Source organism: Hypanus sabinus, chromosome 15 (assembly GCF_030144855.1).
Source record: "Hypanus sabinus isolate sHypSab1 chromosome 15, sHypSab1.hap1, whole genome shotgun sequence".
NCBI classification, from domain to species: domain Eukaryota; kingdom Metazoa; phylum Chordata; class Chondrichthyes; order Myliobatiformes; family Dasyatidae; genus Hypanus; species Hypanus sabinus.
This window is the reverse complement of record NC_082720.1, coordinates 77,889,726-78,027,938: the sequence shown is the minus strand read 5'-3', so window position 1 is coordinate 78,027,938 and position 138,213 is coordinate 77,889,726. Positions and strand designations below refer to the sequence as shown.

At 41.0% G+C, this 138,213-nt stretch overlaps 1 protein-coding gene across 2 annotated transcripts; it reads right to left on the bottom strand.

Annotated features, from left to right (window-relative positions):
- Positions 1–23,907: 23,907 nt before the first annotated feature.
- LOC132405614 (septin-8-B-like) lies at positions 23,908–106,040 on the bottom strand. Of its 2 annotated transcripts, XM_059990558.1 has the most exons (10): positions 105,735–106,040; positions 47,556–47,670; positions 45,218–45,413; positions 43,826–44,012; positions 40,599–40,760; positions 39,793–39,889; positions 39,250–39,418; positions 35,821–35,953; positions 34,755–34,945; positions 23,908–30,464 (listed from the first exon to the last, which is right to left on the bottom strand). In XM_059990558.1, the coding sequence occupies exons 1-10, from the start codon at positions 105,762–105,764 to the stop codon at positions 30,461–30,463; spliced, it is 1,284 nt and encodes a 427-aa protein (XP_059846541.1). In that variant the 5' UTR covers positions 105,765–106,040; the 3' UTR covers positions 23,908–30,460. The 2 variants fall into 2 exon arrangements, with proteins under 2 accessions (XP_059846541.1, XP_059846542.1); XM_059990559.1 differs by lacking the exons at positions 47,556–47,670; positions 105,735–106,040 and adding an exon at positions 46,383–46,511.
- Positions 106,041–138,213: the final 32,173 nt, after the last annotated feature.

Sequence of the window (138,213 nt, the reverse complement as noted above, 5' to 3'; positions counted from 1 at the left end):
ACTCAGAACCCTGTACCTGCTTTCTCTCTATACCCTCGATCCCTTTAGCCACAAGGGCCATATCTAACTTCCTCTTAAATATAGCCAATGAACCGGCCTCAACTGTTTCCTGTGGCAGAGAATTCCACAGATTCACCACTCTCTGTGTGAAGAAGTTTTTCCTCATCTCGGTCCTAAAAGGCTTCCCCTTTATCCTTAAGCTGTGACCCCTCGTTCTGGACTTCCCCAACATTGGAAACAATCTTCCTGCATCTAGCCTGTCCAATCCCTTTAGAATTTTATACGTTTCAATAAGATCCCCCCTCAGTCTTCTAATTTCCAGTGAGTATAAGCCTAGTCGATCCAGTCTTTCTTCATATGAAGGTCCTACCATCCCAGGAATCAATCTGGTGAACCTTCTCTGTACTCCCTCTATGGCAATAATGTCTTTCCTCAGATTAGGGGACCAAAACTGCACACAATATTCTAGGTGCGGTCTCACCAAGGCCTTGTACAACTGCAGTAGAACCTCCCTGCTCCTGTACTCAAATCCTTTTGCTATGAATGCCAACGTACCATTTGCCTTTTTCACTGCCTGCTGTACCTGCATGCCCACCTTCAATGACTGGTGTACAAAGACACCCAGGTCTCGTTGTGCCTCCCCTTTTCCTAATCGGCCACCGTTCAGATAATAATCTGTTTTCCTGTTCTTGCAACCAAAGTGGATAACCTCACATTTATCCACATTAAATTGCATCTGCCATGAATTTGCCCACTCACCTAACCTATCCAAGTCACCCTGCATCCTCTTAGCATCCTCCTCACAGCTAACACCGCCGCCCAGCTTCATGTCATCCGCAAACTTGGAGATGCTGCATTTAATTCCCTCATCTAAATCATTAATATATATTGTAAACAACTGGGGTCCCAGCACTGAGCCTTGCGGTACCCCACTAGTCACTGCCTGCCATTCTGAAAAGGTCCCGTTTACTCCCACTCTTTGCTTCCTGTCTGCCGACCAATTCTCTATCCAATACCATATCCCCAATACTGTGTGCTTTAAGTTTGCACACTAATCTGCTGTGTGGGACCTTGTCAAAAGCCTTTTGAAAATCTAAATATACCACATCCACTGGCTCTCCCCATCCACTCTACTAGTTACATCTTCAAAAAATTCTATAAGATTCGTCAGACATGATTTTCCTTTCACAAATCCATGCTGATTTTGTCCGATGATTTCACCTCTTTCCAAATGTGCTGTTATCACAACTTTGATAACCGACTCTAGCATTTTCCCCACCACCAATGTCAGACTAATTGGTCTATAATTCCCCAGTTTCTCTCTCCCTCCTTTTTAAAAAAGTGGGGTTACATTAGCCACCCACCAATCCTCAGGAACTAATCCAGAATCTAAGGCGTTTTGAAAAATTATCACTAATGCATCCACTATTTCTTGGGTTACTTCCTTAAGCACTCTGGGATGCAGACCATCTGGCCCTGGGGATTGATCTGCCTTTAATCCCTTCAATTTACCAAACACCACTTCCCTACTAACATGTATTTCCCTCAGTTCCTCCATCTCACTAGACCCTCGGTCCCCTACTATTTCCTGAAGATTATTTATGTCCTCCTTAGTGAAGACAGAACCAAAGTCGTTATTCAATTGGTCTGCCATGTCTTTGTTCCCTATGATCAATTCACCTGTTTCTGACTGTAAAGGACCTACATTTGTCTTGACCAATCTTTTTCTTTTCACGTATCTATAAAAGCTTTTACAGTCAGTTTTTATGTTTTCTGCCAGCTTTCTCTCAATCTTTTTTCCCTTTCCTAATTAATCCCTTTATCCTCCTCTGCTGGTCTCTGAATTTCTCCCAGTCCTCAGGTGTGCCGCTTTTTTTTGCTAATTTATGTTTCTTCTTTAGACTTGATACTATCCCTAATTTCCCTTGTCAGCCACGGGTGCACTACCTTCCCTGGTTTATTCTTTTGCCAAACTGGGATGAACAATTGTAGTTCATCCATGCAATCTTTAAATGCTTGCCATTGCATATCCACTGTCAACCCTTTAAGTAACATTTGCCAGTCAAAGCTAATTCACGTCTCATACCTTCAAAGTTACCCTTCTTTAAGTTCAGAACCTTTGTTTCTGAATTAACTATGTCACTCTCCATCTTAATGAAGAATTCCACCATATTATGGTCACTCTTACCCAAGGGGCCTCGCACGACAAGATTGCTAACTAACCCTTCCTCATTGCTCAATACCCAATCTAGAATGGCCTGCTCTCTAGTTGGTTCCTCGACATATTGGTTCAGAAAACCATCCCACATACATTCCAAGAAATCCTCTTCCTCAGCAACCTTACTAATTTGGTATATGTATGTATATGTATATGCTATATGTAGATTGAAGTCACCCATTATAACTACTGTTCCTTTATTGCACGCATTTCTAATTTCCTGTTTAATGCCATCCCCAACCTCACTACTACTGTTAGGTGGCCTGTACACAACTCCCACCAGCGTTTTCTGCCCCTTAGTGTTATGCAGCTCTACCCATATTGATTCCACATCTTCCAGGCTAATGCCCTTCATTTCTATTGCGTTAATCTCCTCTCTAACCTGCAATGCCACCCCACCTCCTTTTCTTTCCTGTCTATCCCTCCTGAATATTGAATATCCCTGGATGTTGAGCTCCCATCCTTGGTCACCCTGGAGCCATGTCTCTGTGATCCCAACTATATCATATTCCTTAATAACTATCTGCACATTCAATTCATCCACCTTGTTATGAATGCTCCTCGCATTGACACACAAAGCCTTCAGGCTTGTTTTTACAACACTCTTAGCCCTTATACAATTATGTTGGAAAGTGGCCCTTTTTGCTTTTTGCCCTGGATTTGCCTGCCTGCCACTTTTACTTTTCACCTTACTACTTTTTGCTTCTACCCTCATTTTACACCCCTCTGCCTCTCTGCACTTGTTCCCATCCCCCTCCCACATTAGTTTAAAGCCTCCTGATCAGCAGTAGCAAACGCTCCCCCTAGGACATTGGTTCCAGTTCAGCCCAGGTGCAGACCGTCCTGTTTATACCGGTCCCGCCTCCCCCAGAATTGGTACCAATGACCCAGACAATGGAGGGAACTCAGCTCGCTAAGAAAGAATGTGACCAGAAGGTAAAAGCATTCCTCAAATCAGCTTTTGAAAATTAATCTTATCAACTCTCCTTAAAATAATTTGAAACGTTTTAACTTAACCACTCTCTTAACTTTCCATCGACTACAGCAATCGTATCACACTTTATAAAGACAATATTTATATCAGTCACATATATAACTTAAAGATATGCTGAAAGCTTCCCTGAAGATATACAGCATCCCCAGCCACTCCTTAAACCTCTGCCCTTGACCTCTCAAACCAGAAATTCAGAACGGCATTGAAACTGCGAGGCTATACATAGTGAACACACAGAAGCCCCACAATGGCAGCAGAAGGTGTAGATCTCTTCACAAACTACCTGTCTGCTTCCACCTCCTATACTGTGGAAGAGTGAAGTTCATATATTGGCTTTCAAAGCCCTGAAGACAAAGAGTCATAGAGCACTACACCACATAAAAAGGCCCCTTGGCTCACCTCGTTAATGTTGAACTATTACTGCCTAGTCCCATCAACCCACACCTAGACCATAGCCCTCCGTACCCCTCCCATCCATGTACTCATTCAAACTTCTCATAAATGTTGAAATCAAACCCATGTCATGGGGTATTCAAGAACCTTGGGGCTGGTAAGCGGCACCCTAACTTGAGGCCCAAGACCTGACCGGCCATGTCAACTTGCTGCCATCGTCAGCATCCAATAGGCTTTCCCAGTTTGTGTTAATTTTTTATTTTGATTTAACCCCGTTAATGATGGATAAATATGTTGGCGCAATCTCTATGAACCTGAAGGTGGTGATGCCTTGAATTCTATTCCTGCTAAGAAACAGAAACTACAGAAAACACATCAATATAATGTTATGTACCTGGAGTATCGTTTTATTCCATTCCTGTCAGATCAGCAATGTCCCATGTGTCTTATTTGTAATACTGTTCTGTCTAACACTTCCGTAAAAGACGTTCTGTAAAGGCTACTTATGGTATTACTCAGTTCCAGAAGATGAATGAAGCATTTGAAAAGAGCTGCACACTCGAGCCATTTGTCAAGAAAGCTAAAAATGATCTTCATAGTGGTCTCATTGCTTCTTATAACATTTCCAAAATGATAGCAATGTGTGTAAAATCTCATATAATTGGTAAAAGATTAATAATGCCTGCTGTACAGAGGTTCACTGTTCTCAAAATGAATACCGGAATTGTAAAATCAATTCCTCTGAATAACAGCTCTATAGCTTGTCGTATTGACGAAATGGGTGAAGTCACTGAGAATCAACAATGCACAGAGCTACAAAAAATAGAATTTGGGGTACAAGTGGATAAGTCAACTGTGCGAGACAACAAGGCATATGAATGGTTTATCAAAAATGGAGAAGTTTATGGAGATGTTCTCTTTTGTAAAAAGTTAAAAACAAAAATCAAGGAGGAATCAATTTACGACGAGCTCAAAATGTATACTGAGGATAACAGAATTCCAAATAGGAGCAGGATTTCTTGTGCAACAGATGGAGCACCATATATCACAGATCGTCATGCTGGTTTAGTGGCATTTATGATAAAAGGAATTCCAAGTCTGCTTGCAATCCATTGTGTAATTCATTGTCAGCATCTCGCAGCCAACAACCTCAGCCACCGACATTTTTCAAGCATGACTCTTGTAATATTTGCTATCATCAAAATTAAAGCTCATCCAATAAATAGCAGAATATTTCACCAGTTATGCCAAGATAATAAGAGTTTGATCATTTACTACTTCACACTACTACTTGCTGGCTGTCAAAAGGCTGCTGCTTAAAATGTTTCTTTGATCTTTTTGACATTGTGATTGAATTTTTGCTCAAAGCCAGCAAGAGCTTGGGAAACGAGATTGAACTTCGACATGGAAATATGGCATACCTAGCCGATCTGTAATACAAAATAAACATTCTAAATACAAAACTGCTGGGGAAGAATTTCAGTTTAATCCAGGCAAAAAGTGCAGCGTCCACCTTTACAGTATCAGAAAATTTGAAATATATAAGCAAAACATTGGGAAAAGAATGTTCTCAGTTTCCCTGCATGTGAAGTATGGCACTCTCTTTCACAGATGGCAATTTGCAAGAGTACTGCTTAAACCTGCAGTCACTGAAGAAGGATTTTCAGAATTGATTCAAGGATTTGAACGATCTAGAAAATCCAGACTAATAAACCCATTTCATTGCAAGGTGGAAGAACAGGAAGAGGGCTTGCAAGGAAAAATTATTGAAATTCAGAATGATGAAGAAGCAAAAATGCTTTTTCCAAAAGTCAGCTTTTATAGTACGTGGCTACATTGTCATATGAAGTTTCCTGGTCTTCGGAGAAGAGCAAAACTGCTCTTCATTGCATTTCCAACCTCCTACCTTGTAGAAAGAGGCTTCAGTGCAGTGAACCACATACTCCCAGAAAACAGAAACACCTTGGACATTGTTACGCATGGGGACTTAAGGCTTTTGCTGTCACAAATTGAGCCAGATATTTTAACTCTTGCTGTAAACTATCAAGCTCAAAGATTATATTGATATCAAAGCTGCTGCACAGTACACCGGGACTGTGTAAACGAGGTTTAAAGACAAACAAAAATTTAAAGCAGAATAATTTTTTTCATGTTAGCTTATGGTAGAAATGTTTTTACACTATGCAGGTGCCGGAAAGTATATTGTGCCTAAGAGGGGCATTGACAAATATAAAGGTGCTTTGGGGGGGTGGGGGCTACAAAAGGTTGGGAAACACTGAATTAGACAAATTCCAGTTGCAGCTGCAACTTATTTTATTTTTAAAAAAATCAATTTATCAGGTAATTACCAAAAAGTTTTCAAATAGTTCTTAATTGATGAATATTCATTGGAAGAAAATGTAAAAAATCTGCTGGTGCTGTAGATGTTGAAAGTTCATTATTTTGATTACTCAATGTTAAAAGTAACCACCAGCAGATAATTTTTAAAGAACTCAGACTCTATTTTAATCTTTCAAAATCAGTATTAATATAAAAAAAACTCAAGTGTATTTACAATACAATTCCAAATATTGCAACTCACCCAGTTTGATACACCCTGCATCTTATTAATGTAACTTAATAACCTGTCATGGCAGTTTCAAACACTTCTCTGAAAAAACACTTCTTGTTGTAATAACTTTTGTAAAGTTGAAAGGATGAGATACCTTAACAGATACTGTGAAAATGCTTTTGCTTGGTAGGGCAATGTAGCAGAAATATTAAACTATAATTGTTATTTTCAATGCAAGTATGAACACATAGAGGTCTGTACCCTCGAAGAGGTCCACAACTTTTTATGGTTTGGAGGCTTGCATGCCTCAAAGACCCAGACAGGTATGTTGACTGGAGTCAGGCCTTCATGCTTTAACTCTTTTTTAAAAATCTTTTTATTAATTTTAAACAAACATAAATGAAACATGAATACAGAGAGTTTGAAAGTACATAATTACTAGGTTAAGTATACATTCATATAGATGATAATCCATATATAATAACCTCCCAAACTCATAGTAATTACGAAAAAAGGGAGTAAATAAGCAGAAAAAAAACCCAAAACAGAAAAAAAAAACCTAACCAACATGGGCCATCGCATTATGTCAAATATACACAGCAGCGTCAATAACTCCGTACCTCCATCCAAATAATTAAGGATAATAGAAGCAGGGTTTAGGAAAAGTCAGTTTAACTGATATGAAAATGTTGGATAAATGGTCTCCAAGTTTCTTCAAATTTAACTGAAGAATCAAAGAAAACACTTCTAATTTTTTCTAAGCTCAAACAAGAGATAGTTTGAGAAAACCACTGAAATATAGTTAGATGATTAATTTATTTCCAGTTCAATAGGATAGATCTTCTAGCCATTAATGTAACAAATGCAATCATCCGTTGAGCTGAGGGGGATAAACAACTATTATCCGCCATTGGTAAACCAAAAATTGCAGTAACAGGATGCAATTTGATATTCAGAACTGTTGAAATAATACTGAAAATATCTTTCCAATAATTTTGCAATTGATGCACCATCAATAACTCTCGGAGACAGGAGGCGAACGATAGGCTTTTATTAGCAGCAAGAGACCACCACACAACATCCTGGAGACTGAGGGAGGAGCAGTGCCTCCAATCGCCTTTATACAGGGGTCTGTGGGAGGAGCCACAGGAGCAGTCAGCGAAGGGGCATGTCCAGACAGGTGTACACATAGTTTGCCACAGCAAACAAGGGTAAGTCAATCAAGGGTGGGTCAATGAAGCTACTTCAGAATGGCATCTGTAACAGGTTGGATTAACATGGGAGTAAAATCGAGCAAGTTTATCCTTGGACATGTGAGCCTTATGTACAACCTTAAATTGTATTAGGGCATGTTTAGCACAAATAGAAGAGGAATTGACTAATTGTAAAAGTTTCTCCCACTGCTCAGTGGGTATAAGAAAATGAAGTTTTTTCCCATCCCTTCTTAATTTTTTCTGATACTTCTGGCTGTATTTTCATGATCATATTATAAATGGTGGCTACTAAACCCTTCTGGCAAGGATTCAAGCTAAAAAAATTTCTGTAATGTCCACTGGACATAATTTCAGAAAAGACTAACATACTATTCAAGAAATTTCTAACTCGCAAATATCTAAAAAAATGAGTTTTAGGTAAATTATATTTATTAGACAGCTGTCAAAGGACATAAAACTATTATCTAAAAATAGATCACGAAAACGTTATACCTTTTGTTTCCATAATACAAAGGCTTGATCCATAAAAGAGGGTCAAAAAAAAAGTTAGATATAATAAGGCTTGATAAGACAAACTTATCCAAGCCAAAAAATTTACGAAATTGAAACCATATTTGCAATGGATGTTTAACTATGGGATTAGTTATTTGTTTATTCAATTTAGATAAAGAAAAAGGAAGTGAAGATCCTAAAATTGAAAACAATGAAAAGTCTTGTACAGATTTACATTCCAAATTTACCCATTGTGGGCAAGATGCTATAATCAATTCTTGTGTCCAAAATATTAAATATCAAATATTGACTGCCCAATAGTAAAATCTCAGGTTTGGCAAGCCAAACCACCCTCCTTCTTAGGCTTCTGTAAATATTTTTTGCTTAGTCTAGGATTTTTATTCTGCCACAGATACGAAGATATTTTAGAGTCAATAACATCAAAAAAGATTTAGGAATAAAAATTGGTAGTGCTTGAAATAAATATAAAATTTTGGCTAACACTATCATCTTAATAGCATTAATATGACCAACCAATGACAAAGATAATGGGGACCACCTGGTAACAAGTTGCTTAATTTGGTCAATTAAAGGTAAAAAATTAACTTTAAATAAATCCTTATGTTTCTTGGTAATTGTAATACCCAAATAAGTAAAATGATCTGTGACTACTTTAAATGGTAAGTGTTTATAAATTGAAATTTGCATATTTAATGGAAATAATTCACTCTTATTAAAATTCAGTTTGTAACCAGAAAAGCTACTAAACTGAGCAAGCAAGGATGAGATAGCAGGAATAGATCTCTCAGGGTCAGATATGTATAGTAACAATTCATCAGCATATAATGATAACTTATAAGTCCCTTCCCCATGGATAATACCCAAAATATTAGGTGATTCACGAATGGTGATAGCTAAAGGTTCCAAAACAATGTCAAATAGTAAAGGATTTAAAGGACAGCCTTGCCTCGTGCCACGGAATAACTGAAAAAAAGATCTTTGATTCTTGGTGAAAACCGAAGCCAAAGGTTTATAATATATTAACTTAATCCATGATATAAATTTTGAACTAAAATTAAAACGCTGCAACGTATTAGATACATATGGCCATTCAACTCTATCAAATGCTTTTTCAGCATCTAAAGAAATGACACATTCTGGTATTTTGGATGAAGGAGTATAAATAATATTAATCAATTTTCTGATGTTAAAAGATGAATAACGATTTTTAATAAATCTAGTCTGATCTTCAGAGATAATTTGAGGTAATATATTTTCTAATCTAGTAGCCAAAATTTTACTAAAAATCTTAAAGTCCGTATTCAGCAAAGATATAGGCAGATAGGATGCACATTCAGTGGGGTCTTTATCTTTCTTAAGAATTGGAGAAATAGAGGCATCATAAAAAGATTGTGGCAATTTACTGACAGTTAACACATCTTTAAAAATTTTACAAAGCCAAGGAGAGAGTATAGAGGAAAAGGATTTTTAAAAATTCAGCAGTATAACCACCCAGACCAGGGGCTTTACCTGAATTCATTGAAAAAATAGCCTCTTTTATTTCGGTTTCTGTAATAGGTGCGTCTAGAAGTACACTGTCTTCTGTAGTTAATTTTGGGATATTCAATTTTCTTAAAAATTCATCCATTATAGAAGAATCCTCAGCAAATTCTGATTGATATAAAGAATTATAAAAATCTTGAAAGGCTTTATTTATCTCTTTATGATCAATCGTCAAAGCGCCATCTCATTTACAAATCTTAGTAATTTGTCGTTCAACCAAAGCAATTTTCAATTGATTAGCTAATAATTTGCCAGATTTATCTCCATGTACATAAAACTGGATTCTAGATTTAATTAACTGATTTTCAATCGAAGAGGATAATAACAGACTATGCTCCCTTTGAAGTTCAACTCTTTCTTTATAAAGTTCTTTGCTAGGGGTCACTGAATAAATCTTATCAATTGCTTTAATTTTATCAACCAATGTTAATATTTCCAAATTAATTCGTTTCCTAACTCCAGCAGAGTATGAAATAATCTGTCCACGAATGAATGCTATCATGCTTTAACTCTTGGTAGGGTCACCCATGTAAACAGGTCAAAGGGTAGAGGTCAAAGGGTTCTCCAGGCTCTGAGGTTCAGCCCAGCTGACTGGTAAAACAAAATTGTTACACAAACAGCAATGAAGAATCCTTCTACAGTGCCTTATAAAACTATTCAATCCCCTGCCCTTTGTTCTCATAAATGATTATGACAACCAGGGATTGTGATCAATTTAACTGAGAATTTTTATTTGTGAATCACACGCGCTTTTCTTCCACGGTAGGGAAAAAAAACAGGAAAAATTGTGAAGCAAGACAAAACAAAAATTCAAAAACTGAAATGTCAGCGGTTTAAAAGTATTAATCTCTCTTTGTGCTCAGTTAGCTGGGGAGCAGCAGTGGATAGCAATTTTGTCAGAGATGTTCAATGAGGTTAAGGGCCAGTTGACCTGGACCAGGCAAGGACATCATTTTTTTTTCATTTGAAGCCATTCCATGGTTGCTCTAGCAGTGTGCTTTGGGTCATTGTCCTGCTGAATGACAAATTTCTTCCCAGTTTAAGTTTTCTGGTAGAGGCCAGCAAGTCTTTATCCAGGATCTCTCTGAATTTAGCAGCATTCATCATATCTTCTTGAATCCTGACCAAATGTCCAGTCCTTGCTGCTGAAAAGCATCTCCATATCATGGTGCTATCTCCACCATACTTTACCGTAGAGATGGCGTTACCTGGCTGATGCACAGTATTAGACTTTTGCCAGACGTACTGCTTAGTGTTGAAGGCAAAAAGTTTCACTTTAGTCTCACCTGACAACAAGACCTTTATCTCTTTATATTATCTTCTAAATGACACCTTTCAACCCTGAGTGGTTACGATATGCTGTTTTTTTTCAGCCAGGCCTTCTTCCTTGCCACTCTACCATGAATAACCTTTCTGTGCAATGCCTTGGGTTGTGGAGCCATGAACTTCATCTCCAGTTGCAGACGCCGACTCCTGCAGCTCATTCAAAGTGACTGTCGGTGTCACAATAGCTTCCCTTACACTTGCCATTCTTCTGTGGTGACAAAATTCAGGGGCAGCTTGACCGAGGCAGTGTGGCTGTGGTTTCATTTTTTTCAAGGCTGGACTGCACTGAGCTTCACGGTATGTTCAGTGCCTTTGAGATGGTCTTGGAACCTTCCGCAGATTTGTGCATTTCTATTATAATTTCCCTGACTTGTCTTTAATGCTCTTTTGTCTTCATCTACCATACTGTTAGATCTTACAGGGAGAGGGGTACTTACTCTTATGAATTCATTGAAAATGGCAATCCTCCAATTTTCTACGTCAACAAATTGGGTGAGTTAGTAAAGATATTACAGCTGAGGAAAGTTAGCAAAGTGATATAAAAAAAAAGGATGAATACTTAGAGCACAATTTTGGTTTTTAATTTTTAGTAAATTAACTGGTTTTGAGTTTACTTCTTTTGATTAGACATGATGTTTTGTAGGTTAGCTCTAACTCAAAACATCCTGCTTCAATATATCTTAAAATTAGAAAATGAGACAGTAAACTGTGAAAGTAGTTGTGGCGGCACTGTACGTCCGAGTGGCCAAGGACAGAGGGAGATGGATGACCTTCCCTGTTGCTCTAAATGCCAGCAGGCGTAACGGACATGGAAGTCAGAGACTTGTACATCTTCTCAATAACAGAATGAAGTACTCCCCTTAATTAATTCCAAATCAGTTTAGTTGAATTTAAAAATCAATTAATATCTTTATTATAGAAACATAGAAAACCTACAGCACAATACAGGCCCTTCGGCCCACGAAGCTGCGCAAAATATGTCCTTACCTTAGAACTACTTAGGTTTACCCATAGCCCTCTATTTTTCTAAGCCCCACATATCCATCCAGGAGTCTCTTAAAAGACCCTATCATTTCCGCCTCCGTCGGCAGCCCATTCCACGCACTCACCAATCTCTGTGTAAAAATACTTACTTTCTGTACTTACTGTATTTACTTTCAAGCACCTTAAAACTATGCCCTCTTGTGCTAGCCATTTCAGCGCTGGGAAAAAAGCCTCTGACTATCCACATGATCAATGCCTCTCATCATCTTGTACACTTCTATCAGGTCACCTCTTATCCTCCGTTGCTCCATGGAAAAAAGGCTGAATTCGCTCAACCTATTCTCATAAGGCATGCTCCCCAATCCAGGCAACATCCTTATAAATCTCCTCTGCATCCTTTCTATGGTTTCCACATCCTTCCGATACTGAGGCGACCAGAATTGAGCACTATATTTACAGTTCATTGAGTAAATCAATTTTCCACAGCTTTACTGTAGAGATCTTTGCAATCACAAGATCATTGTAATAGTGGTGGCAGAAATGCTCTAGTTTCTCTTTCTGTGTAGGTTATACATCGACTGGCTTTACTTCTGGGCATCCATCACCTTGTAGCTGGGGAGCGTGTGGGTGGGTAAGAACGGAAGCTGAGATGTGATCTTTCCACCACACAGCAGAAAAGATTGCTCACACTGACCTTCATATTTCTTCACAACTTCTGAACTGTAAGATGATACACAGGGAACTGAAAGTGCAATTGATTTCTTTCCCTTACCTTGGTTTACATGTCTACACCATAAAACTGAAAGGATAACAATGAACAAAAATAACAAACATGGAACATAAAGCTTTGCTTGGCATGAGCACAAAAACAGGCTCTTCAGTCAACCATGTCTGTGCCTATGGTGAACTACATATACCCGTCTGGACACACCCCTCAGCTGACTGCTCCTGTGGCTCCTCCCACAGACCCCGGTATAAAGGCGATTGGAGGCACTGCTCCTCCCTCAGTCTCCAGGATGCTGTGTGATGGTCTCTTGCTGCTGACTGCTCTCTTCCAGCTAATAAAATTGATGCACCATCAATAACTCTCAGAGACGTGAGGCGAGAGATAGACTTTTATTGTGCAAATCTACATATTGTGTATCTACAGTATTGTGCAAAAATCTTAAGCACCCTAGCTATATATATGTGCCTATGAGTTTTGCAGAGTTCTGTATCTATACTAATCCCATTTACTAAGACCTGGTCCATAGCTTTCTATATCTTGGCAGTTCAATTGCTCACCCAAATGCTTCTACAGTCTTGTGCGCATCTGCTTCCACCACCTTCTCAGGCACTGCTTCCCAGATTGCAACCATCCTATGGCTGAAAAAGTTCTTTCTCAGATCCCCTCTAAATCTCATATCCCTCACTTTAAACCTCAGCCCTCCTGGTGTTTGACACCTCTGCCTCCAATAATTTTATAAACATAGTTTTGCCAGGTGCTACCTTTGCCTCATCTGCCCCATGGAAAACAAGCCCAAGGCAATCCAGTCTCTTGCGAACCACAACATTCTGGTGTATCTCTTCTGTACCCATTCCAGTGCAATCACAAAGCTGGTGCACCCTCTCAGTGCAGTCACATCTTGTAAGTTAGTTGGCCCCAGCTTGATATTATTGTGGAACAATGTTTGACCCCAGACTCTGGCTTAGGAGAAGGAAGAGTCCACAATATTTACAGGTCATCTGGTTTCAGAAAATAAATGGAATTAGTGAAAAATGCCATTATTCTTGTTATATCAATTAGGGAAGGCTGTTACCGTCAAGTAATTGCACCAACAAGAGGTAAGGAGAGAGGAACAGCTGCAACAGGAAGACCTTGCCATTCAGGCTTTTCATGTCATTCAGTCCATTCACAACTGATCACCATAGGATTCAACTTCTTTTGTGTGTCAATCCCTAAAGCTCCCAATTGTCTCCTCCTATCACCCCCTTTCAAAAATGTACTTACTTAGCTCCATTTTAAATACTTCTAATGAGCTGATATTTACAGAGCATCCTCTGGGGGTGCGGGGGGGGGGGAAGAAAACTGAAAATTAAACAAATTACTGCTGCAGGCAAAGAATTTTCTCCAGTGTCAGCCACAGGGACTAGCAAGCAAAGGAAGCAGTCTAAAATAATGCTAAAGCCCTGACCTCTGTACTTCTCAGGGTCAGAAGCCTGCTGGTGGAGAAGTCAGCTTAGTCTTCAGTGATGCTGCACCTCTGTGATGCTCATGGACAAAGGCAATGAATGGTAAAGCACTCAAATAAAAATGATTCAGTTGTGCATGTACAAGCTTAGCATCAGTACCAATCTGCAACAGGTATCAAAACTTGTACTTACAGAAGGCCCCAAACATTCTGCAAAGAATGCCTCTTCCTGCTAATGCTTACCCTCCTCAGTAAAATATCACTCAGTCTCATTGAGTAGTTTCTTCTACAGGGAACTCATAAAGAAAACAGAATAACGTAAAACCACCACCATGATTTGCAGAAATAGCCAGTCCTGCACGTTGCCTGAACCCTCTGCCAATCTCGGGTTAGTTTGATTTTTGACATATCATTGACCAGCACCACTAAACAGCGTTATTCAAAAGCAACAAGGTGTAAGAAGGCTCCAACTTTTTCAACTCAATTATCTTTTTTATTACAGTTTTTCATTAGCTTCACTTTTAACTTGTGGCCACATAAATAAGATCAATGCTTAATCCATCGATGCCTGCACCAGCCACACCTCATTTCTCTGTTATCTAAATCCACTATTATCCATTGCTCATCCCTGATTCAATGTTGATTTGGAATTTAAATCTCTCACTTTATGTTGAGCCATATGATGATACCACTTCTTTATATATAGATCTCCAGAAATGTATACAGGGACTTATAAACTACAGTTAAAAGAATGGTCCCTTCTGAAAGATGAACTAAATCTCTTTTAAGAAAAAACACGAGGATGCTGGAAATTCAAACAACAACACACAAAATGCTGGTAGAACACAGCAGGCTAGGCAGCATCTATAGGGAGAAGCGATGTCAACGTTTCGGGCCAAGACCCTTCATCAGGACTAACCGAAAGGAAAGATAGTAAGAGATTTGAAAGTAGAGGGGGGAGGGGGAAATACGAAATGATAGTAGACCGGAGGGGGTGGGATGAAGCTAAGAGCTGGAAAGGTGATTGGCAAAAGTGATACAGAGCTGGAGAAGGGAAAGGATCATGGGACAGGAGGCCTCAGGAGAAAGAAAGGAGGGGTGGGGAAGCACCAGAGGGAGAAGGAGAACAGGCAAACAACTAAATATGTCAGGGATAGGGTAAGGAGGGGCATTAATGGAAGTTAGAGAAGTAAGAACCTGTTAAGAACCTCTTTTAAGAACCTGTTAAAAGATTTACATGAGAAAAGTTTTAGCTACACAGCCTGAGATAAATCTTGTAACTGGAAAATATATAATGTTGCATGATACAGTCATTAAACATCGCTAAATCTTTGAGCATAATGGAACTATAAATTTCAGATCCAATCCAATAAATATTTGAATTGCAGCTATGCCAACATAGTACTATGGATCAGGTTGAGAGCTAACTGACGTAGTCTCCAAACCATAATGCATCCGAATAAGTACTCATGACTGTCATTTCCTGGGACATAAATAAAGCATCTAATTACTACCCAAGTTTGCATGAGAAGGAGAACAATACATACCTCTCACTATCACCTTTCAGTCCATCCTTGTTCTTAATGCTTTAAAACCATTGATCACAGAAAACATAGATCATAAATGTAGAGATCAGTGAATTAGCTGTCCCCAAACATAATATGGAAGAAAGTTCTCTTGACCGCCCTGGTTTTGAATATTAATAAGTGAAGAGATATCTTTCCTTTGATAATAATAAATACAATTTAAAATGAGCCAATTATGTCATTAGAACATTTCTCTTCACCACTGCCAGGCAAATACTCCTTTCGTTCTAACCCTCTCTAATTTGAAGTTGCATTGTGGATGGCAACAATCACAGTGCAGGAAGAGTATGGTTATGCACTCTGGTATAAGAAAGGAAAGGGTTGACTATGTTCTAAATGGAGAGAATATACAAAAAAAACTGAGGCGCTAAGGGACTTTTGAGTCTTCATGCAGGATTCCTTATGGGTTAATTTGCAGGTTGAGTCTGTAGTGAGGAAGGCAAATGTGATGTTAGCATTCATTTCAACAGGACTAGAATATAAAAGTAAAGATGATGTTGAAACTTTATAAACCTCACTTGGAGCAGTTTTGTGTCCTTGGAAAGGATGTGCTGAAACTGGAGAGGGTTCAAAGGAGGTTCATGAAAATGATTCCAGATTTGAATGGCTTGTCATATGAAGAGCATTCGATGGCACTGGGCCTGTATTCACTAGAATTTAGAAGAATGAGGGATGCCCTCATTGAAACCTGAATGGTGAAAGGCCTTGATGGAGTGGATGTGGAGAGGATGTTTCCTCTGATGGGAGAGTCTAAGACCAGAGATCTCAGCTTCAGAATAGAGGGGCGTCCTTTTAGAACAGAGATGAGGAGGAATTTCTTTAGCCAGTGTGTGAATCTGTGGAAATCTTTGCCATAGGCAGCTGTGAAGGCAGAGATTGATAGATTCTTGATTGGTCAGGGCATGAAGAGAAATGGAGGAAGGCAGATGATTGGCGCTGAGAGGAAAATTGGATCAGCCATGATGAAATGGCAGAGCAGACCTTATGGGACATTTATGCCTAATTTTGCTCCTCTACCTTATGGTCTAAGGAGCAGGCATTGGGAAGGCTAAAGAAGCCTAAAATTTAAAACAGAGAAAGAATGAACACAACTCTACATAAATTCAATTTATTCAAGAAAAAGGAGATTCCTTGCAAACATTAAACTCTTAGAATACGTTTCACTGCAAATTACATTCAATTCAGACTCAATTCAATGAATTAAGCCCGTTATCTTACTTTTTTAAAATTAAGTTCAAGTCTATTTTCATCTCACTTTACATATATACACCAAATGAAATGTTCCTCCAGACCACAGTACACCCACAAAACATATACATCACATAGCACATAAACCAACATATTAATATAAACAAGTTAATAAAATACAATTCAAAATGCATGTAGTGTGCAGCACAGGTAAACGGTAAACAGCTCACTGTCCTAGTGACCAGACCTCAAAGGTGGCAGGCTATTCATTAGTCTCACAGCCTGAGGGAAGAAGCTGATACCCATTCTGGTAGTCCTAGTCTTGATGCTTCTGTACCTCCTTCCTGATGGTAGTGGGTCAAAGAGATTGTGGAGTGGGTGGTAGCGATCCTCAACAATGCTTTGGACCCTTTGTCTACAATGCTCCCAGTTGTGGCGGTGGTGAGGAACTGGGGGTCCCGATGCTCCTCTCAGTGTTTTTACTGTCCTCTGTAGGGTCCTGCGGTCCAGTGCCTTGCAGATCTTTTCCACCCAATGACTCAGCCAGAAGGTGCTCCTGCAGAGAGTTGTTAGAGTGGGGGTAGGGAGTCTTGCACACCTGAGTTTCCTGAGAAGGTGTAGATGCTGCTGGTGAGGAGGTACTGCGGGTCCAGGTTAGATCATCCATTATGTGGACACAAGGAACTTTGTGCTCGTCACTCTCTTCACAGCAGAGCCATTGATATGCAATGGCAAGAGTTGACCTATGCCTTCCTGAAGTCTACAACCATCCCTTTTGTCTTTCCTCAGGTTGTTGTTCTCAGACCTTTTGACAAACCTCTCTACCTCCTCTCTGTATGCTGACTCATCATTGTTGCTGATGTTGTATCATCAGCGAACTTGATAATGCAGTTTGAGCTGAATCTGGCTGTGCAGTCATGAGTCATCAACTTGACCAGCAGTGGACTGTGCACACAATCCTGGGGGCACCAGCGCCCAGCGTGATGGATCTTGAGATGATGCTGCCAACCCAGACTGACGGGAGTTTTTCCATCAAGAAGTCCAAGATCCAGATACAGAGTTGAATCCCATCAACGACAGTTTATCTACCACCCTCTGAGTGACAATGGGTGTTAAACGCCAAGCTGAAGTCAATGAACACATCCTTGCATGTGAGGTATTGTTTCCTAGGTGGTACAGACCGGAGTGGAGGACCAAAGTTATGGCACATTTAGTGGACCATTATGAGGAGTAGGCTAACCGGGAGGGGTCCAAAGAGGCCGGAAGGTGGGATTTTATATAATCCATTACCAGTCACTCAAAGCACTTCATGATTGTTGAAATCAGTGACGCTGACTGGTAATCGTTTAGGCCAGTTGCTCTTGTCTACTGGGATGATGGTGGCTGCTCTGAAGCCTGGAGGGATAGCAAACTGTTTCAGAGAGATAGTCAAGATGTCTGTTAAGATCTCTGTTAGCTGGGACACACAACCCCCCAGTATCTGACCAGGTACGCTGTCTGGCCCTGCAGCTTTGCTTGGGTTTACCCTGGCTGGGATCCTCCTTACAGGGTGCCTGTCCGTCGAGGGAGAGGGGGCTTTCCTCAATGTCACAATGTGTCAAATAGTGCACAAAAGGCATTCAGCCTGCCAGGAAGGGAGGGGTCACTGTTGTTGACGTGTAAGGTGGACGTAATCAGTTTGTATACCTTGTCGGGTGCACCCCGTGTCCCTGGTGTCACAAAGGTGTCTGTGCATTTTCTGTGCGTACTCATGCTTTGCCTTCCTGATGGCATGGGAGAGCACGGCTCTTGTGGACCTGAGAATCATCCCGCGTTCCAGATCTGAAGACAGCACCCTGATTCCTAAGCCGTGCGTGAATCTTTGTAGGCAGCCACGGTGTCTGGTTTGCCCTGGCAGCGTAGTGTTTAATCACAATAATGTCCTCAATGCGCATCCCTATGCAGCCAGTCAGCGATCCCACATATCCATCAAAGTTGACGTGAGGCTCCCTGAATATGCCGCAGCCAATGCTTTGGAAACAGTCCTGTCGCTCTGAGATGGCACTTTCTGGCCAGGTCCTGCTCTCCCTGTAAACTAGATTTAACCAGTGCTCTGCAGTGCGGGATTAGCAAATGGATATGTGGTCTGAATATTCTAGGTGAAGTCAGGGAGTGGGGGTGGGGTGGGGGGACAGCCTTGAAGCCTCCATGAACGTTGGTATAAGCCAGGTCTAATATATTCTCTCCTCTGGTTATGAAGTTGACAAGCTGGTAGAACTTTGGCAGGACCGTTTTTAAGTTGGCATGATTTAAGTCAACGACAGCAATGAACTCACCGTCGGGGTGACTGGCTTCGAGGTTGCAGATGGTCCCATAGAGGTCGTGCAGCGCTAGCGCAGGGAGGGTTGTAAACAGTCATGATCAGAATGGCGGGGAAACTCGCTTGGTAAGTAGAAAGACCCCTCACCAACAAGAATTCTATCCATGGTGAGCAGTGGGCCTCGGCTATTAAGGCACACACACGTTTTTATTGATGGACACGGACCTCTTCCGCTGGTCTTGCTGGAAGTCACAGCATTTCTGTCTGCCTGAAAGGAGCTTAGGCTGACTCTGAAATGATGCCCTGGAGGCATGGTTCTGTCAAGACAAGTGTGCAGCAGCCCCTCATCTCCTGCTGGCTCAGACACAATGCAGGTAATCTAGTTGACTGTCCAGCGATCAAACGTTAGCGAGCAGAATCATCAGGAGTGCAGGCCTGCAGGGATCTGCTTTAAGTCTTGCTTGAATACCTGCACGCTTACCGTACTTCCGAATCTGAGTGCACCACATCCGACTGCCACTCCCCCGTGTAGCTTTAGTAGAGTGTGGCATTGAGCAAAGTCCTGCTCCCTGCGGTATTCCGCAATTACACAGCGGCCTTCGGTATTCCACCACCAGCAAGGTAGGCTTGCAGATTTTATTGCTCTTTATGATCAGCAGTGTTTTCTGGTCATAGAAGAGGAACAGGACAGGACATTTCACCGTTAATTGGAGTGGCTGCAGCATCTGTGCGCGCCGCCATATTGCCTGCCATCTAAGGAATCTTTATCTGGCAAATATTACACTAATTATAAATATCAATAATACATTTATTGCCTAGAAGATCATGGTGTCTGTGGTTAATCTAATTGGTCATATTGTAAATGGGCTTCAGGAAAAGGATCAAAAACTCATAAATGGAATAGTCACTGTGCCAAATGGCCTAATAATGCTCCTATGTCTTTTAGATAGATTAATATAAACATGCATTCTCTAGCTTCTGAAGATGGAAGCAGTCATTAAATTCGAATAAATCTGCAGATTTGGCCATTGTTGAAGGAAGGAGTACAATTTTCAGCTGATTTGAAATTTTTGTATTCAGATTCAGAATGGTTGGCAAAAATGGCAATGGGCTAACAATGGGTCTGTATTTTATTTCTAAAGTATTGCCCCTAACTATTCTAACACAGAGTGTCCTCAGTTTACTGAGGAACGTAGGAATATCATCTGGAGATCTATAAATATATATACTAGTCATTAATACTGAATATAGCCTAGACTGAACTGCAATATCCAAAGAGTCTTCCATCCAACCCCTACTCTAGCCTAGTTTGCGTTTCCTGTACCAGTATAACATTGCCTAATGTAAGCTTGGGGACAGTACCTTTGACTCTGTTTGGGCACGTTTGTCTCAATATCAAATTCCGACAATTGCAGGTAAGTCTCATTACTGCAAGTCATCCATGACAGTAACTCAGCTTCTCTCTCTCCATCAACCTGCTCTTTTGAACACTTCTTGAAAGGAACGCTGTTGCAATAAAGCAGCATTCATCATCAAGGACACCCCCCCCTCCACCCCCACATTCTAGGGCATATTCTTTTCTCATTGCTGCCATCAAGAAGGAGGTACTGAAGCCTGAAGACCCACACCACCAGGTTCAGGAACAGTTATCACCCCTCAGCCATCAGGCTCTGCAACCAGTGGGGACAACTTCACTCACCCCATTACTGAACTGTTCCCATAACCTATGGACTCACTTTCAAGGACTTTTCATCTCATATTCTCGATAATTATTACTTATTTATTTACCCTCTTTTTGTCTTTTATACATTAGGTGCCATCTTTCCATTGTGTTTCTTTGTGAATGCCCACAACAAAATCAATGGAGATGTATGCACTTTGATAAATTTACTTTGACTTCTCCGCTTGCCCTGTATTTCATAATTTTTACATTCCTTTGTGTTCTCACTCCGTTGTCATTAGCAACCCATCTGTGTCCGTTCCATCACTGCCACAGCGGTGGCTCTTCACTCTGTTAACGATATTCCCTTTATCCTCTCCAGCTCTCCCACCTTATGCCAATCTGAGTTTTCTCTCTCTCAGTTCTGACAAAGGGTTTTCCACCCAAAAATATTAACTGCAATTTTGTTTTTAACAGCTACTTCTAGATTGGTTGAGTGCTTTGAGCATTTTGTTTTCATTTCGTATTTCTAATGTCCATGAATTTTTGATTTTCACAAGGTAGAAATGTTGTTCCAAGATCAATAAAGGTTTGTTTTACACATTTCTCCCTCATACTTCAATATACATTATTAAAAATGACTAAATATAAATTGGTCTTGCTACTCAAATTGTTATTAAGAAATATACTTGCTGTTTTCTCTGTGACACAAACAAAATGCTGGAGGAACTCAGCAGGCCAGGCAGCATCTATAGAAAAAAGTACAGTTGCCCAAAACGTCCTCTTCCTCCAGCATTTTGTGTGTGTTGCTCAGATATCCAGTATCTGCAGATTTTCTCTCATTTATGTTTTCCCTCACGAATTACATAACTAGATTAAAACGTTTATAAAATCTTGAACGTGCATCATATACTTACTTTCCCACATCATTCAAGAAGCCCTAGGATTAGGTTCCTCCTAGTTTTCCCTCATGTCAGAATTTCATCCATCTAGCATCAGAAATATCTTATTAAAACTTCAATCATTGTTCAGTTAGAGATCTGCCGGTCATTCTTTGGTCCGTGGTACCCTGGAAAAATCCCATTGAATTAAACTCTCTGACTTGGAAATGCTTCTTTGGAATGTTCCTTTCTCTTCAAGATAAAAGTGACCATCTGTTTGTTTTCAGCTTAAGTATCAAATTGACCCCTATAACTTGCAGAATTAGATCCAGTAATACTTCCTTCCTTATTGAACACACAGAACAGGGCAACTCCCCCGAACATTGTTCTGAAATTCCTCTTCTGCCCTTCCCTTTACCCTATTGTGGGGCTTGTAATTCCCAGGCTATTTCCCATTCTGCCATTCAGAGAAGAGTTTTCTGTATCACTCTGATAGTCTGCCCAGGTCACCTGTGTTGCTTCTGGTCTGAGGCAATAGTAAAGGAATGTTGCTTCATTATGATTCAAAAGGATATTCTGAATCAACTAATACTTAGAATAGAAGTTGAGAATCAAATCTAGTGTAGTACTCAAACAAAAAATGTTAAAAGTCATGTTGGAATGGTAGGGTGCTCTGTTTCATGGACGTGTGCGACATAAATGGGCTCTTACTGTGCCTCTTAAGCCTGTTTGGTTTGGAAGCCTTAAGAGATTTGGTTAGAGCCTTTAAGGGAACCCCACCAGCTTGACCAATGAGGCTCTTGTTTGCACAGGCTGGTACAGCTTCAAAAATACAATCAGAGCTGGAAGTGAAAGGTTGGAAAATCAAAGAAATCTCCTTTTTGCCTCTTTGTGATTGAAAATCCTGGGTCATTCTGAATTTTGCTTTCCGGCTTTACCAACACTGCCTGTACTGATTTTCCTTTGGTGATGTGTGCAGTTGAAAGGGATAGGGAGGATGATAATGGAAGGTTTCTGGAATAACTAGAAGCCTGTGAACATAAGAGGTATGATTTGTAAGTTCGTAGCTCACAAGAAAACTGGAGATAGTAATCACTTGGTAAAATGAGCAGGGGTTTGACAGCTGGGAATTCAATGTCGATAATCGAGGGCTGTTGTACTTTCGGAGAATAAATAAGCAGTACACACTGTACATAATAAATAGAGAGTTCTTGGGAGCATTGAGGTACAGAAGGACAAATGCACAAGAATGTTACTGGGATTTGACGACCAGAGTTATAGGGAAGAGTTGAATATGTTACAACAAAATTATGAGGGGTATATATAGGCTTAATGCAAACTGTTTTTTAACTCACTGAGTGGAAACTAGAACTATAGGTCATAAGTGAAGGTGAAAGGGTGTAATTTAAAGGGAACCCGAGAGAGAATTTCTTCACTCAGAGCGTTACGCAAGAGTATTATGAAGAAGTGGTGGATGGGAGCTTGATTTCAACATTTAAAATAAATTTGGGAAGCGAGGGGTATGGAGGGCTATGGTCCAAGTGCAGGCCAATGGAATTAGACATAATAACAGTTTAGCATGGACTAAACGGGCCAAAGGGCCTGTTTCCGCGTTGTAGTTCTCTACGAATTTATTACTAAATGTACACAAAGGCAGAATCTCTGAAGATGATCTAATTGTACTTCTCTAATGAGCCCTCATGTCAGCACAACATAAATTCACTTCCTCCAATCTGAAAAGTGGGAAATAATACCCATACTGTGGAGTCTGATGTTTGAAAGTTATTGGGAGAGCGAGAGGGAAAGTGGGGGGGGGGGGAGAGAACGAGATGTAGAGACATAAACTACAACTAAGAAATTGAAAATAAACAATTTACTACTATAAAAATGGATCATCCACGTACACTGGCAAACTCTTGGCAAGAGTATATGCGAACACACACCAGTATCCATAGTGTTGCCCCATAGTCAGTTAATGCTTATAACTAAAGTGGAGATTTTGCCATCATTGAAGCCAATAATAAACATATGGAAGTACATTGAGCTATTTGATTTGAACAGAGCTTGATGGAAAATGTTAACACAGCATTTTGCAGGCAAATTGTGTATCCAAAGTTATGGAAACAGGAAGGGATAGAAACAGGAAAAGAATGTACCACACCATTTTTATTACTCTGGAAAAGAGGGAATAAAAGAGAGGCATACAATTTGGACAATGCCATAAAGGTGTTTGGGATTGTACCAATGATTCCCTCTTTGCCAGTTTCCAGTGTAATTACTGAGTAAGACAGCTACTTGATTCAGACCTTAACGTAGTTCTCCTCTTCTTCATTTTACTCTGTCCAGGGTGGGCGTCAAACATGTTATGGAGACAAGTAAACTAAATCTCAAAAATCAAATGGTTTATTAACATTTAATGATAAAGTCATATGAAACAAATAATGAAAATTAAAAAGCACATTTAAAAACAATATATACTGGCATAGGAATAACCATTTTGATTTTGCACATCAGTTTTTAAACTATCATAAAATTAAAGATGGATACAATGCTTCAGAGTAACTAACCAAAATTCTAAAATACAATTGAAAGCAACAATTGATGATAGATGTCAGTGCTGTACTGACACAAAATGCTTGAACAATAAAAAGGATTGTTCAAGTATACAAATATTCCACAAAGCACAAGATCTAAGCACACTGACAAGTTCACAGAATTACAGAGGCAGAAATAATAAAAAAAATACAAAATGCACAAAAGGATGGAAAAAGTACAATGAACTGGAATGACATGGAGCGATACAGTTTCAGGTAACAAAAATCAGCATTTGAATTATTTGCAAAGTGTTTAGAACAATTCAATGCATGACTATAGTCTACATAAATATATTTTATAAATATTTATGATTTTAAGCAAGCACTAAAAAAAATTGTTGCTCTACAACTTTACTACAAGTTTGGCCCAATGAGGGGAAATTCCATCTTAAAATAAAACTGATTTTTTTAAAAAAAGAAATACTTTTGCCTCCAGATATAATACATAATGTGCACTTCTATAACTAATGACAAAGCTACAATGCCCTTTTTCTCAAAGTATTATATTGTTAACAAATCATTCAGACTCCAATACTCTACAAACTGAGAAGATATATGGGAAAGTAAATTCCCACGTCAAAGCTAAGAACAGAAAGATATAAAATATTTGGTTTAGCTTGTAAGTTAAAAAGCCACAACAGCACTGTAAATCACAGAGAAATTTAAGGTATTACAAGCTAGATAACTATCAATTATTTTCCTCTCATTCCACCCCCTAGTCTCCCTTTGAATCTGCTGATATTTTTTTTCTCTCTCTCTATTCCACCTGCTCTACTGAAAGCACTAAATTAGAACTAAATCCTTTATGTTGTATATTTAAAAAAACAAGTGATATTCCTTACGTACAAGGCAGGACATCTTGTTGATTATTAGGAAAACAACATCAAATGTGCAAGTAAAGGTTAGCATCGGTTCCTGTGAAGAAGTGCCCAATACCACTGCATGGGTGAGAAATGCAAGTTACTTTTGCCCCCGAGGCCAGCCCCATTGAGAGCAATTCTACTTTCACCTTGTGGAAGGAGGGTCTAATAAAAATTGAAGTATTAAGCAAAAGTGCCCAAATAAATGATTGAAAAAATCAAGGGGAGTATATATTTACAGCAACAAGATGTCATCTTGCGCTTTCCTGAGTTTATAAGTCAAGTAAATAAGCTACACCCATATCCCCATCAGTACCATTTTACAATTAACTGTGAAGAGGTACAGGAGCTATCCATGGGTAACTCAGTGACTTTCTCTTCACAATCTGTAGGTGTAACTGACCTTCAGCCTCCAACAGCTTTGTAAGGGGTCAGTATGAGGAGAACTTAAAGTGGGGCTTCCTCCTCCCACCACAGGATGAAGGATCAACTTAATTACCTGCATGTGTTTCATTTAAATCAGTAAATTCTAGTGAATTTAAGTATCAAGCGATCTATAAATTCAATCATGTTCAGTAATTCACCACGACACATCAGAAAAATACTTCCCCCCTCCCCCCGAATTGGATATTATTCCTTTGCAACTTTTTAATTGAATTACTGTAAGATTCTACTACTGTAGAATTCCAGTTAGGATTCAATCGAGAACATTATTTCGGTACCATCATGAGTAACATCATGATATCATTCAATTATCCCAGGAGCATCCGAGGGTAAGAACGACCAAGCCAAACACACTTTTGCGGTTACTCTGGGCTGGGAGTCCCGTGAAAATGCCAACGATCATCTCCTCTCCATCAAATCAAACCTGGTCCACGATTTCCCTATTATGGGTTTGGTTCTCCAGGATTAACAACCTATTCATTCCCTGCATCCCCTTCTCTCAAGATGCCAGTTGCTACCATTGAATCACCACCACCCTATGCCTCTGCTTTCTTGTCCAGTCAGGGCATTGTCCACCTCAGCCTCAGCTCACACACTTGCCTGAATGCTGGCATACACCCTGTGTGTTCTCCACATGAAGAAAATCATGCAACAAATGCCCCATTGCGCTGGATCCCTGATAAGAGTACCATGCACTGGTCCTATGTCCCATCTGTTAGGATACACAATGAGTCATTGGCTAAAACGTTTAGGTAGGGAAGAGAAAACAACAGACTACAACCAACAAATAACTGGAGAGCTCTCTCGTCTCACCAGTGAGAAAATACCATTGGCGATCTGTTGAGGAAAATACCATTGTATCTCAAGTATTGGAAGGAATTTTGTTTTCTGTAAAAGTCCTTGTATTAAAAAACACCCAAGGGGACGATTTTCAAGAAATGTGCAAAGACTTTGTAAACTGAACTAGATATTCCACAAGAAGATAGGTGTGAGGCAGATGGTGTTGAGGAAGCAGCGAGGATGCAGAAGAACTTAGGCAGATTAAGAGAATGGGCAAAGGAGTGGCAGATGGAATACAGTGTCGGGAAATATATGATCATGCATTTTCCTAGAAGGAACAAATGCATTGACTATTTTATAAATGGGGAAAATATTCACAAATCCAAGATGCACAGGTTCTTGTGTGGGATTCCCTAAAGGTTAACTTGCAGGTTAATTCAGTGGGGAGGAAGGCAAATGCAATGTTAGCATTCAGTTTGAGAGGACTAGGATATAAAAGCAAGGATGTAATGCTGAGGCTTTAATAAGGCACTAGTGAGGCCTCATTTGGAGTTATGTGAGAAGTTTTGTCCCCCTTATCTAAGAAAGGGTGTGCTGGCATTGGACAGATTTCAAAGGAGGTTCACAAAAATGCTTTCAGGATTGAAAGGGTTAACATATGATGGCTGAGCCTGTACTTGGTAGAAGTTAGAAGAATGGGAGAGGGATCTCATTAAAACCTATTGAATATTGAAAGGTGTAGATAAAGTGGATGTGGAGAAGTTTAAGACCAGGGGACATAACCTCAGAATAGAGGGATGTCATTTAGAACAGATGAGGTGGAATTTCTTTAGCCAGGGGTAGTGAATCTGTGGAATTGGTTGACACAGTCAGCTGTAGAGGCTAAGTCACTGGGTGTACTTAAGGCAGATTCTTGATGTTACGGCGTGAAAACAGGAGGCTGTAGTTCAGACGGAAATGGATCAGCCACAATCAAATGGCAGAGCAGCCTCAATGGGCTGAATGGCTCAATTCTGCTCCTATGACTTCTGGTCGAAAATATTGGTCTGCACAAATCGACTCATTTCCACACTTTCCCTGGAAGTATCAGGAAATTCTGGGCACTCACATGAGCATATGTGTCCTGACCTGCCCAACAAACACATAGTGAAGTTTACTGAGTAGACTCTATTGGGAAATATGTTTGGTGAACCTACATCAGGGCTAGATCTGGTACAGGAAAAGTAACTCCATTAATTACAATGGCAACAGCAATAATGGAATGAAGTATAAAGACAATTTGGATTATATTTAATTGAGTATTATTATTTTTATTGTTTTAAATTGTTAAGACACAGAAGACTATGGAAAATGGGCATCTTGTTTGGCATGGCCCAGTTGAGCCAGAGGGCCTACTTCCATGTTGTATGATTCATTCGATGCTCCTACCGTGGGCAAATGGGATTAGCACAGACGGGCAAAAACGCTGGCATAGATGTTGTGTGCTGCTGAGTCCTTCTTTGTTGTAAAACCCCAGATTCAAACTGAAATAGTATCATAATTAATACTTGCACAAATATGCCTCTCCATTTCAAGGAAATTCAAAAAGATTCAGTGATCTTAGGTTTTGCAACAGCTTGACACAAATGCTAAACAAGTAGGCTATCAACATTTGTCAGCATAACTAACACTACCACTTGAAGGGAGGGTTAGGAAAGGTTCAAGGAAGTCTTCTACAGAGGGATATGTACAAGCTAAAGTGTGAATGGCGATCAGCTAAAAAATCCGAGCTCATTATTTAAAAGATGCTCATGGCAATTTGTGTGACAATTTCAAATGAATCTTTCCAATCTTGATAGGTTTGCAGCACAATGAAATATTATTAAGTGCCCTCTATTCACTAATACAAACAAGTTCTACAAATTTCACTCTTCAGAGGAAAAATACTAATTCTGAACCAAACAAATAAAACTTTAAATCCTTCATACAAATATGTAGCTAACCTGTTAAAGTTGAAAAAGCTATGTTGAATAAAGCTGAATATTTCTTAAAGAAAATATTCAGTTTTGTTTACTAAATTATTCCATTCCTTTTTAGCTAATGCTGTTTATAAACAATTCCTTTTATATTTTTTGCTTAATAAACAGGAGGAAACAATAGTTTGCTACGAGCTAGGAAAATATACTGGTTCAATTTGTTAAAATAATGTAATGGAGATAAATAAACTCACTGGCCATTTTATTAGGTATACCTGTTCATTAATGCAAATATTTAATCAGCCAATCATTGGAAGTAACTCAATGCATAAAAAGCATGCAGATGTGGTTTGATTATTGTTCAGACAAAACATCAGAATGGAAAAGAAATGTGATCTAAATGACTTTGACTGTGGAATGATTGTTGGTGCTGAACGGGGAGGTTTGGGTATCTCAGAAACTGCTGATCTCCTGGGATTTTCACGCACAACAGCCTCTAGAGTTTGCCAAACTGGTTCAGGCCAACAGTAACTCAAATAAGCATGCATTACAACTGTGGTGTGAAGGTCATCTCCGAATGCACAACACATCAAACCTTGAAGTGGATGGGCTACAGCAAGACCACACCTGGTTCCACTCCTGTACCTAATAAAGTGGCCACTGAGTGTATGTTCTCTTGCATAGTACCGTTCTTGGCTCCGGATATCTCAAAACAGGCAGAGATACCTGAAATTTAATTCTCTACTGCAATGCAGTAAACACCGTAGAAAATTTGGACACAAAGGTTCTCATGGAAAAAATATGATGCTGCAAGAACCTGAGAATTTGCTTTTCAGAACTTTCATTGAGGGATAAATTTTGGCCTGGAGATGAGAAGTCTAACACAAATTTAAAGAACAGGGTAATTTCCTTGTTCTTCTTCAAAATTGCGTCACCTAGTGAATAAATTTCACGTCACGTGCCAGTGATAATAAACCTGATACTGATTTCTCATCCAAGTGACAGCAACTCAGCGTGAAGCACTCTCAGTTCAAAACATCAGCTAAGAATTTTGGGTACATTTCTCAAGAATATGACCTGAAACTTAAATCTTCTGAATGAGGCAACAGTGTCACCAAAGACCATCAATCACAGAGAGATTGAATGACAACGGTAGAAGAATTACGTTCAACAACTCCATCACCCAGTGAGCTACTCCACCGTTAAACTGAAATACATGATGCATCCAACACAAAGCCTTTAACCGAACTACTTAGCAGAAAATTTTGTTCAATTTCTGTTTCCCAGATTTCAAATGCACAGCTATTCTTCATTACACTGATCCGACCACTTAATCCTTCTGCGAGGCAGGTGCAGAAGGACTTGTTCAAGGGAGTGTTATGTCAAAATGATGAGGCCAGCACCCCTTCCATAGGTTGATGCATAAAAAAGCTCAAAACATTAAAAGATGCATCTATGTCATCTTAACTTGACACTTCCTGTGGAATCAACAAACATATTCCTTTTGATTCGCTTCACCAAATACAGGCAAACCTCAGCAGCATAAAAGATCAGCTCAGCTGATGGTCTATTTACATACTTCAACTTGAATTATACCCAACAATGCCTGCTAAGTCTTTTGCAAAAGGGAGATAAAAATTAACTGTTCTATCTCAATACCCCACCTCAGAAGGCAAAGCCATGATGTTATTGCTCAACATAGAATTCAGAAAACATTGGCACAGAATTGCACATTTCAGCATTCCCCAAGCGCCAACTTTAAGATTTTAAAACATCCTTCATTTATAAAATATAAATTTATAAATAGATTAAGAATAAAGTTTAACTTGATTTCCATCTTGTGTATATTCTTCATTGTAGCATTAACACCTTAAGCTGTTAAAAAAATCATGGTTTTTGCATATATATATATATTTCAAAAATTGTTAAGTATCATTTTGTATAGTTTTTTTAAACTATTGTAGAAATGTTTACAAAAATAGTATAAATATACTGTATATAAAGTTCATTTTAAAAGGGCCATTTGAAGAAAAACGAGAAATTCAGTGAAGTTCTCAACATAAAGATAATGTCAAACTAAATGGTACGGGCAAGCATAATTCACATGATGGCCTTCCGAATGGAGCATTTCATACGTCCTGATGATGACTTCGTCTGTCCAGGCTTTGACTTGGAACGTTTGTGGTCCATGTTGCAGCAAAGTGGAGGCAGGAAGGTGAGGAGGCAAGAGACTTTTTATGTGATAATTATGTTATGAACATCACAAGAAATAATCCCATATGGATAGGTTTAAATATGCATGAGGCTTTAACTGAAAGAGAAAAAAAAACACAAAAATGAGAACTGAAAGAATGGGGCAAATCATAAATGGTCATGTTGTGTGACATAAAAAATAACATTCCTAAAACCAAATAGTGATGTGAAAGGAAGTGGTGAGAACAATTGAGGAAGTGGAGAACTGGAGGGCCAATAGAAAGCAAAGGGGGAAAGCCCGTGGAAAGAAGTGGTGAGTGTGTTGGAGTTGGGGGTGGCGATGGGGAGGTGGGGGTGAAGAGAGAGAGGGGGAGTAGTTGAAGGGGGGTTGAAGAGAGGGAGGAAGGGTGGTGGAGGAGGGGTGAGGAGAGAGAGGGGGTGAGGAGAGGGAGGGAGAGGGGTGAGGAGAGAGAGAGGGGTGAGGAGAAAGAGGGAGAGGGGTGAGGAGAGAGAGGGAGAGGGGTGAGGAGAGAGAGGGAGAGGGGTGAGGAGAGAGAGGGAGAGGGGTGAGGAGAGAGAGGGAGAGGGAGGGAGGGGAGGAGAGGGAAGGAGGGGAGGAGAGGGAGGGAGTGCGAGAATTAAGAAGGTAAAAGTAACGAATTCAAATACAAAATATGCAATGTTCAAATAAATGTGTCCCTTAACAAAATAAAAGCAACCCAAGCACTTGTCATCTTTTGTAGAGATAGAGAGAGAGAGAGATAGAGAGATAGAGAGAGAGAGAGAGAGATAGAGAGAGAGAGAGATAGAGAGAGAGAGATAGAGAGAGAGAGATAGAGAGAGAGAGATAGAGAGAGAGAGATAGAGAGAGAGAGAGAGAGAGAGAGAGAGAGAGAGAGAGAGAGAGAGAGAGAGAGAGAGACAGACAGAATTTAAAAGTAGAGAAGTGATCCTTGGTTAGAGCAGCAATCTTGCATTACTTAGGATTGAATTCCTTGAGCACTGCATACAACTCTTGTCAGATTAAAGACTGCTGAGGCACTGAACTGAATGCAACAGAAATTTACAAGGAAAGTACCAAAAATGTCAAGTTACCAGAAAGTGAGATTCTTTTTTGACAGCTGCAGTATGTCCCAAAGAACTTTTCAGCTGATCAAGTAACTTCTTGAAGGTGGTGTTGAAGCACTTTCCAGTAGTAAGTAATCACATAGTGTCACTAGACAAAATGTCCCAGGATGCAATCTCACCAACAATGAAGGAATGATCATATATTTCCATATCAGAACCTGCACAAGAGGTGTTGCTTAATATCTGCTGTCCTGCCCTTTTGATGCAGATTAGAGAGGCAGGAAGTGCTCACAGAGGAATTTGGGTGAATGACTGTAGTGCATATTATAGATGATACTCAGTGCACTGGAGAAACAAGGGAATCTTTAGGAGAGTAGATGTGATGCTTTGGGGTGCATAGTATTAAGCTCCTTATTATTGCAAAGCATTCCATCAGCAAAATGGAGAATCTTCCATCACACTCCTGATCTGCAATGCACAGGGAGTGGAAAGGACTGGACAAGTCCATGTATACATGCTGTCTAGCCTTGAAATAACAGGAACAGTTCAAATTGGTTCTGCTTCCTTTCTCTCAAGAAGAGAAAGCTGGGGAGGGTGACTTAATAGAAGTCTTTAGTAATTATGGGAGGTTTGATAAAGTATTTTTTTCTGTTTATGGAGAGGGCAAAACTAACTGTCACAGACATGACTGATTTGTTGGCCAGAAAGAATGATAATCTTCAAATCAGTGAATTCAAATGAAACAAGGGCAGTGGAAGCAGTCTTTGTTCTTGCCGTGTGCTTGGGGGATGGAGGCTGCCATTTTGTGAAGACACTCGATTCTCCATTTTGTGAGTTTGACATGCTGGACTTAATTAGTGTTTTAAAGAAGATACAAAGGCTTCAGGTAATCTACTGGACTGGAGGTCATTTCCAAATAAAGAGTTGTTTGTGAGGTGTTCTTTGGTTGGCTATAACATGCAGGATTGTGAATGCCTGAGGCGATTCAAACTCATTGCTGACTGAGAACAAAGAACCATGAGTCAGCAACTGTCCCTTGATGGGAAGAGGACAATAGATGGATGCTGCTTTGGACCAGAGCCAATGACCAGGTGTTAAAGGCCAGACACATGACCTGCAGCCAATGACACGGGAATGTGACATTTGAATTGATAAGACATGGATATAAAAGTGGATGCTTTGAGTGTGCTGGTGGCGGTAACTTCAAAGAATAACCATCGCAGACACAAGCAAGAAGAACCCTGCGTGAAGCACGTGGAGAGTGAGTCGGGACCACGAGGAACAAGGAACGCCTGGCCAGCGTAAATTTCTCTGCCCGGGTAATACCTTTGCTATTCTTTGACTATCCAGGAGAGTCGGGGTACTTAGCAGGTGTGCGCACAAGATATTTAGTGTATAAATTCACGTATTAGTTAGTTTGAACAATAAAGGTAATTGTCAGTAAATACAGATCTCTCTGTGCCTCACTCAGAATCGTTGGAAGAGGTAGAAGTGATCTCTCTCTCTCTCAGATTCTAAGAGAATTCAGAAGTCAAACAACATAAGACAATGGAAACCTGAAATGAAGTGAAAAAATGCCAGAAATGGAACTTTTTTTTGTAAATATAGTCATTTGAAAATCTTTTTACTTAAAATACATGAAAAGCTCAGAGGCACTTAAAGCAATTAGAACATAGGACATCATGGCACAGAACCCATGAACACCACCTCACTACTCTATTTGTTTATTTTTGTACAACTTATTTAACTACTTTATACATACTTACTGTAATTCACATTTTCCCTCTTTTTCACTTTACGTATTGCTGCTGCAAAGACAAGTTTCACTACATATGCTGGTGATATTAAACTTGATTCTGATTCTAATTCAGTACAGGCCCTCTGGCCCATGATGCTGTGCCGACTTTTAACCAACTCTAAGATCAATCGAACCCTTCCCTTCTTCATCATCCATCTGCCCCTAAACGTATCTGCTTCCAGCACCACCCGTGGCAGGGCTTTCCACACATCCAGTGCTGTGTAAAGAATTTACCTCTGACATCCCCCCTGTACTTTCCTTCAATCACCTTCAAATTATGCCCCCTTGCATTATGCCCTGGGAAAAAAGCCTGGCTATTTGTGCTATAACTGTTCTATGTTCCATAAAGGCCTGCTTTGGAAATCTACTTTAAAAGGTCATGCAGGACAAAGCTATCAGCTACATAGCATGACTCTGAGCCATATTAGTGTAAAAGGATTTAGGTCACTTGAAATTCAAAGCAATGGTTGTTTAAATTTAACATTGCATCAATTCAGAGACCATGAGGCAAAGTCACGCAATTGAAATATCCCATTATGCAAGTTCTGCTTGAATAAATACCCTCATGCAGCACTTCTGCCACTATTCATCAGCAAAATAAAGCCTGGATATTTTGAGATGTTAAAATACACACATAAAGGGGAAGAGTAGATGGTGCCAGCTACAAAAGAAAGGCAGCATTTTATGATAGCTGCCATTAACTTTGTGCCCATCAATATGCCTTGAACTTCTGTTTCTTCATTATACCTAAGACATACTATAGCTGCATATTGAAGCTGACTTGAATTAGTCTCGCAAGCAGAAGAATGTTCTGAATGCTCTGTCTCCCCTCTGCTTCATTGGTGCAATAATTACAGAAACACCCTGAGGACTACATAGAAGACTGCAACAGAACTTGTGCTGCAAATTCAGGGAAAATCCGTACATCTTAAATAAACAATCCTGTGGGAATTTCACACCACTAAGTTTATAACAAACACTTTTCTAATCCTTACAAGTTATGAATGTGGCAAGCAAAGTCTGCAACTGGCCTCACTTCATTTTCAACACAGGCAAGCTCGATTAATTCATATGAACAGCATGCCTCAAAAGCAACTTCTATTTGCAAGCTGCCTATTAATGTGGTTCATTACTTCACCTATAATTATTGTTCGTTTCCAGCACTGTGGTTCATTTTTCTACACTCCTTCACTCTCAGATTCCATGACTAACTTCATGTACATTAATGGAGTAATAAAGATTATACACCACCAGCTGATCTCCGGATTTCTAACTGACGTTGTCCTGGAAAGTGGTATGATAGCAAAAGAGCAAGTAATTCAGGGGAAGCCTGTTAGTTCAGTTAGATTTGGAAAAGAGATGTCTGACAGAGGAGAGCTTGCTGTTAGCATAATGATTGATATACATGCCACAGGACAGGATTAATTATCAGTATAGGACAGCCAGGCTGAAGATTTAGAAATCAATATCCACAGCAGCAACAAGTAGATACTCTAAAGATAATTTACAATTAGCCAGCGAGAGCTAGTTAATCCAGCTTACTTTTTTCTATCTTTGTCTTTCTTGAATGGTTGTTGTCCTGTGGCCTGGAAACCTTGCCCCTGCAGCGTTTGGGCTGCCATTCTCCGCCGGTTAAATGCGTTCATCTCTTCTTCCAATTCTCGCCGCTTCTCCTCCAGTTTTCTCTTCTCTTCCTGGTGTGTTTTCTTCAATTGATCAAACTGATCATGAAGCTGTAACACAAAGCCAAGTGGATGATGCAAACAAAAACCTGTTCTCCAGCTTATTCCTCAGAGGAAATATGAGACTGTACATATAACAACACTTGTCATTCCAGTATCAAAGATGCTGCCTGATCCTTCATTACATCAGAATGCAAAATTCTAAATCAATTATCTTCAGTCTACAGATGGATACTCCGAGATTTCAGTTCAAATGTTTTGATGCTCTTGTCAAGACATCGATTCCCTGATATATTAAGTATTTTTATAAAACAGGTAGATCATTCACACAAAAAGTTGAAGGCTTATTTATATATATGTTTGCTTTGTTAAATAGTAGAAGAGTGCTGGGGATCCAAAATTTTCGTTCCAGAATGAAGTACTAAAGCAAAGAAAAATGACTTTTTTCTTCTTTTTGACAGAAGAAAATTGTGCTTAAAAACAAAATACTCCACAAATACTCAGCAGGTTGAGCAGCACCTTGTGGGTAGAGAAAGTTGCTTTCTCAGGTCAATGACCTTTCATTAGAACTGATGCAAGAGCATCGACCTGAAACATTAACTCCGCTTTTCTGTTTCTCCCACACAAGTGCTGCCTGGCCTACATATTTTGTTTTATTCCAGCATCTACAGCTACTTTTCTTTTGATTTTCAGTAGTAATGGAAAAAGTCTGGGGAACATCAGTTAATAATTTTAACCACTGTTCAGAGAAACTAAATGAGTGTAGTATTGAAAAATGAACTCAATGCACTTTCAGTGACTGATACACACAAGCACCCATTTAGCTGTTGTCACCAATGAGCAGTTTCTATCCCATAAAATTTATGGCTTCTGCAAGACTGTTGATAAAATATGACTGATTTTCATTTCTTTAGAAAATGGCTCACCTCCTTTTCTTTCTCTTTCAGATCTGTCTCAGTTTCTTTAACTCTCATGACAAACATTTGCCTCATTTCCTCTTCCTTTTTCTGCAGTTCACTCATAAATTCATTCCTTTTGGCTTCATACGTTTCCTGTAGGCTAAACGAGATATTCCGAATTACAGATAACTTCCCAAATCAGTTTTCAACAAATTATATAGACCAATTAAAAAATAAACTTAATTGAGAACTAGCTTAATTGTGACAGATGCATAATTAAGTAGTCGTTATCGTACCCCATCAGTGCATCTCAAAAACCACTAATCACACATAAAGATAAACATTTCTCTTAATCGTTTTAGCTGCTTGCGTGATATGCATGAAAACCTCCAGCCAAACAAACTCACACAGAATGGCAACAGTTACCCCACACAGGAACTGAATTCAGAAGTTGACCCCAGAGAAGAAATGACTACAGATCATGCTCTTCACTGCTCTAATTTTCAAAAATTATCAGCCAAATTTCTAAACACCAGCTTTTCAATATACAGTGGATTCCAGTTAATTGGGCCATCAAGTTAATCAGGACTGCCACTTATTTGGGACAACTCTTAAAGAACAAAAAATGAATCAAGAAAATAGCTGGGATTCCCTTTGTTTATTTGGGACACTACGTCTCTTAACCAGGACAGGACATTGTTGCCGAACAGTTTCTAACTAGTGTAGTTGTGCGCTCTTGTGTGGCCAATAAACACCATACTGTGCTCAGAGAAAATAGCTTTTAAATAGCGTTAGTTGCTTGTGCTTGTGTTATGTTATCCATTTGGGCCAATGGATGTCAATTCGAAAAGCAGTGATTTTGGATCATTCTGGGTTTTTTTTACCCTTGCCAAGATGCCATGAAAAGATTTGACACTAGCCGAAAAAAAATTACACAGCATGTCTGTCCTGATTTTGTTCATTTAAAACCAACCAAGTAATCATGGCAGGGTACACTGGATGAATTCTTCCATCAATAATTATAATTAACTAATATACTGTTTTATAGTACTGTAGTATAACCATATAACAATTACAGCACGGAAACAGGCCATCTTGGCCTTTCTAGTCTATGCCAAATGCTTACTCTCACCTAGTCCCACCGACCTGCACTCAACCCATAACCCTCCATTCCTTTCCTGTCCATATACCTATCCAATTTTACTTTAAATGACAACACCGAACCTGCCTCTACCACTTCTACTGGAAGCATTGGTAGTGTTCTGTAATTCATTTAAATACATAATTTCATACTCAGTTAAATGGTAATTTGTCCTTTTTAAACCTTTTTAACTATTTTCATGAAACTCTAGCTAACTGGGGCAGCTACTTAATTGGGCCAAAATGTACTGCCTTGCTGTGTCCCAATTAAGTGAAATCCACTGTACTAGAATATAAACAGTGATAAAAGAATGAGATAATATCCCAGCTTTGTTCAATTTGCGAAGCCTCACATAATTGAACAAAGATATTACTGGGTTTTTCCAATTTTCATACATTTGCAATATTAAAAGCCAGACAACCAGTTCACCTTCCCAGCTACACACTAAACAGCCATTCAGTGGTTAGCTGCCGAGTTATTTTTACACTTTTAGCAACACTGCTACTGAAAAGTACACAAGGCAGTCCTGGGGAAGTGCCCTGTATTTCTACCGGGAAACATCCTGCATCCCATCAGGTAGCATAACCAAGATCACATCCACAAATATGAACACTGCTGCCCCTCAGACTGAGCTGACAATCAAAAAAGATGATAGTGAGAATTGTACATAGATTAAAAAAACTAGTATAGTCTGTAAATTTCATATCAGATTTGATTTTCTTAATGAATTCCAAAGCTTAGTCCACAGTGTTCAATATTCCAATGTAATATTTCTCTGGAACATGGCATTTTAAATCATTGTGTGAAACACTTTATAACTGTGCTTTATTAAATATTTGAATCTAATCTTACTATAGTGCAGTGCCAATGGATGTATTGGGGCTGCTGCAATAACTGAAGACCTCCAAAGACCTGAATAATAATACATTTCCAAATCTGAATAGGTCCAATACCTTTGCCTTGCTAAAGGAAAAGGAAATTCTGTGCAGGAAGCCAAGTAAAGATCCCTAACCACAACCAGTTGAAAATTGATCTCTTCCAGCAGGACGTACCCAGATTTAGATCTGAGGAACACACACTTCCAAAGTGCCAAATCTGGGATCTCTGATGTCCTCTGACTCTTTAGATTTGAGTAGTTTCTTTGCACAGTTAAAACCCCTCACTATTGTTGCCTTTGTATTTCAAAAAATACTCTAGGAAAAGCCCAAATACATTAATGGAAAATACTGTTTTACCATTTTCAGTGATTTTTGATGCAATAATGAAGTTGATAAGGGCAGTGTGGTCAGTGTACATGAGCTGCAAGTACAGTCTTTTGTTGAGATGCGATATAACAGGGTATCAGTCAAGTTAAAAGGTACTGCGAGATGGATAGGAAGTTGGCTGTGTACAGGCCATAGGGGGAAGACTGTGAATTTGAATTGGAGAAGAGTGAATTGTGGCACTTTTTATGGATTGCTACTTGGGCACTGATACAGATCTTTAAATAAAGCAATGACTTAGGGGTGTCAGCTACAATTTCTAAATTTGTGGATTTTAAAAAATTTGGTTCTGTTTTGAACTGTGAAGCGGTGGAGATACATTGGAGCAGGATAAAACAAGCTGATATGGTCAGGCACGCGGCAGATGAAGTTCAGCATTGAGATACATGAAGCAAAGTACTTTTACGGAAAGAATGTGGAGAAGTAATATAGAATCATGTGTTGTGTGTTTTTTTAAGAAAGTGTGGAGCAGCAAAGGGTCCTGGGGGTATTGGAGCACTGGTTATGTAAAATGGCAGGGCAGTAGTCAAAGTGTTCAAAGGCATTCATAATTCTTGGTTTTATCAATAAAGAACAGATGATAAAAGTAGAGAGTTCATGGTGAATGTTTTTAAAACACAAGTTGTGCCTCAGCAATACTATGTTCAATGTTGGCTTAATGTGAGTAAAATCGAAAGTAGGATGCAATAATTGACAAAATTCAAGCAGTCTCAGAAAGTGGATGAGGTTATCAACTGAGATGCAGCTTAAGCTGTCAAGTTCTTCCAGCAGTTTATGTTTTTCCTCAGTCTCTGGTGTCTCTAAACAGAAAGATGCCTATCAGAAATCCACTCAAATTCAAGAAATGAAAATCAACTACAGTTGTATTTAAAAGGCATCAGCAAGGATTGAACATTTGGAGTTCAAATTCCATGGTCATTTTTATGGGAAGGTTTACTTTTGTGCCTTTTGGCAACCTCCAAGCCCGTTCAGTAAATGTACAATTTTCACCATACAGTATACATTTACATGATTTTATAATATTTCTTCAAACATTGATGGACACCTTCTGACCTGATTGGTTTGCTGTCAGGATCTGTGTCTTTGAATCCCATCTCCTCCAGTTTGCAACGCCGATATAACTCGTAGTGCCTCGTATGCGTCTGCTCCCTCAGGTCCTCCATATTAACACGAATCAGCATTTCACGCAGCTTCACAAAGTCACAATGATTTTCATTTTCAACTGTTAAAGTAACAAAAGTACTTAAATCACAGATGTATAATTATATTTGCTTTTATTTGTTAAGGAAAGAAATGTGATGAAAAAAATTTGCATACCTATTTACTATGCAGTGGACAGAACTACATAATACATGTAACATCCCATTCAATGAAGACCCTCCACTGAATTAGCAATCATTTGCACTTAATCATATTCATTACAAAACTGAACAAAATGGAAAGAATATTTGATCCCAAATGTTTATGACCGATTTTCACAACAGGAGTGCAAACAGCTGATATGTCCTTTAAGCATTAAACCCAAAGTTTGATTTTCCAAAAATATAAAGAGCCTAACACATAACTTTGTATCTACTTTATGAAACTTCTACCTACCCTGAACAACACCCCAAGGGTACTGCCGAGCTTTCACCATTTTATTTCCCACTTTCACCTCTTCCATACTGCCAACAACTGCAAATGGGAGGTGAGCCTGCAGGAAGAAAATGCAGATTTATATATAAAAAAACCTCTCACCATCCCCTCCCCAATGCTACAGTATCTCAGAAATCTTATCAACTTGTGAACCAATTTCCTTAAGGAATTGTAGGTGCTAATGATAGGAAAGCATTCTGACATGATCAATGGTGTGCAAAGTTTTAATTGCAATTGAAAATTTGTTTTTATGTTGCTGGGATATAAAATAAATGGCTCTGAAACTTTGCAGTTTTACTTACAGAAACAGCTCTTTAAATTCTGAATTTATACTTGTTTGCAATTACAAGCTTCTTAGCATTTCTATTTTTGCAATCTTTTTTGGCAACGATACAACAGCTTCAAACTTTTTGTTGTGAGCTTAAATAGAACTAGTACAGAATGATTTTATTCACAACTCCTGCAGAGTCGTCACAGGCAATTTGAGAGCAAAAAAATTTGAAAATTATACTTTGCTCATACAATACTTGCTTCTGTAAGTCTCAGGTTTCAATGATCAACATGCACAAAATACCAGAAGAACTCAGCAGACCAGTCAGCATCTACAGCAATGAATAAACAGTCGAGGTTTTGGGATGAGACCCAAAGTTCCTCCAAAATTTTGTGTGTGTTGCTCTGGATTTCCAGAATCTGCAAATCTCTTGTGTTTAGAAAACAGAGAGAGCAGCCAAAGACAATGCATTCCTGCAGCAAGTTCCAGTACTTACATTCATTGCTGAGTTGATCTCTGCTACTGCGTCATCATCTGTCGGGAACTGGTAGATCTGTACACCATTGCTGACCAGTTCACTCATTATTTTTATCTTAAATTTGTGTAACTCACTTTTTGAAATTGTATCTGCCTTGGCTACAATGGGAATAATGTTCACCTGAAATTGTAAAAGAAAAGTCTTCATCATGTAGTTGGAGAATTATACTCAGGGCAATCATACTGTAAGTGAATGAACGTTGAGTACATCACATTTATTGACTTCTGATAAATTTCCCCTAACACATGCATTTTAAACAACTAAATACTATTACCATTGACTGCTATATGATTAAATAAAAAATATTCTCCACATCGTCTCTGCTCCAGAGGCAAAGAGGCTAGAAATGCAGCATCCGGTGGCATGGTAGTGTAGTGGTTACCATAATACTATTACAACGGCAGCGACCAGGGTTCAATTCCCGCTACTGTCTGTAAGGAGTTTGTATGTTCCCCCCGTGACCACATGGGTTTCCTCCCACAGTCCAAAGACATGCAAGTTAGTAGGTTAATTGGTCAAATGGGTGTAATGGGGTGTTGTGAGTTCATTTGCCCAGACGGGTCTGTTACCATGCTGTATCTCTAAATAAAAAAGATTAGAATGAAAACTAAATAAAATATTTGGAATAAATGCTTTTAAGAGCCATTTAAGATGAAATAATTACCATTTCCAAGTCATGAAAACACATTTGAATCTCGTGATGATAGAAGGGTACTAGCTGGGGACAGCTACCAGTTAGCTGTCTTTTCGCACATAACTCCTGGCATTCAATACATTCAGCCACTTTAGTAAACAACAGCCCAGTATACAAATATTCCTTTGTTCTCTTCAACCCTTCCCTTCAACTTAAAATGTTGATTTTTTTTTTTGCTTTGTTCTTCAACTCACAAATACTGGTCTCAAATCACAGAAAATTGTGACTATTATTTAAAATAAAACTGCAAATGTAATTGAAAAGCATATTGTTAAGAATGTATAACAACTAACAGCACTGGAAGTGCCACTAGCTTGGTTTTCCCCAGATATGGAAAAGAGGAAAGTATCTGATATGAAGTTCGGAAACCGAAATGGCTCCAAGTGCATTTTAGATTTAGCCACACCTTCGCAAAAGTCTGATCTGCAAGATGACAAATAATATCAACTGGAACTTATCAACGAGCAGCATGATGATGTCATGTTGAATTGGTAAAACAATTCAATAATGCTTCTCTATTCTAAAGTTCACAATTTGAGTCAGACAGGTAAGAATTCATAAACTTAAATGTTTCATGGGATGGAGTAAAACTTAGGTGAAAAAGGGAAAAGTCTGGATCTGTTTCCCAGTTTGTTGTGCTATTTTGACAAATGCCATTAATAGAAAATCTACATCTGCAGACACGGTCTAATCTGAGTTATAAAAACAGAGAACAGTACAATGCAGATGCTGCACTGACCTATATAAACCTACTCCATGAAGAATGTAACCTTTCCCTCCTACACAGCACATAACCCTCCATTTTTCTTACATCCATCGGCCTATCTACGAGTCTTTTAAATGTCCCAATTGTAACCATCTCTACCACCATCTTTGGCAAAACACCCACCACTCTATGCAAAAAAACCTACCTCTGATATTTCCACTAAATTTTCCTGTTTTACGCTCACCTCACACTCAAAAGTCCCTCTTCCTGACGAACTCTTAATGAACAAAGGACCTCCTCTAACTCTTCTGTCTCCAGGCATATCTCCCCCTTTATCACTGGGCATTTCTACCATCACTCTAGTCATTCTCCTGTTCAATCTAGCCTTGGGGTTTTCTTTAATCCTACTTGGCAAGTCTTCATGTGTCCCCTTTTAGCTCTCCGAAGTCTCTTCTTTAGCTCCTTCCTGGACACATCATAATTCTCAACAGCCGTGCTTGATTTTTGCTTTCTAAACCTTGGGTATGTTTACTTCTTCTTCTTCTTAACTGAGTGTTCCATCTCTCGTCAGTAATAGTTCCTTTACCCTACCATCCTTTTCCCTGCCTCAGTGGGATAAACCTATCCAGAACTCATTGCACGTGCTCCTTAAAAAACCTCCACATTATTGTTGTGCATTTCCCTGAGAACATTTGTTCTCAATTTACATTCCCAAGTTCCTGTCCAATACCATAATTAGCCCTTCCTCAATTAAGTACTTTCCCACGTTATCTGCTTCTATCCACGACACCCCCCCCCCTTTTCTGCAACCGTGATATTATCAGCAATACCTCTTTTCCACCGCTCTCCATTCTTTCTGAAACATCTAAAACAAGGAACATCAAGCAACCAACCCTGCCCTTAAAACAGCCAAGCCTCTGTAATGCACACAATATCAGAACTCCATGTATTGACCAATGCTCTAAGTTCATCACCCTTTATCTTAATACTTATTGCATTAAAGTAAACACACTTCAACCCATCCACCTGACTACATTCATGCTCTATCCACTTCCGAACATTGAATCTATCTTTGTTCCAAATACTCCATCATTTGACCCAACCCAATGACTTCCTTACCCTGCCAACCTAAATTAACCTGCCCCAACAGCTCTAGCAAATCTGCCCAGTAGGATACTGGTCCCTCTCGAATTCAGGTGTCATCCATCCCCTATTGTACAGGTCATAACTTCCCCAGAAGAGATCCCAATGCTCCACAAAGCTGAAATTCCACCCTCAGCACTAACTGTTCAGCCACACATTCGCCTGTGTGTGATTAGAACTGGGACAGGGAGGGCAAGGGTCATTGTATGAAGAGCAATGGATGAGAAACAGAGCACCACTATAAATGATGAAATGTCAATGATGTGCAAGGAGATGTAACCTACTACATTGGGTGCTGAGTAGATGAACAAAATAAGCAATAAACATAACACAGACATAATATCCATTAGGTGATCCTGCAAGCTACCTGTAAAATGTTCATGTATCCATGACAAGTAAAATTTGGCATCTATTTAAAAAACTACTTCACTTCAACAAGAACCCATCACCAAGGAAAATTTGATTTGATATAACACTTGGTAAATGGAAAATCCCAGAAATACTCAGGAAGCCAGGCAGCATCCATGGAATAACCTTTCTAGGCAAATAAACTTCCATTACAATTTGAAGCTAGCTCTATTTTTCTCTATAGGTAATTTTATTCTTTTACATTTGCAGGGTTTTACATTAGATTGTTGATACCTTGCTATCCAGTTTTTTCATTGTGACTAAATCCAATGATTTAAGGCAATGACCAGTAGGAGCAATGAAGTAGAGGCAGACATGAATTCTTGAATCGTGAAAATTGTGCAGTGAACGCCTGATCTTCAGCTCTTCCTGTAGGTAATTCTCAAACTGTGCATCAATGTAGTCAACAATTGGATTATAGCTGAAGAAACAAAGCAAAATTACCTCTTACAATGCCCGTAAGTTACATCTGCTTAGAAACAAGAAATAAACTTACACAAATTGCTATGTTTGCTTATGAAAGATGGAATTTGTGCTATTCAAGAGTAAGTGATCTATTTTGCAACACCTGAAAAATTTTCAAAGAATTACAAGTTATAGAAATTAGCATTTCAGTACAATATAAATAAATGTTACTTTTATTACTTTGCAATACAGGTATTTGCATTCTTCCACAAGATTGAAGATTACGCTGACACAAGAAGAAATTTATTAGCTTGTAAATGAAATTTAAGAAACTTTTTAAAAATAATCTTCATTCCTAATGAATGAGTATTGCTTCAATATTCATAATAACAAACTCTGCTTCAACTTTCAAAATACTATTTCAGGGAAATAAATATTCTTCATAAAGCAAATTTTTAACAAGGCAATACCAAATTTATTTTGTGCACTGTTTGGCCACACAGGGCAAATTCTTTTATTGTTAACTGCTATCACCAAGGGTTGTAATCTGAGGAAGCTCAATATGTTCAGCATTCAAGGTTTAGGATTCTAAATACTCACAATTGCTCATCTTAGCCACAAAACAATGAACTCGTAGCAGTTTGTGCCACGAAGAGTGAACATACGATTTAACCTGTGGTCAAATTGTTTGTTAACATCCATGGTCAAGGCTGACATGAGCTATGATCAAGATGATCAATATTAACAAGAACATCTTCCACAGAAACACCTTTTGAAGGGAATAGGTAAAGATGGTGAGAGCTTATTTTTGGAAGGCAGATGTTATGCAGAAGACAACAAGGAGATTCAGTAGTTGAAAATGCCGCTGCCTCCATCACTTAACAGTTAATCAAACACTACAGTATGCTGCAAGATAAAAAAACAATCCTTACCCCTAAATCATTGATATATTTTCAACATCCACTTGGTCAGTTAACTATGAAATCAAAATATAATCTATTTCAATAAAAGAATTGGGACAAGGGGAGAAAAAATGGTTGATAAGATCAGCAGTGTATGAATCGCCACTGTCAAAAAATCTGGGAGCAAATTACTTGCCAATCAACAGATATCAGTGAGTGTACTGGAAGGCAAGTTCCAAAAAGCCAAGTAGAAATTGCAATTTGATATGATAAATGAAGGATTCCAGGTGAATTGTTCATGCTTATTTCAAGAACTTACCTTTCCTCTTTATTAACTTGGTCACCAAATCCCACTGTACTAACGACAGTCAATTTCAGATCCACATTGGTCTCCTTCAAACAGTAGCTTTGTGGTTTTAAACGAACTCCTGGTTCATAGTGGGTGGCCTCATCACTTTCAAACATGGTGTTGAACAATGTGTTCATTAATGTCGATTTGCCTATACCTGTTTCCCCTAGGGTACAAAGAAAGATCAGTCAGACATTTGAAATTAACAGAACAGAATTGCTGGGTGGCAGCACAACATATGCAGGAAGCAGGGGGATTACAACTAATCTTATACTGGGGAGTGGAAGTCTTTTATCATAATACCTGCTCGGACTACAAGAGAGAATCTTTTATAGCTGGACATTCACACCCAACTGTTGACGATTCAGATATAGAATGACAGGGACATGGCAAACAAAAGCCATGTCTCACCATACTGTGATAGAGCACATTGAAATATTTAGCATTGAACAACCAAAAGCCTACTTTGTTGTCAACATTTTATATCAAGTTACTGTATGATTAATGAAATACTTTTTAATTCTTTAAAATTGGTTGCTTATTCTTGTAGATCAAGGGCATTTGTTTTTGCTGGGTTAAATGAATGTAATTGAATTGCCTAAATTTCTTGCAGGGTGTAACTTTGGTCAGAAATTTGACCAAATAAACTACTAACATCAGATAAAATAAGAGCAGGGAGGGGGATAAACAATTAACTGGGGTCCCTTGTGTAAACTATTAACCACTAGTTAGTGCACAAAAATGAAAAAATGCAGGAAGTTGTGATAGTTGACCAAGGAACACATTTACAAAAATTCTTCAAACACTTGCTGAACTGCACCCAAGCTTCATTTGTTAATAATCAAGTGATCACATAAAATTTAGAATGACAATGTGCTTTTAAATTCTTTACACCATAAGACCATAAGACATAGGGGCAATATTAGTCCATTCAGTCCAGTCTGCTCCACTGTTCCATCATAGCGGATCCCTGATCCCACACTGCCTTTCCCCTATATCCTTTGATGCCCCGACCAATCAAGAAATGATCAACTCCCACCTTAACTATATGCATGAACTTGGCCTCCACCACAGTCCGTGGCAGAGCATTCCACAGATATACTACTCTCTGGCTAAAAAAAAAAATCCTCCTTACCTCTGTTCTAAAGGGTCGCCCCTCGATTTTGAGGCTGTGCCCTCTGGTTCTGAGTACCCCCACCATAGGAAACTTCCTCTCCACATCCACCCCATCTAATCCTTTTAACATTTGGTAAGTTTCAATGAGGTTCCACCCCCCACCCCCCGCATTCTTCTAAATTCCAGTGAGTACAGGTCCAATGGTGCCAAACTCTCCTCATTTGTTAACTCCTTCATTTCCAGAATCATCCTCATGAACCTCCTCTGGACTCTCTCCAATGATAACACACCCTTTCTGAGATATGGGGCCCAAAACTCTTGACAATGCTCCAAGTGTGGCCTGCCTAGTTGTCATATAAAGGCTCAGCATTATCTCTTTGCTTCCATATTCTATTCCCCTTGAAATAAATGCCAACATTGCATTTGTCTTCTTTAACATAGACTCAATCTGTAAATTAACCTTCTGGGAGTCTTGCACGAGGACTCCCAAGCCCCTCTGCACACCTGACGTCTGAACTTTCTCCCCACTTGTTTAATAGTTTGCATTATAGTTCCTTTTATCAAATGCATTATCATACATTTCCCAACACTGTATTCCATTAGTAGTATTTTTACACTAATTGGGTATTTTTATCTGAAGTTTCATTAGGGGGTCATTAGAGCATAATAGGTTGGTAACATTAGCATAGGGGCTGGTGTAACGTTTTACAGTGCCAGCGACTGGGGTTCAATTCCTGCTGCTGTCTGTAAGGAGTTTGTACATTCTCCCCATGATCTTTGGGTGGCCTGGATGTCTCCCACATTCCAAAGATGTAAGAGTTAGTAAATTGTGGGCATGCTATGTTGGTGCTAGAAAGACGGCAACACTTGTGGGCTGTACCCAGCACAACCTCAGACTGTGTTGGTCATTGACATGCTTTTCTGTATGTTTCGATGTACTTGTGAAGAATAAAGCTAATCTAATCTATAATCTGAGTAACAGGGTCTCCAGCCACAAACCTGCTCTTGTGGCATTGCTGGCATTAATTAACTCAGGCCAAACCAGGATAAAGTCACAACGTTAAGCTATTAAATCAACAGATGTGTCAAAAATACATTTTTAATTGAATTATTTCAAATTAATGAAACATAATGGATTTGAGCGGTCACTAGGTACATAGGACTGTCGCACACAAGCTTTGTAGGTACCTACCTACACAAAGAATGTTGAAACAGAAGCCTTGTGATACAGATTTGCTGACTAACTGATCAGGAAGACTGTCAAAACCGACATGACCATCAAGGCTAAGGTTCCGCTTCTCTTCAGCCTAGTTTAAAAGCAAACAACATGATATTGAGCATAAAATAAAACAAATACCCATTTTTATATGCAGCCCGAGAAACTTCATCTACCGCAAGAGGTGACTTGAGTGTTATTCTGGATATTAATCTTTAAATGTTTCATTAAATATTATTAAATATTAATAATAAATATGGATATTTTTAGTTTAAAAAGAACAACATGTAATTCAACACAAGCTTGTTTTGATAAAGCATCTGCAATACTTTTTTTACATTTACATGCTGTAGCAAAGTCCATGCAGTCACTTATGAGAACAGACTAATTGTAACCGCACTTTTAATTTGGGCTGCTGTTCACAAAATGAACTATCGGGAAATACACATAACCTTGCAAAAACATGGCTTTAACTGTACTGAAATTTTACAATATTAAGCCATTTGTCAGTACTTCGAGCGAAAAAACTAATATTCAAAACTGGCCAATGTTAAGACTAATTTTAAAAAAAGATTTGTCAAGATCATTTGAAATAACTCAATAGGAGCATTAGTTTTAATTTTCATTTTCAGTGAAAACTATAGCAGGCAGCAAACTGGTATTATTATATTAAAGCAAATGTAGATATGTTGACTGAAAGAGGTTTATAATGGCTTCTGCTAACTCTTCATGCATGCTGGTATTTTTAGATGCAACAAACATATTTGTGGTTCTTCCCTGTCAAATCAGACAGTTCAATATGTAAAATGTAGAGTCAAAGCTGTCAGTTTTCCTTGATAGCAGGCTGACTACATATGCCTGTGCCAGCTGGAAACATCCAACAGGGAAGGAGAAATAAACAATCGTTAGCTATGTGTCTGCATCCACGACAACAATCTGGTTAGGCCCGAGTGACTGCAGTGAGCAGTAGCGTGAAGAGATAATTTCTTTGGTTCCTTTGACAAATTCCTGGAACCAAGCTAGTTGTAGAATTATTAAAGACAGCAAAATTACTCAAGTCTGCAGAACAGATGCATTCTACAAAGACAGTCCACAATAGTACGGAAAAAGAAGTGATCTGTGTGCCCAAGGATCGAGTTTTGTTTACAACAGTCATTATGCAGTTTGTTTGTAATTCTGCAAATGAATTGTAAAGAATTGATCTGGTTAATATAAAGTAAATTGAATCTTTAGTTTGCAGTATGCATCTCCGTGCATAGAGAAAGACTGAAAAAATAGCTCACGAACTGAAGTATAACCAAGTATAGTCTGGGTCTGTGCTTAACTAGATAATCGTTATGTAAGTTCACATCTGATGACACAAGAGAGTCAAGTCATTTACGGAAATAATGGCTGAAATAGTTTATTACAAATGATTGCTCAGATCATTCCTTTGGCCCGGATGACCACTCGTTTGGTAAAAAGCTGAAGTACAATTATTAAGCATGTCCAGCCTTAGACAAGGTGGTAACAATATAGACTCTGACGTCTACTGTAACTCTTGGTTCAGCTAGGGAAAGACAGTCCTCGGCCTGGCCAAACTTAAGAAATCTTGTTTGGGTGGATGCTGCGTGATCCCTGTATAATTTGACTATATGGTTAGTAAAGAAACAAATAAAGGGTCCATTCTCATGAAACAGTCTAATGCGCAATGGTTCACAGTTCAGTCCACTGGTTTCCCGTCGACCTCCTGAGTGTTTCTGACCCTCGGACCCTCGCTCCTAGTCCACTCCGTCCAGCGGTCTATCAACTCTCTCCATTCGTGTCTTCTCTCCTCATTTCTCCCCACCAAAAGACTGCAAAATCCCTGCTCCCAGACCCACAAGAAAGAACAACATCCCTCTCATTGGATAGCCCCTCATTCCAAAGCCCCATTATCTCTAGTCATAACCCAAACATTGCTGCTACAGAGAAGCCATTACATTAGCAGTGCAACTTTACAGTGTGTTACACTACATTACAGGAATCAATTCACTTTGTTTGGAAAGAGGTGGTAGTAAACTGGAAATTGAGAGCTTATGCCAGGTAAGAACATAAAAGTGGCTAGTATTAAATTTAAAGTAGCAAGAATCCAGCAGAAAATTGGGAGACTGAAGTCCAAACAATGGAAATACTAAAGCTAACCATGTTTAAAGCTGAATACTGTTTTCTTAGCACAGAACCAGCAGTTTTAATAGAACATCGTGCACAGCTTAAACAATGGACACTTCAATCCAAGTAACTGAAACGTCTCTTCTCTCCTGCGTAGCCTGGTACCACAGAACACAATAAATGAAAATCAAAGTCCTGCACATGTTGGAAATCTGAAATAAAAACAAAATGTTGCGAAATCAGATAGACAGTGTCTGTCCACAGAAACCCACAGTTAATGCTTCAGTTCAATTATCTCTCTTTTCAACTAGGAATACCATTTGAAAATAAAAGGAGGTCTGTGATAGGTTGGAGGCCAGGAGATTGAATGTTACAAAACGTGTGGTTCTTGTTAAGACAGGGCAGAGAAGTCTTATTAATTTGCTGAAGAGCTGGAGGAGGAGAAGCAGATGACAGAGGACAAAGGAGAGAAAAAGAGCAAAAGCAAAACGGTGGTGGAGTTGGGTTTATGAAACATGTTTGCAAGAAATCTAGGGATGCTGGCTCATCCAACACAACAGGGCTGGTTAAGTGAGGTTGTCGAATTCAACATTCAGTCCCAAGGTTAGTCACCATATGTTATACTCTTAGGTACACACTGGACTTCATTGGAAGACCATGAGAGGCCAAGGTCAGAGAAGTTAAAACGCAAGAAGACTCCAGTTCTATCACTGATTGCAAATGGGTTCCAAAGACCCTCACACAAAATATTCAGGTACCATCTGCCCGAAAGAAAACTGGGGGCCCTCTGTCTTTTGGCCTAGATGAGCATATCATCACCAGCAGAGACTTTATCAACAAGTGTGATGGGGACTCTGTACCACAAAGGATAATCAGGGTGTTCCCAAACTAGAAACTATGGATTAAGACCATAAAGCCACAAGATAGATATAGGAGAATAATTCAGCCATTTGGCCTATCAAGCCTACTCCACCATTTCATCATGGCTGATCCATTCCTCTCTCAGCCCCAATCTCCTGCCTTCTCCTGTATCCCTTAATGCACTAACTAATCAAGAATGTACTAACCTCTGCCTTAAATACACCCAATGATTTGGCCCCCACAGCCGCCTGTGGCAACAAATTCCACAGATTCGCCACTCTCTGGCTAAAAAAATTCCCCCTTATCTCCATTTCTAAATGGAAGTCCAAGGCTGTGTCCAAGAGACTTGTACCCTATTGAAAACAAAAGAAAATCTGCAAATGCTGGAAATCCAAGCAACACACACAAAATGCTGGAGGATTCAGCAGGCCAGGCAGTATCTATGGGGAGAAAAGTACAGTCGATGTTTCGGACCGAGATCCTGCCGAAGGGACTTGGCCTGAAACATTGACTGGACTTTTTTTCCCCATAGATTCTGCCTGGCCTGCTGAGTTCCTCCAGTATTTTGCATGCGCCACTCCCCATTGAAGCCTGGAGCTGGGATGTTCTTATCCGGTGACCCTGACCTTTTCCGTGAAACTATCACGCATGCCAAGAGACAACAGCGACCCAAAACTAACTATCAGTGGGGGAGGGCAGACATGCTATAAATGGGCTTCAAAACAAAGTCAGGCAGCATCACCGAAAACAGCACATCCCTTCCTAATGAGCTTAGCATATTCTGTGCATGCTGTGAACAGAAGGGGTTGGAACATTAATCACCCACGACAGTTTCCGATCCACCTGAACCCACAGTCACCAATGTGAACAAGACCAGTCTACGGGAGAGTGAACCTGTGGAAGGCATCCAGCCCAGAGAATGATCCCAGCCACAGCCTTAGATCCTGCACAGATCAGCTAGCAGGGGCGATTTCCGACTTCTTTTAACCTCTCCAGGTTTCAACCTGAGGTTCCTGTCAGCTTTGAGACCACTACCCCCAGCTATCTAAGAAAAATAAGGTAACATGCCTTAATGACTACCACTCAGGGGCTCTGACATCAATCAGAATTGAAGTGCTTTGACACACTACTCAATTAACTGCCAATTCACTTACTGCCAAATCGGCTCTACATCTTCCTAACTCTACATTCAAATCTGAAGCATCTGGACAGGAAAGTTACGTACCGTAGATCAGACCACACTTCCGATACTTTAATTCCTAGCAAACTTATTTCCAAGCTCGCGGACCAGGCACTCAACATTTCCTTCTGCGACTGGATCTTCGGCTCTCTGACCAGCAGACCACAATCAGTAATGATAGCAGGAACAAGGATTATCCTGAACACAATGCTCTGCCCTCAGTCCCCTACTCTACTCACTGCTGCATGGGCAGATTTTGCTCGAACACCATTTACAAGGTCGCAGATGATTCCACTGTATTTAGCCATATCTCAAACAAAGACGAGTCAGAATGCAGGAAGGAGATAGACGTGGTGTCACAACAACGACCTTTCCAACAAGGTCAGCAAAATAAAAGGTCACCGACTTCAGGAAAGGATAGTGCTATACATGCTCCTGTTTAATGGTGATGTTGAGAGGGTTGACAGCTTCAAGATCATAGGGCTAAGCACCGATAGCCTATACTATGATGGCACAACTAAGGAAGCTCAACAGAGCCTGTACATCCTCTGGAGCCTAAAGAAATTTGGCATATCCCCTTTGATCCTTACCAATTTTTGTCGATATGCCACTCAAAGCAACCCTTGAGGATGTGTCATGGCTACCGGATGGTGTAGCAACTGCATAGAGTCGATGACACAGCTCAGCACGTCAGAGAAACCAGCCAGCCCTCCGTGGATCCCGGCTACACTTTTCGTGCTTCAGTAGCACAGCCAATATAATCAAGAGCCTGCCGACCCTGGGCATTCCCCCATCTCCTTTCTCCTATTGGGCAGAAAATAGGAAAGCCTGAAAGCACATACCATCAGATGATCAAGGACAGTTTCTATTCTGATGTTATAAGACTATTAAACAGTTCCCTAGTAAGGTAAAATGAACTTGACCTCTCAAACTACCTTGACATGGCTTAGTACCTTATTGCCTACCTTGCACTAAATTTCCTCTGTAAGCGTAACTCTTTATTCTGAACTCTGTTATTGTTTCACCTTGTACTACCACAATGCACTGTTATAATCAATTAATCTGTATGAATGGTATGCAAAACATTTTTTTCCACTGTACCTCAGCACATGCAATACAAATAAACCATTTTATCAAATAAAAAGCAGTCCTTTGTTGTTAAACCGTTGATCCCTAGTTCTGGATTCCCCAGAAGAGGAGATATCATCTCCATACCTAGTCAAGCCTGCTCAGGGCCCTGAATGCTTCAATCAAGTTCCCTCTCGTTTTTTGAATCTCTAACCAACATGCCTGATCTGTACAAAATCTTCTCATAAAAGAAGCTACTTGTAATAATGTAATACATTTTAACTGAACACATTAAAATATTTCCTTAAATAAAGGAGACCAATATTTTGCACAGTCCTCCAGATATGGTTTAATTTGCACAAAATACAGTCAGTGTAACCTCAACACACACACAGTGCTGGTGGAACACAGCAGGTTGTTGTTGCTTGTGTGTTGTTTGAATTTCCAGCATCTGCAGATTTCCTCGTGTTTGCAAAGTGTAACCTCACTGTTTTTATATTCAATTCGCCTTGCAAAATGCAACAGCATTCTGTTGGCTTTCCAAAATTTAAGGGGAGCAAGAGGGAAAACTTCTTCACCCAGAGGGTCGTGAGTGTGTGGAATGAGCTGCCAGCACAAGTGGTGCATGTGAGCTTGATTTCAACATTTAAGAGAAGTTTGGCTAGGTAGTAGGGCTATGGCCCTGGTGCAGGTTGATGGGAGTTGGCAGTTTAAATGGTTAGGCTTGGACTAGATGGGCCAAAGGGCCTGTTTCTGTGCTGTACTTCTCTACTTGCTGTGCCTGTGTACCAGCATTTTGTAAGCCATGTGCTAGGACACTATTTTGTGTTTCCTCTAAATTTAGGTAAAAAGCTTTTTATTGCCATTTTCTTGACAAAATGGACTATTTCACACATTTAGACTACATGTATAATTAGTCAGACTTTTTCCCACTCACTTCAATTATCTGTACTTCACTGTGACCAACACCCCACTTCCCTCATGCCCTCTTCAGTAGTTGCATCCATACTTAATATTCTTTGAAGTTGAAGAATGAGAACTCTCACATTGAGGCTTACAAAGTCCTTCCAGGTTCAAGAAGCAGAACAGAGAGAGGACATTTCCCTTGACTGAGGAAACAAGAACCAATGTCAAAATAAGGAATGGGCCACTTAGAATTGAGAAGAGATTTATTCATGTATTGATGGTACTCCCACACCATCATCAAGTCTGGAGATCTCCACGGCCACCAAACTCGAAGTTCAATTACCCTACCCAAAGTCCACAAACCTGACTGTCCAGGTAGGCCCACTGTCTTTGCCTGCTCTTCCACCACTGAAAGCATGTCTGCAAAGCGTTCTACCTTGCCTTGGCTCAGTCCCTTCTCGCCTACATCGGAGACACTTCACAAGCTCTCAATCTCCTCAACGACTTTCAATTCCCTGGCCCAGACCCTTCTCTTCACCATGGATGTCCAGTCCCTCTACTTTTCTACCTCCCCAATTAAAAATGCTTTAAAGCTCTCCGCTTCTTTCTCAACTAAAGACCCAACCAGTTCCCCTCCTCCATCTGGCAGAACAGGTCCTCACTCTCAACAATTTCTCCTCCATTTCTTTCTACTTCCTCCAAACTCAAGGTGTAGCCATAAGTATCCGCATGGGTCCCAGCTATGCCTGCCTTTTCTTTGACAACATGGAGCCAGTCCACGTTTCAAGCTCTGGTAATGCTCTCCAACGCTTTCTGCATGATGTTGATGACTGCATTGGTGCTGTTTCACGCACCCATGCTGAGCTTGTTAATTTTACTAACTTTGCTTCGAACTTTCCACCCGCCCTTAAATTCTCTGTCTATTTTTGACAACTCTCTCCCCATTCTTGATCTTTCTGAAAAAAATCTCTGGAGACAAACTGTTTAAAGGCATCTTTTATAAACCTATCTGGACTATACCTGTTCCCACCCTATCTCCTGCAAAAACACTATTCCCTTTTCTTAGTTCATTTATCTCTACTGCATTTTTACCCAGAATGATGCTTTCCTTTCCAGGACATCGGAGATCTTCTCCCTCTTCAAAGAACAGGGTTTCCCTTCTTCCACCATAGATACTACCCTCACCCACAGCTCCTCCAATTCCCAGACATCTTTGCTTACCCCATCTTCCCACCACCTTAGCAAGGGTAGAATTCCTCTTGTCCTCACTTATCACCCCCAAGAGCCTCTGCATCCAACAGATCATTCTCCACAGGTTCCACCATCTTCAACAGGATCCTAACACCAAACACACCTTTAGCTCCACCCTTCTGAGGGATCACTCCTTCCATGATTCCTTGGTCCATCTGTCTCTCACCACTAATCTCCCTCCTCACACATATCCCCGCAAGCGATAGAAATTATGCACCTGCTCATTCACTACCTCCCTCACCTCCTGTCAGGGCCACAAACAGTCCTTCCAGGTGAGGCAACACTTCACTTGTAAATCTGTCGGGGTCCTCTATTGTATCCAGTGCTTCTGATGAGTCCTCCTCTACATTGGTGAAATAGAGGAATTTCTCAGTGGCTAATCACTTTAATTCTTATCCCTATTCCTGTTCCACTATGTCGGTCCCTGGGCTCCTCTTCTGCCACAATGAGACCACTCTCAGCGTGGAGGAACGACACCTCATATTATGTGTAGGTAGCTTCCTACACAATGGCATGAATGTTTATTTCTTCTTCCAGTATTTTTTCTTTTCCCCTCCCCCTTCCTTTTTCTTCTATTCCCCACTCTGGCCTCTCACCTCTTCTCATCAGCTGCCTATCACCTCCCCCTGGTGCCCCTCCTTTTCCTTCTCCCATGGTCCACTCTCCTCTCCTATCAGAATCCTCCTTCTCCAGCCCTTTACCTTTCTCACTCACATGGTTTCACCTATCACCTTCTAAACTTGTCCTCGTTCCCCTCCCCCCACTTTTTATTATGACATTTTACCCCCTTCCTCTCTAGTCTTGATGAAGGGTTTTAGCCTGCAACTTCTTGACCGTTTATTCCTTCTCATGGATGCTGCCTGGCCTGCTGAGTTCCTCCAGCACTTTTGTGTGTGATGCTCTGGATGTCCAGCATCTGTAGAATCTCGTCTCCAAGTAAAAGGCGGCCGAGCTTTGGAATCCTCAGGAGGGCTATGGAGTCTACGTGTTCATTAACAACAGTGACAGCTATCTGGATATTTTGGGGAAAATCAAAGGTACCGAGGTGGTGCAGAAATATTGCATTGAGATAGATTATCTGACGTAATCCTAATTAATTCAGGAAGCAGTTGTGAAAGACTTGTGCACCCACCTCCTGCATTAGCCCTAAGCATCATCAGCAACATTAGCTTCCATTCTTATTTGATGTCTTCACCCAACTCATTAATTCAAATCGTAAAAAGTTTTGGCACCAGCATCAATCTCTCTTGCACATTATTCATTACATTTTGTTTATAAGAGAAGACCTATTATTGCCTGCAGTTTCCTGCTTGTCAGCCAATCTTTTATCTCATGCCAATTTGTTACTTCCTTCAACATTAAGGTTTATTTTCCACAATAACCCTTGATGTGGGATTTCACCAATTATCCTCTTAAAATTAGGAGGAACAAATTCTCCAGGTTTTCATTTCATTAGTAGTACGTGGTGTAGATGTGGAGTGAAAACCATCCAGTAGAGAAAGACGGCCTCCAGCTACCATTTCAAGGATAGACATCAATGCCTAGTGATACTAATCCAACCTGCCAGCACCCAAGCATTTGGCCGATAAACCCTTTAACCCACACTGTTCCAAGTGATAGCACCTTCCAACATCAACCACTCTTTGGGTGAAAAATATTTTATTTAAATCCCCTTGAAGTCTCATATCCCTTACCTTAAGTTTGAAGTTCATAGCTCAAAGTAAATTTATTATCAAAGCACGTATATGTCACTACATACTACCTGGTATTCATTTTCTTACAGGCATTTACAGGAAAATAAATAAATTAGAATTTATGAAAAGAACTACCAATCTGCAAATGACAAATTGTCCAAATAATAAATAATGGTGAGTTGTAGAGCCTTGCCAGCAAGTCTATAGGTTGTGGAATCATTTCAGCATTGATGTGAGTGATTGATCTATGCTGGTTCAGCAGCCTGATGGTTGAAAGGTATTCACTTTTCCTGTTATTAAACTTGTTGCCTCTGTTTATATACAACTCAGGGGAAGAGTTTCTCGCTATCTATGCTCCTCATAATTATGTAAACCTCCATCAGTCACCTGCGGCACCCCACCTCAGTTTTCTCTGCCTCAAGGAAAGCAAATTCAGTCTATCCAATCTCTCCTCATTGATGAAAAACACCAGAACAGATAACATTCTGGTGAAAATCCACATGCTTTCTCCAAATCATATTGCTTTGACATTTACATGGAAATCGTATTATTTCTCAGTACTTCTATAGTCCTACCAGTCACTGTGTATTTCCATGCCTGATTTGTCCACCCAAATGTACCACCTCACATTTTTGAGGATTAAATTTCTTCTGTCATTGCTCTACCCACCTTACCAAAAGAGTAATACTAACTCTATGGCCAAAAACTACATTCCCCACTATCATGAATCAGCAGTCTTCTATACTGACTCCAATAAATTGGTTAAACGTAATTTCCATTTCACAAAAGCATGCTGCTTTGCTTAATTACTGTATTCTGATTTATTTTTTTAAAAGCCTTTCCATAATGTCTCATATTTTCTTGACGACAATAATTAAAGCTTCCCATTTTCTCTCTCCTTCACTTTTTCAAGAAGCCAGGGCAGAGAGGGAAGCCAGAACTGGGACTGAAGTGAAAGGCAAAAGAGCCCAGAGGACAGTTTAACCTCTTGCAAGACACCAATGACAATTTCCCAGCATAAGGCAGCAGGAGTTCTAATTTTCACTGCTGGACTCCTTGGGCTTCCAAATTCAGCATCTGATATTCTGGCCAGAAAGGGGTTCAAGTTGCTTAACATGTTACACCAAATATGCTCAATGCACACAGAAGCCCCACCAAAAAACCTGCTTTTGTAATTGATTCAACACTGCAGGACCATTTGTTCAAAGCAGACTACATTTTTAATATTATGTGGAAATACCAATATCATTACAGACTAATATTTTCTCAGTTATTTGTGCTTAAATCATTCCAAAATTGCTTTTGAAACATTTATCTTGGTGAACAAAATCTCTTTTTAAATACTTCAAAATAATAATGGGAGGCTTCATTAGAAGTTTTAATCAAAATATCAATTGATATTGCCTGAAAACAAGCTTCATTTGATCAGCGACAGCCCTACGGAAATATTGCTTTGCAAATAACACAAATTTCTAACCACAAGATCCTTGGTAGTGTATGCAGACAGCATTACATCAGTTTTCAAATGAGCACTGACCAAGGCTCAACTGAGAAAAATGGTGACTATATCCAATTCTGTCTACCACATGCAAATTCCTCTCCCAGTCACCTATCACCCAAACTTCTAAGCTATCACTAATGACAGTTTAAAAAATTGAATTTTAAACAGGAGTGTGGGTTTGCAACAGTTCAACAAGCGTTCATTTTCACTAATCATTAAACGTCTGTTACACCACTCGTGTTTAGGGCAGCAATTTTTTTTCAAGAATGAAGAGTAACAATACCGAAGTTTTCACTGACTAGAAGTTTTGTTTTAAAAGTAAGATTTACTGTTAAGATATGGCAATCTAATTTTTTGAACTTTTCATTCAAAGAGTGGTTATTATTATACATTTATAAAATGCTCAACTTAACTCAAAATGGCATGTAGAAAAGTAGCTAGTCTGTGAACTCTTGTAGAGATGATAAAATAATGAATACAGCACAGTTACTCTCACAGAATATCTGTTGTTTAAAAAAAGACATTGCATCACCATCAGGCCACGTCTGTGCCTATGTGTCAAATCCTGTTTTCAATTTCCTCCAGATGAGCTCAATTGACTAAATTGGTAGTCTTTATTTTAGCCATTTAATGATGTTTAACTTACCCTAATAGTTTACATGCAATTGATTGGCACCTGAACTCTGAGGATAATGTTCCTATTGTTCATGCCACCATCTTAGAGGTGCACAACCATTTTGTAATCAAAATGGAGACAGAAAAGTTTGCAGATGCTGGAATGTGGATCAATACATACAGTGCCTTGAAAAAGTATTCAGCCCCCACAACTATTTTCACATTTTACTAACTCATTTTCTAAATTTAAATTATACTGAAGTTGGACTTTTTGAACTAATCTACTAAACATTGTACATCATGTCAAATCAAAAAAAATTCCAAAACCTGTTCACAATTTACCACATTTGTGAGGCTGAAAATGTGTTCATCCCCTTTGTAATTAGTCAATTCACTTTTATTGTCATTTCGACCATAACTGCTGGTACAGTACACAGTAGAAATGAGACAATGTTTTTCAGGGCCATGGTGTTACATGACACAGAACAAAAACTAGACTGAACTACGTAAAAAAACAACTCAGAGAAAGCTACACTAGACTACAGACCTACACAGGACTGCATAAAATGCACAAAAACAGTGCAGGCATTGCAATAAATAATAAACAGGACAGTAGGGCAAGGTATCAGTCCAGGCTTTGGGTATTGAGGAGTCTGATAGCTTGGGGGAAGAAACTGTTATATAGTCTGGTCGTGACAGCCCGAATGCTTCAAAGCATTTTCCCAGACGGCAGGAGGGAGAAGAAATTGTATGAGGGGTGCATGGGGTCCTTCATAATGCTGTTTCCTTTTTGGATGCAGCGTGTAGTGTAAATGTCCGTGATTGTGGGAAGAGAGACCCCGATGATCTTCTCAGCTGACCTCACTATCCGCTGCAGGGTCTTGCGACCCGAGACGGTGCCATTTCCGAACCAGGCAGTGATGCAGCTGCAGAATACTCTCGATACATCCTCTGTGGAATGTGCTGAGGATGGGGGGGGGGGGGGGGGGAGAGAGATGGACTTCCCTCAGCCTTCACAGAAAGTAGAGACGTGGCTGGGCTTTCTTTGCTATAGAGCCGGTATTGAGGGACCAGGTGAGATACTCCGCCAAGTGAACACCAAGAAATTTGGTGCTCTTTACGATCTGTACCGCGGAGCCGTCGATGTTCAGCGGGGAGTGGTCACTCCATGCCCTCCTGAAATCAACAACCATCTCTTTTGTTTTGTTCACATTAAGAGACAGGTTGTTGGCTCTGCACCAGTCCATTAGCCGCTGATGAGACCCACCACGGCTGTGTCATCGGTGAACTTGATGATGTGGTTCGAGCTGTGTGTTGCAGCACAGTCGTGGGTCAGCAGAGTGAACAGCAGTGGACTGAGCACGCAACCCTGGGGAGCCCCCCATGCTCAGTGTGATGGTGTTGGAGATGCTGCTCCTGATCCGGACTGACTGAGGTCTCCCAATCAGGAAGTCTAGGATCCAGTTGCAGAGGGAGGTGTTCAGGCCCAGTAGGCTCAGCTTTCCAATCAGTTTCTGAGGGATGATTGTGTTGAATGCTGAACTGAAGTCTATGAACAGCATCTGAACGTATGCCTTTTTTGTCCAGGCGGATTAGGGCCAGGTGGAGGGTGGTGGCAATGGTGTCATCTGTTGAGCGGTTTGGACAGTACACAAACTGCAGGGGGTCCAGTGAGGGGGGCAGCAGGGTCTTGATGTGCCTCATGACGAGCCCCTCGAAACACTTCATGATGATGGATGTAAGTGCAACGGGATGGTAGTCATTTAGGCAGGACACTGAAGACTTCTTTGGCACGGGAACGATGGTGGCAGCCTTGAAGCATAATGGAATGGTGGCGCTGCTCAGGGAGATGTTGAAGATGTCAGTGAGAACATCTGCTAGCTGGTCTGCACATCCTTTGAGCACTCTACCAGGGGTGTTGTCTGGTCCAGCAGCCTTCGGTGGGTTGACCCTGCACAGGGTTCTTCTCAAATCGGCCACGGTGAGACACAGCACCTGGTCATTTGCAGCAGGGGTGGACTTCCTCGCCACCACTTCATTTTCCGCCTCAAACCGGGTGTAGAAGTTATTCAGCGCAACTGGGTGGGAGGTATCACCCGCACAGTCAGGTGATGTTGTCCTGTAATTGGTGATGTCCTGAATGCCCTTCCACATGCTCCGCTTGTCACCACTGTCCTGGAAGTTAACTTTCCTCAGAGGCAATACTGTATATTACCCTACCAACTCACCCAATTTGCTGATGTAGAAAATTGGAGGATCACCCATTTTCAATGAACGTATAAGAATAAATATCACCTCTCTCTGTAAGGTCCAACAGTATGGTAGATGAAGGAAAAGAGAGCATTCAAGACAAGTCAGGGAAACGATAATAGAGAAGCACAAATCTGGAGAAAGGTACAAGATCTTCTCAAAGGCACTGAACATACCTCAGAGCGCAGTGCAGGTCTCTAAACTCAGTCGCCAGAGAAGAATGGCACTCATAAGGGAGGCTGCTGTGATACCAACTGTCACTCTGACTCAGCTGCAGAGTCCAGTGGCTGCAACTACAGAGGGGAGCTCATAGCTCCACAATCTCCAAGGCCAACCACAAGAAGGGTTTCTGGAAGAGTGGCAAGGAAGAAGAGCTAGTTAAAAAAACAAATCTTTGCCCGTAAAGACTTTGCAAAGCATCACTTGGAAGATACTGTAAAGATGTGGAAGAAGGTCTTGTGGCCAACTGAGAATAAAGTGGAATTTCTTGGCCTCAACACACTAAGTGTTACGCATGGTGTAAATCTATTATTGTGCATCACCTATGTAATACCATCCCTACTGTAAGGTATTGTGGAGGTAGCATCATGCTCTGGGGATCTCGGACTGGAAATCTGGTCAACATTGATGGGAAGATGATGAATATTGCTAATTACCTTTTGTAGCTATTACAGCCAGTAGTCTTTTTAGATATGTCCTTATAAGCTCTGAGAGATCCTGGGTAAAAATCGGAAAACTGGAGAGAAAGTTAGTCTTTTAGCAGGACACACTGCCAAAGCAACCATGGTGTGGCTATAAATGAAGAAAATTTATCTCCTTGGGTGGCCCAGTCAGAGTTGTGACCTTAAGCTGATCAGCCTCAAGATTACTGACCACCTCCACTCCCCAACTAACATGGCATGGCTCGAGCAATTTTGCAAGGATGAATGGGCAGATCTTGCTCCATCACATTGTGCAAAGCTAATAGAGACTTATCCAAAATGATTACTGGCTAACAGCTGTGAGATGTAATTCAAGTATGTACTGAGCAAGGTGGGGGGAGGGGAAATGAATGCTTTTGAATGGCAGATATTTCAGTTTTTGAATTTTTAGCTTTTAATGCTTTACAATTTCCCTGTTTTTTTTTTCTGGGCTCCACTGTGGAAAAAAGGAACACTTGATTCACAAATAAAAATTCTCAGTTTAATTAATCAAAGTCCCTGGTTGTAGTATTCATGTCAACAAAGGGTTACAGGCCGAATACACTGTAAAATGCTGGAGAGGAGCTCAGCAGGTCAAGCAGTATCAATGGAGGGGAGTGGACAGTTAATGTTTCAAGCTGAGATGCTTCATCTGGGATGGATCTGTCCAGTCCAGATGATGGGCTTCAACTGTCTGTATCCCTCCACAGATGCCACCTGACCCGCTGAGTTCCTGCTGCATCTGTTACGCTGTTTATAATTTTTGTTAGCAGGACTTTTTATAGTATGTATACTGACTGGAAAGCCACAATTACTTCCCATCACACATTTTCACTGATATCAGAATGTATGCTATCAAAAAAAAGCAGAGTTTTCCAGGGTGCCTCTGACCTCAAGATGCCCATTTAGGACATGGCACACTGTCCTTTTGCATCTTAACCAACAGAACCTATTTTACTTCAACAATAAATCACCTGAAACCATAAACTTCAAAAAAAAAACCTTCTTGCTCACTAGGTTGAAAGGGGTGGTGAATTCTGATAGATCTTCTAACTGTCCATTATTTATAATCTCTTCCTGGACTTCAAAACAGCTTAACCTTTTTGCTTTTCCCAACCCACATTCAAAGATGGCTTCATAGGTGACTTCTACACACAATTCAGTGGTATCTGAGAACCAAAGATCCAAACTCGTGCACTGAAAACTTTACTGATACTTAGTATAATGCTTTTGTCTTGCAAATCTACTAACTACTAGAATTTAATCGTTTCCTCAAAGCTTCAGTTAAACAAATAAAAACACATAATCACATGGGCGTAAATGGCAGTGCAGGCTTGCTGGGACGGAAGGACCGGTTACTGTACTGTACCTCCAGCAGCATTTCTTTCGTAAATGTACAGAAAGTACTAACAATCGCTGGCATGCAGGTCAAACAGAAGTTCAGACAAACAAAAACTGTAACTGAATTGCTTTATCTACGTGCAATAACAAAAATTCTTCCTTCGGTAATGTTTTACAGAATCCTTAATGGAAAACAACTGCAATAATTGTATAGGTCACTAAGTGTAATGAAAAATTGATAGTGAAACGAGAAAGAAAAGTCTTGAGAAACTTGACCATTGGCTTTCTTTGACACTGATCCACAGAAAAAGACTTTGACTCTTTTGTGTCAAAGTGATAACAGATCTCTACAAACTGATCTAAATTAATTACAAATATCAAACTCAAAATAATTGACTGTTTAACAAATCACCTCCTTCCAGTCAGTATTTAGTAGATTCACCTTTGGCCTTGAGTCTGTGTGGATAGGTCTCTTATCAGCTTTGCATATCTGAACACTGCCATTTTTCTCCATTCTTCTTTACAAAACTGCTCAAGCTTTGTCAAATTTCAGGGGGATTGCGAGTGCACAGCCCTGTTCAAGTCCAGCCACAAATCCTCAATTGGTTGAGGTCTGGGCTGTGATTTGGCCATTCAGGACATTAACTTTGTTATTTTTAAGATATTCCTGTGTATCTTTGGCTTTATGTTTGGGGTCATTGTCTTGCAGAAAAACAATCTTCTCCCAAGTCCCAGTTCTCTTGCAGACTGCATCAGGTTTTCCTCCAGGATTTCCCTTTATTTTGCTGCATTCATTTTACCCTCTACCTTCACAAGCTTTCCAGGGCCTGTTGCAGTGAAGCATCCTCACAGCGTGATGCACCATTCTTCACAGTAGGGGTGGTGTGTCTTTGATGATGAGCAGTGTTTGGCTTAAGCCAAATATAGCATTTAGATGACCAAAAAGCTCAATTTTGGTTTAATCATACTATAAAATCATCTTCCAGTTGACTTCAGAGTTTCCCACATCCCTTCTGGTAAGCTAGCAGAAATTTCATTTGAGTTTTTTTTCTCCAAACAGAGGCTTTTTCTTTGTCACTCGACCATAAAGCTGTGACTGGTGAAGCAACCGGGCAACAGTTCTATGCATAGTCTCTCCCATCTCAGCCACTGAAGCATGTAACTCCTCCAGAGTTGTCATAGGTCTCTTGGTGGCCTCCCCCCCCAATAGTCCCCTTTTTGCACAGTCACTCAGTTTTTGAGGATGGCCTGCTGTAGGCAGATTTAGAGCTCTGCCATATTCTTTCCATTTCTTGCTGATTGACTTAACTGTACTTCAATGGATATTCAGTTACTTGGAAACTTTCTCGTGTCCATTTCCTGAGTTGGGCTTTTCAATAACCTTCTTGCAGAGTTGCTTGGAGTGTTCTTTTGTCTTCATGGTGCAGTGTTGTGAAGATACTGACTCATCAGCAGTTGGAACTTCCAGATGGAGTGTATTTTTATGACAATCAATTGAAACACCTTGACTGCACACAGGTCTCATGATTTCTAAAACTAATTGGCTGCACCAGTGATGATTTGGTGTATCATATTAAAGAGAAGGGGTGAATACTTACACAATCAATTATTTTATGTTTTATATTTGTAGTTAATTTAGGTCACTTTGTAGAGATCTGTTTTCACTTTGACATGAAAGAATGTATGTATGTGTGTGTGTATATATATACACACACACACACACACACACACACATATATATATATATATACACACACACACATATATATATATATACACACACACACATATATATATATATACACACACACACACACACACACACACACCATATATATAGTGGTGTGCTACACGCAGCGCTAAAATAACGACATGGAGTCGGTAAACTGCAATTAAAGATGATTTTATTCGAACTTCACAGCCTTGCTTTAAAGCCTCCCTCATCCCGCCCTCCCCGGGCGCGGATGCTCCAAGGGACACGTACTCACAAACCCCCGCAAGCTTTTTTTTCCCTTTGTTGCAGACCTGGCATTTGTGCCGGCGCGCTGGCTATTTGTGAGCCGGTTCGAGTGCGCTAGGAAGTGGGTCGCCACATATATTATACCAGCTCTCTATGTGATACGCAAGCCAGGGCAGTACAATATGGAGGAGAAGCGATTGATCATGTAGCAGGCTCCTCCTTTCCACATAGCTGATGAATCCAAAGGAATAGCAGAGACCGATACAATTTGGCACCAGCAGCATCGCAGGGGCTGCCAGTTAGTATTAAATCAACGTAGTACTGCCTTAGGGACTCTGCCTCTAGATTTTCAACAGGGTTTATTCTCCAAGCCTTTTGTGTGAGTGGATAGAGCCACAAGGCATCAGAGGTTTGAGCTCAGAGTTTTCCTTCTCCTAGATGAGTTGCCAGCCACATGAGACAAGCCCCATCTCCCTGAAGCAACTGGTTTTAAGACCCCAGTAAACCACCTTTGTCCCTTCTCCGGTCAGTAGAAGCAGATCCATCAGGCTAAGCCACTAGTGAAGGGCAGGAGCTGGACTTGATTGTCGAGGCTATTTCAGACACCTGCCATTGTGTGGATTTTATAGGTCATGGGAGGTTATCCCCACTACCTCCCACGACCATGACAACCAATCTCAAAAACAAATTCCCTCTCTTGGGATTCAACACCAACCTGTTTTTTCCCCAATCTACCTGCATATTCATCATGACTATGAAAACACTGCCCTTCTTACATGCCTTTTCTATCTCCCATTGTAACTTGTACCACACATCCTGACTACTGTTTGGAAGATTGTACGCAACTCCCATCAGAGTTTTTGCCCTTGCAGTTTTTAAACTCTACCCACAAGGATTCAACACCTTTAGATTCTATGTCACCTCTTTCTAAGGATTTGATTTCAATTTTTAACTAACAGCACCACACCACCTCCTACTTGCCTGTCCTTTCTATACAATGTGTATCCTTGGATGTTAAGTTCTCAACGATGACCTTTTATCAGCCACAGCATCATTTCTGCCAATCTCTAACTGTGGTAGATCATTTACCTTATTCGGTATACTGCATGCATTCAAATATAACACCTTCTGTCGTGTTCATCACCCTTTTCAATTTTGCCTCCATGTTACACTTTAACTCTCACACTGACTGCAATCTTCATCACAATCTCACTACACACTGCATCTACTTGTATACCAACTGCACCATCCTTAGCCCTGTTGCTCTGGTTTTTAACCCCCTGCCAAATTAGCTTAAACCCTACCCAACCCAACCTGCCCACAAGGATATTGGTCCCTCTCGAGTTCAAGTGTAACTGTCCTTTTTGTACAGGTCATACCTTCCCCAGAAGAGATCCCAATGATCTAAAAATCTGAAACCCTGGCCCCTGCACCAATTCCTCAGCCACACATTCATTTGCCACATCATTTTATTCTTACCCTCAGTGGTGCACAACATAGGCGGCAATCCAGAGATTACTACGCTTGAGCTCTTGCTTTTCAGCTTTCGATGTGACTCCCTGTGTTCTCTCTTCTGGACTTTATCCCTTTTCCTACCTATGGCATTGGTACCAATATGTACAACTTCCAGCTGTTTACCCACCCCCTTTAGAATGCTGCAGACTCAACCCAAGGCCCCTCCGACTTCTGAGGCACCATACCATATGGGTGTCTCTTTTCACGTCCGCAGAATTTCCTGTCTGCTCCTTGAACAATGGAATCCCCTATCACCACTGCACTCCTCTTCTTCCCCTTCCTTTCCAAGCTACAGAGCCAGACTTAGCGCCAGAGATCTGGTCGCTATGACTTCCCCCAGTAGGTCACCCGCCCCCCCCCCCAACCAAAAGTATCCAAAGCAGTATACTTATTATTGAAGGGAATGGCCACAGGGTATTCTGCACTGGCTGCCTATTTCCTTTCCCTCTCCCAGGTACCTGCCTCCTTCTACATAGGAGTGACTATCTCCCTGTAGCTCCTATCTATCACCTCCTAATTTTTTTTTTTGGAAGAGCTTAAGGACATCCAGTTGCAGCTCTAGATCCTTTACATGGGCAGATGTAGGGGTTAATAGGGAGAATGGCTGTCTCCCAAAATTCCTTCATCTCATCTGGTGAACATATCATTAATCCTGGATCAATTTACAGTGCACTAATAGACAAAGAAAGAGAAAAAAAACGTCCTAGAAACTTACTTAGAGCCTGCGGCTGTTCAGCCAAAGCCTGACCACTCCATCCCTGCCCCACAACATTGGCCGCTCTGCTTACACCTTAATTCTTTTTACTGGTTCAAATAAAACTCGTTTTGAAAATCCCAACAAGACTCGTTTTAAATGATTCCAGCTGCTCAGATCACACTCCCTCATTCATTGCTTCGAAAATCTTCTGAACAACTACTGTTGATTATAAACTCCCCCAAAAAATAATCATTGGATTAAGATCCACAAGGCTCTCAACTTGTTTGCTGAAAAAGGAAAAATGAAATGAAAACATTTCCTAAGAAATGGAAATTGAACTCTTCTCCCAGGATAAAGGAAGCTTTAATGTGATCTGATTAAACTGTCAATCCCAAAAGTTTTTGACAACAGCACTGCAGATACTTTTTTTATTCTGGCATTCATTTCTAGACAACTGGGGACTTTGTGTAGACAGAAGAGATTAGTTTAGTTGGCCACTTGATTACTACTTTAATTGACTTGGCAGAACGTTGTGGGCCGAAGGGCCGTTGCTATGCTGTACTATGTTTTATGTTCACTCCTTTGATTTGGGAATGAGACTGAGATTCCCGGGATTTAAGTTTATCCCAGATGGATTTGGCCTTGGTTTTTGATGTTGTTGTTTTATTATCAGACACTCTAATCACACTGTGCCCAATACAGCAGAATGTTTATAATATGCTGTCAACAACATGGGAAATGCTTCATAAGGTTTCCATTTCCCCAGTCTTCAAGATTTTGAACCTTTGCGTATTTCAAGCCTTTGGTTGGTGCTGTGAACACGCTTGTGAACTTGCTAAATATGCAACATCATTAGACTCAATATAAATAGCTAAGAAAGAGAATGTAATTTTTTATTACTACAGTGGACTGTTTCGCAAAGTGCTATCCACTAGTTAAAATGCACTGTGGATTGTTGGCATGAAACTTGAGTATATCTGGGTGTAAAGGAATTTTAGTTTACCCACCCTCAAACATATCAATTTCATTGTAACAGCTTTAATGTTTAAAGCTGACAAGGCAGGTCTCTTAAGATTACAGAGGGATTGTAAGATTAAAAATTCTATTTGTCTGCCCTCTCAGTGGAAATCTTTCCGAATTTAATTTTGGACAAAAAAAAAAGAAAATGAAGCATTTAAATTGAAATGACAACACTAAATACATCTGAGAAAGAGACAAGTTGGCAAAGCACTCGCCAATCCAGATGTTCCCTTGACATCAGGAATGCCATGTTGGAATAATAAGCAAATCATAACAGCAAGGCCAAAATAATTGCACTCATGAAATTTTGCAGAAGCCTTTTTTTTCCACAGCAAGCTCAAGCTACCTTGAGAACTCTGGAATCTTATGAGAAACTCTTTCTCTAATAGAAGCAATTCCAAAATAAAGAATACACTTGCACGTACATTTTCAGATTAGAGAGATTGGCAGTTAAATGTAATGTATCTTTCATCTAATATACAGTTTAATTTACATCATAACAAGTTCACTAATAGGAGCAGGTGCATGGCTGGGAGCAATCATCTGAGGTCAACCAATTTAAACAAAAACTAATTTACTTGTGTCCTTAATATCCAGAAAGAGTTGCATATAATCACCATAGCCAAATGATACTTTTAAATTGGGGTTTACAGCCAATAAATTGTGCAATGAGATTGTGGGGTGTCGTTCTATATGTGTGGATCTACGACAGGCTTTAACAACAAAATATCTACACTGCACGTTTTTCGTTAGCCATATTCCATTTTAAGGTGTCAAAAAGCAATTGCATCAGATTTTACTCTATTAATATTCTAATCAAAAATCCATTTAATTATTGATAAAACTGCACTGTTTTAAATTGAAAACTCTACAGTCTATGCTTTGGAATATGAATTTTTTAGCCTTTTGAATCTGCTCTGCCACTGAAAGACATAGTGGCTGATCTTTTCCACCATTACAAGTAATTACTTTCCTTATCAAATTCTATTAACTTTAAATCTGAGCTTGGCAAAGTGACTGGGCATCAATTGCCATTCACGGCATGAGGGTGCATGAAAGGAGAACAAGATACAGAAGCGCTTTGAAAAAAGTCAAGTTTAGAGGTAACACATAAAATGCACCAGGCAGATGAAGTTTGGACTCTCCTCTCCCATCAGATTTCTCCTCCTTTCGTCCTTTACATTTTCCACCTATCGCCTCCCAGCTTCTCACTCCATACCTTGTCCTCCACCCACACACCATCCCCCTCACCTAGCTTCCTCTATCATCACCTGCCAAATCGTACCCCTTCCCCTCCGCCTCCCACTTCTTGTTCTTGCTTCTTCCTTTTCAATTCCAGTCCTGATGAAGGGTCTCGACCCAAAACATCGAATGCATATTCCCCTCCGTAGATACACCCTTAGCTGCTGAGCTCCTCCAGCATTTTCTGAGCCGCTCTGGATCTTCAGAATCTCTTGTGTTTAAGATTAAGAAATTTGGTTTTACCAGGGCAAGACTGTACAGTATCAAGGAGGTTGAAATACATATATGACAGTGGATGTGATGTGAAATTCATTTTGGGTTTGAATAGAATGCTGAGGTGGTGGACAATCTGGTTTAGAATCAGATTGTTGCTAGGACAGGCATGGAGATGGCAACTAAGATGAAGTGCTTGTTGTATGGACTGAGGACGCTGAACACTAAAATAAATCCTTCCTCCTTTAGGTTCTCCAATATCATTAATAAATTGAGCCTCTACTATCTCCTTACCCAGTTTCCCAAGTTTTAAAGCAGAACCAGAGATGAAGGTGTTAACCTACAGGCAAAACACACAAGAAAAATCAGAGGCACATGAACCCATTTTCAAGCAGCATGCAGCATAGTGAAAGGCTGATCACAGACCCACTTCAATGAAATATCAGCAACAGCAGAAAATGGATGACAGCATAATCTGAAAAAGATAGCCAGGCCATTTAGGAATAAAATCAAGACACACATTTTCCTGTAGAGGACAGGGAAAATATGGTAATTTGTTTCCAGAAAAGGGTGTGAATTCAATGTCAAGTGCAATTTTGAAGCAAGAAAAATATGGTCAAGAATATGAAGGAGTCTAGGGACAAAGTGAAAAGGAAATGAGCTTGTGGGAGAGATCAGTGGAATAGCACAGCAGTCTTGATGGGCCAAATGGTCAATTGAACATCATGTTTCCCCACACTAGATTTGTGTGTTACAGAGGCCTCACAAGGGATACAAGGTTACATAAAATATAACTTGAGGAAATAGATGTGTTGTGTGGATAGTCAGAGGCTTTTCCCCAGGGCTGAAATGACCAGCACGAGAGAGCATGGTTTGAAGGTGCTTGGAAGTAGGTACAGAGGAGATGTCAGGGTAAGTGTTTTTTTAAAAAAAAATAGAGAGTGGTGAGTGCGTGGAATGGACTGCCGGCAGTAGTGGTGGAGGCTGAAATGATAAGGTCTTTTAAGAGACTCCTGGATGGATACATGGTGCTTAGAAAATTAGAGGGCTATGGGTAAAGTCTAGGTAGTTCTAAGGTAGAGACATGTTCAGCACAGCTTTGTGGGCCGAAGGGCCTGTATTGTGCTGTATGTTTTCTATGTTTCTATGTAACCAACATTGGTTCAACAAGATATGCAGAAGGGAATGCTGGACGCAGTAACAGACCTGTCTAAAAGTGAGGTACCTCCCTCGTGAATCTAATAAGCAGAATCAAGTACAATGAAGAGCAAAAACAACATGGCATAGCAAGAGTCCGTGAAATATTGGGCGACACGGTAGCATAGCTAGTATTTCAGCAACAGAAACCCGTATTCAGGAACAGCTTCTTGCCCTCTGCCATCTGATTCCTAAATGGACATTGAGGCTTTGGGCAATACCTCAGTTTTTTAAAAATATACAGTATTTCTGTTTTTTTGCACATTTAAAAAAATCTATTCAATACATGCAATTGATTTGTTTATGATGTTTTATTTTATTTATTTATTATTTTTTCTCTGCTAGATTATGTATTGCATTGAACTGCTGCTGCTAAGTTAACAAATTTCACGTCACATGCCAGTGATAACAAACCTGACTCTTATTCAATTCCACTACTATCTGTAAGGAGTTTGTATGCTCTCCCTGTGACTATGCGGGTCTCCTTCAGGTGCTCCAGTTTTCTCTCCCATCCCAAGGCCTTACGGGTAAGTAGGTTAATTGGTTATATGGGTGTAATTAAATGACATGGGCTCTTTGGGGTTGGAAGGACCTGTTCCTGTGCTGTTTCCCTAAATAAGTAAATAAATAAAGTACACAGATGATGCAACTGTGAGACAAAGAACTATGCCTGGAAACATTCATTAAGTCTGGCAATACCTGCAGAAAGAGAAACAGTTAACAATCAACCTGAAGATCCTTCTTCAGAGTTCGGATTATCCCGTCTCTCTCCGCATTGTGCCACATGCACGCCCACATTTAGAAAATCCAAAAAGATTCACTATCCTCTGGATAAATAAATTGCTTCCTCATCTCAGTCCTCCACGATTAACTCATTGTCTTAAGACTGTGATGCCTGGTCCTAGACAGAGCGGGGAAACCATTACCACTGAATCCAAGAGAAAATCTGCAGGTACTGGAAATCCAGGCAGCACAGTGGGAAGGGTCTCGTCCCGAACCGCCGACTGCACTTTTCTCCATAGATGCTACCTGGCCCGCTGAGTTCCTCCAGCAGTTTGTGTGTGTTACCACTGTACCTAGCCTTTCGATCCTTGTTCAAACATTGCATGTCTCAACAACATCACTCCAGAGAGCACAAGCCTACCATTTCCCATTAGACAAGCATCAATCTCATCCCAGAAATCAATCTGGTGAACCCTTCTTGCATTCTCTCTTTTAGAACTGTAGTCTCTCTGAGGTAGGGGAGCAAAAGTACACCCAGTTCCCAGGGCCCTGTGCAATAGAGAGACATATAAACTCTTGTATTCAAATCCTTCTGCAAAATACCGGAAGTCGTTCACAAAAGTATGAGGAAATGTAATCATGACCAAGGAACAGGTTTCAGCTTTCTACACTGATCGTATTTCAAAGCTATGTTATTGCCTCAAGAACACCTTTTGACACAAGGCCATACAGGACAATTCATAAAGTCAAATCGTTTTCTTCCCACCTGCCCTAGTATCCTATTAAATTTGATTTGGAGTAACTAACAAGGCCAGTGAATTTTCCAACCAAGTTTCTTCCCAAGGTGATTTGCATTTCATAGTTCAACAGCAGAGGGAGAGAATTGGTTAATTATCAACAAAAGAGCGTTAATATTTCAAAAACAGAAGAGATTCTGCCGATGCTGGAAATCTTGAGCAATGCATACAAAATACTGGAGGAACACAGCATAGCAGGCAGCATCTGTGGAGGGAAATAAACAGTCATTTCACGCCAAGAACCTTCAATTTGGGCTGATAAACACCCCGAAGAAGTTTCTAAGCCTGAAATTTTAACTGTTTATTTCCCTCCACAGATGCCGCCTGACTTATTGAGTTCCTCGAGCACCGTCTGTGGCTGCTCACAGCACTATTTTGTTGCAATTCAGAACTGCATCTTCAGATCTAATCTTGATATGTAAGTTATGCACTACTTTAAATTGGAAAATGTATCAACTGAATTGATATGTGGCAAATAATAAATTTGCTGGCTAGCGGTGTAGCGCCACTCGCACCAGACTTCGAGGCGAGTGGCCCCGGGTTCAAATCCAGCTGGGTCCTCACGCACTTTCCGTCTGTGCTGTGTTGAATGTCGAGCTAGCAACAGTAGATAATTGCTAAGGAAACAGCAAAGGTTGCTGCCCGATGCTCCACGAGGTGCAGAGAGGAGCAACAAATTATAAATTCAGTTGGGTGAAATTAATATGCAACATCAATGTTTAACAGTGTAATACAGAGAATACAGAGATAGATAGGTAGTTCAGAAAGCTTATGGGATGTCAGCTTTCATAAGTCCAGGGATAGAGTTTAAGAGTCGCGAGGTAATGATGCAGCTCTATAAAACTCTAGTTAGGCCACACATGGAGTACTGTGTCCAATTCTGGCCGCCTCACTATAGGAAGGATGTGGAAGCATTGGAAAGGGTACAGAGGAGATTTACCAGGATGCTGCCTGGTTTAGAGAGTATGGATTAAGATCAGAGATTAAGGGAGCTAGGGCTTTACTCTTCGGAGAGAAGGAGGATGAGAGAAGACATGATAGAGGTGTACAAGATATTAAGAGGAAAAGATAGAGTGGGCAGCCAGCGCCTCTTCCCCAGGGCACCATTGCTCAATACAAGAGGACATAGCTTTAGGGTAAGGGGTGGGAAGTTCAAGGGGGATATTAGTGGAAGGTTTTTCACTCAGACAGCGGTTGGTACGTGGAATGCACTGCCTGAGTCAGTGGTGGAGACAGATACACTAGTGAAATTTAAGAGACTACTAGACAAGTAAATGGAGGAATTTAAAGTGGGGGGCTATATGGGAGGTAGGGTTTAAGAGTCAGCACAACACTGTGGGCCGAAGAGCCTGTACTGTGCTGTATTGTTCTATGTTCTATAACCTGTAGATAAAGTCACATTTATTGTCCTTAAAGCCCAAGTTATATGGTATATTAGAACAATGAACAGTCAACATGTAATCTGAGCTAAATAGTTTAAGATCATTGACAAATTCCTGCACGGTGCACATCTACATATTTTGCATTTGTGATCATGTTACAAAGAACTACATATGCAAAAAAGAATTTTCACGGCCAATGGAATTTTGCTGAAATACAGTGAAGTTGCAGTGGGATGTAGAAACAGGCGGCTATCTTCTACACACTAGTTGAGGAATGAACACTGTTTTCCAAACAAGGGAAGTAGGCAGGCAAAACAGTCAAATCTCATCCCGCAAGTTGGTATCTGTAACTGTTTACCACTCCCTCGGTTCTATACTGAAGTGCTAGCCTAGACTTGCGTGCTGAATTCCTTGGAGTGAGACAAACTCGCAACCTTTGGCTCAGAAGTGCGAGTACAGTTACTACTGAGCAAAGGCAGACATCTGCTAGCAAGATCCCTTAAAGAGCAAACGAGAAAATCTGCAGATGCTGGAAATCCGAGCTCCACACACCCACACACGCGTGCGCATGCACACACGCACACAAAAATGCTGGAGGAACTCAGTGGGCCAGGCAGCATCTACAGAAAAGAGAACAGTCGATGTTTCGGGCCGAGACCCTTCAGCAGGTCCGGATCCGTGGCTGGTGACCCAGTTGCTGTTGCCACACCCATCCTCCTTTATAGATGCTGAGGAATAATCTTACACTTCATCTTCCTACTCTGGAGAAGGGTCCTGCTGAAAGGTCTCGGACTGAAACATCGACTGTTTACTCTTTTCCATAGATGCTGCCTGGCACGCTGAGTTCCTGTAGCATTTTGTGTGTGTTGCCTTAAAGAGCAAAATGACTTAATTCAAATGTTATGGGAAAATAAGTTCACGTTACAAAATTCAATTGGTAGAAACTAGAGAGGCCAGATAAAAGGACATTAGGTTTTAAAATAAATAAGTAGCTTATGCAGGTAAATTATGATTATTTTGTTTGAAACAAGTGTCTACAAAGATCACAGAGCTTATGTACAGTCACTACACATGGGTAAGAGCAGCAGGATGGATTTACCAGCTGCTGTGGAGCTGCAGACATCTTCTACCATGTGGGAACTTGGATCCCGTCTACATTTCTGATGTGAGAAAATGCTGGATTTACGGACAATTCTCAATCACCTGAGGAGAACCTGTAGCTATAAACTCGTGAAATGACGTGGCTGTCAGAAAGCAACATAATTCCTATACAAATACACCTTTCCTTCCACCCCTTCCGAAGTTGCCATTTGTCACGGTGGAATAACCTGTACATCCTGAAGACCGCAAGCAAGTGAAACACCATCTGGAGCCTATTATTTCTGGTTGGGTCACTCCTGACTCTGAGACTGCAGGTAAGGTGCCAAACCAGAGTAGGTGGATGGAATTAGGTTGTCCCTCAACATCTAAAACGGAGAATGCGTGTAACAGGGACCCTGGCCATAGATCCAGACCTGGGCAGTGAAAACAAGGCAGGGATATTATGTAGAAACAAGAGAAAATCTGCAGATGCTGGAAATCTGAGCAACACACACAAAATGCTGGAGGAACTCAGCAGGCCAGGCAGCATCTATGCAAAAAAGTACAGTCGACGTTTCCCGTCCTGCCAAAGGGTTTCAGCCCAAAACGTTGACTGTGCTTTTTCTCCATAGATGCTGCCTGGCCCGCTGAGGTCCTCCAGCAGTTTGTAGGGATATTATGTGCCCAGGACTGGATCTGGAGAACTTTTTTTTGGCAGCTGTGACTACCATTAAGCAGGCGATTTTCAGAACTGCTCAGCTCAATCACTTAAAGAATAATCTAGAAAAGGTGCCCCAAACATAAAGTTAAAAATAATCACATCCAGAAAGACCTCTTACAAAATGACTGTTGCAACCTGGAATGTCAAGTCTCGACTAGACCCGAAAAGAAAAGTTTCAAAGATTCAAAGCACATTTATTATCAAAATATGTATACAGCATATACAACCCTGATATTGATCCTCCCGCAAGCAGCCACAGAACAAAGAGCCAGCATGGAGCCCATTTAAAGACAAACATCAAACACCCAAGGCACGAAAATAAAAAAACAAATTGCGCAAATGGCAAAAGTGAACAAGTAACGCACAGAATATTAAACATCAAACTGCACAGTGCCCAAAATGGCCCAGGAAGGACAGCCATCGAACCAGTTCAGTTCAGCACCGTGACAATGACTGCAGGCCTCAGCTGCAGCTAACTCCACTCAGAAGCACCTCGAGCAAATTGCGCATATGGCAAAAAGGGAACAGAAACACATGGAACATGGACTGCAGACTCCTCCAAGAGCGAATCCACAAATGCGGAGCGTGTCCAGTGCTGAGAGCATTAAACACAAACCCGCAAAGTCCCCTGAGAAAGAGGCTCACAGCCACGAGCCAACCTGCTGAGGTGATCAAACCTGCGCCCTCTTCGGGCAGCAGCAAGAGGAAGGCCAGTCAAACACAGGCAGACAGCGTTGAGCACCCGCTGGTCTTAAGCTCTCATCAGTGACTTCAATCTTGCTTGACACTTAATCAGTGAGGAGTTGAGGAGCTAACCATGGGTTCACATTCCCCCATTAAGATGAGTTGGCTGCACACTCCACTCCCAACCTCACCGAGTTCTCCAGGAGAAAGGAAAGTGCCACATTGCTCAGACGGCCCAAACACATATCAACAAAATGGAAGTTACAGGCTGCAATTCTGGAGAATGAGTTTATTTAAAAGTAGAGGTAGTTTTGTTATGCCGCCACAGGTCACATTGATTGCTCGTGCCAAAAGATGCAAAATGTTTCCATGCTTCTCCAGAAATGGAGGTTCAATATCACTAATCGCCATTCTCAACTTGGCAAGACGTGGAAATGAAGGCAATTAACCGAGAAGACTACCCACGTTGAAGGGTGGCTTTAACTTCAGAACAGGCTTATTGTCACTGACTTTGTTGATGCAAAATTTGTTTTGCAACACTAATTCTGTGTAGTTTACTATAAATTACAAAATTAATACCGCACAGAAAGGAACAAGGAGGTTGGGTTCATGGCTCTTCCACAAAGGAAATCCAACAAGCGTTCAGTGTTGGCATTGCAGTCGGGAATGTTAAAGTCAATCAACTGACTGAGCACTGCTTGATCCTCTGCAACAATCTGGTAAGGAGCCATCTGCTGCCATCGCTTGTGCCTATGCAGCAAAACTCAAAGAAGAATGGACAGAATCTTCTTGCTCTGACAACATTTTGACATCCATCCATCCCCCTTCAGGGAGTCAGACTGCGAGAGTTGGTCAGGATGCTAACGCAAAGAATGAGACCACTGGGAAGGAAAATGAAGGCAAGACCAATTCCTATCACATTCTCCTACTCTGCACATGCATACAGCATGGTCTTTTAAACACAATCTACAGACAAAAGAACCAACATCAAACAACCACACAGAAAACAATGGCAGCAGTGCAAAGTGTAAGAGATGTCAAACTATCCCCATGTTTGATGGAATCAGTCACGTCCATCCTAGTTGCTTAAAAAAAAGCAAACAAACCCAGGTAACACAGAGAGGAATGCAACATCCACAGATTTCAATCTTCAAGTTAACAAGATGTCTTCCAAGCATTACTCAGTGAAAAGCTGCCAGCACATGCAATTGAAAATAATACAAGCGCAAAAGCCAAACTTCAAACATTAAATCATTAAACATTAAACCTTGCCTTGACTATCTACAAGACAAGCAAGGAATAAGAGAAGGCCTCATTGAAGCTTACAAAATTGTTTCCGAGTTTGACAGGCTGACTATAGGTGGTTTGTTTCCTCCCCTTAAGAGTCTCAATCCGGACATCACCGTCTCAAAATAAGATGCAACAGAGATGCAACGTCTATACATATTTGCAATTGTCTACTGTAGATGCTCAATTAATTTAACACAGACAATGATAGATTTCTGGATTCTGAGGAGATCAAGGGACAGCGAGTGAGCATGAACTATGTTGCGGGAAAGCAGGATCCATCATTAGGGACCCCCAGCACCCAGGTCATGCTCTCTTCTTGCAGCTGCCTTCAGGAAGGTACAAGAGGTTCAGGACTCCCATCACTGGATTCAGGAATAATTATTACCCCTCAACCACCCGGCTCTTGATCCAAAGAGGATAACTTGCCCCATCACTGAAAGGTTCCCACAACCTACAGACTCACTTTCAGACCCTCTATGTTTATTGCTTATTTATTTATTTTTATTTCTTCTTTTTGTATTTGCGGTTTGTTGCCACTTGTAGACTGGTTGTACTGATGCGGTCTTTCGTTGACTCAATTGTTGTTATTGGACTTATTGAGCGCGTCCGCAAGAAAATTAATCTCAGGGTTGTTTATGTACTTTGTTCATTAATTTTCTTTGAAAATTTAATTGATCAGTAAGGATCTTGATGAATGGCAGATCGGGTCTCAAAAGGTGGAATATCTACCCACCTTCCATTTATGTTTTTAAACTTTCTGCCGTTGAGACCCACAAACTACTCTGAGAACAATGACAGAGAACTGTGAACTCCTACACCAGAACAGTATTTAACAAAGGCCGAGTCATTCAGTCACGAGCAGAGCTTCTTTCATCAGCTGCAAACTGAGGTTTGGAAGATTCTAGAAATAAAGTAGTCATTCCCCAAATAAACAAAAGAAATCCTAACATCAATGATGGAAATAAGTTGCTATATGAGGCAAAACCTGTACGTTAATCTACGTGCAATCTTTCTTAATGGTACCAAATTCTTCAAAGTACATTGGAAAGAATTCAGAATCAATAACATATTATAACTAAAGAGGCTATCAACTCAACTACAGATAGGAAAACTCTCACCAAGCCATCACAATCTACGGAAGTCCAAATAATGATTAAGCAAATACACTAAAATCTTCAGGTCCAAAGCACAAAATACAAAAAGTAAGAGGCCATGTGGACTCTCACACACGTTCTGTCATTCAAGATGGCTGACCTTCTGCCTCAACACCTCTGTGTGCTAACCCCATGTTGTTCAATTTGCTTAACATCCAAAAACCTATTGATTTCTGTCTCAAAAGTACTGAGCTCCCCAGCCCAGGGGTAGAGAGTTCCTAAGATTCTAGTCCTCCATCCTGAATTTCTGACCACGTATAATTGAGGCTGTGGCTGCCATCAAATCCCGAATGTCTTTCCTGCAGCCACCCAGTACAATCCAGTGAGAATTTGCCCTGACGGCAATCTAACCAAAAAAACTGTAAATGAAGGGAAAAACATTTCTTTAAATCTGGTATATCACACAGAAGAAATCCCTACCGACATACATAGTGCTGAGATTCTTCCAATTAAAAAATTTACTTACTGTGGCCAATGATAGCTTTGTCTCCTCTCCGTCTCTTGGAAGATTGTTGCCAGACTTTTACTAAATTCCCTGCTTCTCCTTGCACAGGAAATATTCCTCATGTCCAGTACAGCTTCAGACCATATGGAATGATTGGTATTAGTGAAGCAGCCGACGCATCCAGGAAATGTGTCAAACGTAATCCCTGGAGTTATATCTGGCATTCATTGATTGGACTTTTATTGATTGAGCTTTTAATTTTGAAACTCTGTGGAAAATCATGTCAAAATTTGTTTGCCCCATTAAATGACTGCCTCTGTCAAGTAGATCATTCAATGAGATTTTTGCTATCTAAATTGATATGACACAGCTGGGTACTAGCAACCACCTTCTCCTCCACTTTTCCGGTAACTGTGTATACATTCATCCAAATGGTCAGCAACAAGCTCTTTCAGAGGATGAGAATATAAAAGCAAGCATGTAATGCTGAGGCTTTATAAGGCAATATTCTGACTCTATTTGGAATATTGCGCGCTGGTTTAGAACATAGAACAGTACAGCTCGGGAAGAGACCCTTCGGCCCACAATGTTGTGCTGAACCAAAGAAATTTGTAATCAAATAGCCAACTAAACTAGTTCTTTATGCCAATACAATGCCTATATCCCTCCATTTTCCTCACATACATGTGCCTATCTAAACATCTTCAAGTCCCAGATACAACTGCATTTACCACCTCCCCAGGCAGCACACTCCAGGTACCACCATTCTGTGCAAAACGTTGCATTTCACATCTCCTTTAAAATTACCGCCTCTCACCTTAAACGCATGCCCTCTCATAGTAGATATTTCAACCCTGGGAAAATGATACTGTCAGCCTACTCTGTCAATGCTTCTCATCTTATAAACCTCTATCAATCTTCAGCCTCTGCCACTTCCGAAAATAAAACAAGTTTGACCTCTAATCCAGTCAAACATGCTGGTAAACTTCTGCACCCTCTCCACAGCCTCGACATCTTCCTATAATGGTGTGACCAGAACTGTATACAATACTCGAAATGCAGCCTAACTAGAGTTTTATAAAGCCTTTAAACTCAGAATCTCAACTAATAAAGACACACATGCTATATGCCTTCTTTACCACCCTATCAGGATGCTAGGTGCTTGAACCCCAAGATCCTTCTGCTCATCAAGAATATTAAGGGTCTTGCCCCCAAACACAGTATTGTTTTTTTACATTTGATCTACCAAGGTGCAGCACTTCACATTCGGTTGGGCTAAACTCCATCTGCCATTTCTTCACCCATATTTGCAAATGATCAACATCCCTCTGTATTCTTTGCCAATCATCTATTCTATCTACACCACCACCAATTGTTGTATCATCTGCAAATTAGTAGACACAACTTGCCCCACACAAGGCCATACCAGCTCTCGCTAATGAGGCCATGATTTTCCAAATGCCCAAATCTTGCCAGTAATTTCCCTACCACTGACATGAGACTCAACCTCCTATAGTTTCCAGGATTATCCCTGAGACCCTTTTTGAACAATGGAACAACATAAGGTACTCACCACTACTCTGGCACCTTGTCTTAGGCTAGAGAGGACATTAAAAATATTGGACAAAGCTCCAGCAATCTCTTCATTTAATTCTCTCAATAACCTGAGGTGTATCCCATCAGACCCTTGGGGACATCCACCTTAATGCTCTTTAAGAGACCCAACACTACTTCCTCCTTCACCTCAAAATGCCCTAGCATATCACTACACTCAGCATTGATCTCGCTGACCTTACATTATACTGATGTAATGTACTCATTAGGGTCCTCACCCAATTCCGCCACACACAAGCAAATGTTCTCCCCTTTACCCTTGAATAGTCCCATCCTCTGTTATCCTCTTGCTATTGATACATGTACAGAATGGCTTGGGATTCTTTTTATTCCTAATTTTCTTGGCCCCTCCTCACTTTTCAATTTCCCTTCTTGAGTTCTTTTCTGCTTTCTTTATAATCCTCCAGGGTTCTGTTTGATGTGATTTCCTGTGCTTTACATACTTTTCCTTTCCTTTTTTGATTAAATTCATCAGCTCCCTTGCCATTCTTGTCCTTCCTTCTGACTGGAACATGCCTATCCTGTACTTTGTGCAGTTGGTCTTTAAGCCCCCTCCACATGTCAGATGTGTCTTTGCCCAAACATAGTTCTTCCCAATTAACTCTCCCTAGTCTCTTCCTAATGCTCTCAGAATTTGCCCTGCTCCAGTTTAATACTCTCTTGCAAGGCCCATGCTTACCCTTATCTATAGCTATCTTAAAACTTAAGGACTTGCGGTCTCCATTCCCTAACTGCTCACCCAGTGAAAGATCAATCACCTGGCCAAGCTGATTACCCAACGCCAGATCTAGTACAGCCCCTTTTGTTGGACTATCTACATATTGATTTAAGAAACCCTCCTGCATGTATCTAACAAATTGTTCCCTATCTAATCCACTTGCATTTAGAAGCTCCGAGTTTACATTCAGGGAGTTGAAGTCCTCCATGACAACAACTCTTCTTTTTAAACACACCTTTTTAAAATATCTCTACATATCTATTCCTCAATGTCCTAGTGGCTATTGTGAGGTCTAAAGATCAATCCCAGAGTGATTTGCACCCTTCCTATTTTTGAGTCCTACCCATATAGACACAGAGAATGAACCATCCATTATGTTCCCTCTGAGTACAGCTGTGATATTGTCTCTGATTAGTAATGCAATCCCCCCCCCCCCTTCTTTTACCTCCCTCTTCAGCTTTTCGAAATGTCAAAACCCGTAGTTAACATTCCAGGTAATCTTCAATGGACGGCAGTAAATTTTTGCAGTATTTTTCCAGAAATTTTTGGTTAAATTTAAACAATGAAATTATTTTGCTTTTGTCACACTTTTCTGATAATATAACAAAATAAACTATAAGAACATAATCTAAGTAGCTTTCTCTCAATGCTCATCTTTCCAACACTGGAGTTCCTCTATAGTAACAGTTCTGGGTCCCATATCTAAGAAAGGATCTGGTGGCATTAGAGAGGATCCAGAGGAGTTTACGAGAATGATCCCAGCAATGACAGGGTTAACATATGAGGCATTTGGTGGCTCTGGGCCTGTACTCATTGGAGATTAGAAGAATGAATGGGGAAGCTTATTGAAATTTGAAAGAGAGAAGGCATGGAGAGGGAAAGTAAATAAGGCATGATCGAACGGTATGACAGACTCAATGGATTGAATGGCCTAATTCTGCTCCTTAATGCCTATTATGGTATTAGCTGCCAATATTAGACTGATGATAATCACTTCAAGAATTAAAGCACCATTAGTAACAGTACTTAAACTCCAGGACTTAATTGATTTCGCTGTAGGTGAATATTCAAAGGAGAATCTACAAACCAGTTTTAATTAATTCTCGGAAGCTTACAAAAGCTAAGGGAAACCCCTGAATATCACACTAACCTACACCGTGTCAAATTGGTAAATGAAGCCAGTAAGTTCTACACCGATGGTGAGATCAGAATGCAGGAAACTTTGCCTGTCTTGGTGGCATTGAGATTCAGTACCAAATCAGTTGTGTCCCCTTGACTTCAGCAGATTCTCACTACAAATTCACTCACTACATTAGAACACATATCAGACTTCAAGTTGACAAAGCAAGACTCGAGCAACTTTCAGACAATACCTGGAAAACCCAAAATAGAAACACTACCACTTTCTGTGAAAGATTCTCAAGGCAAATGGAGAGCTGTTGTGGTAAAATTAGTACCCTCAGAGGCCGTGAACATCCACCATCAACTGAGGTTTGACAGACCTCGCAACAGCGAATATAGGTGAGGTGGAGGATAAATGTGTGGCTGAGAGATTGGAGCACAGGGCAGGGATTCAGATTTCTGAATCATTGGGACCTCTTTTGGGGCAGGTGTGACCTGTACAAAAAGGACGGATTGCACTTGAATCCCGGGGGACCAATATCCTAGCTGGGAAGTTTGCTAAGGCAATTGTCTACAGAGTCTCTGTGGGTGGAGGTTAGGATCAGGAAGGGGACAATAACTTTACTGGGTGTTTTATTATAGACCACCCAATAGTAACACGGACATCGAGAAGCAGATAGGGAGACACATTCTGGAAAGGTGTAATAATAACAGGGTTGTTGTGGTGGGAGATTTTAATTTCCCAAATATTGATTGGCATCTCCCTAGAACGAAGGGGTTTAAATGAGGTGGAGTTGGTTAGGTGTGATCAGGAAGGTTCCTTGACACAGTATGTAGATAAGCCTACAAGAGGTGAGACTGTACTTGACCTAGTATTGGGAAATGAACCTGGTCAGGTGTCAAGTCTCTCAGTGCTAGAGTATTTTGGAGACAATTCTATCTCCTTTACCATAGCATTGGAGAGGGATAGGAAGAGACAAACTAGGAAAGCATTTAATTGGAGTAAAGGGAAATATGAAGCTATCAGGCAGTAACTTGGAAGCAAAAATTGGAAACAGATGTTCTCAGGGAAAAGTACGAAAGAAATGTGGCAAATGTCCAGAGGATATTTGCGTGATGTTCTGCATAGGTACGTTCCAATGAGACAGGGAAAGGATGGTAGGGTACAGGAACTGTGGCGTACAAAGGCTGTTGTAAATCTAGTCAAGAAAAGAAAAGCTTACGAAAGCTTAAAAAAAACAGGTAATGATAGAGATCTAGAAGATTATAAGGCTAGCAGGAAGGAGCTTAAGAATGAAATTAGGAGAGCCAAAAGGGGCCATGAGAAGGCCTTGGCGGACAGGATTAAGGAAAACCCCAAGGCATTCTACAAGCATGTGAAGAGCAAGAGGATAAGATACGAGGGAATAGGACCAATCAAGTATGACAGTGGGAAAATGTGTATGGAATCTGAGGAGATGGCAGAGGTACTTAATGAATACTTTGCTTCAGTATTCACTACAGAAAAGGATCTTGGCAGTGTAGTGATGACTTACAGCAAACTGAAAAGCTTGAGCATGTAGATATTAAGGAAGGGGATGTGCTGGAGCTTTTGGAAAGCATCAAGTGGATAAGTCACTGGGACTGGACAAGATATACCCCAGGCTACTGTGGGAGGCAAGGGAGGAGATTGCCGAGCTTCTGGTGTTGATCTTTCCATCATCAATGGGGACAGGAGAGGTTCCGGAGGATTGGAGGGTTGTGGACGTTGTTCCCTTATTCAGGAAGGGGAGTAAAGATAGTCCAGGAAACTATAGACCAGTGAGTCTTACTTCAGTGGTTGGTAAGTTGATGGAGAAGATCCTGAGAGGCAGGATTTATGAACATTTGGAGAGACATAATATGATTTGGAATAAACAGCATGGCTTTGTCAAAGGCAGGTCAAGCCTTACGAGTCTGATTGAATTTTTTGAGGGTGTGACTAAACACACTGATGAAGGTAGAGCAGTAGATGTAGTGTATATGGATTTCAGCAAGGCATTTGATAAGGTACCCCATGCAAAACTTATTGAGAAAGTAAGTAGGCATGGGATCCAAGGGGACCTTGCTTTGTGGATCCAGAACTGGCTTGCCCACAGAAGGCAAAGAGTGGTTGTAGACCGATCATACTCTGCATGGAGGTCTGTCACCAGTGGTGTGCCTCAGGGATCTGTTCTGGGGGCCCTACTCTTCGTGATTTTTATAAATGATCTGGATGAGGAAGTGGAGGGATGGGTTAGTAAGTTTGCTGACGATACAAAGGTTGGGGGTGTTGTGGATAGTGTGGAGGGCTGTCAGAGGTTACAGGGGGACATTGATAGGATGCAAAACTGGGCTGAGAAATGGCAGATGGAGTTCAACCTAGATAAGTGTGAGGTGGTTTATTTTGGTAGGTCAAATATGATGGCAGAATATAGTATTAATGGTAAGACTCTTGGCAGTGTGGAAGATCAGAGGGATCTTGGGGTCCGAGTTCATAGGACACTCAAAGCTGCAGCACAGATTGACACTGTGGTTAAGAAGACATACGATGCATTGGCCTTCATCAATCATGGGATTGAATTTAAGAGCCAAAAGTTAATGTGGCAGCTATATAGGACCCTGGTCAGACCCCACTTGGAGTACTGTGCTCAGTTCTGGTTGCCTCACTACAGGAAGGACGTGGAAGCCATAGAAAGGGTGCAGAGGAGATTTACAAGGATGTTGTCTAGATTGGGGAGCATGCCTTAGGAGAATAGGTTGAGTGAACTCGGCCTTTTCTCCTTGGAGCGTTGGAGAATGAGCGGTGACTTGATAGAGGTGTACAGGATGATGAGAGGCATTGATCGTGTGGATAGTCAGAGGCTTTTTCCCAGGGCTGAAGTGGCTAGCACGAGAGGGTACAGTTCGAAGGTGCTTGGAAGTAGGTACAGAGGTGATGTCAGGCTTAACGTTTTTTTTCTTTTTTTTATAAACACAGAGAGTGGTGAGTGCATGGAATAGGCTGCCGGTGATGGTGGTGGAAGCTGATATGGTAGGGTCTTTTAAGAGACTCCTGGATAGGTACATGGAACTTAGAGATAAATAGAGGGCTGTGGGTAACCCTAGATAATTTCTAAGCAAAGGATGTGTTCGGCACAGCTTTGTGGGCCGAAGGGCCTGTATTATGCTGTAGGTTTTCTGTTTCTAGACACCATAAATATGTGTCCAACAAAAAAAAATCTGCTGTACACTCATTCACCAATGGTGAGGACAAAAAGTGGGGTCGAAAGTAACACTTTAAAGATACCCTGAAGACTAAAATCTAGAAAAGAGACACTTTAATAAGTAACTAGGAGAAAGCAGCCCAGATCAAGACAACTTGGATGTGCAGGCATCTCAGATTGGAACTATCACTTGCAGAAAATTGTACTACTCTGGTCAGATAAAAGGCAGACAAAGTGTTGCAAAGAAATCAGTCTAATTCAACTTTCTAACACTGCAACAACTGCCAATGTATCTGCCGCTTAAGTATCAGACTTTTTTCATCTCTCAACTACACATTAAAATAGAAATGTGACCAAATAAAAAAAAAATTCATTGTTTAGATCTAACCAAAAACTTCTGGAAAAATACTGAAGAGACTTACTGTGGTCCATTAGGGGTGGGAGCAACCTTCCCGCTAAGGTGTGCACGTGTACGCATCTTTTACTACTAGTCCACAAAGGAATTTAAACTGCAGATATTAATTAATGAAGATTAATTAAGTATCTAGAGTTAAAGTTAAACTGAATCATCAGTGGAACCAAAATTCTTATCTTCCATTTCCTTTTGATTCCTTGACAAATCATTATCAACTCTTCTGAAATTGTTTCCAACAATGGCTAACTGGCTAGGTGTTTAGTCGTTAACTTAATACAAGCCTAGGGGAGTAATTGAAACTGCAGCTCTTTTTAAGGTGTGAATATCTCATGGATTGACATTGCTTAAATTCCACATATCAAGATAGATAGGTGGCCATGTGCATTCATTACAACACATTTATGGCTTTAAGAGTTTCTAAAGCACGAATCCATCATGGGAAGTTCTTCAGAACCGTATTCAGGTGGAACATAGGTTTAAAAAGGTAGACATTTTTACAAAAATATCAGGTCAGCAACAATGATAACTTCCACAATCTTTCCAAAGTGTGCAGTAAAAAATAACAAAGGTCCTTCTCACCAAAGGAAAACCAAACTTCCAAACCTTTGCAATTCATGTACTGCAGCAGTACAGAAACACAGTAATGAAGATATCCAATACAGTGCTAAGAATATAACAATAGACAGCTCAGGCACTTTATACAAGACAGAAGGTTATTGGCTCAAAGTTTATCCTAGGAAATTAAGAATGTAATTTAGTGTACAACTCCTGCATCTTCAAAGTGACGTTATCTTTTGAATGAGACATTATACCAATGTATCCATCTGGAATCAAGTAAAGTTTGTGTGCAATGATTTTGCAGAGTGGAGCATTCTCCGTGGAGTCTGATGAATAAACTTACAAAAAGAAACCAGATGGACCCATTATAAACTGGTTCATACCAAAGACCTCCAAAGGATCAATACATGGGAACTTAAGAAATAAGAGCAAATGCAGGCCAAGTGGCCCCTCGAGCCTGCTGAATCACTTGATAGGATTGTGGCCAATCCCATTTTGACCTCAATACAGGCTGAGTGCTCCTTATGAAAAACATTTGGGCTGGAAGTGTTTTGCATTTCAGATTTTTTTAATTTGATTCCAGAATATATATTAAGATAGCTTGGGATCGCCCTCAGTTCTGACTCCGAATTTATGTACTGCCGATAAGCAGCCTTTGTCTTACAATTATTCAACACACACAGTAAAAATTATTACAACATAGTGAAAATATGTGTGCAGGGTAACAAAAGCAGCACAGCAGAACCGGGAGATACCTGTATCAACAAACAACAACAGGCTTACAGACTCCTCTACGATGTCGTGTTTTATGATACAGTACATTGTGTTTGATTTTTTTTGGTTTTATACAAGGTATAAAAACAACTGGCACTGTAGAGTTGCTCTGGTGTTAGATCCTCGCAAATTGATCAATTAATTTTTCTTCAGCTTCGTGATCAGCTGAAGCATTATCTTTAAATTTTAAATCTTTAAAAATGTCATGCTGTGCCTTTTGTTAAATTTCTGCAAACACCCTGCTGAATATTCACAACTACCTTCAATTTTCAGTTCGTGATAGATCTTTGCTTGTTTCATGATCCGCATACTATTAAATAACATATGCTCACTCTGACGTGAGGAATCTGCTCTTTCAATACATGCTCGAGATTTTCATTTTTTTGCTTAAAGCTTTGCTCTTTTTCATTAACTTCTGCTCATTACATTTGAGACACAACTTCTCAGAACTGTCTGTGCAATGCCTGGGAACCTTCCCAGCACCTTGTGGAATTTACATTTTGTGGCACCATGTTGGCCCACAAGAAAATGTTGGATTTTGGAATTTCAGATAAGCTCATTGTTGTAATGTGAGTATTATTATAAGTAAGTTAATACTAATCGGGGAGCTGTTGGTCAGGATCCGGGGTTGGCAGAGTCTTTACTTCCGCTCTTTTCACTCCCAGTATGCATTGTATATAGTTCCTCCACCCAACCCCGCACGAGGTACCTGGAATCCTCTGTATTGTAAATATCATTTGCCGTCCCAGACAAAGATGCGCTTTTGGCCATCAAGTTGTCGAGTGGTCTTTTTGTAAAGTTGAAGTTACCACACTCAGCCTGTACCACTTTCCTGTTCAGTCCCCTACGCCTGACTCACATTTAGTTCAAAACAGCTGTCAATCTCCATCCTGAATCCATTCAGTCCTTGCCCCCATGGTTCTAAGGTACAAAATGCCAAAGGTTTATAAAGCCACAAAACATAGGAGCAGAATTAAGCCACTTGGCCTACTCAGTTTGCGCCTCCATTCTATTATGGCTGACTTATTATAACTCAACCCCATTCTCCTGCCTTCATCCCATAACCTTTGATGTCCTTACCAATGAAACATCTTTCAAACTGGGTTTTAAATGCAAGAGTATAAGACCATAAGAGATAGGAGTTGCATTAGGCCATCTAGCCCACTGAAACTTCTCCACCACTTCATCACGGCAGGTCCATTTTCTTTCTCAACCCCATTCTTCTGCCTTCTCCCGGTAACCTATCATGTCCTGACAAATCAAGAACCTACCAACCTCTGCCTTAAATACACCCAGTGACCTGGCCTCCACAGCCACCAGCTGGCTAAAAAAATTCCTCATGGATGTCCTTCTATTTAGAGGCTGTGCCCTCGGGTCCTAGATTCCCACACTCTTCGAAACATCCTCTCCACATCCACTCTATCTAGGCCTTTCAACATTTGATAGGTTTCAATGCGATCACCTCCCCCCACCCACCCATTCTTCCAAATTCCAGCGAGTACAGGCCAGAGCCATCAAATGCTCCTCATACGATAAGCCTTTAATTCATGGAATCATTCTTGTCAACTTCCTCAAAACCCTCTCCAATATAAGCATATTCTTTCTTATATAAGGGGGCCAAATCTGTTCACAATACTCCAAGTGAGGCTTCACCATTGCTTATAAAGCCTCAGCATTACATCCTTGTTTTTATATTTTAGTCCGCTCAAACTGAATGCTAACATTGCATTTGTCTTCCTTGCCACTGACTCAACCTGCAAGTTAACCTTTAAGAAATCCTGCATGAGGTCTCCCCAGTTACTTTGCGCCTTGGATTTTGAATTTTCTGCCTGTGTAGAAAATAGTCTATGTTTTGTTCCTTCCACCAAAGTGCATGACTATACACTGCCAAACACTCTATTCCATCTGCACAACCCACGGCAGCAGAGGGTCCAGAGTTTGGAGTTCAATTCTGGGGCCGAACATACTCCCCGTGGAATGTGTGGATGTTTTCTGGGTCCTCTTTCCTCCCCAACTCTCCACCCCCCCTACCCCCACAGTCCAAAGGCATACTGGGTAGGATAATTGTCATTCTAAAGTGTCCCATGAGGTTAAGGTTAATTGGGTTTGTCAGGGGGTGCTGGGATGGTGTGAAGGGTTAGAAGGGCCTATTCTGCTCTATATCACCAAATAAACAAACAAACAAACAGCCTTTTTGTGGCAGTTTACCAAATGCCCTCTGGAAATGCAAATACACTACATCTACTGGTTCCCATTTATTGTTCCTGATTATTATTTCCCTAAAGAACTCAAGCAGCTTTGTAAACACATTTTCCCTTGTATAACAACTCTGTTTGACTGTGTTAAGTTCCACAGAGTTACCTTATTATTGCTGGCCTCCAGCAATTCCGCAATGACAGACAGTCAGCTAGTTCCTGCTTTCAAACTCCCCTCTTTCTTGGGCAGCAGCTCTACAAATTTCGTCTTCCAGACCCCTACAACTTCTGCTACTTGGGAAGATGCTGCCTTTTGCAAACTTGCAAATAATGTCACGGGAATTTATGCAAAATAAAATATTGGTGAGAACGAACGGTGAATTTCATTAGAATAAATTGCAGGTGATTATCAGAATTTCAAGGTCAAAAATAAAATCGGTAGATGCCAGAAACGAGTTACAAGATGTTGGAAATATTCAGGATGTAAGACTGCATCAGTGGGAAGTAAAACAATCAAGTTGAAGTGCAGTGTCTGACTCAGATTCTCCTCCCCATAGATACAATCTGACCTGTTGAGAATTCCCAGCGTTTTTTCAATTCTTTTGATTCCCTGGGGGGTTTTATTATGATAATTTGAACACCTTGTTTCAAAACAGAAGTCTGGGTCATGCGATGCTTAATGTATGCTGACTGAATAAGTAAATTTGCAAGTAGATACAAGATTCTTTGACATGCTTTCCCTAAATGTACTCTGGGGTAAACCATCTACACATTCTTTGAAAAAATGTAAATGACTAACTTAATAACCTCAGGCTCCTTTAATTGACATGCAGAATGATCAGCCAGGACAAAAAGCACAGGACCATACTTGTGTAACTCACACAAAATGCTGGAGGAACTCAACAGACCAGGCAGCAGCTACTGAAAAGAGTAAACAGTCCATGTTTCAGGCCAAGACCCTTCATCAGGACGTTTCGGAGGGCCGCTGAGATCTCAGAGGGGGAGCGATGAGGGAGAGAGTATCAGTGAACTCCTGAAGGGGAAACTTCTTCAGGGTAGGCATCCTTTGAAGACTTCACAGAGTAGTAGCAGACTCACAAACACGAGAAAATCTGCCTGTGTTGCTTTGGATTTCCAGCGTCTGCAGACTTTCTTGTGTTTCTGACAACACCTGTGTGTTTACGAAAGGTGGTCAGAGAGAAAATGGATAATGATGCAGAAAGGTTTATATACAAGACATAGGGCTCTCCAGCAACAAAGTTCAAAGGTTTTATAAGAAGAGGTTTATAAGAAAAGGTTTTATAAGGTTATACAACTCAATTTTGTCTATTATCTTATAAAAGTCTAGTTACACCAAATGAAGGCCCAGTCAAGTAAAGCAGCCAAATAGGATTCAACAAATGATGATCTGAAAAACAGAAATGTGACAAAAATCAAAAACAAATCAGGTGTTAAGCAGATTAGATCAACTAGGCCGGGGGTCGGCAACCTGCGGCTCCCGAGCCATTTGTGGCTCTTTCACCTCTGTGCTGCGGCTCCCTGTGGCTTTGGGAAATAATTGGTCAGTATTTAATTAAAATGTATTTTATGTTAGTTTGTTAGCTTTTGAAATGTAATTATGGTGATCTTGTACAACCTAAGTGTAGCGACACATTTCCTGCCACATCCGAAACGGCTCACAATTAGCCAGCATTCCGGCTAAGGGAGATAGCCTACGGGGGTTTGTGAGTACGCGTCTTTTGCAGCATCTGCGTCCATGGGGGCTGGGTTGAGGGAGGCTTAAAAGCAAGGCTGTTTAGTTCGAATAAAGCTATCTTTGACTGCAGTTTACTGACACCACTACAACGTGTTTTTATCGCTGGCTGTCCAGACGGAAGGTGCTGAAACGCTTTGTCGCGTGTCTGGAAGAAGTGAAAACTTTCCTGGGCAGCAAAGGGCTCACCTTTCCTGAGCTGGAACAGCCAGAGTGGCTGGAAAAGCTACACTTCATGGTAGACATGACAGCGCACCTGAACACGCTGAACACAGCTCTTCAGGGGAAAGGACGTACAGCCCTGCACATGTTGGAGGATGTTTTGGCATTCGAGCGCAAGTTGACAGTGCTTGCCAGAGATTTACAGAAAGGCACTTTGTCTCACTTCCCCAATTTGAGAGAGTTCAAACAAGGTCACGACATGATAATTTCGGAGTATTTACATTCTGCAATCATCGCAATGCAAACATCGTTTGGGAAACGCTTCTGTGAGTTCAGAGAGGAAAAAAACACATTATCCTTCCCGGTCACTCCCTTAAGCATCGATCCTTCCCTACTGAATACGACTGCATTGGCAGGTGTGAGTCAACCTGATCTTGAGATGGAACTGGCCGACATAGCCGACAAAGACATATGGGTGTCCAAGTTTAGACGCTTGACAGCAGACCTTGAAGATGTTGCCCGTCAGAAGGCCGTTCTTGCTCAGAAACACAAATGGAGTGATATTGAAAACCTCACAGATGACAGCTTGCGATCCTGTGTAAAGATGAAGGTGACATCATACAGCCCTGATGTGCAGACGCTGTGCGCTGAGGTCCAGGAGCAGAAATCCCATTAACCAAGTATGATAAATATTTTAATTGCCTATTATTTTACTTATATTCATATTTTTTCATTGTTCAGTGAAATAGTCCTTTCATTTTTCAGGATGACAGCTGGCTGACGTTATTTTTGGTTTGCTGCTGGCGGAAAATTTAAGTTCGGCGTTTTTCATAAATACAAGAAGGACTCAAATAGACATTGAATATTTTACTTAAAAGTAACTTTCAACCCAACGTCTTTTTTTCGGAGTTCAAAATGTTTTTGTTGCATGCAGAAATGTAATTTCGTTTTCTCTGCAGGAGTTCATCAATTTCATAAATGCAACACATTATAGTTTGTTTATACATAGCATAAAGGCAAAACAAAACGTTGTATGCAGTGTTATTTCATTTTAAATGTCAAACGGGTTTTGCGGCTCCCAGTGTTTTCTTTTCTGTGGGAAACGGGTCCAAGTGGCTCTTTCAGTGGTAAAGGTTGCTGACCCCTGAACTAGGCTAAGGCACAGTGGAATATACAAGGACAAAACAAAGGCAGCAACTGACAGGAATCCTAGAGAGAAAAATAAAAGGAAATCTGCTATTTTGGGGATAGCCACAAATTATAAGATCGACAAAGACCTCAGAACAAAGTTAGAGGCCACATCCCAAACATTGCTCAGGCTCAAGTCAAAATTTATTACACACAGAACAATTTTTGCAGGTCAGCTAATTTGTTGAAATGCTTTTCACATTTATGTTGCGCTGTAAATGTCATGCTTTAATCTGTGTGCAAGTTGTGAAGGAGAAGTTTGTGGGTGGGGGAATATAGTGCAGTGACAAGGGAAAGAGAACAAGGACATACAAAAACACTTGCCAAAAGTAATTTGAGTAAATGGCTCAATACTTCTGCTGCATTGGATCATTCTCCTTACATAATACTGAGCAGTGGAAAGATCTCAGGCACATGCTAATTCAGGTGGACTAAACCACAGTACCACAGATATGACCTGCCCAGATGTTAAGATCCTCTGACAGTTCCCATTTATCTGTCGTTTCCCTGTTCCCCAAGTTTAAATGGAAGATTGTTGATAGGGAAAGGGAACTGTTTCTTTTTCCGCAAACACTGCCTGTGACTTGCATAAAATCTTCAGCATTTTTACATTTTGAGAACGAAAAATTATAAGAAAAGAATTCGGTCATTTGGCCCATCAAGATTTTTTTTAGTTTTGGTGTTGTATCTCACTCCCATTTTTACTTGCACGTTCTACATCTTTGAATGAACCAATTGTTAGAAATGTTTTGCATTGCTGCTGTATAAAATAGTAATGGGTTTGAACCAGTAATTCTGACTTCTTGTTTAGTCCAATCTTCCTCTCTTTCCTAAAAGAGCTGAGACGGAGAAGCCGAGGCTGCAGATCGGATTAAAAGCAGAACAAGAGACGGAGATATAAACCATATCTCCTGTCTATCATTACGGAGAACATAAGATTGCTGGCAAATAAAATGGAGGAAATAGCAGTTCTCACGAGGACACAGAATGATTGTCGGGAATGCAGTTGTTACGTGTTTCACCGAGATGCGGTTACACGAGCAAATCTCGAATTCCAGCGCTACTGCGAATGGGTTTACAATGATCCGAGCAGACAAGGTTAGCCTGCAGTGCGGTAAGAGGAAGTGGGGTGGGCTCGCTGTGCTTGTGAACAGCAGATGGTGTAATCCTGGTCACATTGCTGTAAAAGAGTGAATCTGCAGTCCGGACATCGAACTGCTCGCTGTTTTAATTACCACGAGTTCAGCCACGCCATATTGCTTGTTGTCTGCACTCCGCCTTCCCGACGCAGTCCCAGTGCAGTGTGTGATATCACACACAGTACCACTTTGGGACTCCAAATGCAACACCCCAACGCGCTCATTGCAGTATTGGGAGACTTTAACCATGTTTCTCTCTCGACAACCCCACCCACCTTCGATCAGTTTGTCAAGTGTCACACAAGAGAAAATAAAACACGGGATCTCTTGCATGCAAATGTTTAAGATTCACACAGCTCCACAGCTCTCCCCCACTCGGAAGGTCAGATCACAGCCTGGTTTACCTCAAGCACTTGTATAAGCCCCATGCAGAGCAACAGCTAGCTATCACCAAGATAGTAAAGAAACGGTCTCCAGAGGCCATCAAGGCTTTGTAGGGCTGCTCTGAGGTTACTGACAGGAAAGTGCTTTGTGAGCCATACAGGGAGGTCACTGATTTACTAATTGCATCACTGGCTACATCAACTTCTGTGTGGACACTGTAATACCATCAAGGACTGTTCCCCATCAACAAACCATGGATCACCAGTGGTCTAAAGGCTCTTCTCAATCATAAAGTCTTTCGATCAGGAGACAGGGAAGAATTGAAAAATGTGCAAAGGGAGCTAAAGGAGAAGTTCAGGGTGGCTAAAGAGGAATACAGGAGAGAGACGGAGAACAAGCTTAGGCAGAGTAGCACACGGGTGGTGTGGAGAGGAATGAAGAACATCACTGGCTTCAATCAGCTGAGCTCGGACTGCAGCCATGAATGGGCTAATGAGTTAAACCAATTCTTCAATAGGTTTGACAATTGCCCTCCTGCTCACACCCCCTCTCAGGTCACCAGTCCAGGTGCAGGGGCTCCCTCAGCACCAACGCTTCCCCTCCTCCCTCTTGCCCTCTCCAATTCAACACATGGATGAACAACAGTCTACCACAGTCTACATCCCCTTTGCCCTGCACCTATTATCCACACCTCCACATACCAACAGCTATTGTCCCAATCTTCACCTCCCCCAGCTTCCATCGACTCCCCAGTCACCATGGACTCACCTTCACTACAGAGCAGGTGAGAAGGGCTCTGGGGAAACTCAGACACGACAAAACATTGGAGCCGGACGGTGTGAACCCCATGGTCCTGAGGGAGTGTGCTGAGCGGCCGCGTGGAGTTCTCCAGCCCATTTTCAATCTGAGTCTCAGCTGGGAAAGGGTCATGTGTGGAAAACATCATGCATGCTCCCAGTACCAAAGAAGGGCCGACCAAAAGTCTTGAATGACTACCGTCCCATGGCCCTAACCTCACACATCAAGACCATAGAGAGGCTACTCCTCACTCACCTCTGACCCCTGGTCAGATCAAACCTCAATCCCCTTCATTTTGCCTTTCAGGAGCAAATTGGAGTCAACAATGTTGTCATCTACCTGTTGAACTGAGCCTGCTTCCATTTCGATAAGCAGGGCAGCATTGAGGGCAACAGGTTTTTTTGATTCTCAAGTGCCTTCAATACCATACAGCCCTCATTGTTGGGGGAAAAGCTCTGTTCAATGCAGATTTTCACTTCCCTTGTATCCTGGATAATGAACTACTTGACTGGCAGACCACAGTATGTGTAGTCTCAGAGCTGCGTGTCAGACTGGGACGTCACAAGGGTCTGTATTGGCTTTCTTCCTGTTTACCCTGTATACCTTGGACTTTAGAACCAACACTGAGACATGTCATCTGCAGAAATTCTCTGATGATTCAGCAATAGTTGGGTGTATAAAGGGAGGATGGGAGGATGAATACAGGGCACTGGTGGAGAACTTTGTCAAGTGGTGCAAGCTGAATCATCTGCAGCTCAACATCAGTAAGACTATCTAAGGAGATAGTAATGGACATTAGGAAGATGAAGGCTGCCTTACTTACTGTTATTATTGATGGTGAAGACATGGATATGTTGAGGACCTACAAATACCTGGGGGTGCACCTGGATGACAGACTTGAGTGGAGGACCATCACAGAGGCTGTATACAAGAAGGGCGAGAGTCACCCCTCTACTTCCTGAAGAGACTGAGGTCCTTTGGAGTATGCAGGCCTCCCCTTCACATTTTCTACCAGTCTGTTATTACCAGTATAATCTTCTGTGCAGGGTTGGAACAATGGCATCAACATGGGTGATGCCAACAGGCTAACAAAACTCATTAGAAAAGCTGGCCCTGTTATAGGAGTCAAACAGGACACAATGGAGGTTGTGGTAGAGCAAAGGGCCCCACAGAAAAATCCTGGCAATTCTGGACAATGTTTCTCACCCTCTGCATGCCACCTTGACTGAACAGAGGAGCACTTTCAGTAATAGACTAAGACTGCTGCAAAGAGCGCTACATGAGGTTATTCTTACCCTTGGCCATTAGGCTCTATAATGAGTCAATCTATATCAGAGAAGGTGATCACTCCCCCGTTAGACTGTTTGTGGTAACTTGTTTTTTTATTCTTTCTACTTCTCTTCCAATATTTATATCTGTGCACTTGTAATAATACTACGACACTGTAATTTCCTTTGGGATCAATAAAGTACGTATCTATCTATCTAAATATTGGAATTATTTAGGATGGTGGTGAATATTGGTAGTTTGGCTGAGATGTTTGTAGTTGTAATGTTCATCGAGCTTGGCAATTAGCTTACAGATGTTTCGACGCCAGTCGAGGTGACATCCTCAGTGCACAGTTGTTGGTGTTTCTCTCTAGGAGTTTGTGCATTTCTATAGCCCCCTCTCCATCCGCTTGCCTCAGTCCTGATTGGCTATCCCTTCAGGTGGCCTCTGAATTCTATTGGCTCTTAGAGGTTTGTAGAGGGTGTTGATTTTGCTATGTTGTATTGGAGTTCTATTTTTATCTGCAGGAACCATTCTAAAATCTAAATGTTTTTAGTGGATACGTTGGTGACTTTCCGTAACCACAAAGCGAGGTTGCACCTCAAACGGCAGAACAAAATATTAAAAAAATAAATACTAACAGACATCTCTTGTTAAAGAAAACAAAAGGTGGCTGAGGTGATCTGAAATTGTTTTGCAGAATGTTTTTAAAAAGCACGCGTTCAAGCAGGGTGAAACAGTAAAATTTTTACTTCACTCAGTGGGGAAGTCTCCTTCCGGAAGCACAAGAAATGTGCTATGAAATAAATAGCCTCCATTTTGAGTTAGCAGATCAGTGGTTTGGAGTGAATTGTCTGTTGGGTAGATTGTAACTGCTTGCTGGTTCTACAGCCTATCCTGCCTAATGAAAAAAATTAACCACGAACAAACCTGATAAAAATGAAGAAACTGATGCTATATTGATATTTTTTTTACTGGTAGCTTCAAAAGTTGCACAATGACTCACCAGCCATATAAGATCACACATAAGATAAATCTCACTTTGGTTATTGGAGCATCATTTAAAACCTGTCACTCTTTATGGCTAAATGCATCAAGGGCCACAGTAAAGTCCCACCAAGCCCAATATGTGAAACTATTCTTCATCGAAGCAACATACACCAAGCAGAGCTTACAAAAAAGTTACCTTTACCCAGCAAATACAATTCTCTATTATAAACGCAAGAGATTCTGCAGATTTTGAAATCCAGAATAACATTTAGAAAAATACCGGAGGAACTCAGAAGGTCAGGTAGCATCTATGAAAAAGAATAAACAGTTGAGACGTTTTGGGGCAAAGACCCTTGGCCAAGACTGGAAAGGAAGGGGGAAGAAGCCAGAATAGGTGGTGGGGGTGGGGGAAGGAGTACAAACTAGAGGGTGATGAGCAATTCTCTTTTATTGTGTCATGGTAGAAGACATTAACACTAGGGGTTAAAACGAAACCCTATTGTCTGAATTTCAAGAAGCTGGCAGCAAATACCAGGGGATGTTGATTAATCGGTAATGTGCAGGTTGGTATGTCAGGCAGGAACATCTGCCACTGACAGATTAGAAACCATAGGAGTTCCAAGAAAACTCGAGCAGAATATAGCTTGGGCTTTGTTAACCATGTTATTTTTAGCATTCAATAAAGTATTCTATAGTGAGACAGTCAACACCCAATCGGCTGGATTCTAAACTTTTCCATGTTTAATGATAACTTTCCAACAATTACACCGAGTATCATCACACAGTAGCAGAGCAGCAGTTCAATGCAGAAATGGTCACCATCAGCCCCCGTCTGGCAAATTACCTTTGCTAATAGGTCATCACACATTATTAAAAATAAATGTCATAGGAGCTCATCACTCAAGGCTGATTACTCTTTTAATTATTTCCAGAAATCATTCTTCAATCAACCGTTTTGGCAAAAACTTGTACATAATACATAAGAAATGGCAGGAATAATCCATTTGGCCCATTGAATCTGCTCCAACATTCAACAAGGTCATTGCTATTGCTCTAACTTAATGGTAACCCTGTCTTCTCCCCATTACCCTTCACTTGCAGAAATCAACCAATCTCTGAATCACAGCCATATTATCCCTTCAGACAGCTTTACACGCCGTTCATACTGCCAGAGGCAAACATCAGAGGTAGGGCTTTGGCTTTCAAGCCTGTTTGCTATCCAATGTCATGGCTTAGAGCAGCATGTTAGCATAGCATTAAAGTCAAGCGTCCCAGCACCAGAGATCAGAAGATCATCGTTCAATCCTTGCTGCTGCCTGTAAGGAGTTTGTATGTTCTTCCCATGACCATATGTGTTTCCTCCATGTGCTCCAGTTTCCTCCCACAGTCCAAAAAGACATGAGTTAGAGCAATTAAGTTATGGGTATGCCACCTTGCCACCTTGAAATCACTGCTAGCACATCCCCAGATTGTGCAGGTTGTTGAAGCAAATGATGCATTTCACATATTTTGATGGACACGTGACAAATAATGCTAACCTTATGATCTTAATTTCTACTGCAATGTCATTTTTCTTCATTATCTTTTGCTCTCATCAATACCCAACAATCTATTGATTCATATTGAATGAACTAAATAAGAAAGCTTCCCCCAGCCCACCTTAGTAAAGAATTCCAAATATTAACCACCTGTGTGTGAAGAAACTTCATTTCTGAAGGGCCTACTCCTTATTCTAAGATGTTCTTCTTGCATCCGCCTTACGACCTATGGAAAGATTCTTCTACAAGTTTCAATGAATTTCACTGGAGCATGAAACAAGAAGACAGCCACTGACTAAACTGACATTCCATCAGGCAGATTAGATCAAAGTGAAAATGGAGAGATATTACTAAGTTATTAGGAGGCTTAACACAGCTCAAATATTATTTAGGTACAGAAAAAAAGGTGTAATTCTTATAAATGATTCAAACTGCTCTATTATATACCATAACAAAACTAAACTAATTAAGACTAATTTTGCATTTGCACATTTCAGCTCATCTGGATCAGTTACGGTGAACCCAATCAACGGTGAATCGTCTCCATGGTAAAGGACAGCAATACAAAAAGCACACAGGTACACTGGGCTTAAAACACACAAGTGCAATAATGAAGAAAGAACGGCAGCACCTCTACTTACCTACAAGTTTGAAAAGTTTTGGCATGATATCTAAAACTTTGATAGATGTGTATTGGAGTGTATATTGACTAGCTCCATCAGAGCCTGTACGAAATCACCAATGCCCTTGAAGGGAAAATCCTACAAAAAGTACTGGATACGACACAGTCCGTCATGGGTAAAGCCCTCCTCACCATTCAGAATATCTACACGAAATGCTGTCACGGGAAAGTGGCATCTATCATCAGGGACACCACTATCCAAGGAGCCTCAGGACTCTCACCACCAGGTTTTAGGAACAGTTACTACCCCTCAACCAGCAGGTTGTTGACCCAAAGGAAATAACTTCACTCAACTTCATTTACACCATCATCAAAATGTTCCCACAACCTATCAACTCCCTTTCGAGGACTCTTCATCTCATGTTCTTGAGACTTATTTATTCATTATCATCCTTTCTTGCTGAAGGAACTCAGCAGGCCAGGCAGCATTTACGGAAAAGAGTAAACAGTCGCCGTTTCGGACCAATGCCCCTCATCAGGACTGGAAAACAGTGAATACTGCTGTTTTGGTTAGCTTAACTTCATTTATGACATTTAAATTGAAACTGACAGTAAAATCCATAGTTTGCTTCAAATCAAACCAGCAAGGATTATGCTGGGCAGCCTGCAAATGTTGCCATGGATTTGGGACTAATATAGCATGCTCACAAGTCACTAACAATAACCCCTACGTCTTTGGGGCATGGGAGGGCACCAAGGCACCTAAAGAAAACCCACACAATCAAGGGAGAATGTACAAGCTCCTTACTGGCAGCGTCAGGAACTGAACCCCATCGTTGATCGCTGGCTGCTGCTGTGAAACAACATGCTAACCACTACACTGCCGTGAGTATTCTTTTAAAAAAGTTTTTAAACCTTAAATTTAACTGCTAATAAAAAGCATTGACTTGATATCATCCCCTACTAGATGCAAGAGATGTAAGTTTCAATAGAAAGAAACAATTCAAATAGGCCCAAACACCATTGGATACAGGAAACCACACAAACAGCTGGTGACAGACACTTCCCAGCCTGTGGTGGGGTTTTTCAGAATCTAATAATTTTCAGCCATCTGAAGTTACTGCCCCTCATGCAGTAACATGCAGTAAATGCCCCTCATTTTAATGGAGCATTTCCAGAATTTACAAAGTTTCTTCTCAGCAGTGAAAACAAATAAGAGCTACTTTACTCCATGTTCTCTATGCTAGTATAATCAGATTAATAATGGACAGGTTAATATATTCAGGTATGTATATTATTTTCTTCAACTTTATGAATTGATGTATTACTACCTAAATTTTCCTTCCCTTCTCAGTATTTCCTAAATATAAACATTACCACCGTATTGTTGCACAGTATCATAGAGGTTAGTACAATTGCTTTAGAGCGCCAGCTCTAAGATTGGGCTTCGATTCCCACCACCGTTGCTAAGGAGTTTGTACGTTCTCCCCATGACCATATAGGTTTCCCCGGGTGCTCAAGCTCCCTCCCACAGACCATACAAAATATGTACAGTCGGGGTTAGGGTTAGTTTGCATGTTCTCTCCATTACCCCATGGGTTTCCTACGGGTGCTCCAGTTTCCTCCCATATTCCAAAAACAAAAACCGTACGGTGTGGGTCAGTGAGCTGTGGGCATGCGACGTAGGTGCCTGAAGCGTGATGTTGCCTGCCCCAGCACAAGCTACAGACTGTGTTGATCATGGATGCAAACTGAAATATTTCACTGTATGTAGACGTGACAAATAAATTTAATCTTCAATAATCACACCAACCAATGGAAATGCCAGGAATTTGTCCATAATAAATGCCAACTGTGATCTTGTTGTGCCAACTTATCTATAACACACTTAACATAGAAATCAGCAGCACATTACAGGCCCTTTGGCCCACAATGTTGTGCTGACCATGTAACATAGAAGCTGCCTAGAATTTCCCTACCACATAGCCCTCTATTTTTCCAAACTCCATGTACCTATCTAAGAGTTTTTTTAAAAAGACCCTATTGTATCCTCCTCCACCATCATCACTAGCAGTGCATTCCACACACCCACCACTCTCTGTATGAAAAACTTACTTTGACATCCCGCTTGTACATACTTCCAAGCACCTTAAAAGTATGCCCCCTAATGTTAGCAATTTCAGCCGTGAAGAAGCCTCTGACTATCCACAAGATCAGTGCCTCTCATCATCTTATACACCTCTATCAAGTCACCTACATTGCTCCAAGGAGAAAAGACCAAGTTCATTCAACCTATTCACAAAATCCATGCAACATCCTTGTAAATCTATTTTCATAGAGATAATGAGCTTTACAATGAGATAAGCATGAAAATAACATAAAAAGTAAAAATAAGAGACAAGAAGGTGTACCACAAATGACAATGCAAGGGATATTAAGCAATTCACACTTGATAAGGCATGGATTTGACTATAACAATTTAAAATCACAAAATCACTCTGAATCAAATATTTGCAATGTGTTACTATATTTTTTGCTTCAGCTACTACTGTGACTATCAGTATTATCAAATCATAGCATATCACTATGGTAATCATAATCATTAAGTACTAATATCCAGAATTCACAAGGAAAATAAAAGACAAATTAGCTGTAATTGAAACTTATACAGCATTTCAATAAGGAAGGTTTGCTCCCTGGATTGATTCACAAGTTACAGGGCAATTCCACAACCTCACGCTCAGGATAGGACAAGACAACTTCCTCTTGAATAGAGTTCAAGTAACAGGAGTTAAAAAGAAAGACACCAAATAGCAGAGACATCTGCAAAGCACAATTCCCACCAATTGTCAAAACAAGGATTTATTAATGACTCTTAACAGTAAGAGGCCATTTTCATAACAGAGTCCTCTCAGACCGAGCTTGATGCGATGCCAGACACCACAGGAAAAAGGGGTCAGCATTCCAACCTACTGTATGCACTCCATAACTTGACAGAATTCAGAAATGTTTCCTTGCCTTAAAAAATATACCAAAGTTACTTATTGTGGAATTTTTCTACCATTAGAGCACAAAACATATATACAAATAAAATCTTTGCTAATACAAGTAGGAAGAAGTTGCAAAGCCTTTCTGCAGGGCAGCTGCCTCAAATCCAGCAGGTATCGTTCACAAAGCCCGGATTTCTGGGGCAAAATTTAGAGTATAATAAGATGGTGTCAAAAGACAATTTAAAAATATCAAAAGGATGCTTTATCACATCTCTTTCAAACCCTCTTCCCCCCCCCCCAAAAAAAATAGAATTCATTGTGATTTCAAAGTGTTTTGCTAGGTAAATGATGCCCATCAGCTTATAAATGAATGAAGGAATAAATCACAATTGTCCTGTTATATTCCTAAATGGGGGAAAAAAAAGAGTATGGTTCCGCTGATCTACCCCTCCAATGTATTCTGCTTTCACAGCTGTTCTTCCTGAATGGAGTTCAGCTCAAGAGCTGAGAGTCTAGTAGTCATCAAGGTCAAACATATTTTTTTCTCATCTAGTGTTCAGGAGTGGCAGAATTCCCCGAACAGAGAAGTGATCGTGAGAACTGTAACCTTGTCCCAATAAAATGTCAGCGTGGGAATAAATTACTGAATTTTCCCATTCTCACTTCGGGGATCTGAGCTGAAACAGAAATGGCTTAATGCACTGAACGAAAGTTGTTCTGGTAAATGCCTCTGGTTTTGGACAAGAAGTGATGTGTCTTTTTAATCACAATGGGCTGTGCAAAGGATTATTAGAGGTGTAAAGTTTTCCATGACACTCAGCAAGAGAGTATCCCCAGTGCCTTGACCAATAGACTTCTCTAGTAACGTTGTATGGAGGTTACTTAGTAATTATCCCATTGCTATTCGGATGAACTGGCTGTGCCCATTGAGGCCACTCCATTTCCAACATTTGAAAAGTTGCAACTTTTTTTTAAAAAGCATTTCATTGGCTGTAAAACATTTTGGGACATCTGTGGGGGGGGGGGGGGTGGCGGAACTAAAAAAATTATTTGCCTTATACAGTACTTTTCTCACTAAAAGTGTAGGGAGAGAAAACATTTAAAATGCCAATCAAAGCATTTAGAAGCCCTAGTGAAAAGCTTGCCCAAATCGCTCTGCCAATCAACCACAAGGGCCCAGTGGGGAAGGACCACAGTCTAGGGTCCTTCTCCGGTGGGAGAAGAGGGGTGGGGGGTTGGGGGTAGACCCCCAAATGTAAATATGAAAGAACAAAGTGCCACGTGGGTGGCAAAACATTAGAACTTTGAAAATGTAAGGACAGTAATGGTACCAACGGTAAAGAATTGAAAGTCTTTGAATGGTTATTGTATATAATTTTATTTTGGAATAAAGTATATTTTGTTTAATATAAAAAAAACTTAGAAATATCATTCACTCAAACGGTCTTCACTTTTTCAATGAATATTGTTAATTTGACACTTTTGTACTGTGTGTGTGTGTGTGTGTGTGTGTGTGTGTGTGTGTGTGTGTGTGTGTGTGTGTGTGTGTGTGTGTGTGTGTGTGTGTGTGTGTGTGTGTGTGTGTGTGTGTGTGTGTGTGTGTGTGTGTGTGTGTGTGTGTGTGTGTGTGTGTGTGTGTGTGTGTGTGTGTGTGTGTGTGTGTGTGTGTGTGTGTGTGTGTGTGTGTGTGTGTGTGTGTGTGTGTGTTCACGCAGTCCTTTTGCAGCAATTTAAACCTGTATTAAAAGTGCCGTGATCAACGTCAAATCGGTACCAACTCTTCAGACTTCCCTCGGTCTTAGCACCCCCCCCCCCCCCGCCCCCACGTCTCCAATCACCGTCACCCATGCTGCTGCTGTCGGAGATCTCAGAACATGATAGCATTGCATTTCACCATATATGTATCTTTTCCTGTGCTGATCTCTGCTCGAAACGTCGACTGCTCTCTTCCACAGATGCGAGTTCCTCCAGCATTTTGTGACCGTTGCTCGGATCTCCAGCATCTGCAAATGTTCTCGTTTCTCGCCGTATGTTTCGATGCACATGTGGCAAATAAAGCTATTCTTTACATATATTTAATCTTTTCCATCCCCTAGAAGTTACTACTGCTCAGGACTCCCTCTTAAAATCTGCCTCACATTCTCCAAAATGCTCCTTAAACCTTAACTCTAAATAACAAGCTGCAATCAAGCTCTCCACTATTCCTTGGCCCGGTGTCAAGTTTGGTTCTGTAATCTATCATAAGGGCATTTAGGAGTTTTTAATTATGCTAAGGGCGCTATATAAACGCAAGGCACGTCGGTTCGTCGATCACAGATCACACCCGTGTCGGACGCAGTACAGATGGTTAAGGTAGTAAGAAGGTCAAAGGTACGCCATTACCATTATTTATAACTGACAGCAGCAAATTAAATTGTGGCACAAGTGCAAGGGAAATGACGAGGTTTTCAACTTTGAAATGGACGTTACATCCATTCAATTTCATTCATACTGTCGCAGCTTCAGCCCGATTCCGCCAGCAACAAATCCATTTTTATTTACTGTCATTCGCTGGAGAAAGTTTAAAAGTCGTGCAACTGACCCAAATAACACAAGATGCAGAAAGGTTTAAACTGCAGAAGGGCTCAGTAATGCGGGAACTTTAAATACTCCTTTGCCGCAGGATTACAACCTCGAAAGAAACGAGGGGGGAAAAGATCAGCCTCTGAATGGGGGCAACCGGAAAGCGGGCACCTGCAGCGGATAACAAGTGGCTGCGTGTTCAAGCACAGGGGTATCGCTGCGGTGATTAAAACCGAGTGCGGAACGGATTTGAAGTTAATGTGCCCAAGGACGAAAGGCGCGTAGTAATACCAGCAAAATATTTGATGAATCAATCTATATAAAAATTAAGAATGGTAGCGTCTGTGTGGCAAATTGTATCTGGCACTCTATTTTTTGCAACAATGTATCCGTAGGGAAACAACAATGAACGCCGGCCCGATGATTGACAGCTTCAAAACAAGGGCAGTAGCACCCACCACCCCACCAATTAAACCCCCTTACCCCCCCCCCCGCCCCTTCAAGCAACAGACACCCGCTGAAAGAGATGCAGAAACAATACAGCAGCAATAGCTTGCTACTCACGGGTCGCTGTTCTGTTTCCACCGTTTCCATTGCGTTTCCGCGTAATAAATGAACAGGAATCTGCGCTGCGAGACTCCGCCGGCTGCCGCCTCTCCAGCTCGGTCAACATGGACTCTTGCCCCCGCCCCCAAGTGAAAGAGGTGCGGGTGGGGGAAGGAAAGCACACATTAAATTAAATCATAGGATCCGTACACTGTCCCCAAGCACGAGGCACCTTAACGTGGTGGATAAAGTAAGTTAATATCACCATTTTATAGTTGTAACACTGCTCGACTATTTGTTTCAGTCTCGGTGAATTTACTAGAAAGTGCCGAATAAGGTGGTTTCTTCCAGAGCCGCGGGCGGCTCTGGGATTTGTAGTCTAGTTGGTGGTTTCCATCTCAGGTCAATCAGTTGAGGATGGTTTTTGGACGTTGAAACTATAAATAAATTGACATATCAACATGTACCAACGGCCTCGAAGTGAATGAGTGAAAACTGTTTCCATGATTGCATATAGGATTTGCAAAATGGAATTAATAAACATTTAAAACAAAAACACATGGGGGGGGGGTGGAATTAGACACCGCATTGGGGTAACAGGACAGAGCCATCCAAGGATCTGAAAGGCTCTTTATCCAGGGATGAAAAACTTCACCCAGACTGATATCGTTGATTTCTTCTCCCTAAAACCGTAAGGTCCGCACACGAAACGAGTCCAGTAAAATCATCTCAACAAGGATTCAAGAGTTCAAAAATGAACTTTATTATCAAAGTTTGTATACGTCACATTCTCATGTTCTTGGAGGTATTCACGGTAGAACAAGAGAATACAACAGAGTCAATGGAAAACCACAATTGAGCAAAGACTGCCTGACAGCCAAAGTGCAAAAGAGAACAAACTGCAAACGCAATGCATCAAACAAAATCTTTCCAGTTAAAAAGCAGAATTAAATTACTGCCAAGGGAGGAAGTATCTCGAGATATCCAGGACCAAGCTACCAGCTGGGCAGACAACATTCAAACCATTCTAAATCTAAACCTAAAAGAAAGTGGATCAAAAGCAGGAAATAAAGGCCAATTAGCTGAACGGCTGTGATTCAGAAATTGCTGGAGTCTATTATTAAATGAAGTTAGAGTAGGGCATTTTGAAAATCACAACACAAGTAAGCAGATTCAACATGGGTATTATATTAAAGGGAAATCAGGATTGGCAAATGCATTAGAGTTCATTGAGGAGGTACTCAGCAGTGTGAATAAAGGTGGGATGGTAGATGTGCTGGAGTTGGATTTTCAAAAGAACTTCTGGAAGTGCCAGATGAAGGGTTACCAGATAAGACTAGAGCTCATAGTGTTGCCTGACATCTGCCCACATGCTTTTAATGATTTGGAAGAATGTTGGAAAGTTGCTTTTGGCATTTCCCAAATATATCTTTCGATATACACATAAACACATTCAATTTTTAAATAGAAGTCAGTGAAGAAAGCAAAAATATACTATATCATGCTATGATAACTTTATAAATAAATATTAAACTGTAGAAACCTGAATTATGCCAATACTGCTGTGTTACTGGAAACAACTCATAAGATCTGATAATTTTTTTCTTACAATATTCTTTTAAGCATAATGTAATAACAAGACCAAAATAGTTAGGGTTTCAATTTTGAAATTATGAACATTTGAAATATCCGGTCATCATTTTTTTCATTGATATAGATTATACAAAACTCAGTAAACACCATAGAAACAAGCCTATGATGTCTGTGCCAGCCATGATGCCAATTTATAATCATTTCATCTGCCTCCAGATGGTCTCTCCATCCTTGCCTGCTCATGTGCCTGTCTATATGCCTCTTTACTGTTGATAGCATGCTTTTTTTCTGCCATTTCCCCTGGCAGCACCGAGCAGGCAGACTGTTTTATATTCTATAATGGAAAACAACTGTTTCATAGCCATGTTTGCTGATGGTTCAAAACAAGGTGACAAAGTGAGTTGTCACAAAGATAGAAGAAGCTTCAAAGAGCTATAGACAGTCTACTTGGGTGGAATTTGATGGGCTAAAATGTAAGAACATCCAGTTTGGAATAAATGGTTGAAAAGGGCTATATTCAAGACTTCAAGGTTCAGGTTTTATTTGCACTTGTGAGCTGCCCCCAGCACACCCTTGGGTGTGTTGGTTGTTAATGCAATTGACATATTTCGCGGCGTGTTTTGATGTACAAGTGTCACCAGCATTCTGACACCAACATAGCAAGCCAACAACGCTCAGCAGAACAACACCAAACACAGCAAGCAACAAAACAACATCAGCAAAACAAGCTCGATTCACCCCTCCCAGCCCTGCACAAACGTAGTCCTTTAACCTCAGGACAGGTCCCTAACCTCCAGCCTCCACCCTATAGCCTTCAATGGACTCAGACTTGCAGACATTGGGCTCCAATTTCCCCAGTGGACTCGCAGAGATTCATAGACCTGGCTTTGGCCAATTTACCAACTCAAAAGGTGTCGGTGTTCTGAGGGCTCTGAGCTCTGTTGCACATGAATCACTGAAAGACAATTTTCATGTAGAGTAAGTTGGTATATTGGCCTTCAGTGCTAGAGCATTTAAGTACAATACATTGTAGGTTAATTGGCCGTTCTATAATGCCCTATTGTATGGGGAAATGGTAGAATCCAGAGGAGAAGATAGGAATTTAGGAGAACAGGATACAGGGAATACTAGTGAAAGAATGGGATTGTCTTGCAAGCTTGTGTAGAAATAATGGGCAGAAAAACACTGAAATCCTGTGAAGACCTAACAGCAGCAGGCAGATTCAGAGAAACACTGGAATAGGTTCAAAGATCAATAGACCAACTCCCAAAAATCAGTTGGCCTTAAACCTCCATGTACTAGTTTGATTAAACATAATTTAAACTCTGCTAGACATCTTTGACCCAAAATATTAAATAGCTTCTTTTCATGGATTCAAAGGGACTGTAATGTGATGTAGACTTCTATGTTCTAAAACAAGCCACTGTATCAATTTAATCACTGTCAGTCTTGGAGGAAGGAAGAATTTGATTTTAGCCAACTGCCTCTTGAAATTTTCCTCCATGGGGTAAAATCTTCCTAACAGAAATTCAGTTGTATATGGTCTGTCAATGTTGAAGTTTTACATACAATTGCCAAAGCTCGGTAGCATGGGGGTTTAATATCTGGTTAACATTCACACTCCCTCTCTACTCAAAGGTACCTGCATTAGGGAGTGTCACAAAATCGAGTTTTTGCATCCTGATCATTATCACCAGTATTCTCTCCAATATGATCAAGAATTAATGCAGAAGGGACAGGGTCTTAGTTTAAAAATAGATTATTTTGGCTACTGAGTGCAAAACAAATGCCAATGACATGAATAATGTAAACATTTCAATGGGCAAGGTCAGCAGCATTACATATCTTATATTACATTACATATCTTTTTATTGATGATTTAACAAGGGTGATGTTTAGCAAGAGGCAGCACCACATGCTGCATGCCAAAATTCTTTGCATGTGTCAATTTGGGCATATATGCCGCAGGCTCACCAACCCTGTCCTAGAGCCTTACTAACTGTGCCTTTAAGGGTCTGACATTCCAAGACAAAAGGGAACCCTTAAACCTACTTTGTCCATACTGACTTCCACCCAAGTAAATCAGACCCATTTTTCCTGGGAACTTATGTTTCCCTACAGTTTACTATCTTGAAGCGCATCAATTCCCTTTTGATTCTTTAGTCAGTTTCTCCATGATGGGGTAATTTCCATTAATCAGTAAACACATCAGGATTGTAGAAGGAAATGAAACAATCAATCAAAACCCACAAGATCATATTTGCAAAGTCTACTGGCCCTCAGACAGATCAAACCTGGATCCCTGGAGCAGAGGTAGTAGCTCCAACTAGCACACTGCCAAGCACATTTGATTTGCACCTGTCTGCATGCTTTAGCAAAGTTACTGTAATCCATTAACAAAGATCTTGCTGAAAAGCAAAATTCTGTATGAATCAGATATTCCACATACTAATTTCCCAGAAACCGACGACCAACATCTCGTCCAGTTATATACCAATTTTTGATCTGGTCAACACAATCGAATTAGCACCCTGACATTTTGTAGAACTCAGAGCAGAGGTAACTACTGCCAACTTTGGAATACAGAAGTTAAAAGTACTTCTACTTAAGGCCAATTTGTGTAAATAAATTGTACTGTTACCCTCCATTTTTTAAGATGGTATTGTAACATAGGAAACAACATTCTGATGAAGGGCCTCAGCACAAAGAAGCCTTAATACTATCTTTTCATCAATAAAAATATAGGTTAACCCCAATTTCCCCCAAATGGGATGATATGTTGGGGGGGTGGGCTGATGATATGTCGGGGTGGACTGATGATATGTCGAGGGAGGCTGATGATATGTCAGGGTGAGCTGATGATATGTCGGAGGGGCTGATGATACGTCGGAGGAGCTGATGATATGTCCGGTGGGCTGATGATATGTTGGGGGTGATCATGACGATCATCACTATACGTGCCAACTAGAAGCCATGGATGTCTGCAGAGGTGTGTGCGCTGCGAAGGCTGAAGAAAGTCCATCTCCCTTTCCCCCCCCCCCCCCCCCATCCTCATCACATTCTACAGGGGTTGTATTCAGAGCATCCTGAGCAGCTGCATCACTGCCTGGTTCGGAAATGGCACCATCTCGGATCGCAAGACCCTGCAGCAGATGGTGAGGTCAGCTGAGAAGATCATTGGGGTCTCTCTTCCTGCCATCACGGACATTTACACTACACACTACATTTCCATTGCATCCGCAAAGGAAACAGCATTATGAAGGACCCCATGCACCCCTCATACAATCTCTTCCCCCTCCTGCTGTCTGGGAAAAGGCTCCGAAGCATTCGGGCTCTCACGACCAGACTATGTAAGAGTTTCTTCCCCCAAGCTATCAGTCTCCTCAATACCCAAAGCCTGGACTGACACCTTGACCTACTGTCCTGTTTATTATTTATTGTAATGCCTGCATTGTTTTTGTGTACTTTATGCAGTCCAGTGTAAGTCTGTAGTCTAGTGTAGCTTTCTCTGTGTTGATTTTTTTTACATAGTTCACTCTAGTTTTTTGTACTGTGCCATGTAACACCATAGTCCTGAAAAGTGCTGTCTCAATTTTTATCTTTTTTATTGTTGCTAATAAACAGAATAAACCTACTGCAATTGATGTAGTAATAGTATCGAAGTCCTGGTAAGTCTGTTGCTAAGTCCTTCCAAAAGTGATAACAGAATAAAAAGACATCAGTTATGTTAGAAAACTAGAATAACTCATATTGTTTTCCAAAATGTATTGAAAGAAAAATTCATGAAATATTCAAAGTTGTAATTTTGGAAGAGTAGTTTGAGAGAATGTATCTTTTAAAGGGTATAGATTTAGGATACAAATAAATTAATGGTATAATGAGTTTTTAATCAAATGGAAGCCTGAAAATGAACATTCAAAAGCACAATTCGTGTATTCTTAGAAAGGCACTTGGACTGCCACAAGAAAAGGCAAATAGGACTAATTCGATACTCATTCCTTCGGAAGACGTAGATATGATGGGAGAAAAGACCCATCATTATTGTTCAGATGCAAGTAATACATAAATCCATTCTGAACTATCCTATCCCACTCTCTTCTCCCCCACTTAGAACTCATCTTCAGACATCATTCTTGTGAGGAGCCCTTAGATCAGGGGTTCCCAACCATGGACTGGTACCATTAAGCACGGGGTCCATGGACTCGAGACTGGGAACCCCTGCTTTAGATGTTTTACTGTGTTGAGAATGTTCAACAAGTGGAAGCCATTGTTGCTTTTTGTGAAGGCATTTGTTAAAGAGCATAACAAAAAAAAACAGGATTTTAAAGATTAGTTAACCAGTATAACAAAATGTAAAGATGCAATGGGTATGGAACTTAAAGTCTGAACTACAGAAACATTCCATTTTGTCTCAAACCCTAACTTCCATAATTTGTTTAAAAATGCATATCATAACTCTTTATGTCCTACTCTGTGACTTTTTACAATACATTAGAAAAACAGGTATTTTGAGAATGCAGCAAATTATGAGATTTTGAACAGTTTTGGTAAAATGGGATATTATGTGAAAGATGGCCCTGCAATTTTACCAGGCACTAGTGAGACAAAAATGCAATACTCTGAATAGATGGCGTCTTCCTAACAAAGGATGGAAGTATTTGGTATAGATGGATTTTGGCAAAGCCTCATTGGATTAATTCGTATGGAGGGATGGGGAGCAAGATCCTTATTTTCTGGGAGGAGTCGGTCTCTATGTAAAAAAATATTTTTAGTATGGCTTAATGTTCACCTCAATTTGTTCCATGTTCCCATAATGCTTTTATCCCCATCCAATGAGATTATAAATAAGAGCATAAGACGTAGGAGCAGTATTAGGCTATTTAGCCCAAGTCTGCTCTGCTATTCCATCATAGCTGAAAAATCCCTTTCAATCCCATTCTTCTGTTTTCTCCCTGTAATCTTTGATGACCTGACTAATCAAGAACCTATCAATCTCCGCTTCAAATATGCCCAATGATGGCCTCCACAGCCATCTGTGGTAATGAATCCCAAAGTTTCTCTACCTTTTGGCTAAAGAAATTCCTCCCCATCACTGTTCTAAATGGACATCCCTCTATTCTGAGGTCATGCCCTCTGGTCCTAGACTCACCCTGCTCTTGGAAAGGTCCTCTCCACATTTGCTCTGTCTAGGCTTTTCAATATTCAGCAAATTTCAAGGAGATCCCCCCTCATTCTTCTGACCTCCAGCAAATAAAGGCATAGAGTCATCCAATGCTTCTCATACTGTATGTTATACCTTTCCTTCCCAGAGTCATTCTCATGAACTTCCCCTGGACCCTGTTCAATGACAGCACATCTTTTCTTAGATAAGGGTCCCAAAACTGCTTACAATATTCCAAGTACGATCTGACCAATGCCTTATAAAGCCTCAGCATGACATCCTTGCTGTTGTATTCTAGTCCTCTTGAAAGGAATGATAACATTGCATTTGCCTTCCTTTCCACTGCAAGTTAATCTTTAGGGAATCCTACACAAGGACTCGCAAGTCCCTTGCGCCTCTGAGTTTTGATTTTTCTCCCCGTTTAGAAAATAGTCTATGTCTTTATTCCTTCTACCAAAGTACATGACCGTACACTTCCCAACACTATTCTCCGTCACTTCAGCCAACACCTTCAGGGTCTTAGGGTGCAATCGAACTTGTCCAAGTGACTTGTCTACCTTCAGACCTTTCAGCTCCCCAAGCACCATCTCCTTAGTAATCGCAACCACATTCACTTCTGCCCCTGACACTCAAATGTTTGACATACTCTTGGTGTCTCCCCCAGTGATGAATGACACAATATACTTAATAAGGTTGCCCACCATTTCTTTATTCCCATTACTACCTCTTTCCAGCAGTCCAATATCTACTTTCGCCTCTCTTTTACTTTTTATATATCTGAAAAAATACTTTTGGTATCCACATTTGTTTTATTGGCTGGCTCTTCTTGATTTTTCATTTTTATCGCTGTTGGGCTTATTTATTTGCCTTCTCTTGGTTCTTATGTCTACAGTAACAATGCCCTTTTTACATGCCTTTTCTATCTCCTGGTTTGTATCCCACATCCTTGTTACCATATGGAGGCTTGTATAGAACTCCCATCAAGGTCCTTTTACTCTTGTAGTTTCTTAATTCTACCCACAAGGGTTCTACATCTTCTGATCCTATGTCACCTCTTTCTAAGGATTCAATTTCATTTTTTACCAACTGAACCACCCCACCTCCTCTGTCTACCTGCCTGTCCTTCAATACAATGTTTATTTTTGGAGGTTAAGCTCCCAGATATGATATTCTTTCAGCCACAACTCAGTGATTCCAACAATATATTACCTGCCAATCTCTAACCATGAGACATAGGAGCAAATTTAGGCCATTCAGTCCATCAGAGCTATAAGACCATAGACCACAAGATGTAGGAGCGGAAGTAGGCCATTTGGCCCATCAAACCTGCTCCAACATTCAGTCATGGGCTTACACAATTCTTCCATTCATCCCCACTCCCCTGCCTTCTCCCCATACCCTTTGATGCCCTGACTAATCAAGAACCTATCTATCTCTGCCTTAAATGCACCCAGTTGGCCTCCACAGTCGCTCGTGGCAACAAATTTTCACAGATTTACTACCCTGTGACTAAAGTAATTTCTCTGCATCTCTTCTAACTAGATGTCCTTCAATCCTGAATTCGTGCCCTCCTTTACTGGACTCCCCTACCATGGGAAATAACTTTGCCGTATCTAAAATGTTCAGGCCTTTTAACATTTGGAATGTTTCTATGAGATCTCCAACTCATTCTCCTGAACTCCAGGGAATACAGTGTCAGAGCTGCCAGATATTCCTCATACGGTAATCCTTTCATTCCTAGAATCATTCTCGTGAATCTTCCCTGAACACTCTCCAATGTCAGTATATCCTTTCTAAAATAAGAAGCCCAAAACTTCACACAATACTCTTAGTGTGGTCTCATGAGTGCCTTATAAATCCTCAACATGACATCCCTGCTCTTATATTCTATACCTCTAGAAATGAATGCCAACATTGTATTCGCCTTCTTCACAACCAACTCAACTTGGAGGTTAACCTTTAGGGTATCCTGCTGTGGTGAACTACATATACCTGTCTGGACATGCCCCTCTGCTGACTGGCTCCTCCCACAGACCCCTGGATAAAGGCGATTGGAGGCATTGCTCCTCCCTCAGTCTCCAGGATGTTGCGTGGTGGTCTCTTGCTGCTAATCGTGGTCTTTTGCAGCTAATAAAAGCCTATCATTCGCCTCCCGTCTCCGAGAGTTATTGATGGTGCATCACCTGCACAAGGACTCCCAAGTCCCTTTGCACACCTGCATTTTGAATTCTCTCCCCATCTAAATAATAGTCGGCCTGTTTATTTCTTCCACCAAAGTGCATGTCCATACACTTTCCAACATTGTATTTCATTTGCCACTACTTTGACCATTCCGCTAAACTATCTAAGTCTCTCTGCAGGCTCTCTGTTTCCTCAACACTACCCGCTCCTCCATTTATCACTGGCAAATATAACCACAAATCCATTAATCCCATAGTCCAAATACATTGTAAAAAGCAATGGTCCCCTGCGGAACTCCACTGGTAACCGGCAGCCAACCAGAATGATCCCTTTATTTCCACTCTCTGTTTTCTGCCAACCAGCTAATGCTCCACCCATGCTAATAACTCCCCTGTAATTCCCTGAGATCTTATCTTGCTAAGCAGCATCATGTGTGGCACCTTATCAAAGGCCTTCTGAAAATCCAAGTACACCACATCTACTGTATCTCCTTTGCCTATCCTGCTTGCAATTTCCTCAAAAACTGCAGTATGTTTGTCAGATAGGATTTTCCTTTCAGGAATCAAGCTGGCTTTGGCCTAACTTGTCATGTGCCTCCAGGTACTCTGTAATCTCATCCCTAACAATTGATTTCAACAATTTCCCAACCACTGATGTTAGGTCTAACAGGTCTATAGTTTCCTTTCTGCTGCCTCCCACCCTTCTTAAATAGCTGAGTAGCATTTGCAATTTTCCAGTCATCTGGTACAATGCCAGAATCTATCGATTCTTGAAAGATCATTGTTAATGCCTCTGCAATCTCTCCTGGTACTTCCTTCAGAACCCGAGGGTGCATTCCATCAGGTCCAGGAGATTTATCCACCCTCAGACCATTAAGCTTCCTGAGCACCTTCTCAGTCGTAATTTTCACTGCACAAACTTCACTTCCCTGACACTCTTGTATGTCCGGTATACTGCAGATGTCTTCCACTGTGAAGACTAATGCAAAATACACATTCAGTTCCTCTGCCATCTCTGCATCTCTCATTACAGTATCTACAGCATCATTTTCTATTGGTCCTATATCTACCCTCGACTCTCTTTTACCCTTTATATACTTAAAAAAGCTTTTAGTAGCTTCCCAATCCTCTATCTTTCCATTAGCTTTGACTTCCTTGTATGCCCTCTCTTTTGCTTTAATTTGGCACTGACTTCACTTGTCAGTCACGATAGTGTCCTTCTTCCATCTGTCTTGCACTTCCCTCACTTTTCACAGAAACTTCAGCCATTGCTGCTCTGCTGTCCTTACTGCTAGTGTCCCTTTCCAGTCAACCTTGGCCAGTTCCCCTTTCATGCCATTGTAATTTCCTTTATTCCACTGAAATACCGACACATTGGAATTTAGTTTCTCCTTCTCTACTTTCAAAGTGAACTCAATCATATTGTGATCACTGTTCCCTAAGGGTTCCTTAACCTTAAGCTCTCTTATCACTTCTGGATCATTGCAGAACACCCAATCCAGCCGAGCCGATCCCCTAGTGGGCTCAACAACAAGCTGCTCTACAAATGCTCTCTCTTGAGGTCCAGTACTGGCCTGATTTTCCCAATCCACTTTCATGTTAAAATCCCCAATGTCATTATCATGACATTGCCCTTCTGACGTGCCTTTTCTATGTCCTGCTGTAATTTGTAATCCACATCCCGGCAGCTGTTTGGAGGCTTGTGTACAACGGTCATTAGGGTCCTTTTACCCTTGTCATTTCTCAACTCAACCCATAGAGACGCTACACCTTCTGATCCTATGTCATCCCTTTCTAATTATTTAATATTATTTCTTATACACAGGGCCACACCACCCCCTCTTCCTACAAGCCTATCTTTCTGATACACTGTATATCCTTGGACGCTCAGCTCCCAATGGCAGCCATTTCTTAGCCAAGTTTCAGAGATGGCCGCAATGTCATACTTGCCAATCTGTGGCTGAATTTTAAGATCAACCATTTTATTTCTTATGCTGCGCGCATTCAAGTATAACATTTTTAGTTCAGTGTTTGTTGCATTCTATTTTAACTTCACCGCGCCTCTTTTGCCCTATAACTCATCCCACTGGCTGTGACTATGCCTCATCTCCAGCCTGTCCTTTCTATCATCTCTGTTGCATGCTATCTTTGATTTATTTCTTTTTTCCCCTTACTCAGCCCCATCACTGTGGATCCCATCCCCCATGTCAAATTAGTTTAAACCCTCCCGCTCTATTAAAGCTCTATTAAAGCTGCCTGCTAGGATATTGAACCCCTTTGGGTTCAGGTTTAACCTGTCCTTTTTGTACAGGTTATACCTCCTTCAGAAGAGGCCCCAGTAATCCAGGAACCCGAAGCCCTGCCCCCTACACCAGTCTCTCAGCCACACATTAATATGCCTGATCATGCTATTCTTGCACTCGTTAGCACGTGGCACAGGCAGCAATCCTGAGATTACTATCCTGGAGATCCTGCTTTTCAGCTTCCTATCCAACTCCCCGACCAACTTCAGGACCTCCTCCCTTTTTCTACCTATGTCGTTGGTACCAATGTGTACCAAGACTTTTGGTTGTTCACCCTCTCCCTTCAGAATACTCTGCACCCAATCCGAGACAACCCGTACCCTGGCACCTGGGAGGAAACACACCAATGCAGGTATCTCTATCAGGCTGACAGAACCTCCTGTCTATTCCCCTCACTATGGAATCTGCTATGACTACCGCATTCCTCATCTTCTTCTATCTCTTCTGCAACACAGAACTAGGCTCAGTGCCAGAGACCCAATCACCATGGTCGTCCTCTGTCAGGTCACCCCCACCCCCCAACCGCATCGAAAACAAGATAACGATCACTGAGGGGGACGGCCACAGGGGTGCTCTCTACTATCTGAGCTCCTCCCATCTCTTCCCTGACCATCACCCACTTATCTAACTCCTGCAGCCTTGGGGTGACTGCAGCCGTTGTGCGCCCATCTATCTCCAGTTCGCTCTCCCTAATAAGCTGTAGGTCATCGACCCACAGCTCCAGATCCCTAACACGGTCTCTCAGGAGCTGCATCTCGGTGCACCTGGCACAGATGAGGCCATCTGGGAGACTGGAAGATTCCCAGGATTCCCACATCCGACACCCAGAGCAAAGTAATTAACCCTACTGGCATGCTCTCCATTCCTCCGAAAAAAATGCAAGGGAAAAAAAAACAAGTCCACTTACGTCGCCAAAGCCCGAATGAGCCAAAGCCCTACCACTCTGCCTCAGACTGCTCTTCTGATAACCTTTCTGCTGGGCAGAAGTCTGAACCTTAAGTCTTAAGTCTGAACCTTCCCTGCTCTCCAACTCCCGACTGGTGCTCCGGTTATAGCCGAGTTCCCACGAAGCTTTCCCCTTTTCTACTTTGCTCCCGGACCTGTGCACCGCCTCCCCTCACGGAACTTTCCAACTCACTCTGCCATTCAATCTCTGAAACCCATTCTCCTGAATTCTTCATGTAACCTTTGACACCCTTATTAATCAAGAATTTATCAACCTCCACTTTAAATATATCTACTATATGTTATACTACTCCTACAAAAAAATCTCTACTGCCATCTGTGGCAATGATTTACACAGATTCACCAACTTCTGGCCAAAGAAATTCTTCCTTATCCCTGTACTAAGAGACATCCTTCTATTCTGAGGCTGTGCCCTCTGGTCCTAGACTCTTCCATTACTGGAAACATCCTCTCCAAATAAACTCTGCCTAGGCCCAAAACTGCTCACAATTCTCAAAATGTGATCTGCCCAATGCCTTACAAAGCCTCAGCATTACATCCTTGTTTTTATATTCTTGTCCTCTTAAAATGAATGCTAACATTGTATTTGCCTTCTTTACCACCTCAACTGGCAAAGGTAACTTTCAGGGAATCCTGCACTAGGGCTCACAAATCCCTTTGCATTTATGATTTCTGAATTTGCTTCTCATTTAGAAACTAGTCTCTACCTTTATTCAGTGGAACGGAGATGCAGAGGAATTTCTTTTGCTAGGGAGTAGTGAATCTGCGGAATTTGTTGCCACTGGCAGTTGTAGAGGCTAGATAATTGGGTATATTTAAGGCAGAGGTTGATAGATTCTTGGTTAGTCTGGGGATGAAGGGATACAGTGAGAAGGCAGGAGATTGGGACTGAGTGGGAAATGGATCAGACATGATGAAATGGAAGAGCAGACTTGATGGGCCAAATGGTCTAACTGTTCCTATACTTTATGGTCTTATGATCTTTATTCCTTCTACCAAAGTACATGACCATACACTTCCCTATAATTTTATATCATCTGACCCTTCTTTGCCCATATGGCCAAGTCCTCTTCAGGCTCCTTGCTTCCTCAGCTCTGCCTGTCTCTCCATTTATCTTTGTTTCATATATTAATCCTGGCTCTTTACATGATCCTACCTCTAATCATCTTATTCTAAATTATTAAAGTGACTCTCCCATCAACCCTTGAGTAACTTCAATCATTTTTTCATGCCATTAACAATAAATTTATTCATCATCTAAGTAACCTTACATGAATATATCCTTGCCAATTGGTATCATGAGTTTAAGAATGATGCTGCCACCTTCTGTTGTGTTGGGAGTGTTATACTGACATTGTCACATTATTTTACTGCTGAAATATGAAGGGTGATTGATAAGTTCATGGGCTAAGCTAGAAGGAGTCAATTTTAGAAAACCTAGCACATTTATTTTTCAACATAGACCCTCCTACATTTACACACTTAGTCCAGAGGGTCGTGGAGCATACATATCTTGGATCTCCAAGTGCCCACAGATGGGTGATTGATAAGTTTGTGGCCTAAGGTTAATAACTAATCTCCCTCTACCTTAAGCCATGAATTTATCAATCATCCCTGCTGAGTTATTAACTTCAAACTTTCTGCGTAATCACTCAAAGAGTTGAACTGCATGTGCATGTAATGAGAGCTGTATAACTCATCTCCTTCTACCTTAGGCCACAAACTTATCAATCACCCCTGCTGTGGATACTTTCCAGACGTCCACACTCCGTATGCTCCGTGACCACTGGACTAAGTGTGTAAGTGTAGGAGGGGACTATGTTGAAAAATAAATGTGCTAGGTTTTCTAAAATTGACTCCTTCTGCCTTAGGCCATGAACTTATCAATCACCCCTCGTATGTAACCCGTATTTGTTCTTCAAATCTTCTGCAGACACAAAATAATGAGAAGTATAGGTGCTAACTAATGTCAGGTACCTGATTAGGAACTATTGATGCTGTGTTCTGCATTAATCAGCAGGATTCTTTGTCCAAGGTGATCCAGGACTTATATGGAATGAAGTACAATGCAAGAGGGCAGATGAATTTAGCTTAACCAAGCATACCAAAACTTATCCTCCATTCAAACCTCTTTCTTCACATTGTCATCTAATTCTGTCAGCATAGCTCTCAATCGGCTTTCCAAAGTATGCTATGCATTATAACAGCGACCCCTACTCCACCCCAGCAAGGAGGCAAGTTCCACACTTCCCACTTTTTCCTAGGCTTGATTTATTGGAGTCTCTCTTACATTGCTGCCCTCTAATTTTGTTCCTTCAGCAAGTAAAAACTATCTCTTTGTGACTACTAATGAAAACCTTCGTAGAGTATTAAAGGCGTCTAACAAATCATCACTCAATTTTACTTGTTCATCTTTCAGCATTCAGCCGGCAGTTTTCATGTTAGCATGATAATTACTTTTGCAACTTCTTCCATATCACGGTGACCAAAGTGGTACACAGTGTTCCAGAACTCTCAAGTCAAAGTTGTGATATACTTAAGTTAACCATCTGTTTATATTTCAATTCCAAACCTCCAGAGATAAATCATCACACTTGATTTTCCTTATTTATAGTCTTGGTAAACTTGCAACTACACTGATTGGTTTATGCTTCTGCAGACTCAAATTCCTATGTTCTTCAACCCCTTTTGGATTTATAATTTCATAATATTATGTTAGCCCCTTATTTTACTTTCAAAGCATACCTTACACTTGCAATGCAATAACAAAGCAATAAATAATTCAAAAGAAACACAGGATGCTTAAATGTGCTGGTATTAACACTTCAAGCAGCTGAGACATGGGATGAGATTTTCTTACTATATTCCTACAAGCATCAGCTACTCTCAAGAAACAGTTAACGTTACTCAGAATTCTGACAATTATGAAAAATCAAGTTATTATTTTCTCCCATCTCCATCTGCTGTTGCAGTCTGGCATGTCGAAGTTCATTGACCTGCTCTGGGGTTAATGGCTGAAGCTGGAGACATCAATAAGAAAATGAAGACCAGACGTGTCATGTGTTGTTTCCCAATGTTGTTCCAAGATAGTGAATTACTTTCCCAATCACAAAGAACAGAAAATCTGCAGATGCTGCAAATCCAAGCAACACACACAAAATGCTGGAGGAACCTCAGCAGGTCAGGCAGCAATATGGAGAAGAGTACAGACGACGTTTCGGGCCAAGACCCTTCTTCAGGACGTCTTGGCCTAAAACATCAACTGTAACATACATATATGTTACCATATACAACCCTGAGATTCATTTTCTTGTGGGCATACATAAAAAATCTATAGAATAATAACCATAACAGAATCAATGAAAGACCGTCCAGCTATGATGTTCAACCAGAGTGCAGAAGATAACAAGCTGTGCAAATACAAAAAGAAGAAATAATAATAATAATAATAATAATAATAATAATAATAAATAAACAATAAATGTCGAGAACATGAGATGAAGAGTCCTTGAATGTGAGTTCATTGGCTGTGGGAACATTTCACTGATGGAACAAGTGAAGTTGAGTGAAATTATTCCCTTTGTTTCAAGAGTCTGATGCTTGAGGGGTAATAACTGTTCCTGAACCTGGTGGTGTGAGCCTGAGGCTCCTGTATCTTCTTCCTGATGACAGCAGCGAGAAGAGAGCACGGCCTGGTGGTGGGGATCCCTGATGGTGGATGCTGCTTTCCTGTGACAGAATAAGTGAATACCTATGACTACATCCATGTCTAGAAGGAAATGCTTTGTGGAAACATCTTGAAATCGAAAAATAAATGTCCTTCAGCACTTGCCAAATGATTTGCAGTAGATTTATAAAAATTGGAACCACTGCAGAGAGCCACAGTGCCTTGCTGAATGGAGGCAAATACGGGAAGAAATCAAGCCACAACAAACAGTGTGTAACAGCATATTGATGGTCCTTGTGGGAAAAGCTTTCTTTCCTCTGTTGTGTTCAAAAGCTGAAGAGACCATTAAGCTCCAGAACAACAACACTGACACCCCACCAGCATCACACAGTGAATAACAGAAAAATGTTCATTATCAACGCATGTGCACATGATACAACCTTGAGATTCATCTCCTGACAGGCAGCCACAAAACAAAGAAAGCTCAAAAGAATCCACCAAAAATAAAAGACCGTCAAATACCCAGAGATTGAGAAAACGAAATAAGCAACACACACAAAATGCTGCAAAACTCAGCAGGCCAGACAGCATCTATGGAAAAGAGTATAGTTGACTTTTCAGGCCAAAACCCTTTGGAGGGACTGGTGAAAAAAGCTGAGGAGTAGATTTAAAAGGTGGGGGGAGGGGAGAGAGAAACACAAGGTGATAGGTGAAAACAGAAGGGGGAGGGAAGAAGTAAGGAGTTGGAAAGATGATTGGTAAGCAAGATACAAGGCTGGAGAAGGGGGAGTCTGATAGAAGAGGACAGAAGGCCATGGAAGAAAGAAAAGTGGGGAGGAGCACCAGGAGGGATGATGGGCAGGCAAGGAGATAAAGAGAGAGAGGGAAAAGGGAACGGGGAATGGTGAAGGGGTGGGTGCATTACCGGAAATTCGAGAAATCAATGTTCGTGCCGTCAGGTTGGAGGCTACCAGACGGGATATCAGGCATTGTTTCTCCAACCTGAGTGCGGCCTCATCACAACATTGGAGGAAGCCATGGATAGACATATTGGAATGGGAATGGGAACTTAAATTAAAATGGGTGGCCATTCAGAGATCCCACTTTTCCTGGTGGACAGAGTGTAGCTGCTCGGTGAAGCGGTCTCCCAATCGATGTCGGGTCTCACTGAAATACAGGAGGCCACACTGGGAGCAGTGGAGACAGTATGTGACCCCAACAGACTTACAAGTGAAGTGTCTCCTCACTTGAAAGGACTGTTTGAGGCCCTGAATGGTAGAGAGGGAGGAGGTGTAGGGGCAGGTGTATCACTTGTTTCACTTGCAAGGATAAGTGCCAGGAGAGAGATCAGTGCAGAGGGACGAATGAAAAAGGGAGTCACATAGGGAGCATTCCCTACAGAAAGTGGGCAGGCGGGGGGGGGGGGGGTGGGATTAAAAGATGTACTTGGTGGTGGGATCCCGTTGGAGATGGCAGCAGTTGCAGAGAATTGTGTGCTGGATGCAGATACTGATGAGGTGGTAGGTGAGGACTAGGGGAAATCTATCTCTGGTAGAGTGGCGGAAGGATGGGGTGAGAGCAGACGTGTGTGAAATGGAAGGGGTGCGGTTGAGGGCAGCATTAATGGTGGAGGAAGGGAAGCCCCTTTCTTTGAAGAAGGAGGATATCTACTTTGTTCTGAAATGAAAAGCCTCATCTTGAGAGCAGATGCAGAGGATTTGAGAGAAGGGGATGGTGTTTTTACATGTAACAGGGAGGGAGGATGTTTATTCCAGGTAGCTGTGAGAGTCCATGGGTTTCTGCTGAGCTCCTCCAGCATTTGCATGTGTTGCCTGGAGTTTCTTGTTTGAAAATCTCATGCAAACAACAAAAGCAAGCAAATAGCTTCAGAACTGGAGTTTTATAAAAGACAAAAAGCTAGGCAACACTGTTGTAGACAACAGCACAGTTTATTCCAAAGCTAAGAAAATGTTGCGAGACCTACGCAAAGCCAGGCATCACTGCAGTCCAGCGCAGAGCCAAGCAAGTGCTCAGAGCGGTAGGCAGAACCAACCCATCCCTCACCTCCAGTGTCAACACCCCGAGTTTTCAATCTGGCCAAATATTGGGTCGTTTCTCAATCTCGGATCGCTCTGGGGCCTGGACACCACAATTCAGCCCAGCATTCAAATTGATCAGACACCAGTACTTTCCTCACTCTTGGGGTCACCAGGAGTCTGCCTTGAATCTGCTTCAACCTCAACACTGCTTGTCAGGACCAGGTATTCCCTGTGCCTCTGCCACCACTTGTCCCCACTTACTTCGACCACCCTTTGCTCACCTCTCCTTTGTTATCATTGATTGTTATTTATAAGATGCTATTAATAAGATATATAGTAGTTTCCTTCGTTTTGTTTTTTTGCTGCCCATAAGTGGTTTGCTGGGCATCACCGGTGCCATCTTAAATCAGGTAGGTTTTTAAAATGTAGTGCTGAGGAGATTGATATATAAAGCCAGTGTGTACTTACAAAGTGAAGCAGTCTTTCTTTATTGTAAATGGCATTCCAAGATATACAAACTGCAATATCTTTGTATACAAATTGAAAGTGAACAGTAACATCTTTAAGTATTGTCCTTAATGCATCAAAAATCTCAATATGTATCATGAGAGCATTGATAAACAAAATTTGACAACCAAACATATGAAAAGAAATTGGAATAGATTACTTAAAGTATTCACTTTAAGGAGTTCTTTAAAGGAGAAGAAAGTATATTCTTCCAATACCTCTTCTGGATGGGACCACACTTGCTGCGGTCCATTTATTTATTTCTACTTGTTGCTAGAGGACCATAACATCCTTCTGTACCACACCGTCTCTGGGTGCCTACATCTATGCCCCTGTCCTATATCTCATCCATATGCTTCCTCATACCAACGTCATCCAAAAACACATCATTGGTTTCCAAATGCATGCTGATGATACAATACTCAAACTTACCACCCCTCTAGTGCTTCAAAATTGTCAACTTGCAAGCAAACCACATGAACTTAAACTCTCATAAACAAATAAAGCAGAGGTTGATAGTGTTACGTATTCAGGCAACAATAAATATATGAGTTCGGCAAGGGTTTCTTATAACAAACAACACGTTTATTAAACACAGAAAACAAACCCCCCAAAAGTAAACAAACACTACCGTAACCGGAAACAGCTGCTGAGCGGCAGCCCAAACAGTTCGTAAAGTGATATTCCAAAACAGTTCTTTAAAGTGGTATTGCCAAAAGTTCGATATGCTCACAGTCCATTTAAAAGGAGAGACTTTATAGGATGATTTAAGTTCTCTTTCACGTCGCTTGCTTCGATCCCCGACATCAAACTTCCCACGAAGAATTCACGGAACAGAACGGCTTAAAGGCACTGACCTTTCCTTCTCCACTACCTTCAATCCTTTCTGGTTACCCAGGGATTAACACGAAGATAGTCAACGAAATCCTTCCAAATAAGGATCAAACAAAGGTCGCCCCCGTTTCACCGTAGAAAGCGATTCTCCTCGATCTTTAACTTCCAACTTCGAATCTTCACTCTCCTCTAATTTCGAACTAACAGAATCATAAAGAACCTGCTGGCAATGACCTTTTAAACTTTAGCGTTAAATAAAAACTTCAGCTAAACTGCGTCATCTCTTAAAACACGCAGTGGCATGAAGTCAACCTGGCAAATCCAGCCACGAACTGCCCCTCCTCACAGGGTGGGGTCTACCTTTTATAACCTGTAAAAAAAACCCGTCACATGATCTCTACTGGCGGGAAAATGACGTCACCACCATCACAAGACCATCACCTCAAGTCCAGTACAGCTTCAACCCCAGTCACATGACAAGGGCTCCACTGTCATGTGTCACAAGTATGTAACACCTCCCTCCAAAAAAAACATTTTTGGTCTGACAAGAACAAAAATTTTTAACAATTGCTTACAAGAAAAACAAAGGTATAAATTTTATAACATATACAATACACAACACCATCATATAACAGCTTATAACTCACAATACAGTAGGAGTGTTACAATTGAAAAAAAAACCACTCCATAAAAAAAAATTACAGTGTACATTCAACATCGAGATAGACAATCAGCAACCACATTATCTTTACCTTTAATATGAGTCATCACAATATTGTACTCTTGTAACATCAAACTCCAATTTAATAATCTTCTGTTTTTGTTTTTCATCTTACTCAGGAAAACTAACGGATTATGATCAGTGTAAACAATAAGTGGTTTCTGAGTTGTACTAACATATACCTCAAAATATTCCAAAGCTAAAACAAGAGATAACAATTCTTTCTCTATTGTCGAATAATTTCTTTGATGCTTATTAAATTTCTTAGAAAAGTAAGCTACTGGATGATCAACCTCATCACCCTCATTCCTTTGCATTAATACTGCTCCTGCAGCCTCATCACTAGCATCCACAGCCAATGAAAAAGGTTTTCCAAAGTCAGGTGCCTTAAGCACAGGTTGTTGACATATCATTGTTTTCAATTTTTCAAATGCTTCTTGACAAGGCACCGTCCATACAAACTTCTCATTCTTCCGCAGAAGGTTAGTTAATGGAAGGGCAACATTAGCAAAATTCTTACAAAATTTCCGATAATATCCTACCATTCCCAAAAACCTTCTGAGAGTTTTTTTCCCCGTTGGAGTGGGAATCTCTAAAATTGCCTGAACTTTTGCCTGAACAGGAGCTACCTTACCTTGACCCACAACATAACCAAGGTAAGTCACAGTGGCATGTCCAAATTCACTCTTAGCTAAATTAATAGTTAAGTTAGCTTTTGAAAGCCTTTCAAACAATTTCTCCATCGCAATAATATGTGCTTCCCAAGTATCATTTCCTGTCACTAAATCATCAATATAAGCATCAGTATCTTTCAATCCCTGAATCACAAAGTTAATCATCCTCTGGAAAGTACCTGGGGCATTCTTCATCCCAAATGGAAGAACATTATACTTATATAACCCAGATGGAGTTACAAATGCAGAAATCTCTCTACCTCTGTCCGTTAATGGAACACACCAATACCCTTTCAATAAATCAATCTTTGTAAGGAACTTTGCTTTTCCAACTTTATCTACACTATCATCTACTCTAGGAATTGGATATGCATCTGTTTTCGTTACAGCATTCACCTTCCTATAACCCGTACAAAACCTAATACTACCATCTGGCTTTGGCACCATAACACATGGCGAACTCCAATTCGAGTTAGAATGTCTAATGATATTATTCTCTAACATATATTCAATTTCTTTCTCAGCAAGTTCACATTTTTCCATGTTCATCCTATATGGATGTTGTTTAATAGGTTTGGCATCCCCAACATCTACATCATGTGAAGCTATAGTAGTCCTTCTCGGAACATCTGGAAACAACTCCCTATATTTAAAAATCAACTCCTTCATCTGTTGTCTCTAATCTAACTGTAAATGTGCTAATTTTTCATCAATATTTTCCAGAATGGTTGATTTTGGTAACCTAACAGAAACAATGTTGGATTTAGAATGAAAGTCAGATGAATCATCTATCATGTTCCTAGTTAAATCAAACTCATTCTCACTAACCACAACAGTCACAGTATCAGATTGTTTCTCAAAATATGGTTTTATCATATTTATATGGCAAAGTTGTGTTGACCTTCTACGATCTGGAGTTTTTACCACATCATTGATTTTAGACACAATTTCATAAGGACCATGAAATCTAGCTTGTAAAGGATTTGTCTGCACTGGGAAAAGAACCAACACCTTATCTCCAGGCTTAAACATCCTCATCCCAGCATCTTTATCATACCAAGTCTTCATTTTCTCCTGAGCCAACTTTAAATTTTCCTTAGCTAAGCTACAAGCTTTATGTAAGCTGTCCTTAAATTTCAACACATAGTCCAACAAATTAGTGTGTACTTCCTTATTAATCCACTGTTCTTTCAACAAAGCTAAAGGTCCTCTAACTCTATGCCCAAACACAAGTTCAAATGGACTAAAACCTAAAGATTCCTGTACCGATTCCCTTACTGCAAATAAAAGTAAGTTTATACCCTCATTCCAGTCACTTTCATTTTCCACACAAAATGTCCTAATCATATCCTTGAGGGTAGAATGAAACCTCTCCAAGGCACCCTGCGATTCTGGATGGTATGCAGACTAAGTGATTTGCTTAGCTCCCAATTTATAAACTATCTGTTGAAACAATCCAGACATAAAATTACTGCCTTGATCAGTTTGTATCTCCTTAGGTAATCCAAAATAAGTAAAAAAAATTATAAGGGTCTTTGTCACAGTCTTAGCTTTTATATTCCTAAGTGGTACTGCCTCTGGAAACCTAGAAGATGTACACATGATAGTCAACAAATACTGATAACCAGTTTTTGTCTTTGGTAATGGACCAAAACAATCTACAATAACTTTAGAAAATGGTTCACCAAATGCTGGGATAGGTTGTAATGGAGCTACTGGTGTAACCTGATTTGGTTTACCCACAATTTGACAAGTATGGCACGTTTTACAAAACATCGCCACATCTTTTCTTAGACTAGGCCAGTAAAAATGTTTTAAAATCTTGTCCACAGTTTTCCTTACCCCTTGATGTCCACCTAAAGGCACACTATGAGCTAAAGTCAAAATCTCATTTCGATAAGCTTTTGGAACAACTACCTGGTAAACAGCATTCCAATCCTCACTTGCAGGAATTGTAGGCGATCTCCACTTCCTCATCAACACTCCTTTTTCCAAGTAATATCCTACTGGCACCTTATCAATTTCACTATCTAGTAAAACCTGCTCTCTTAATTTTATAATCTCAGGGTCTCTATTCTGCTCTGCTATCATCTCCTTCCGAGACAAAGATAAATCTTTATAGTCAGACTTACTCCCAGAATCTTGTTCAAACAACGAAGATAAGAAAGTCTCTGACACATCCTCAAAACTCGAATCCTGAGTTGAACAGTCCTGAATAACAACCTCATTCTGTGCATCAATCTTTTTAGCCATAGCTCTAGTCACAACACAGGAAGAATCTGTGTTAGAATTCAACTCTGGTTCCTCTGACTCCATTGTCAAATGCACTTCAGGAAAAACTTGTCCACCTGCCAAGTCATTACCTAACATTAAAGAAATACCCTTCACAGGTAAGCTATGCTGTAATCCTACTTTAACAAATCCAGTAACCAACCCCGACTTTAAATTTACTTTATGTAAATGTACAGGCATAAAATCACTTCCAACACCTCTTATGTAATTTACCTCACCAGTATCAGACTCTTCATTAAACTTCAACACACTGTCTAACATCAATCATTGAGAAGCACCAGTATCCCTAAGGATTTTTATTGGCACCAGAGTAGATCCTTCCTTCAAGGATACAAACCCTTCAGTTACAAAATGATCATATCCCTTTCTAACTTGGTCAGACTCTAACAAAGCCTCATTTGTGTTTATCAAACCCTGTAACTTTACAGGTGCTTCAGTATGTTGCACACAAGCATCTGGAACTGCTTCCTTCTCTTTCTTTTTCAATTTGAAACAGTTAACTATTACATGGCCAGGCTTCTTACAATAGTTACAAGTAAGACCAAACTGTCTTTCCTTCACAGGCTTTCCTTTCTCATCAACTTTCTCATTAACCTCCGATTTAATTTCAAATTTACCTGGAGTCTCTGTGTTATTTTTCCTCTTAAAAATTCTGCCCTGAGGAAATTTGTTCTTATGGATCAAAACATACTCATCAGCTAATCTAGCACAGTCCTGCAATTTATCAGTATCCTTCTCATTTAAGTAGGTCCTTACTTCAACAGGAATGCTTCTTTTAAATTCCTCCATTAAAATCAGCTCTCTCAATGTATCATAGTCCCCATTTACATTTTTAGAAGAAACCCATCTCTCAAAACACATAGCTTTATCATAGGCAAATTCCACATAAGTTTTTTCCACAGACTTTTTCAAACTTCTGAATCTTTCCCTATATGCTTCTGGGACTAACTCATATGCGTTTAAAATATGCCTCTTTACAATATCATAATCAAGTGCTTGCGCAGCTGTTAAAGATGTGTAAACTTGTTGTGCTTTGCCTTTAATTACACTCTATAACAACACTGACCATTTATCTTTCGGCCACTCTGACATCCGAGCAATAGTTTCAAAATGTTGAAAATACCTTTCCACTTCTGTTTCACTAAATGGAGGGACCAATTTAATTTCTTGACTAGCAACAAACGTTTTTTTAGAACCAGAAGACTGATTTCCAGTCCTTAATTCCTCCATTGCATATGCAAATTCTCTCTGCTTTTGTTCCGCCTCCAATTTACACCTCTCCAATTTCATTTGTTCGATTTGCAACTGCATCTCCAGATTACTTATTGGAAACGACTCTAAAATCGATTCATCAAAAACACCGAATCCACATAGTGTGACGCGATTTTCCTCTGTATTACAGCCTTAGAAGTAGTCTGCAAAATACCTTTAAGTCGCAATCTACTAGCTATCTCAAACACCTCAGTTTTTTTCGCCTTCGCCAACACCTCCGCAGCTGGCGAAGCCAGAAACTCATCAATATTCATTGCTGCCGAATACCACAACAAGACAAACAAAAGAACCAAGTAATCCCCGTTTCCAAAACACCGATTTAAAAGTCAGCAAGCATTCAAACTCAAAAGTTTCAATCCCGGACGAGCCCCCATATTTAATGTTACGTATTCAGGCAACAATAAATATATGAGTTCGGCAAGGGTTTCTTATAACAAACAACACGTTTATTAAACACAGAAAACAAACCCCCCAAAAGTAAACAAACACTACCGTAACCGGAAACAGCTGCTGAGCGGCAGCCCAAACAGTTCGTAAAGTGATATTCAAAAAGCAGTTCTTTAAAGTGGTATTGCCAAAAGTTCGATATGCTCACAGTCCATTTAAAAGGAGAGACTTTATAGGACGATTTAGGTTCTCTTTCACGTCGCTTGCTTCGATCCCTGACATCAAACTTCCCACGAAGAATTCACGGAACAGAACGGCTTAAAGGCACTGACCTTTCCTTCTCCACTACCTTCAATCCTTTCTGGTTACCCAGGGATTAACACGAAGATAGTCAACGAAATCCTTCCAAATAAGGATCAAACAAAGGTCGCCCCCGTTTCACCGTAGAAAGCGATTCTCCTCGTTCTTTAACTTCCAACTTCGAATCTTCACTCTCCTCTAATTTCGAACTAACAGAATCATAAAGAACCTGCTGGCAATGACCTTTTAAACTTTAGCGTTAAATAAAAACTTCATCCTTCAGCTAAACTGCGTCATCTCTTAAAACACGCAGTGGCATGAAGTCAACCTGGCAAATCCAGCCACGAACTGCCCCTCCTCACAGGGTGGGGTCTACCTTTTATAACCTGTAAAAAAAACCCGTCATATGATCTCTACTGGCGGGAAAATGACGTCACCACCATCACCTCAAGTCCAGTACAGCTTCAACCCCAGTCACATGACAAGGGCTCCACTGTCATGTGTCACGAGTACGTAACAATAGATTCTTGATTAGTAAAGGCATCAAAGTTTATGGCCCAGGAGAATAGATTTAAGAAGGAAAATAAATCAGCCATGATCAAATGGAGGAGCAGACTTGATGGTGCAAATGGGGTATTTCTGCTTTTATGTCTCATGGACTCAATATTTGGTAAGACAAATTCCAAGAGTTTTGATCCCCATTGCCATCTCCATTCTCTCCACAGCAAGTTGAACCTTCACCCAGGACCTTCTTGTCAGACTTAACGTTTGGATCACAATTCTAGGATAATCACTTTGACTATTCTGACTCTGCCCATGCCTCAGCTGATTCACACCCTTGCTACATCTTGACTTAATGATTCAAATCCAGACCTGCTCTGCGTGGACTTGGTCATCCAAAACCCAGTTGCTCATTCTGACTCACAGCACCCCCTGTGATTGCTGCCCTTCGAAAGCTTCTGGTTACACGATGCCTACATTTTAAAATAATCACTGTTTTTGATTTGCTATATGGTTTTACTATGTTCTGTCTCTGTGATTTCTACCAACCCTTTAAATCCCCTAAATAATTTTACTTTTTTAATTCAAGCTTCCAGATTAATCCTAGTATCACTCAACATTATTGCTTATACCTCCAACTCCTTGCCTTAAATTTCCTTCCTATATCTCTTTCCCAATCAATTCCCTCTTAAAACCTACCTCTCCAACAATGTTTGATCATTATCCTCATATATATTTGTGCAATACAGCACTGACTTCTGCTTAATAATATTTTTGACATTATTTGAAGGTCAGAGAAACCTAAGAAATGAAATCAACAGTTTAGAAACCCGGCAGTTGAGGGTTTGGCTATGAAAATCTAGGAATACAAAACATGCCAGAATTGAAACATTGCAAAGATTTTGCAGAGTCATAGAGCTAGATGAGATTACATGGATTGTGATATGTGGGAGGTGCTTGAAAGCACAGATGCAAATTTTAAAGATGACCCATTGCTGAACTTAGAGTCTGGGCAGGTGAGTGAGCACCTGTGAACAGGACTTGGCACAAACCCAAAACTAATGTATTAACTGTGAAAGCACTTGAATCCTTTAATAGAGAAGCAGAACAGAAATGAGATTAACAGAATATATCACAGGTCTCTAAAGAGATCTGTGATTTAAAAAAAGAGCTGAGAAGTAGAGAAGGAAAGAGAATAAAACAGACCGTGAAAGAAGCTGAGAAAATGGCCCAGACAAAGTTAACTGAGAATGGCAGAGGGGAAAGAAGGGCAAAGAATGGATTAAGAGATTGAGGGAGCAGGAAAGTTTATTGAGAATGGAAACGGGGAGTGAGATTTGCTTTGGAATTATCGGTATCTAAACCCAGTGGCCACTTTATTCTGTACACTTAATGCAAATGCAAATATCTAATCAGCCAATCACATGGCAGCAAGTCAATGCATAAAAGCACCCAGACATGGTCAAGAGGTTTAGTTGTTCAGACCAAACATCAGAATCGGGGAATAAATGTGATCTAAGTTACTTTGACAGTGGAATGATTGTTGGTGCCAGACGGGGTGCTCTGAGTACCTCAGGAGCTGCTGTCATCCTGGGATTTTCATGCATAACGGTCTCCAGAGTTTACAGAGAATGTTGGGAAAAAATCCAGTGAACGACAGTTCAATTTGTGAAAACTCCTTGTTAATGAAAGAGGTCAGAGGTGAATGGGCAGGCTGGTTCAAGCTAGCATTTGGTTACTCAAATAGCGAGACATTAAAATTCTGAGTGCACAACCTTGAAGTGGATAGGCTACAGCACCAGAAGAACACAAACACACACTCAGTGGAACAAGAGATACCCAATAAAGTGGCCACTGAGTGTATGTAATCAAGCCTTAATTATAATAGGGAATGGGTAGCGAAGGCGAGAGAATGCATCACTGATCAGAAGATATTGCGATGTCAAATTTGGTGGTAGAATCTCTTTCAAATTATTTCAGCATCCTGTTGAATAGCCAAACTGGGGACAGCTTGAAAACAGTCACTAAGCCGGAATCTAGGAAAGGGAACAAACACTTCTATGTGAATATGTTGCTTGATCAGATGTCTGCATTACTCATGTTAATGCAGTTTACAGTGACAGATGTCCTTACCTTTCTAGGTAGTACAGGACAAAGCTTATCTTTTTCTTAATCACTATTTTTTATTGCAACACCAACAAATTACATTCAATACAACCAGTTGCCGATTACATTTTGACTTTTTAACCCAGCCAACCCCCAACCCTCATCCCCACCCCACTGTCCACCCCTCCCCCTCTCCACCCCTCTCTCTTCCCCCACCCCTCCCCTCCACCAACCAACTGAATAGTAGTGCATACACAGATAGAGCACTCCTATTTTAACAGAAGATCTTTTAAGTTAGATATCAAATTTGTGATTGTGTTTGGTCATGCATCATTTACTCTTGCTGATGATAATTCCAGGTAAGAAATGTCCAAAAAGATCCGAAGCCAGTGAATACTTGAAATATCATGAGGAGGTTTCCAATGCTGGACTACAATCTTCCTAGCTGCAATCAGGCCTGCCAGCCAGATTTTGCGTGTTTTTTTCTGTAAGGAAAAGGTGGGATCATTTAGGAGATGTACAGCGGGGTTCATTTATAATTTTACCTCTGTTAGTTCTGTAGGAGTACTGATAACCTTCCCCCACAGACCAAAACCCCTGGACATTCCCATACAACATGTACAAAAGAGCCAGTGGTTCTGTGGGGGAAAAATGAGCAATATGGGTCAGGAACCAGTCCAATTTGATGTCTAATTCTCGGTGTTAGATATGCTCTATGACAAAATTTCAAGTGTATATACCAATGATTTGGGTTTTTTGAAGCATTGGCACCATTATCCCAATTCGCATCCCAGTCTAAGTCTTGTCCCAATTCAGATATGTCCCTATCCCAGGCTTTCATTCCTGATGTGGGCATATAATTCTGGGAGTTTAATTTATCATAGATATATGACAATATCTGCCCTGGAGCACTTTGTATCCAACTTAAAATGGGATGGTCCCTTAAATCTAACCCCAGGGAATGCCATAGGCTTTACAAGCTGATCGTACTCTAAAGTAGAAGAAGAGTGTTTATCAATATTATATCGAAATACCAGTTCTTGAAAGCTAATTGTAACCCCCTGGGTCGCCTCAGGCTCGCTCAGCTCGTTCTTGTCTAGGGGGAGCAGCCTTCGGCCCCGCCAAACTGGGTAATCAGCTGGTGTGGATGCTGTGTGATGTCCCCGCCTCACCCAAAAACAGACAGTACACCATATGCAATTAAATGAGTACAATTTATAAAGGTTACTATAACTAAGTGATTAATAACGATACAGTATATATGAAGAGAAAATTAAAGAAAAGGCGCCAAACTTATCAAAGTCCAAACCACTTCGTGCACAGCCATTGGAGCTCAATTACTGAAGTCTTCTGGCCACCATTCGATCCCCTCCGAACTCCTCGACTCGCAGCTCAGGACCCTCCGAACTCCTCGGACTCTCCAAACAGCTCAGGACCCTCCGAGTGGTCAACCAAGCACATCTAGCTTCATCCCCCCCCCTCCTCGGAGAATCTCCCGACCTCGGACCCCCCTTTGGGGTCCGATCCTCGCCCAGCTTAGAGCATTGCGTCCTCTCTCTCGACCCCCTCGCGCCGATCTGCCCAAAAGCCCGTCAACAAAAGCTTACAGACTCAGAAGAAAGAACATTAATCCCCATTTGGTTTACAAAGGAATACAATTCTCGTTATCAGTAAATTAGCATTCCTGCTAGTTAACAAAAAAGAAGAAACCCTCTTTACACTCTCCCTCCACCAAATAAAAGTCATGTCCTCATGACTACTAAATAACTCGCCACCTTTCCTGCCAACACACCGTAACCCAAGCACAAACAGTGACATCTCCTCCCCACACAGTAACCCTCACGCCCTGTTCCTCAGGCGCTACTTAGGCCAACTATCTGGGAGTTCCCTAACCCTTCTGAGACCTCCGTATCCCCTCACCTAAACCCTTCAGGCTCGGACACAACTGGGGATACCTTGGGCCCACTACCAACTCCTCTCTCAACCTCTCACTCATGCCCCACACTGCACACAGCTAACCCTCCCCGCTACACCTGACTCAATGGGAGAAGGGCCAAAGGTCTCTTCCTCAATCGAGGGAAAGTCAGCAAAAGGCAGCATGTACCACACATCCAGCACATCATCCATCGAATCTGTATTCTTCCTCATTCCTGTGATCGGTAGCTGCTGTTTGATCTTCTCCAAACGGAAACACGTGGCCTGCACTGCTCCCGCAGTCTCTTCAGCCTCCTGTTCAGTATTCACTGCACTTCTCTCCAGCTTTTTCTTCCTCATGACTTCTTCCAGATCAACTTTCAGGTTTTGCACTTCATTTGAACTGTCGATGGTCATCTTCAGGTTCCCTTCAAGCTTCCGCTTCTCTCTGCTGAGATTTGTCTGTAATTTCTTCACCTCCGCAAACTCCCCTCTCCGGGTTCTCAGTTTGCTATTACCCTCAGTCAGACAACTTTCTTCATTCTCTCCAACTTGTAAGTCTTCCGAATGGTTCCAGATCACTTTCTCCAGTCTCTCCGTCTTCATATCAAACTTGATTCCGTAGAGACAGTCTCTCACGAGCTGCGACCTTCGCCAGCCCTGGCACGTGTCCCGAAAACACTTTAACTTGGTAGTTCTCAGCTGCTCCTGCAACGACCTCACTTCATATTCTCCTGAGGCAAATCCAAACACCAAGAGATCATCCACATACACCAAAACTCCAAACGCCTCCACATCCCCTATGGTCTTCCACCTGCCCAGCAGGAAGGTTGCAAGGGCTCCAGATATGCCCTGTGGCATCTTTTCGGACCCGAAGACTCCTAGGGAATTTATAACGGCCGTCTTCTCCTTGTCGGCCCCACTCATCGGGATCTGGCAACATCCACTCCTCAGATCCAGCACCTTAAACCATTTCGCACCACTCAGACAGACCATCGCCTCTTCGGCCCTCAGGGCCATATTCTGGTCACTGACAGTGCGCTTCTTCAACGCAATATAATCCACACACACGCTGCCTACATCTTCCACGGCTGTAGGGGCCAGTCGCCGCAACCTCTCTCTCTCCGAGGTGTCTTCAGCAGTCAACTCCCCTCCCTTGTGGTATTTCGCAGCGTCCACGAAGAGGGTCTCACCCTCAGATACTTCCCCCAGGCCGTACCACCACTGGCTCTTGTTTGAATTCGGTATCAGCCCAATGCTGCTACACACGTCCGCACAAGCAGCTCGAAACTCTGGGTGCATCGACAATGCCTCCAAACAGCGCTCACCCGCCTCCTCCGGGCAGGCCCCCAAGCGCACCAGCAGGATATTGGTTCTCTCTAGAACAGAAATGCTGCCCGTCTCAACAGGGTCCGGACACATCAGCATTAACGATTCCTGAACCTCAGTCTCCTCCACATTTGCCTCTAAGAACTCCATTTTCACTGACCAACAACCGTCGTCTGGATAATCACCGGCACTGGTACCCCGAATCTCCAGTGTCCTCAATGTCGCCAAGGGTAAATGCTTCCAATAACGGTTATGAAACAAACTGTACAGCAACTTAACCGGCGCCCCGGTGCCGAGGATGGCTTTAACTTGACTTCCATCCATCCGTAACAACACCTGTGCGCATGGCCCCTCTAAGCCTTCAGGAATAGGGTCTGTTCCTTTCGGGAGTTCCTTGGTACATTGCTGGGAACGTGCTCCCCCAGAGACCCCAAGCCGTTCCCCCACTGGGCCTCCTCTAAGTTTCCCGACACCTTTCGAATCAACGGAACAACTGATCCCCTTGACAGATCCCCTTGGCACCACAAGCAATTTATCTGCCCCCCTAGGCAAAAAGGGATACCCTAAAAACTTCCCACCAATCTCCTGCCACGGATATGATAAGCCCCCCAGCTGCGGCATTTGACTTCCAGTCTTTCCCACACTTTCCCAGAACTGGCAGCGGTCACTTCGAGGTAATTGCGCCCGACAGTTCTAACAAAGTCACCAGCCCGCCTACTCAAACTTTCAACCCGTCCCTGTCGCTTTTCCTCAGCCAAGCACTGCCACTCACCCAACAACTGAGAGGTCCGCTCCGCCTCACCCAACACACAAAGCAATCAGCAATCACACACCCACAAAGGCACACCAGCTCTTCGCCGCAGACACAATTTAAAGAAGGTGATCACACAGCTTCCACAGAAATCAATCCCGGACGAGCACCCCACAATGTAACCCCCTGGGTCGCCTCAGGCTCGCTCAGCTCGTTCTTGTCTAGGGGGAGCAGCCTTCGGCCCCGCCAAACTGGGTAATCAGCTGGTGTGGATGCTGTGTGATGTCCCCGCCTCACCCAAAAACAGACAGTACACCATATGCAATTAAATGAGTACAATTTATAAAGGTTACTATAACTAAGTGATTAATAACGATACAGTATATATGAAGAGAAAATTAAAGAAAAGGCGCCAAACTTATCAAAGTCCAAACCACTTCGTGCACAGCCGTTGGAGCTCAATTACTGAAGTCTTCTGGCCACCATTCGATCCCCTCCGAACTCCTCGACTCGCAGCTCAGGACCCTCCGAACTCCTCGGACTCTCCAAACAGCTCAGGACCCTCCGAGTGGTCAACCAAGCACATCTAGCTTCATCCCCCCCCCTCCTCGGAGAATCTCCCGACCTCGGACCCCCCTTTGGGGTCCGATCCTCGCCCAGCTTAGAGCATTGCGTCCTCTCTCTCGACCCCCTCGCGCCGATCTGCCCAAAAGCCCGTCAACAAAAGCTTACAGACTCAGAAGAAAGAACATTAATCCCCATTTGGTTTACAAAGGAATACAATTCTCGTTATCAGTAAATTAGCATTCCTGCTAGTTAACAAAAAAGAAGAAACCCTCTTTACATAATGATAGTACTTGCCCCATTAATATCTTGAAGAGTAGTAATAACTTTATCTTCCCAAGTTCTGTTAGTGAATGGTTTCCCCCCAGATAGAAAATGATTATCATTTATTAATAGAAATGATCTACACCACACGCTTTAAATTTCAGGAAATTTT

Coding starts and splice junctions, on each gene's coding strand:
- LOC132405614 (XM_059990558.1), bottom strand. CDS start 105,764: ATGGAAACGGTGGAAACAGAACAGCGACCC. Junction 45,414..47,555: donor TTTCAACATTCTTTGTGTAG/GTAGGTACCTAC, acceptor TTTGTACCCTAG/GGGAAACAGGTATAGGCAAA. Junction 35,954..39,249: donor CCTGACAGCAAACCAATCAG/GTCAGAAGGTGT, acceptor TATCTCGTTTAG/CCTACAGGAAACGTATGAAG.